The sequence below is a fragment of the Phyllobates terribilis genome, unplaced genomic scaffold, assembly GCF_046119375.1.
Source record: "Phyllobates terribilis strain yellow unplaced genomic scaffold, ASM4611937v1 Scaffold_4__5_contigs__length_816908805, whole genome shotgun sequence".
Lineage (NCBI taxonomy): Eukaryota > Metazoa > Chordata > Amphibia > Anura > Dendrobatidae > Phyllobates > Phyllobates terribilis.
This window is the reverse complement of record NW_027362764.1, coordinates 365,512,206-365,656,384: the sequence shown is the minus strand read 5'-3', so window position 1 is coordinate 365,656,384 and position 144,179 is coordinate 365,512,206.

Here is a 144,179-nt window from a genome sequence, read left to right as displayed (position 1 = left end):
TGGCTGAAAACTACTTAATATCAAGGACTCATTGGGCGAATTGCTCTGGAATTGAAATCGGAACGCTCACTGACATTTCCCCTATCTGAAAGTCTGATAAACGCCGGAAAAATGACTAAGTCCAAAAAAAATGTTTTTCAACTTTTTTCAATTTTACCCCCGTGGGATATATATTCTACCCACACACATTTGGAACTCTCCTGTGGTACCCTCACACATATTATTCCCTCATTTAGTGGATATTATCATAAAAAAGTGAAATGTTCAAAAATCCAGAAAATTGGCTGAAAACAACTTAATATCAAGGACTCATTGGGCGAATTGCTCTGGAATTGAAATCGGAACGCTCACTGACATTTCCCCTATCTGAAAGTCTGATAAACGCCGGAAAAATGACTAAGTTCAAAAAAAAATGTTTTTCAACTTTTTTCAATTTTACCCCCGTTGGATATATATTCTACCCACACACACTTGGAACTCTCCTGTGGTACCCTCACACATATTATTCCCTCATTTAGTGGATATTTTCATAAAAAAGTTAAATTTTCAAAAATCCAGAAAATTGGCTGAAAACGACTTAAATATCAAGGACTCATTGGGCGAATTGCTCTGGAATTGAAATCGGAACGCTCACTGACATTTCCCCTATCTGAAAGTCTGATAAACGCCGGAAAAATGACTAAGTCCAAAAAAAATGTTTTTCAACTTTTTTCAATTTTACCCCCGTGGGATATATATTCTACCCACACACATTTGGAACTCTCCTGGGGTACCCTCACACATATTATTCCCTCATTTAGTGGATATTTTCACAAAAAAGTGAAATTTTCAAAAATCCAGAAAATTGGCTAAAAACGACTAAATATCAAGGACTCATTGGGCGAATCGCTCTGGAACTGAAATCAGAACGCTCACCGACATTTCCCCTATCTGAAAGTCTGATAAACGCCGGAAAAATGACTAAGTCCAAAATAAAATGTTTTTCAACTTTTTTCAATTTTACCCCCGTGGGATATATATTCTACCCACACACATTTGGAACTCTCCTGTGGTGCCCTCACACATATTAATCCCTCATTTAGTGGATATTTTCATAAAAAAGTTAAATTTTCAAAAATCCAGAAAATTGGCTGAAAACGACTTAATATCAAGGACTCATTGGGCGAATTGCTCTGGAATTGAAATCGGAACGCTCACTGACATTTCCCCTATCTGAAAGTCTGATAAACGCCGGAAAAATGACTAAGTCCAAAAAAAAATGTTTTTCAACTTTTTTCAATTTTACCCCCGTTGGATATATATTCTACCCACACACATTTGGAACTCTCCTGTGGTATCCTCACACATATTATTCCCTCATTTAGTGGATATTTTCATAAAAAAGTAAAATTTTCAAAAATCCAGAAAATTGGCTGAAAACGACTTAATATCAAGGACTCATTGGGCGAATTGCTCTGGAATAGAAATCGGAACGCTCACTGACATTTCCCCTATCTGAAAGTCTGATAAACGCCGGAAAAATGACTAAGTCCAAAAAAAATGTTTTTCAACTTTTTTCAATTTTACCCCCGTGGGATATATATTCTACCCACACACATTTGGAACTCTCCTGTGGTACCCTCACACATATTATTCCCTCATTTAGTGGATATTATCATAAAAAAGTGAAATGTTCAAAAATCCAGAAAATTGGCTGAAAACAACTTAATATCAAGGACTCATTGGGCGAATTGCTCTGGAATTGAAATCGGAACGCTCACTGACATTTCCCCTATCTGAAAGTCTGATAAACGCCGGAAAAATGACTAAGTTCAAAAAAAAATGTTTTTCAACTTTTTTCAATTTTACCCCCGTTGGATATATATTCTACCCACACACACTTGGAACTCTCCTGTGGTACCCTCACACATATTATTCCCTCATTTAGTGGATATTTTCATAAAAAAGTTAAATTTTCAAAAATCCAGAAAATTGGCTGAAAACGACTTAAATATCAAGGACTCATTGGGCGAATTGCTCTGGAATTGAAATCGGAACGCTCACTGACATTTCCCCTATCTGAAAGTCTGATAAACGCCGGAAAAATGACTAAGTCCAAAAAAAATGTTTTTCAACTTTTTTCAATTTTACCCCCGTGGGATATATATTCTACCCACACACATTTGGAACTCTCCTGGGGTACCCTCACACATATTATTCCCTCATTTAGTGGATATTTTCACAAAAAAGTGAAATTTTCAAAAATCCAGAAAATTGGCTAAAAACGACTAAATATCAAGGACTCATTGGGCGAATCGCTCTGGAACTGAAATCAGAACGCTCACCGACATTTCCCCTATCTGAAAGTCTGATAAACGCCGGAAAAATGACTAAGTCCAAAATAAAATGTTTTTCAACTTTTTTCAATTTTACCCCCGTGGGATATATATTCTACCCACACACATTTGGAACTCTCCTGTGGTGCCCTCACACATATTAATCCCTCATTTAGTGGATATTTTCATAAAAAAGTTAAATTTTCAAAAATCCAGAAAATTGGCTGAAAACGACTTAATATCAAGGACTCATTGGGCGAATTGCTCTGGAATTGAAATCGGAACGCTCACTGACATTTCCCCTATCTGAAAGTCTGATAAACGCCGGAAAAATGACTAAGTCCAAAAAAAAATGTTTTTCAACTTTTTTCAATTTTACCCCCGTTGGATATATATTCTACCCACACACATTTGGAACTCTCCTGTGGTATCCTCACACATATTATTCCCTCATTTAGTGGATATTTTCATAAAAAAGTAAAATTTTCAAAAATCCAGAAAATTGGCTGAAAACGACTTAATATCAAGGACTCATTGGGCGAATTGCTCTGGAATAGAAATCGGAACGCTCACTGACATTTCCCCTATCTGAAAGTCTGATAAACGCCGGAAAAATGACTAAGTCCAAAAAAAAATGTTTTTCAACTTTTTTCAATTTTACCCCCGTTGGATATATATTCTACCCACACACATTTGGAACTCTCCTGTGGTACCCTCACACATATTATTCCCTCATTTAGTGGATATTTTCATAAAAAAGTTAAATTTTCAAAAATCCAGAAAATTGGCTGAAAACGACTTAATATCAAGGACTCATTGGGTCGAATTGCTCTGGAATTGAAATCGGAACGTTCACTGACATTTCCCCTATCTGAAAGTCTAATAAACGCCGGAAAAATGACTAAGTCCAAAAAAAAATTTTTTTCAACTTTTTTCAATTTTACCCCCGTGGGATATATATTCTACCCACACACATTTGGAACTCTCCTGGGGTACCCTCACACATATTATTCCCTCATTTAGTGGATATTTTCACAAAAAAGTGAAATTTTCAAAAATCCAGAAAATTGGCTGAAAACGACTTAATATCAAGGACTCATTGGGCGAATTGCTCTGGAATTGCAATCGGAACGCTCACTGACATTTCCCCTATCTGAAAGTCTGATAAATGCCGGAAAAATGACTAAGTCCAAAAAAAAATGTTTTTCAACTTTTTTCAATTTTACCCCCGTGGGATATATATTCTACCCACACACATTTGGAACTCTCCTGTGGTACCCTCACACATATTAATCCCTCATTTAGTGGATATTTTCATAAAAAAGTAAAATTTTCAAAAATCCAGAAAATTGGCTGAAAACGACTTAATATCAAGGACTCATTGGGCGAATTGCTCTGGAATTGAAATCGGAACGCTCACTGACATTTCCCCTATCTGAAAGTCTGATAAATGCCGGAAAAATGACTAAGTCCAAAAAAAATGTTTTTCAACTTTTTTCAATTTTACCCCCGTGGGATATATATTCTACCCACACACATTTGAAACTCTCCTGGGGTACCCTCACACATATTATTCCCTCATTTAGTGGATATTTTCATAAAAAAGTGAAATTTTCAAAAATCCAGAAAATTGGCTGAAAACAACTTAATATCAAGGACTCATTGGGCGAATTGCTCTGGAATTGAAATCGGAACGCTCACTGACATTTCCCCTATCTGAAAGTCTGATAAACGCCGGAAAAATGACTAAGTTCAAAAAAAAATATTTTTCAACTTTTTTCAATTTTACCCCCGTGGGATATATATTCTACCCACACACATTTGGAACTCTCCTGGGGTACCCTCACACATATTATTCCCTCATTTAGTGGATATTTTCACAAAAAAGTGAAATTTTCAAAAATCCAGAAAATTGGCTGAAAACGACTAAATATCAAGGACTCATTGGGCGAATCGCTCTGGAACTGAAATCAGAACGCTCACCGACATTTCCCCTATCTGAAAGTCTGATAAACGCCGGAAAAATGACTAAGTCCAAAATAAAATGTTTTTCAACTTTTTTCAATTTTACCCCCGTGGGATATATATTCTACCCACACACATTTGGAACTCTCCTGTGGTACCCTCACACATATTATTCCCTCATTTAGTGGATATTATCATAAAAAAGTGAAATTTTCAAAAATACAGAAAATTGGCTGAAAACGACTTAATATCAAGAACTCATTGGGCGAATTGCTCTGGAATTGAAATCGGAACGCTCACTGACATTTCCCCTATCTGAAAGTCTGATAAACGCCGGAAAAATGACTAAGTCCAAAAAAAATGTTTTTCAACTTTTTTCAATTTTACCCCCGTGGGATATATATTCTACCCACACACATTTGGAACTCTCCTGGGGTACCCTCACACATATTATTCCCTCATTTAGTGGATATTTTCATAAAAAAGTGAAATGTTCAAAAATCCAGAAAATTGGCTGAAAACAACTTAATATCAAGGACTCATTGGGCGAATTGCTCTGGAATTGAAATCGGAACGCTCACTGACATTTCCCCTATCTGAAAGTCTGATAAACGCCGGAAAAATGACTAAGTTCAAAAAAAAATATTTTTCAACTTTTTTCAATTTTACCCCCGTGGGATATATATTCTACCCACACACATTTGGAACTCTCATGGGGTACCCTCACACATATTATTCCCTCATTTAGTGGATATTTTCACAAAAAAGTGAAATTTTCAAAAATCCAGAAAATTGGCTGAAAACGACTAAATATCAAGGACTCATTGGGCGAATCGCTCTGGAACTGAAATCAGAACGCTCACCGACATTTCCCCTATCTGAAAGTCTGATAAACGCCGGAAAAATGACTAAGTCCAAAATAAAATGTTTTTCAACTTTTTTCAATTTTACACCCGTGGGATATATATTCTACCCACACACATTTGGAACTCTCCTGTGGTACCCTCACACATATTATTCCCTCATTTAGTGGATATTTTCATAAAAAAGTTAAATTTTCAAAAATCCAGAAAATTGGCTGAAAACGACTTAATATCAAGGACTCATTGGGCGAATTGCTCTGGAATTGAAATCGGAACGCTCACTGACATTTCCCCTATCTGAAAGTCTGATAAACGCCGGAAAAATGACTAAGTCCAAAAAAAATGTTTTTCAACTTTTTTCAATTTTACCCCCGTGGGATATATATTCTACCCACACACATTTGGAACTCTCCTGGGGTACCCTCACACATATTATTCCCTCATTTAGTGGATATTTTCATAAAAAAGTGAAATTTTCAAAAATCCAGAAAATTGGTTGAAAACAACTTCATATCAAGGACTCATTGGGCGAATTGCTCTGGAATTGAAATCGGAACGTTCACTGACATTTCCCCTATCTGAAAGTCTGATAAACGCCGGAAAAATGACTAAGTCCAAAAAAAATGTTTTTCAACTTTTTTCAATTTTACCCCCGTGGGATATATATTCTACCCACACACATTTGGAACTCTCCTGGGGTACCCTCACACATATTATTCCCTCATTTAGTGGATATTTTCACAAAAAAGTGAAATTTTCAAAAATCCAGAAAATTGGCTGAAAACGACTTAATATCAAGGACTCATTGGGCGAATTGCTCTGGAATTGAAATCGGAACGCTCACTGACATTTCCCCTATCTGAAAGTCTGATAAACGCCGGAAAAATGACTAAGTCCAAAAAAAATGTTTTTCAACTTTTTTCAATTTTACCCCCGTGGGATGTATATTCTACCCACACACATTTGGAACTCTCCTGGGGTACCCTCACACATATTATTCCCTCATTTAGTGGATATTTTCATAAAAAAGTGAAATTTTCAAAAATCCAGAAAATTGGTTGAAAACAACTTCATATCAAGGACTCATTGGGCGAATTGCTCTGGAATTGAAATCGGAACGCTCACTGACATTTCCCCTATCTGAAAGTCTGATAAACGCCGGAAAAATGACTAAGTCCAAAAAAAATGTTTTTCAACTTTTTTCAATTTTACCCCCGTGGGATATATATTCTACCCACACACATTTGGAACTCTCCTGGGGTACCCTCACACATATTATTCCCTCATTTAGTGGATATTTTCACAAAAAAGTGAAATTTTCAAAAATCCAGAAAATTGGCTGAAAACGACTTAATATCAAGGACTCATTGGGCGAATTGCTCTGGAATTTAAATCGGAACGCTCACTGACATTTCCCCTATCTGAAAGTCTGATAAACGCCAGAAAAATGACTAAGTCCAAAAAAAAATGTTTTTCAACTTTTTTCAATTTTACCCCCGTTGGATATATATTCTACCCACACACATTTGGAACTCTCCTGTGGTACCCTCACACATATTATTCCCTCATTTAGTGGATATTTTCATAAAAAAGTTAAATTTTCAAAAATCCAGAAAATTGGCTGAAAACGACTTAATATCAAGGACTCATTGTGTCGAATTGCTCTGGAATTGAAATCGGAACGTTCACTGACATTTCCCCTATCTGAAAGTCTAATAAACGCCGGAAAAATGACTAAGTCCAAAAAAAAATTTTTTTCAACTTTTTTCAATTTTACCCCCGTGGGATATATATTCTACCCACACACATTTGGAACTCTCCTGGGGTACCCTCACACATATTATTCCCTCATTTAGTGGATATTTTCACAAAAAAGTGAAATTTTCAAAAATCCAGAAAATTGGCTGAAAACGACTTAATATCAAGGACTCATTGGGCGAATTGCTCTGGAATTGAAATCGGAACGCTCACTGACATTTCCCCTATCTGAAAGTCTGATAAACGCCGGAAAAATGACTAAGTCCAAAAAAAATGTTTTTCAACTTTTTTCAATTTTACCCCCGTGGGATATATATTCTACCCACACACATTTGGAACTCTCCTGGGGTACCCTCACACATATTATTCCCTCATTTAGTGGATATTTTCATAAAAAAGTGAAATTTTCAAAAATCCAGAAAATTGGTTGAAAACAACTTCATATCAAGGACTCATTGGGCGAATTGCTCTGGAATTGAAATCGGAACGCTCACTGACATTTCCCCTATCTGAAAGTCTGATAAACGCCGGAAAAATGACTAAGTCCAAAAAAAATGTTTTTCAACTTTTTTCAATTTTACCCCCGTGGGATATATATTCTACCCACACACATTTGGAACTCTCCTGGGGTACCCTCACACATATTATTCCCTCATTTAGTGGATATTTTCACAAAAAAGTGAAATTTTCAAAAATCCAGAAAATTGGCTGAAAACGACTTAATATCAAGGAGTCATTGGGCGAATTGCTCTGGAATTGAAATCGGAACGCTCACTGACATTTCCCCTATCTGAAAGTCTGATAAACGCCAGAAAAATGACTAAGTCCAAAAAAAAATGTTTTTCAACTTTTTTCAATTTTACCCCCGTTGGATATATATTCTACCCACACACATTTGGAACTCTCCTGTGGTACCCTCACACATATTATTCCCTCATTTAGTGGATATTTTCATAAAAAAGTTAAATTTTCAAAAATCCAGAAAATTGGCTGAAAACGACTTAATATCAAGGACTCATTGTGTCGAATTGCTCTGGAATTGAAATCGGAACGTTCACTGACATTTCCCCTATCTGAAAGTCTAATAAACGCCGGAAAAATGACTAAGTCCAAAAAAAAATTTTTTTCAACTTTTTTCAATTTTACCCCCGTGGGATATATATTCTACCCACACACATTTGGAACTCTCCTGGGGTACCCTCACACATATTATTCCCTCATTTAGTGGATATTTTCACAAAAAAGTGAAATTTTCAAAAATCCAGAAAATTGGCTGAAAACGACTTAATATCAAGGACTCATTGGGCGAATTGCTCTGGAATTGAAATCGGAACGCTCACTGACATTTCCCCTATCTGAAAGTCTGATAAACGCCGGAAAAATGACTAAGTTCAAAAAAAAATATTTTTCAACTTTTTTCAATTTTACCCCCGTGGGATATATATTCTACCCATACACATTTGGAACTCTCCTGGGGTACCCTCACACATATTATTCCCTCATTTAGTGGATATTTTCACAAAAAAGTGAAATTTTCAAAAATCCAGAAAATTGGCTGAAAACGACTAAATATCAAGGACTCATTGGGCGAATCGCTCTGGAACTGAAATCAGAACGCTCACCGACATTTCCCCTATCTGAAAGTCTGATAAACGCCGGAAAAATGACTAAGTCCAAAATAAAATGTTTTTCAACTTTTTTCAATTTTACCCCCGTGGGATATATATTCTACCCACACACATTTGGAACTCTCCTGTGGTACCCTCACACATATTATTCCCTCATTTAGTGGATATTTTCATAAAAAAGTTAAATTTTCAAAAATCCAGAAAATTGGCTGAAAACGACTTAACCCCTTAATAACATCTGACGTACTAATACGCGTCTGTGCCCTGGGACTTAAGAGCCAGACCCGTATTAGTACGTCATCGCGATCGCGCCCGCACACAGGCTGTGCGGGCGCGATCGCCGCCGGGTGTCAGCTGATTGTCACAGCTGACACCCGGTACTATGTGCAGGGAGCGGTCACGCACCGCTCCCAGCACATTAACCCCCGCGATGCTGCGATCGAAGTCGATCGCTGCATTGCGGGGGCAAGGGGAGGTGATCGGCGATACTCACCTCCTCTTCCGGCTTCCAGCGCAGTCTGCAAAGGCTTCCCGGGTGTTGCCATGACGACCCGATGTCGTCATGACAACATCCGGGTCACCAGAGAGCAGGAAGATTGCTTGGACATGCGCAGTGCATCTCCAAGCAATCTTCACACTGTGCACTTCTGACAGCCTTCATGGCATAGGGATGGTGCTCCATTCCTGTGCCATGCAGGCGATCAGAAAAAAAAAAGTGAAAGTCCCAGAGTGGGACAAAGTAATAAAGTGTATAAACTGTGTGAAAGTGGGAAAAAAAAAAAAATAAATGTGCAAAAATATTATAAAAAAATAAAAAAAATAATACACCAAAAATAAAAATATAATGTACCCATCAATAAATATTATTATAAAAAAAATAAAAAAAAAACAATAAAAGTACACATATTTGGTATCGCCGCGTCCGGAACAACCTGACCTATAAAACTGTCCCACTAGTTAACCCCTTCAGTGAACACGGTAAAAAAAAAAAAAAAAAAAACAAGCAAAAAACAATGCTTTATCACCATACCGCCAAACAAAAAGTGGAATAACACGCGATCAAAAAGACACATATAAATAAAAATGATACCGCTGAAAACGTCATCTCGTCCCGCAAAAAACAAGCTGCCATATAGCTCCATCAGCCGAAAAATAAAAAAGTTATAGCTCTCAGAATAAAGCGATACTAAAAAATATTTTTTTCTATAAAATAGCTTTTATTGTGTATAAGCGCCAAAACATAGAAAAATGATACAAATGTGGTACCGCTGTAAACGTACTGACCCGAAGAGTAAAGCTGCCTCATCAATTTTACCACACGCGGAACAGAATAAAAAAAAAAAAAAAAAACAATTCCTGAATTGTTGGTTTTTGTTTATTCTGCCTCCCAAAAATCGGAATAGAAAGCGATCAAAAAATGTCACGTGCCTGAAAATGGCACCAATAACAACGTCAAGTCATCCCGCAAAAAACGAGCCGTCACATGACTGTCTGCCAAAATCTGGAAAAATTATAGCTCTCAAAATATGGCGATGCAAAAACTAGATTTTACAAAAAATGCGTCTTTTAGTGTGTGACAGCTGTCAGTCATAAAAACCCCATATGATTCTGGCATTGCTGTAATCACACCGACCCGAAGAATAAAGTCGTCTAATCACTTATACCGCACAAGGAACGGCGTCAAAAATAAACTCTTGAGTTAGGATTGGGCTAGGGTTAGGGCTGGGTTTGGGGCTAGGGTTGTGCTGGGGCTAGGGTTGTGCTGGGGCTAGGGTTGTGCTGGGGCTAGGGTTGTGCTAGGGTTAGGGCTGGGGTTGGGATTTTTTTCAAAAGTAAGAAAAAAAGATGACGATATGGCGACTAGTGTTGAGAGCAAGTGCTCGCTACTTGAGTTTGCATCGGGTGCTCTGGTATGCATTTAGTATCGTGGGTATTTGAGTGACATGCTCGAGTCTCTGCCCCATATGCTTCGCGGCCAAAAAACTTTACGGGGATTGCCTGCCATGCACGAGCGATCCCCGCATGTTTTTTTTTGGGTGTCTAATAACCGTGAAACATGCGGAGCAGGGACTCGAGCATGTCACTCGAGCACACGCTGTACATGGTGCATACCTGAGTACCCGATGCAAACTCAAGTAGTGAGCACTTGCGCTCAAGAATAATGAAAACTTATTCAATATGATGACCTAATGTAAACAAATAATGTGCCGTACCTCTGGGTTCAAAATGTTCACTATACACCTTAATAAAATCTTTGAGGGGTATAGTTTCCAAAATGGGGACACTTGTGGGGGAGCTCCACTGTTTAGGCACATCACGGCCTCTCTAAATGCAACATGGTATCCGCTAACAAATTGAATGGAAAATCGGCTCAAATTGTTAGCGGACACCACATTGCGTTTGGAGAGCCCCTCTGTGCCCAAACTTTGGAGCTCCCCCACAAGTGACCCCATTTTGGAAACTAGACCCCCCAAGGCACCTTTCTAGATGCATAGTGAGCACTTGGAACCCCCAGGTGCTTCACAAATTGATTCGTAAAAATGAAAAAGTGAAAAAAAAAACACTTTTTCATTTTTATGAATCAATTTGTGAAGAACCTGGGGTTCCAAGTGCTCACTATGAATCTATATAGGTGCCTTGGGGGGTGTAGTTTCCAAAATGGGGTCACTTGTGGGGGAGCTCCAATGTTTGGGCACACAGGGACTCTCCAAATGCAACATGATATCCGCTAACAAATTGTCGGCTCAAATTGTTAGCGGATATCATGTTGCATTTGGAGAGTCCCTGTGTGCCCAAACATTGGAGCTCCTCCACAAGTGACCCCATTTTGGAAACTAGACCCCCCAAGGCACCTATCTAGATGCATAGTGAGCACTTGGAACCCCTAGGTGCTTCACAAATTAATTCGTAAAAATGAAAAAGTGTTTTTTTTTCACTTTTTCATTATTACGAATCAATTTGTGAAGCACCTGGGGGTTCCAAGTGCTCACTATGCATCTAGAAAGGTGCCTTGGGGGGTCTAGTTTCCAAAATGGGGTCACTTGTGGGGGAGCTCCAAAGTTTGGGCACAGAGGGGCTCTCCAAACGCAATGTGGCGTCCGCTAACAATTTGAGCCGATTTTCCATTCAATTTGTTAGCGGATACCATGTTGCATTTAGAGAGTCCCTGTGTGCCCAAACATTGGAGCTCCCCCACAAGTGACCCCATTTTGGAAACTAGACCCCCCAAGGCACCTATCTAGATGCATAGTGAGCACTTGGAACCCCTAGGTGCTTCACAAATTGATTCGTAAAAATGAAAAAGTGTTTTTTTTTTCACTTTTTCATTATTACGAATCAATTTGTGAAGCACCTGGGGGTTCCAAGTGCTCACTATGCATCTAGAAAGGTGCCTTGGGGGGTCTAGTTTCCAAAATGGGGTCACTTGTGGGGGAGCTCCAAAGTTTGGGCACAGAGAAGCTCTCCAAACGCAATGTGGTGTCCGCTAACAATTTGAGCCGATTTTCCATTCAATTTGTTAGCGGATACCATGTTGCATTTAGAGAGTCCCTGTGTGCCCAAACATTGGAGCTCTCCCACAAGTGACCCCATTTTGGAAACTAGACCCCCCAAGGCACCTATCTAGATGCATAGTGAGCAGTTGGAACCCCCAGGTGCTTCACAAATTGATTCATAAAAATGAAAAAGTGTTTTTTTTTCACTTTTTCATTGTTACGAATCAATTTGTGAAGCACCTGGGGGTTCCAAGTGCTCACTATGCATCTAGATAGGTGCCTTGGGGGGTCTAGGTTCCAAAATGGGGTCACTTGTGGGGGAGCTCCAATGTTTGGGCACACAGCAGCTCTCCAAACGCAACATGGTGTCGCTAACAATTTGAGCCAATTTTGCGTTAAATTTGTTAGCGGACACCATGTTGCATTTAGAGAGCCGCTGTGTGCCCAAATATTGGAGCTCCCCCACAAGTGACCCCATTTTGGAAACTAGACCACCCAAGGCACCTATCTAGATGCATAGTGAGCACTTGGAACCCTCAGGTGCTTCACAAATTGATTCATACAAATGAAAAAGTGTTTTTTTTTTCACTTTTTCATTGTTACGAATCAATTTGTGAAGCACCTAGGGGTTCCAAGTGCTCACTATGCATCTAGATAGGTGCCTTGGGGGGTCTAGTTTCCAAAATGGGGTCACTTGTGGGGGAGCTCCAATGTTTGGGCACACAGGGACTCTCTAAATGCAACATGGTGTCCTCTAACAAATTTAACGGAAAATCGGCTCAAATTGTTAGCGACACCATGTTGCGTTTGGAGAGCCGCTGTGTGCCCAAACATTGGAGCTCCCCCACAAGTGACCCCATTTTGGAAACTAGACCCCCCAAGGCATCTATCTAGATGCATTGTGAGCACTTGGAACACTCAGGTGCTTCACAAATTGATTCATAAAAATGAAAAAGTGTTTTTTTTTTTCACTTTTTCATTGTTACGAATCAATTTGTGAAGCACCTGGGGGTTCCAAGTGCTCACTATGCATCTAGAAAGGTGCCTTGGGGGGTCTAGTTTCCAAAATGGGGTCACTTGTGGGGGAGCTCCAAAGTTTGGGCACACATGGGCTCTCCAAACACAACATGGCGTCCGCTAATTATTCAAGCAAATTTTACAATCAAAAAGTCAAATAGCGCTCCTTCCCTTCCGAGCCCTGCCGTGCGCCCAAACAGTATTTTTTCCCCAAATATTGGGTATCTGCGTGCCCAGGGGAAATTGCACAACAAATTTTGGGGTCCATTTTTTCTTGTTACCCCTGTGAAAATAAAAAAAATTGGGTCTAAATTAACATTTTTGTGAAAAAAGTTAAATGTTCATTTTTTTCTTCCACATTCAAAAAATTCCTGTGAAGCACCTGAAGGGTTAATAAAGTTCTTGAATGTGGTTTTGAGCACCTTGAGGGGTGCAGTTTTTAGAATGGTGTCACTTTTGGGTATTTTCTGTCATAAAGACCTCTCAAAGTGACTTCAAATGTGATGTGGTCCCTAAAAAAATGGTTTTGTAAATTTTGTTGGAAAAATGAGAAATCGCTGGTCAACTTTTAACCCTTATAGCTCCCTAACAAAAAAAAATTTTGGTTCCAAAATTGTGCTGATGTAAAGTAGACATGTGGGAAATGTTATTTATTAACTCTTTTGTGTGACATATCGCTCTGATTTCAGGGCTTAAAAATTCAAATTTTGAAAATTGCAAAATTTTCAAAATTTTCGCCAAATTTCCGTTTTTTTCACAAATAAACGCAAGTGATATCGAAGAAATTTTTCCACAATCATGAAGTACAATATGTCACGAAAAAACAATCTCAGAATCAGGGGGATCCGTTGAAGCGTTCGAGAGTAATTACCTCATAAAGTGACAGTGGTCAGAATTGTAAAAATTGGCCCGGTCATTAACGTGCAAACCACCCGCGGGGCTTAAGGGGTTAATATCAAGGACTCATTGGGCGAATTGCTCTGGAATTGAAATCGGAACGCTCACTGACATTTCCCCTATCTGAAAGTCTGATAAACGCCGGAAAAATGACTAAGTCTAAAAAAAATGTTTTTCAACTTTTTTCAATTTTACCCCCGTGGGATATATATTCTACCCACACACATTTGGAACTCTCCTGGGGTACCCTCACACATATTATTCCCTCATTTAGTGGATATTTTCACAAAAAAGTGAAATTTTCAAAAATCCAGAAAATTGGCTGAAAACGACTAAATATCAAGGACTCATTGGGCGAATCGCTCTGGAACTGAAATCAGAACGCTCACCGACATTTCCCCTATCTGAAAGTCTGATAAACGCCGGAAAAATGACTAAGTCCAAAATAAAATGTTTTTCAACTTTTTTCAATTTTACCCCCGTGGGATATATATTCTACCCACACACATATGGAACTCTCCTGTGGTACCCTCACACATATTATTCCCTCATTTAGTGGATATTATCATAAAAAAGTGAAATTTTCAAAAATCCAGAAAATTGGCTGAAAACGACTTAATATCAAGAACTCATTGGGCGAATTGCTCTGGAATTGAAATCGGAACGCTCACTGACATTTCCCCTATCTGAAAGTCTGATAAACGCCGGAAAAATGACTAAGTCCAAAAAAAATGTTTTTCAACTTTTTTCAATTTTACCCCCGTGGGATATATATTCTACCCACACACATTTGGAACTCTCCTGGGGTACCCTCACACATATTATTCCCTCATTTAGTGGATATTTTCATAAAAAAGTTAAATTTTCAAAAATCCAGAAAATTGGCTGAAAACGACTTAATATCAAGGACTCATTGGGCGAATTGCTCTGGAATTGAAATCGGAACGCTCACTGACATTTCCCCTATCTGAAAGTCTGATAAACGCCGGAAAAATGACTAAGTCCAAAAAAAATGTTTTTCAACTTTTTTCAATTTTACCCCCGTGGGATATATATTCTACCCACACACATTTGGAACTCTCCTGTGGTACCCTCACACATATTATTCCCTCATTTAGTGGATATTTTCACAAAAAAGTGAAATTTTCAAAAATCCAGAAAATTGGCTGAAAACAACTTAATATCAAGGACTCATTGGGCGAATTGCTCTGGAATTGAAATCGGAACGCTCACTGACATTTCCCCTATCTGAAAGTCTGATAAACGCCGGAAAAATGACTAAGTCCAAAAAAAAATATTTTTCAACTTTTTTCAATTTTACCCCCGTGGGATATATATTCTACCCACACACATTTGGAACTCTCCTGTGGTACCCTCACACATATTATTCCCTCATTTAGTGGATATTTTCACAAAAAAGTGAAATTTTTAAAAATCCAGAAAATTGGCTGAAAACGACTAAATATCAAGGAATCATTGGGCGAATCGCTCTGGAACTGAAATCAGAACGCTCAATGACATTTCCCCTATCTGAAAGTCTGTTAAACGCCGGAAAAATGACTAAGTCCAAAAAAAATTTTTTTCAACTTTTTTCAATTTTACCCCCGTGGGATATATATTCTACCCACACACATTTGGAACTCTCCTGGGGTACCCTCACACATATTATTCCCTCATTTAGTGGATATTTTCACAAAAAAGTGAAATTTTCAAAAATCCAGAAAATTGGCTGAAAACGACTTAATATCAAGGACTCATTGGGCGAATTGCTCTGGAATTGAAATCGGAACGCTCACTGACATTTCCCCTATCTGAAAGTCTGATAAATGCCGGAAAAATGACTAAGTCCAAAAAAAAATGTTTTTCAACTTTTTTCAATTTTACCCCCGTGGGATATATATTCTACCCACACACATTTGGAACTCTCCTGTGGTACCCTCACACATATTAATCCCTCATTTAGTGGATATTTTCATAAAAAAGTGAAATTTTCAAAAATCCAGAAAATTGGCTGAAAACAACTTAATATCAAGGACTCATTGGGCGAATTGCTCTGGAATTGAAATCGGAACGCTCACTGACATTTCCCCTATCTGAAAGTCTGATAAACGCCGGAAAAATGACTAAGTCCAAAAAAAATGTTTTTCAACTTTTTTCAATTTTACCCCCATGGGATATATATTCTACCCACACACATATGGAACTCTCCTGTGGTACCCTCACACATATTATTCCCTCATTTAGTGGATATTATCATAAAAAAGTTAAATTTTCAAAAATACAGAAAATTGGCTGAAAACGACTTAATATCAAGAACTCATTGGGCGAATCGCTCTGGAATTGAAATCGGAACGCTCACTGACATTTCCCCTATCTGAAAGTCTGATAAACGCCGGAAAAATGACTAAGTCCAAAAAAAATGTTTTTCAACTTTTTTCAATTTTACCCCCGTGGGATATATATTCTACCCACACACATTTGGAACTCTCCTGGGGTACCCTCACACATATTATTCCCTCATTTAGTGGATATTTTCATAAAAAAGTTAAATTTTCAAAAATCCAGAAAATTGGCTGAAAACGACTTAATATCAAGGACTCATTGGGCGAATTGCTCTGGAATTGAAATCGGAACGCTCACTGACATTTCCCCTATCTGAAAGTCTGATAAACGCCGGAAAAATGACTAAGTCCAAAAAAAATGTTTTTCAACTTTTTTCAATTTTACCCCCGTGGGATATATATTCTACCCACACACATTTGGAACTCTCCTGGGGTACCCTCACACATATTATTCCCTCATTTAGTGGATATTTTCACAAAAAAGTGAAATTTTCAAAAATCCAGAAAATTGGCTGAAAACGACTAAATATCAAGGACTCATTGGGCGAATCGCTCTGGAACTGAAATCAGAACGCTCACCGACATTTCCCCTATCTGAAAGTCTGATAAACGCCGGAAAAATGACTAAGTCCAAAATAAAATGTTTTTCAACTTTTTTCAATTTTACCCCCGTGGGATATATATTCTACCCACACACATTTGGAACTCTCCTGTGGTACCCTCACACATATTAATCCCTCATTTAGTGGATATTTTCATAAAAAAGTTAAATTTTCAAAAATCCAGAAAATTGGCTGAAAACGACTTAATATCAAGGACTCATTGGGCGAATTGCTCTGGAATTGAAATCGGAACGCTCACTGACATTTCCCCTATCTGAAAGTCTGATAAACGCCGGAAAAATGACTAAGTCCAAAAAAAATGTTTTTCAACTTTTTTCAATTTTACCCCCGTGGGATATATATTCTACCCACACACATATGGAACTCTCCTGTGGTACCCTCACACATATTATTCCCTCATTTAGTGGATATTATCATAAAAAAGTTAAATTTTCAAAAATACAGAAAATTGGCTGAAAACGACTTAATATCAAGAACTCATTGGGCGAATTGCTCTGGAATTGAAATCGGAACGCTCACTGACATTTCCCCTATCTGAAAGTCTGATAAACGCCGGAAAAATGACTAAGTCCAAAAAAAATGTTTTTCAACTTTTTTCAATTTTACCCCTGTGGGATATATATTCTACCCACACACATTTGGAACTCTCCTGGGGTACCCTCACACATATTATTCCCTCATTTAGTGGATATTTTCATAAAAAAGTTAAATTTTCAAAAATCCAGAAAATTGGCTGAAAACGACTTAATATCAAGGACTCATTGGGCGAATTGCTCTGGAATTGAAATCGGAACGCTCACTGACATTTCCCCTATCTGAAAGTCTGATAAACGCCGGAAAAATGACTAAGTCCAAAAAAAATGTTTTTCAACTTTTTTCAATTTTACCCCCGTGGGATATATATTCTACCCACACACATTTGGAACTCTCCTGGGGTACCCTCACACATATTATTCCCTCATTTAGTGGATATTTTCATAAAAAAGTGAAATTTTCAAAAATCCAGAAAATTGGCTGAAAACAACTTAATATCAAGGACTCATTGGGCGAATTGCTCTGGAATTGAAATCGGAACGCTCACTGACATTTCCCATATCTGAAAGTCTGATAAACGCCGGAAAAATGACTAAGTCCAAAAAAAAATATTTTTCAACTTTTTTCAATTTTACCCCCGTGGGATATATATTCTACCCACACACATTTGGAACTCTCCTGTGGTACCCTCACACATATTATTCCCTCATTTAGTGGATATTTTCATAAAAAAGTGAAATTCTCAAAAATCCAGAAAATTGGCTGAAAACAACTTAATATCAAGGACTCATTGGGCGAATTGCTCTGGAATTGAAATCGGAACGCTCACTGACATTTCCCCTATCCGAAAGTCTGATAAACGCCGGAAAAATGACTAAGTTCAAAAAAAAATATTTTTCAACTTTTTTCAATTTTACCCCTGTGGGATATATATTCTACCCACACACATTTGGAACTCTCCTGGGGTACCCTCACACATATTATTCCCTCATTTAGTGGATATTTTCACAAAAAAGTGAAATTTTCAAAAATCCAGAAAATTGGCTGAAAACGACTTAATATCAAGGACTCATTGGGCGAATTGCTCTGGAATTGAAATCGGAACGCTCACTGACATTTCCCCTATCTGAAAGTCTGATAAACGCCGGAAAAATGACTAAGTCCAAAAAAAATGTTTTTCAACTTTTTTCAATTTTACCCCCGTGGGATATATATTCTACCCACACACATTTGGAACTCTCCTGTGGTACCCTCACACATATTATTCCCTCATTTAGTGGATATTATCATAAAAAAGTTAAATTTTCAAAAATACAGAAAATTGGCTGAAAACGACTTAATATCAAGAACTCATTGGGCGAATTGCTCTGGAATTGAAATCGGAACGCTCACTGACATTTCCCCTATCTGAAAGTCTGATAAACGCCGGAAAAATGACTAAGTCCAAAAAAAATGTTTTTCAACTTTTTTCAATTTTACCCCCGTGGGATATATATTCTACCCACACACATTTGGAACTCTCCTGGGGTACCCTCACACATATTATTCCCTCATTTAGTGGATATTTTCATAAAAAAGTTAAATTTTCAAAAATCCAGAAAATTGGCTGAAAACGACTTAATATCAAGGACTCATTGGGCGAATTGCTCTGGAATTGAAATCGGAACGCTCACTGACATTTCCCCTATCTGAAAGTCTGATAAACGCCGGAAAAATGACTAAGTCCAAAAAAAATGTTTTTCAACTTTTTTCAATTTTACCCCCGTGGGATATATATTCTACCCACACACATTTGGAACTCTCCTGGGGTACCCTCACACATATTATTCCCTCATTTAGTGGATATTTTCACAAAAAAGTGAAATTTTCAAAAATCCAGAAAATTGGCTGAAAACGACTAAATATCAAGGACTCATTGGGCGAATCGCTCTGGAACTGAAATCAGAACGCTCACCGACATTTCCCCTATCTGAAAGTCTGATAAACGCCGGAAAAATGACTAAGTCCAAAATAAAATGTTTTTCAACTTTTTTCAATTTTACCCCCGTGGGATATATATTCTACCCACACACATTTGGAACTCTCCTGTGGTACCCTCACACATATTAATCCCTCATTTAGTGGATATTTTCATAAAAAAGTTAAATTTTCAAAAATCCAGAAAATTGGCTGAAAACGACTTAATATCAAGGACTCATTGGGCGAATTGCTCTGGAATTGAAATCGGAACGCTCACTGACATTTCCCCTATCTGAAAGTCTGATAAACGCCGGAAAAATGACTAAGTCCAAAAAAAATGTTTTTCAACTTTTTTCAATTTTACCCCCGTGGGATATATATTCTACCCACACACATATGGAACTCTCCTGTGGTACCCTCACACATATTATTCCCTCATTTAGTGGATATTATCATAAAAAAGTTAAATTTTCAAAAATACAGAAAATTGGCTGAAAACGACTTAATATCAAGAACTCATTGGGCGAATTGCTCTGGAATTGAAATCGGAACGCTCACTGACATTTCCCCTATCTGAAAGTCTGATAAACGCCGGAAAAATGACTAAGTCCAAAAAAAATGTTTTTCAACTTTTTTCAATTTTACCCCCGTGGGATATATATTCTACCCACACACATTTGGAACTCTCCTGGGGTACCCTCACACATATTATTCCCTCATTTAGTGGATATTTTCATAAAAAAGTTAAATTTTCAAAAATCCAGAAAATTGGCTGAAAACGACTTAATATCAAGGACTCATTGGGCGAATTGCTCTGGAATTGAAATCGGAACGCTCACTGACATTTCCCCTATCTGAAAGTCTGATAAACGCCGGAAAAATGACTAAGTCCAAAAAAAATGTTTTTCAACTTTTTTCAATTTTACCCCCGTGGGATATATATTCTACCCACACACATTTGGAACTCTCCTGGGGTACCCTCACACATATTATTCCCTCATTTAGTGGATATTTTCATAAAAAAGTGAAATTTTCAAAAATCCAGAAAATTGGCTGAAAACAACTTAATATCAAGGACTCATTGGGCGAATTGCTCTGGAATTGAAATCGGAACGCTCACTGACATTTCCCATATCTGAAAGTCTGATAAACGCCGGAAAAATGACTAAGTCCAAAAAAAAATATTTTTCAACTTTTTTCAATTTTACCCCCGTGGGATATATATTCTACCCACACACATTTGGAACTCTCCTGTGGTACCCTCACACATATTATTCCCTCATTTAGTGGATATTTTCATAAAAAAGTGAAATTCTCAAAAATCCAGAAAATTGGCTGAAAACAACTTAATATCAAGGACTCATTGGGCGAATTGCTCTGGAATTGAAATCGGAACGCTCACTGACATTTCCCCTATCCGAAAGTCTGATAAACGCCGGAAAAATGACTAAGTTCAAAAAAAAATATTTTTCAACTTTTTTCAATTTTACCCCTGTGGGATATATATTCTACCCACACACATTTGGAACTCTCCTGGGGTACCCTCACACATATTATTCCCTCATTTAGTGGATATTTTCACAAAAAAGTGAAATTTTCAAAAATCCAGAAAATTGGCTGAAAACGACTAAATATCAAGGACTCATTGGGCGAATTGCTCTGGAACTGAAATCAGAACGCTCACCGACATTTCCCGTATCTGAAAATCTGATAAACGCCGGAAAAATGACTAAGTCCAAAAAAAATGTTTTTCAACTTTTTTCAATTTTACCCCCGTGGGATATATATTCTACCCACACACACTTGGAACTCTCCTGTGGTACCCTCACACATATTATTCCCTCATTTAGTGGATATTTTCATAAAAAAGTTAAATTTTCAAAAATCCAGAAAATTGGCTGAAAACGACTTAATATCAAGGACTCATTGGGCGAATTGCTCTGGAATTGAAATCGGAACGCTCACTGACATTTCCCCTATCTGAAAGTCTGATAAACGCCGGAAAAATGACTAAGTCCAAAAAAAATGTTTTTCAACTTTTTTCAATTTTACCCCCGTGGGATATATATTCTACCCACACACATTTGGAACTCTCCTGGGGTACCCTCACACATATTATTCCCTCATTTAGTGGATATTTTCATAAAAAAGTTAAATTTTCAAAAATCCAGAAAATTGGCTGAAAACGACTTAATATCAAGGACTCATTGGGCGAATTGCTCTGGAATTGAAATCGGAACGCTCACTGACATTTCCCCTATCTGAAAGTCTGATAAACGCCGGAAAAATGACTAAGTCCAAAAAAAATGTTTTTCAACTTTTTTCAATTTTACCCCCGTGGGATATATATTCTACCCACACACATTTGGAACTCTCCTGTGGTACCCTCACACATATTATTCCCTCATTTAGTGGATATTATCATAAAAAAGTGAAATTTTCAAAAATACAGAAAATTGGCTGAAAACGACTTAATATCAAGAACTCATTGGGCGAATTGCTCTGGAATTGAAATCGGAACGCTCACTGACATTTCCCCTATCTGAAAGTCTGATAAACGCCGGAAAAATGACTAAGTCCAAAAAAAATGTTTTTCAACTTTTTTCAATTTTACCCCCGTGGGATATATATTCTACCCACACACATATGGAACTCTCCTGTGGTACCCTCACACATATTATTCCCTCATTTAGTGGATATTATCATAAAAAAGTGAAATTTTCAAAAATACAGAAAATTGGCTGAAAACGACTTAATATCAAGAACTCATTGGGCAAATTGCTCTGGAATTGAAATCGGAACGCTCACTGACATTTCCCCTATCTGAAAGTCTGATAAACGCCGGAAAAATGACTAAGTCCAAAAAAAATGTTTTTCAACTTTTTTCAATTTTACCCCCGTGGGATATATATTCTACCCACACACATTTGGAACTCTCCTGGGGTACCCTCACACATATTATTCCCTCATTTAGTGGATATTTTCATAAAAAAGTTAAATTTTCAAAAATCCAGAAAATTGGCTGAAAACGACTTAATATCAAGGACTCATTGGGCGAATTGCTCTGGAATTGAAATCGGAACGCTCACTGACATTTCCCCTATCTGAAAGTCTGATAAACGCCGGAAAAATGACTAAGTCCAAAAAAAATGTTTTTCAACTTTTTTCAATTTTACCCCCGTGGGATATATATTCTACCCACACACATTTGGAACTCTCCTGGGGTACCCTCACACATATTATTCCCTCATTTAGTGGATATTTTCACAAAAAAGTGAAATTTTCAAAAATCCAGAAAATTGGCTGAAAACAACTTAATATCAAGGACTCATTGGGCGAATTGCTCTGGAATTGAAATCGGAACGCTCACTGACATTTCCCCTATCTGAAAGTCTGATAAACGCCGGAAAAATGACTAAGTCCAAAAAAAAATATTTTTCAACTTTTTTCAATTTTACCCCCGTGGGATATATATTCTACCCACACACATTTGGAACTCTCCTGTGGTACCCTCACACATATTATTCCCTCATTTAGTGGATATTTTCACAAAAAAGTGAAATTTTTAAAAATCCAGAAAATTGGCTGAAAACGACTAAATATCAAGGAATCATTGGGCGAATCGCTCTGGAACTGAAATCAGAACGCTCAATGACATTTTCCCTATCTGAAAGTCTGTTAAACGCCGGAAAAATGACTAAGTCCAAAAAAAATTTTTTTCAACTTTTTTCAATTTTACCCCCGTGGGATATATATTCTACCCACACACATTTGGAACTCTCCTGTGGTACCCTCACACATATTATTCCCTCATTTAGTGGATATTTTCATAAAAAAGTGAAATTTTCAAAAATCCAGAAAATTGGCTGAAAACAACTTAATATCAAGGACTCATTGGGCGAATTGCTCTGGAATTGAAATCGGAACGCTCACTGACATTTCCCATATCTGAAAGTCTGATAAACGCCGGAAAAATGACTAAGTCCAAAAAAAAATATTTTTCAACTTTTTTCAATTTTACCCCCGTGGGATATATATTCTACCCACACACATTTGGAACTCTCCTGTGGTACCCTCACACATATTATTCCCTCATTTAGTGGATATTTTCATAAAAAAGTGAAATTTTCAAAAATCCAGAAAATTGGCTGAAAACAACTTAATATCAAGGACTCATTGGGCGAATTGCTCTGGAATTGAAATCGGAACGCTCACTGACATTTCCCCTATCCGAAAGTCTGATAAACGCCGGAAAAATGACTAAGTTCAAAAAAAAATATTTTTCAACTTTTTTCAATTTTACCCCTGTGGGATATATATTCTACCCACACACATTTGGAACTCTCCTGGGGTACCCTCACACATATTATTCCCTCATTTAGTGGATATTTTCACAAAAAAGTGAAATTTTCAAAAATCCAGAAAATTGGCTGAAAACGACTAAATATCAAGGACTCATTGGGCGAATCGCTCTGGAACTGAAATCAGAATGCTCACCGACATTTCCCGTATCTGAAAGTCTGATAAACGCCGGAAAAATGACTAAGTCCAAAAAAAATGTTTTTCAACTTTTTTCAATTTTACCCCCGTGGGATATATATTCTACCCACACACACTTGGAACTCTCCTGTGGTACCCTCACACATATTATTCCCTCATTTAGTGGATATTTTCATAAAAAAGTTAAATTTTCAAAAATCCAGAAAATTGGCTGAAAACGACTTAATATCAAGGACTCATTGGGCGAATTGCTCTGGAATTGAAATCGGAACGCTCACTGACATTTCCCCTATCTGAAAGTCTGATAAACGCCGGAAAAATGACTAAGTCCAAAAAAAATGTTTTTCAACTTTTTTCAATTTTACCCCCGTGGGATATATATTCTACCCACACACATTTGGAACTCTCCTGGGGTACCCTCACACATATTATTCCCTCATTTAGTGGATATTTTCATAAAAAAGTTAAATTTTCAAAAATCCAGAAAATTGGCTGAAAACGACTTAATATCAAGGACTCATTGGGCGAATTGCTCTGGAATTGAAATCGGAACGCTCACTGACATTTCCCCTATCTGAAAGTCTGATAAACGCCGGAAAAATGACTAAGTCCAAAAAAAATGTTTTTCAACTTTTTTCAATTTTACCCCTGTGGGATATATATTCTACCCACACACATTTGGAACTCTCCTGTGGTACCCTCACACATATTATTCCCTCATTTAGTGGATATTATCATAAAAAAGTGAAATTTTCAAAAATACAGAAAATTGGCTGAAAACGACTTAATATCAAGAACTCATTGGGCGAATTGCTCTGGAATTGAAATCGGAACGCTCACTGACATTTCCCCTATCTGAAAGTCTGATAAACGCCGGAAAAATGACTAAGTCCAAAAAAAAATGTTTTTCAACTTTTTTCAATTTTACCCCCGTTGGATATATATTCTACCCACACACATTTGGAACTCTCCTGTGGTATCCTCACACATATTATTCCCTCATTTAGTGGATATTTTCATAAAAAAGTAAAATTTTCAAAAATCCAGAAAATTGGCTGAAAACGACTTAATATCAAGGACTCATTGGGCGAATTGCTCTGGAATTGAAATCGGAACGCTCACTGACATTTCCCCTATCTGAAAGTCTGATAAACGCCGGAAAAATGACTAAGTCCAAAAAAAATGTTTTTCAACTTTTTTCAATTTTACCCCCGTGGGATATATATTCTACCCACACACATTTGGAACTCTCCTGGGGTACCCTCACACATATTATTCCCTCATTTAGTGGATATTTTCACAAAAAAGTGAAATTTTCAAAAATCCAGAAAATTGGCTGAAAACAACTTAATATCAAGGACTCATTGGGCGAATTGCTCTGGAATTGAAATCGGAACGCTCACTGACATTTCCCCTATCTGAAAGTCTGATAAACGCCGGAAAAATGACTAAGTCCAAAAAAAAATATTTTTCAACTTTTTTCAATTTTACCCCCGTGGGATATATATTCTACCCACACACATTTGGAACTCTCCTGTGGTACCCTCACACATATTATTCCCTCATTTAGTGGATATTTTCACAAAAAAGTGAAATTTTTAAAAATCCAGAAAATTGGCTGAAAACGACTAAATATCAAGGAATCATTGGGCGAATCGCTCTGGAACTGAAATCAGAACGCTCAATGACATTTCCCCTATCTGAAAGTCTGTTAAACGCCGGAAAAATGACTAAGTCCAAAAAAAATTTTTTTCAACTTTTTTCAATTTTACCCCCGTGGGATATATATTCTACCCACACACATTTGGAACTCTCCTGTGGTACCCTCACACATATTATTCCCTCATTTAGTGGATATTTTCATAAAAAAGTGAAATTTTCAAAAATCCAGAAAATTGGCTGAAAACAACTTAATATCAAGGACTCATTGGGCGAATTGCTCTGGAATTGAAATCGGAACGCTCACTGACATTTCCCATATGTGAAAGTCTGATAAACGCCGGAAAAATGACTAAGTCCAAAAAAAAATATTTTTCAACTTTTTTCAATTTTACCCCCGTGGGATATATATTCTACCCACACACATTGGGAACTCTCCTGTGGTACCCTCACACATATTATTCCCTCATTTAGTGGATATTTTCATAAAAAAGTGAAATTTTCAAAAATCCAGAAAATTGGCTGAAAACAACTTAATATCAAGGACTCATTGGGCGAATTGCTCTGGAATTGAAATCGGAACGCTCACTGACATTTCCCCTATCCGAAAGTCTGATAAACGCCGGAAAAATGACTAAGTTCAAAAAAAAATATTTTTCAACTTTTTTCAATTTTACCCCTGTGGGATATATATTCTACCCACACACATTTGGAACTCTCCTGGGGTACCCTCACACATATTATTCCCTCATTTAGTGGATATTTTCACAAAAAAGTTAAATTTTCAAAAATCCAGAAAATTGGCTGAAAACGACTTAATATCAAGGACTCATTGGGCGAATTGCTCTGGAATTGAAATCGGAACGCTCACTGACATTTCCCCTATCTGAAAGTCTGATAAACGCCGGAAAAATGACTAAGTCCAAAAAAAATGTTTTTCAACTTTTTTCAATTTTACCCCTGTGGGATATATATTCTACCCACACACATTTGGAACTCTCCTGTGGTACCCTCACACATATTATTCCCTCATTTAGTGGATATTATCATAAAAAAGTGAAATTTTCAAAAATACAGAAAATTGGCTGAAAACGACTTAATATCAAGAACTCATTGGGCGAATTGCTCTGGAATTGAAATCGGAACGCTCACTGACATTTCCCCTATCTGAAAGTCTGATAAACGCCGGAAAAATGACTAAGTCCAAAAAAAAATGTTTTTCAACTTTTTTCAATTTTACCCCCGTTGGATATATATTCTACCCACACACATTTGGAACTCTCCTGTGGTATCCTCACACATATTATTCCCTCATTTAGTGGATATTTTCATAAAAAAGTAAAATTTTCAAAAATCCAGAAAATTGGCTGAAAACGACTTAATATCAAGGACTCATTGGGCGAATTGCTCTGGAATTGAAATCGGAACGCTCACTGACATTTCCCCTATCTGAAAGTCTGATAAACGCCGGAAAAATGACTAAGTCCAAAAAAAAATGTTTTTCAACTTTTTTCAATTTTACCCCCGTTGGATATATATTCTACCCACACACATTTGGAACTCTCCTGTGGTATCCTCACACATATTATTCTCTCATTTAGTGGATATTTTCATAAAAAAGTAAAATTTTCAAAAATCCAGAAAATTGGCTGAAAACAACTTAATATCAAGGACTCATTGGGCGAATTGCTCTGGAATTGAAATCGGAACGCTCACTGACATTTCCCATATCTGAAAGTCTGATAAACGCCGGAAAAATGACTAAGTCCAAAAAAAAATATTTTTCAACTTTTTTCAATTTTACCCCCGTGGGATATATATTCTACCCACACACATTTGGAACTCTCCTGTGGTACCCTCACACATATTATTCCCTCATTTAGTGGATATTTTCATAAAAAAGTGAAATTTTCAAAAATCCAGAAAATTGGCTGAAAACAACTTAATATCAAGGACTCATTGGGCGAATTGCTCTGGAATTGAAATCGGAACGCTCACTGACATTTCCCCTATCCGAAAGTCTGATAAACGCCGGAAAAATGACTAAGTTCAAAAAAAAATATTTTTCAACTTTTTTCAATTTTACCCCTGTGGGATATATATTCTACCCACACACATTTGGAACTCTCCTGGGGTACCCTCACACATATTATTCCCTCATTTAGTGGATATTTTCACAAAAAAGTTAAATTTTCAAAAATCCAGAAAATTGGCTGAAAACGACTTAATATCAAGGACTCATTGGGCGAATTGCTCTGGAATTGAAATCGGAACGCTCACTGACATTTCCCCTATCTGAAAGTCTGATAAACGCCGGAAAAATGACTAAGTCCAAAAAAAATGTTTTTCAACTTTTTTCAATTTTACCCCTGTGGGATATATATTCTACCCACACACATTTGGAACTCTCCTGTGGTACCCTCACACATATTATTCCCTCATTTAGTGGATATTATCATAAAAAAGTGAAATTTTCAAAAATACAGAAAATTGGCTGAAAACGACTTAATATCAAGAACTCATTGGGCGAATTGCTCTGGAATTGAAATCGGAACGCTCACTGACATTTCCCCTATCTGAAAGTCTGATAAACGCCGGAAAAATGACTAAGTCCAAAAAAAAATGTTTTTCAACTTTTTTCAATTTTACCCCCGTTGGATATATATTCTACCCACACACATTTGGAACTCTCCTGTGGTATCCTCACACATATTATTCCCTCATTTAGTGGATATTTTCATAAAAAAGTAAAATTTTCAAAAATCCAGAAAATTGGCTGAAAACGACTTAATATCAAGGACTCATTGGGCGAATTGCTCTGGAATTGAAATCGGAACGCTCACTGACATTTCCCCTATCTGAAAGTCTGATAAACGCCGGAAAGATGACTAAGTCCAAAAAAAAATGTTTTTCAACTTTTTTCAATTTTACCCCCGTTGGATATATATTCTACCCACACACATTTGGAACTCTCCTGTGGTATCCTCACACATATTATTCCCTCATTTAGTGGATATTTTCATAAAAAAGTAAAATTTTCAAAAATCCAGAAAATTGGCTGAAAACGACTTAATATCAAGGACTCATTGGGCGAATTGCTCTGGAATTGAAATCGGAACGCTCGCTGACATTTCCCCTATCTGAAAGTCTGATAAACGCCGGAAAAATGACTAAGTCCAAAAAAAATGTTTTCAACTTTTTTCAATTTTACCCCCGTGGGATATATATTCTACCCACACACATATGGAACTCTCCTGTGGTACCCTCACACATATTATTCCCTCATTTAGTGGATATTATCATAAAAAAGTGAAATTTTCAAAAATACAGAAAATTGGCTGAAAACGACTTAATATCAAGAACTCATTGGGCGAATTGCTCTGGAATTGAAATCGGAACGCTCACTGACATTTCCCCTATCTGAAAGTCTGATAAACGCCGGAAAAATGACTAAGTCCAAAAAAAAATGTTTTTCAACTTTTTTCAATTTTACCCCCGTTGGATATATATTCTACCCACACACATTTGGAACTCTCCTGTGGTATCCTCACACATATTATTCCCTCATTTAGTGGATATTTTCATAAAAAAGTAAAATTTTCAAAAATCCAGAAAATTGGCTGAAAACGACTTAATATCAAGGACTCATTGGGCGAATTGCTCTGGAATTGAAATCGGAACGCTCACTGACATTTCCCCTATCTGAAAGTCTGATAAACGCCGGAAAAATGACTAAGTCCAAAAAAAAATGTTTTTCAACTTTTTTCAATTTTACCCCCGTTGGATATATATTCTACCCACACACATTTGGAACTCTCCTGTGGTATCCTCACACATATTATTCCCTCATTTAGTGGATATTTTCATAAAAAAGTAAAATTTTCAAAAATCCAGAAAATTGGCTGAAAACGACTTAATATCAAGGACTCATTGGGCGAATTGCTCTGGAATTGAAATCGGAACGCTCACTGACATTTCCCCTATCTGAAAGTCTGATAAACGCCGGAAAAATGACTAAGTCCAAAAAAAATGTTTTCAACTTTTTTCAATTTTACCCCCGTGGGATATATATTCTACCCACACACATATGGAACTCTCCTGTGGTACCCTCACACATATTATTCCCTCATTTAGTGGATATTATCATAAAAAAGTGAAATTTTCAAAAATACAGAAAATTGGCTGAAAACGACTTAATATCAAGAACTCATTGGGCGAATTGCTCTGGAATTGAAATCGGAACGCTCACTGACATTTCCCCTATCTGAAAGTCTGATAAACGCCGGAAAAATGACTAAGTCCAAAAAAAATGTTTTTCAACTTTTTTCAATTTTACCCCCGTGGGATATATATTCTACCCACACACATTTGGAACTCTCCTGGGGTACCCTCACACATATTATTCCCTCATTTAGTGGATATTTTCATAAAAAAGTTAAATTTTCAAAAATCCAGAAAATTGGCTGAAAACGACTTAATATCAAGGACTCATTGGGCGAATCGCTCTGGAACTGAAATCAGAACGCTCAATGACATTTCCCCTATCTGAAAGTCTGTTAAACGCCGGAAAAATGACTAAGTCCAAAAAAAATTTTTTTCAACTTTTTTCAATTTTACCCCCGTGGGATATATATTCTACCCACACACATTTGGAACTCTCCTGTGGTACCCTCACACATATTATTCCCTCATTTAGTGGATATTTTCATAAAAAAGTGAAATTTTCAAAAATCCAGAAAATTGGCTGAAAACAACTTAATATCAAGGACTCATTGGGCGAATTGCTCTGGAATTGAAATCGGAACGCTCACTGACATTTCCCCTATCCGAAAGTCTGATAAACGCCGGAAAAATGACTAAGTTCAAAAAAAAATATTTTTCAACTTTTTTCAATTTTACCCCTGTGGGATATATATTCTACCCACACACATTTGGAACTCTCCTGGGGTACCCTCACACATATTATTCCCTCATTTAGTGGATATTTTCACAAAAAAGTGAAATTTTCAAAAATCCAGAAAATTCGCTGAAAACGACTAAATATCAAGGACTCATTGGGCGAATCGCTCTGGAACTGAAATCAGAACGCTCACCGACATTTCCCGTATCTGAAAGTCTGATAAACGCCGGAAAAATGACTAAGTCCAAAAAAAATGTTTTTCAACTTTTTTCAATTTTACCCCCGTGGGATATATATTCTACCCACACACACTTGGAACTCTCCTGTGGTACCCTCACACATATTATTCCCTCATTTAGTGGATATTTTCATAAAAAAGTTAAATTTTCAAAAATCCAGAAAATTGGCTGAAAACGACTTAATATCAAGGACTCATTGGGCGAATTGCTCTGGAATTGAAATCGGAACGCTCACTGACATTTCCGCTATCTGAAAGTCTGATAAACGCCGGAAAAATGACTAAGTCCAAAAAAAATGTTTTTCAACTTTTTTCAATTTTACCCCCGTGGGATATATATTCTACCCACACACATTTGGAACTCTCCTGGGGTACCCTCACACATATTATTCCCTCATTTAGTGGATATTTTCATAAAAAAGTTAAATTTTCAAAAATCCAGAAAATTGGCTGAAAACGACTTAATATCAAGGACTCATTGGGCGAATTGCTCTGGAATTGAAATCGGAACGCTCACTGACATTTCCCCTATCTGAAAGTCTGATAAACGCCGGAAAAATGACTAAGTCCAAAAAAAATGTTTTTCAACTTTTTTCAATTTTACCCCCGTGGGATATATATTCTACCCACACACATTTGGAACTCTCCTGTGGTACCCTCACACATATTATTCCCTCATTTAGTGGATATTATCATAAAAAAGTGAAATTTTCAAAAATACAGAAAATTGGCTGAAAACGACTTAATATCAAGAACTCATTGGGCGAATTGCTCTGGAATTGAAATCGGAACGCTCACTGACATTTCCCCTATCTGAAAGTCTGATAAACGCCGGAAAAATGACTAAGTTCAAAAAAAAATATTTTTCAACTTTTTTCAATTTTACCCCTGTGGGATATATATTCTACCCACACACATTTGGAACTCTCCTGGGGTACCCTCACACATATTATTCCCTCATTTAGTGGATATTTTCACAAAAAAGTTAAATTTTCAAAAATCCAGAAAATTGGCTGAAAACGACTTAATATCAAGGACTCATTGGGCGAATTGCTCTGGAATTGAAATCGGAACGCTCACTGACATTTCCCCTATCTGAAAGTCTGATAAACGCCGGAAAAATGACTAAGTCCAAAAAAAATGTTTTTCAACTTTTTTCAATTTTACCCCTGTGGGATATATATTCTACCCACACACATTTGGAACTCTCCTGTGGTACCCTCACACATATTATTCCCTCATTTAGTGGATATTATCATAAAAAAGTGAAATTTTCAAAAATACAGAAAATTGGCTGAAAACGACTTAATATCAAGAACTCATTGGGCGAATTGCTCTGGAATTGAAATCGGAACGCTCACTGACATTTCCCCTATCTGAAAGTCTGATAAACGCCGGAAAAATGACTAAGTTCAAAAAAAAATATTTTTCAACTTTTTTCAATTTTACCCCTGTGGGATATATATTCTACCCACACACATTTGGAACTCTCCTGGGGTACCCTCACACATATTATTCCCTCATTTAGTGGATATTTTCATAAAAAAGTAAAATTTTCAAAAATCCAGAAAATTGGCTGAAAACGACTTAATATCAAGGACTCATTGGGCGAATTGCTCTGGAATTGAAATCGGAACGCTCACTGACATTTCCCCTATCTGAAAGTCTGATAAACGCCGGAAAAATGACTAAGTCCAAAAAAAAATGTTTTTCAACTTTTTTCAATTTTACCCCCGTTGGATATATATTCTACCCACACACATTTGGAACTCTCCTGTGGTATCCTCACACATATTATTCCCTCATTTAGTGGATATTTTCATAAAAAAGTAAAATTTTCAAAAATCCAGAAAATTGGCTGAAAACGACTTAATATCAAGGACTCATTGGGCGAATTGCTCTGGAATTGAAATCGGAACGCTCACTGACATTTCCCCTATCTGAAAGTCTGATAAACGCCGGAAAAATGACTAAGTCCAAAAAAAATGTTTTCAACTTTTTTCAATTTTACCCCCGTGGGATATATATTCTACCCACACACATATGGAACTCTCCTGTGGTACCCTCACACATATTATTCCCTCATTTAGTGGATATTATCATAAAAAAGTGAAATTTTCAAAAATACAGAAAATTGGCTGAAAACGACTTAATATCAAGAACTCATTGGGCGAATTGCTCTGGAATTGAAATCGGAACGCTCACTGACATTTCCCCTATCTGAAAGTCTGATAAACGCCGGAAAAATGACTAAGTCCAAAAAAAATGTTTTTCAACTTTTTTCAATTTTACCCCCGTGGGATATATATTCTACCCACACACATTTGGAACTCTCCTGGGGTACCCTCACACATATTATTCCCTCATTTAGTGGATATTTTCATAAAAAAGTTAAATTTTCAAAAATCCAGAAAATTGGCTGAAAACGACTTAATATCAAGGACTCATTGGGCGAATTGCTCTGGAATTGAAATCGGAACGCTCACTGACATTTCCCCTATCTGAAAGTCTGATAAACGCCGGAAAAATGACTAAGTCCAAAAAAAATGTTTTTCAACTTTTTTCAATTTTACCCCCGTGGGATATATATTCTACCCACACACATTTGGAACTCTCCTGGGGTACCCTCACACATATTATTCCCTCATTTAGTGGATATTTTCACAAAAAAGTGAAATTTTCAAAAATCCAGAAAATTGGCTGAAAACAACTTAATATCAAGGACTCATTGGGCGAATTGCTCTGGAATTGAAATCGGAACGCTCACTGACATTTCCCCTATCTGAAAGTCTGATAAACGCCGGAAAAATGACTAAGTCCAAAAAAAAATATTTTTCAACTCTTTTCAATTTTACCCCCGTGGGATATATATTCTACCCACACACATTTGGAACTCTCCTGTGGTACCCTCACACATATTATTCCCTCATTTAGTGGATATTTTCACAAAAAAGTGAAATTTTTAAAAATCCAGAAAATTGGCTGAAAACGACTAAATATCAAGGAATCATTGGGCGAATCGCTCTGGAACTGAAATCAGAACGCTCAATGACATTTCCCCTATCTGAAAGTCTGTTAAACGCCGGAAAAATGACTAAGTCCAAAAAAAATTTTTTTCAACTTTTTTCAATTTTACCCCCGTGGGATATATATTCTACCCACACACATTTGGAACTCTCCTGTGGTACCCTCACACATATTATTCCCTCATTTAGTGGATATTTTCATAAAAAAGTGAAATTTTCAAAAATCCAGAAAATTGGCTGAAAACAACTTAATATCAAGGACTCATTGGGCGAATTGCTCTGGAATTGAAATCGGAACGCTCACTGACATTTCCCCTATCCGAAAGTCTGATAAACGCCGGAAAAATGACTAAGTTCAAAAAAAAATATTTTTCAACTTTTTTCAATTTTACCCCTGTGGGATATATATTCTACCCACACACATTTGGAACTCTCCTGGGGTACCCTCACACATATTATTCCCTCATTTAGTGGATATTTTCACAAAAAAGTGAAATTTTCAAAAATCCAGAAAATTCGCTGAAAACGACTAAATATCAAGGACTCATTGGGCGAATCGCTCTAGAACTGAAATCAGAACGCTCACCGACATTTCCCGTATCTGAAAGTCTGATAAACGCCGGAAAAATGACTAAGTCCAAAAAAAATGTTTTTCAACTTTTTTCAATTTTACCCCCGTGGGATATATATTCTACCCACACACACTTGGAACTCTCCTGTGGTACCCTCACACATATTATTCCCTCATTTAGTGGATATTTTCATAAAAAAGTTAAATTTTCAAAAATCCAGAAAATTGGCTGAAAACGACTTAATATCAAGGACTCATTAGGCGAATTGCTCTGGAATTGAAATCGGAACGCTCACTGACATTTCCCCTATCTGAAAGTCTGATAAACGCCGGAAAAATGACTAAGTCCAAAAAAAATGTTTTCAACTTTTTTCAATTTTACCCCCGTGGGATATATATTCTACCCACACACATATGGAACTCTCCTGTGGTACCCTCACAAATATTATTCCCTCATTTAGTGGATATTATCATAAAAAAGTGAAATTTTCAAAAATACAGAAAATTGGCTGAAAACGACTTAATATCAAGAACTCATTGGGCGAATTGCTCTGGAATTGAAATCGGAACGCTCACTGACATTTCCCCTATCTGAAAGTCTGATAAACGCCGGAAAAATGACTAAGTCCAAAAGAAATGTTTTTCAACTTTTTTCAATTTTACCCCCGTGGGATATATATTCTACCCACACACATTTGGAACTCTCCTGGGGTACCCTCACACATATTATTCCCTCATTTAGTGGATATTTTCATAAAAAAGTTAAATTTTCAAAAATCCAGAAAATTGGCTGAAAACGACTTAATATCAAGGACTCATTGGGCGAATTGCTCTGGAATTGAAATCGGAACGCTCACTGACATTTCCCCTATCTGAAAGTCTGATAAACGCCGGAAAAATGACTAAGTCCAAAAAAAATGTTTTTCAACTTTTTTCAATTTTACCCCCGTGGGATATATATTCTACCCACACACATTTGGAACTCTCCTGGGGTACCCTCACACATATTATTCCCTCATTTAGTGGATATTTTCACAAAAAAGTGAAATTTTCAAAAATCCAGAAAATTGGCTGAAAACAACTTAATATCAAGGACTCATTGGGCGAATTGCTCTGGAATTGAAATCGGAACGCTCACTGACATTTCCCCTATCTGAAAGTCTGATAAACGCCGGAAAAATGACTAAGTCCAAAAAAAAATATTTTTCAACTCTTTTCAATTTTACCCCCGTGGGATATATATTCTACCCACACACATTTGGAACTCTCCTGTGGTACCCTCACACATATTATTCCCTCATTTAGTGGATATTTTCACAAAAAAGTGAAATTTTTAAAAATCCAGAAAATTGGCTGAAAACGACTAAATATCAAGGAATCATTGGGCGAATCGCTCTGGAACTGAAATCAGAACGCTCAATGACATTTCCCCTATCTGAAAGTCTGTTAAACGCCGGAAAAATGACTAAGTCCAAAAAAAATTTTTTTCAACTTTTTTCAATTTTACCCCCGTGGGATATATATTCTACCCACACACATTTGGAACTCTCCTGTGGTACCCTCACACATATTATTCCCTCATTTAGTGGATATTTTCATAAAAAAGTGAAATTTTCAAAAATCCAGAAAATTGGCTGAAAACAACTTAATATCAAGGACTCATTGGGCGAATTGCTCTGGAATTGAAATCGGAACGCTCACTGACATTTCCCCTATCCGAAAGTCTGATAAACGCCGGAAAAATGACTAAGTTCAAAAAAAAATATTTTTCAACTTTTTTCAATTTTACCCCTGTGGGATATATATTCTACCCACACACATTTGGAACTCTCCTGGGGTACCCTCACACATATTATTCCCTCATTTAGTGGATATTTTCACAAAAAAGTGAAATTTTCAAAAATCCAGAAAATTCGCTGAAAACGACTAAATATCAAGGACTCATTGGGCGAATCGCTCTGGAACTGAAATCAGAACGCTCACCGACATTTCCCGTATCTGAAAGTCTGATAAACGCCGGAAAAATGACTAAGTCCAAAAAAAATGTTTTTCAACTTTTTTCAATTTTACCCCCGTGGGATATATATTCTACCCACACACACTTGGAACTCTCCTGTGGTACCCTCACACATATTATTCCCTCATTTAGTGGATATTTTCATAAAAAAGTTAAATTTTCAAAAATCCAGAAAATTGGCTGAAAACGACTTAATATCAAGGACTCATTGGGCGAATTGCTCTGGAATTGAAATCGGAACGCTCACTGACATTTCCGCTATCTGAAAGTCTGATAAACGCCGGAAAAATGACTAAGTCCAAAAAAAATGTTTTTCAACTTTTTTCAATTTTACCCCCGTGGGATATATATTCTACCCACACACATTTGGAACTCTCCTGGGGTACCCTCACACATATTATTCCCTCATTTAGTGGATATTTTCATAAAAAAGTTAAATTTTCAAAAATCCAGAAAATTGGCTGAAAACGACTTAATATCAAGGACTCATTGGGCGAATTGCTCTGGAATTGAAATCGGAACGCTCACTGACATTTCCCCTATCTGAAAGTCTGATAAACGCCGGAAAAATGACTAAGTCCAAAAAAAATGTTTTTCAACTTTTTTCAATTTTACCCCCGTGGGATATATATTCTACCCACACACATTTGGAACTCTCCTGTGGTACCCTCACACATATTATTCCCTCATTTAGTGGATATTATCATAAAAAAGTGAAATTTTCAAAAATACAGAAAATTGGCTGAAAACGACTTAATATCAAGAACTCATTGGGCGAATTGCTCTGGAATTGAAATCGGAACGCTCACTGACATTTCCCCTATCTGAAAGTCTGATAAACGCCGGAAAAATGACTAAGTCCAAAAAAAAATGTTTTTCAACTTTTTTCAATTTTACCCCCGTTGGATATATATTCTACCCACACACATTTGGAACTCTCCTGTGGTATCCTCACACATATTATTCCCTCATTTAGTGGATATTTTCATAAAAAAGTAAAATTTTCAAAAATCCAGAAAATTGGCTGAAAACGACTTAATATCAAGGACTCATTGGGCGAATTGCTCTGGAATTGAAATCGGAACGCTCACTGACATTTCCCCTATCTGAAAGTCTGATAAACGCCGGAAAAATGACTAAGTCCAAAAAAAAATGTTTTTCAACTTTTTTCAATTTTACCCCCGTTGGATATATATTCTACCCACACACATTTGGAACTCTCCTGTGGTATCCTCACACATATTATTCCCTCATTTAGTGGATATTTTCATAAAAAAGAAAAATTTTCAAAAATCCAGAAAATTGGCTGAAAACGACTTAATATCAAGGACTCATTGGGCGAATTGCTCTGGAGTTGAAATCGGAACGCTCACTGACATTTCCCCTATCTGAAAGTCAGATAAACGCCGGAAAAATGACTAAGTCCAAAAAAAAATGTTTTTCAACTTTTTTCAATTTTACCCCCGTTGGATATATATTCTACCCACACACATTTGGAACTCTCCTGTGGTACCCTCACACATATTATTCCCTCATTTAGTGGATATTTTCATAAAAAAGTGACATTTTCAAAAATCCAGAAAATTGGCTGAAAACGACTTAATATCAAGGACTCATTGGGCGAATTGCTCTGGAATTGAAATCGGAACGCTCACTGACATTTCCCCTATCTGAAAGTCTGTTAAACGCCGGAAAAATGACTAAGTCCAAAAAAAATTTTTTTCAACTTTTTTCAATTTTACCCCATGGGATATATATTCTACCCACACACATTTGGAACTCTCTTGTGGTACCCTCACACATATTATTCCCTCATTTAGTGGATATTTTCATAAAAAAGTTAAATTTTCAAAAATCCAGAAAATTGGCTGAAAACGACTTAATATCAAGGACTCATTGGGCGAATTGCACAGGAATTGAAATCGGAACGCTCACTGACATTTCCCCTATCTGAAAGTCTGATAAACGCCGGAAAAATGACTAAGTCCAAAAAAAATGTTTTTCAACTTTTTTCAATTTTACCCCCGTGGGATATATATTCTACCCACACACATTTGGAACTCTCCTGGGGTACCCTCACACATATTATTCCCTCATTTAGTGGATATTTTCACAAAAAAGTGAAATTTTCAAAAATCCAGAAAATTGGCTGAAAACGACTAAATATCAAGGACTCATTGGGCGAATCGCTCTGGAACTGAAATCAGAACGCTCACCGACATTTCCCCTATCTGAAAGTCTGATAAACGCCGGAAAAATGACTAAGTCCAAAAAAAATGTTTTTCAACTTTTTTCAATTTTACCCCCGTTGGATATATATTCTACCCACACACATTTGGAACTCTCCTGTGGTATCCTCACACATATTATTCCCTCATTTAGTGGATATTTTCATAAAAAAGTAAAATTTTCAAAAATCCAGAAAATTGGCTGAAAACGACTTAATATCAAGGACTCATTGGGCGAATTGCTCTGGAGTTGAAATCGGAACGCTCACTGACATTTCCCCTATCTGAAAGTCTGATAAACGCCGGAAAAATGACTAAGTCCAAAAAAAAATGTTTTTCAACTTTTTTCAATTTTACCCCCGTTGGATATATATTCTACCCACACACATTTGGAACTCTCCTGTGGTACCCTCACACATATTATTCCCTCATTTAGTGGATATTTTCATAAAAAAGTGACATTTTCAAAAATCCAGAAAATTGGCTGAAAACGACTTAATATCAAGGACTCATTGGGCGAATTGCTCTGGAATTGAAATCGGAACGCTCACTGACATTTCCCCTATCTGAAAGTCTGATAAACGCCGGAAAAATGACTAAGTCCAAAAAAAAATGTTTTCAACTTTTTTCAATTTTACCCCCGTGGGATACATATTCTACCCACAAACATTTGGAACTCTCCTGGGGTACCCTCACACATATTATTCCCTCATTTAGTGGATATTTTCACAAAAAAGTGAAATTTTCAAAAATCCAGAAAATTGGCTGAAAACGACTAAATATCAAGGAATCATTGGGCGAATCGCTCTGGAACTGAAATCAGAATGCTCAATGACATTTCCCCTATCTGAAAGTCTGATAAACGCCGGAAAAATGACTAAGTCCAAAAAAAAATATTTTTCAACTTTTTTCAATTTTACCCCCGTGGGATATATATTCTACCCACACACATTTGGAACTCTCCTGTGGTACCCTCACACATATTATTCCCTCATTTAGTGGATATTTTCACAAAAAAGAGAAATTTTCAAAAATCCAGAAAATTGGCTGAAAACGACTAAATATCAAGGAATCATTGGGCGAATCGCTCTGGAACTGAAATCAGAACGCTCAATGACATTATCCCTATCTGAAAGTCTGTTAAACGCCGGAAAAATGACTAAGTCTAAAAAAAATTTTTTTCAACTTTTTTCAATTTTACCCCCGTGGGATATATATTCTACCCACACACATTTGGAACTCTCTTGTGGTACCCTCACACATATTATTCCCTCATTTAGTGGATATTTTCATAAAAAAGTTAAATTTTCAAAAATCCAGAAAATTGGCTGAAAACGACTTAATATCAAGGACTCATTGGGCGAATTGCACAGGAATTGAAATCGGAACGCTCACTGACATTTCCCCTATCTGAAAGTCTGATAAACGCCGGAAAAATGACTAAGTCCAAAAAAAATGTTTTTCAACTTTTTTCAATTTTACCCCCGTGGGATATATATTCTACCCACACACATTTGGAACTCTCCTGGGGTACCCTCACACATATTATTCTCTCATTTAGTGGATATTTTCACAAAAAAGTGAAATTTTCAAAAATCCAGAAAATTGGCTGAAAACGACTAAATATCAAGGACTCATTGGGCGAATCGCTCTGGAACTGAAATCAGAACGCTCACCGACATTTCCCCTATCTGAAAGTCTGATAAACGCCGGAAAAATGACTAAGTCCAAAAAAAATGTTTTTCAACTTTTTTCAATTTTACCCCCGTTGGATATATATTCTACCCACACACATTTGGAACTCTCCTGTGGTATCCTCACACATATTATTCCCTCATTTAGTGGATATTTTCATAAAAAAGTAAAATTTTCAAAAATCCAGAAAATTGGCTGAAAACGACTTAATATCAAGGACTCATTGGGCGAATTGCTCTGGAGTTGAAATCGGAACGCTCACTGACATTTCCCCTATCTGAAAGTCTGATAAACGCCGGAAAAATGACTAAGTCCAAAAAAAAATGTTTTTCAACTTTTTTCAATTTTACCCCCGTTGGATATATATTCTACCCACACACATTTGGAACTCTCCTGTGGTACCCTCACACATATTATTCCCTCATTTAGTGGATATTTTCATAAAAAAGTGACATTTTCAAAAATCCAGAAAATTGGCTGAAAACGACTTAATATCAAGGACTCATTGGGCGAATTGCTCTGGAATTGAAATCGGAACGCTCACTGACATTTCCCCTATCTGAAAGTCTGATAAACGCCGGAAAAATGACTAAGTCCAAAAAAAAATGTTTTCAACTTTTTTCAATTTTACCCCCGTGGGATACATATTCTACCCACAAACATTTGGAACTCTCCTGGGGTACCCTCACACATATTATTCCCTCATTTAGTGGATATTTTCACAAAAAAGTGAAATTTTCAAAAATCCAGAAAATTGGCTGAAAACGACTAAATATCAAGGAATCATTGGGCGAATCGCTCTGGAACTGAAATCAGAATGCTCAATGACATTTCCCCTATCTGAAAGTCTGATAAACGCCGGAAAAATGACTAAGTCCAAAAAAAAATATTTTTCAACTTTTTTCAATTTTACCCCCGTGGGATATATATTCTACCCACACACATTTGGAACTCTCCTGTGGTACCCTCACACATATTATTCCCTCATTTAGTGGATATTTTCACAAAAAAGAGAAATTTTCAAAAATCCAGAAAATTGGCTGAAAACGACTAAATATCAAGGAATCATTGGGCGAATCGCTCTGGAACTGAAATCAGAACGCTCAATGACATTTCCCCTATCTGAAAGTCTGTTAAACGCCGGAAAAATGACTAAGTCCAAAAAAAATTTTTTTCAACTTTTTTCAATTTTACCCCCGTGGGATATATATTCTACCCACACACATTTGGAACTCTCTTGTGGTACCCTCACACATATTATTCCCTCATTTAGTGGATATTTTCATAAAAAAGTTAAATTTTCAAAAATCCAGAAAATTGGCTGAAAACGACTTAATATCAAGGACTCATTGGGCGAATTGCACAGGAATTGAAATCGGAACGCTCACTGACATTTCCCCTATCTGAAAGTCTGATAAACGCCGGAAAAATGACTAAGTCCAAAAAAAATGTTTTTCAACTTTTTTCAATTTTACCCCCGTGGGATATATATTCTACCCACACACATTTGGAACTCTCCTGGGGTACCCTCACACATATTATTCCCTCATTTAGTGGATATTTTCACAAAAAAGTGAAATTTTCAAAAATCCAGAAAATTGGCTGAAAACGACTAAATATCAAGGACTCATTGGGCGAATCGCTCTGGAACTGAAATCAGAACGCTCACCGACATTTCCCCTATCTGAAAGTCTGATAAACGCCGGAAAAATGACTAAGTCCAAAAAAAATGTTTTTCAACTTTTTTCAATTTTACCCCCGTTGGATATATATTCTACCCACACACATTTGGAACTCTCCTGTGGTATCCTCACACATATTATTCCCTCATTTAGTGGATATTTTCATAAAAAAGTAAAATTTTCAAAAATCCAGAAAATTGGCTGAAAACGACTTAATATCAAGGACTCATTGGGCGAATTGCTCTGGAGTTGAAATCGGAACGCTCACTGACATTTCCCCTATCTGAAAGTCTGATAAACGCTGGAAAAATGACTAAGTCCAAAAAAAAATGTTTTTCAACTTTTTTCAATTTTACCCCCGTTGGATATATATTCTACCCACACACATTTGGAACTCTCCTGTGGTACCCTCACACATATTATTCCCTCATTTAGTGGATATTTTCATAAAAAAGTGACATTTTCAAAAATCCAGAAAATTGGCTGAAAACGACTTAATATCAAGGACTCATTGGGCGAATTGCTCTGGAATTGAAATCGGAACGCTCACTGACATTTCCCCTATCTGAAAGTCTGATAAACGCCGGAAAAATGACTAAGTCCAAAAAAAAATGTTTTCAACTTTTTTCAATTTTACCCCCGTGGGATACATATTCTACCCACAAACATTTGGAACTCTCCTGGGGTACCCTCACACATATTATTCCCTCATTTAGTGGATATTTTCACAAAAAAGTGAAATTTTCAAAAATCCAGAAAATTGGCTGAAAACGACTAAATATCAAGGAATCATTGGGCGAATCGCTCTGGAACTGAAATCAGAATGCTCAATGACATTTCCCCTATCTGAAAGTCTGTTAAACGCCGGAAAAATGACTAAGTCCAAAAAAAATTTTTTTCAACTTTTTTCAATTTTACCCCCGTGGGATATATATTCTACCCACACACATTTGGAACTCTCCTGTGGTACCCTCACACATATTATTCCCTCATTTAGTGGATATTTTCATAAAAAAGTGAAATTTTCAAAAATCCAGAAAATTGGCTGAAAACAACTTAATATCAAGGACTCATTGGGCGAATTGCTCTGGAATTGAAATCGGAACGCTCACTGAAATTTCCCCTATCTGAAAGTCTGATAAACGCCGGAAAAATGACTAAGTTCAAAAAAAGATATTTTTCAACTTTTTTCAATTTTACCCCCGTGGGATATATATTCTACCCACACACATTTGGAACTCTCCTGGGGTACCCTCACACATATTATTCCCTCATTTAGTGGATATTTTCACAAAAAAGTGAAATTTTCAAAAATCCAGAAAATTGGCTGAAAACGACTAAATATCAAGGACTCATTGGGCGAATCGCTCTGGAACTGAAATCAGAACGCTCACCGACATTTCCCCTATCTGAAAGTCTGATAAACGCCGGAAAAATGACTAAGTCCAAAATAAAATGTTTTTCAACTTTTTTCAATTTTACCCCCGTGGGATATATATTCTACCCACACACATTTGGAACTCTCCTGTGGTACCCTCACACATATTATTCCCTCATTTAGTGGATATTTTCATAAAAAAGTTAAATTTTCAAAAATCCAGAAAATTGGCTGAAAACGACTTAATATCAAGGACTCATTGGGCGAATTGCACAGGAATTGAAATCGGAACGCTCACTGACATTTCCCCTATCTGAAAGTCTGATAAACGCCGGAAAAATGACTAAGTCCAAAAAAAATGTTTTTCAACTTTTTTCAATTTTACCCCCGTGGGATATATATTCTACCCACACACATTTGGAACTCTCCTGGGGTACCCTCACACATATTATTCCCTCATTTAGTGGATATTTTCACAAAAAAGTGAAATTTTCAAAAATCCAGAAAATTGGCTGAAAACGACTAAATATCAAGGACTCATTGGGCGAATCGCTCTGGAACTGAAATCAGAACGCTCACCGACATTTCCCCTATCTGAAAGTCTGATAAACGCCGGAAAAATGACTAAGTCCAAAAAAAAATGTTTTTCAACTTTTTTCAATTTTACCCCCGTTGGATATATATTCTACCCACACACATTTGGAACTCTCCTGTGGTATCCTCACACATAATATTCCCTCATTTAGTGGATATTTTCATAAAAAAGTAAAATTTTCAAAAATCCAGAAAATTGGCTGAAAACGACTTAATATCAAGGACTCATTGGGCGAATTGCTCTGGAGTTGAAATCGGAACGCTCACTGACATTTCCCCTATCTGAAAGTCTGATAAACGCCGGAAAAATGACTAAGTCCAAAAAAAAATGTTTTTCAACTTTTTTCAATTTTACCCGCGTTGGATATATATTCTACCCACACACATTTGGAACTCTCCTGTGGTACCCTCACACATATTATTCCCTCATTTAGTGGATATTTTCATAAAAAAGTGACATTTTCAAAAATCCAGAAAATTGGCTGAAAACGACTTAATATCAAGGACTCATTGGGCGAATTGCTCTGGAATTGAAATCGGAACGCTCACTGACATTTCCCCTATCTGAAAGTCTGATAAACGCCGGAAAAATGACTAAGTCCAAAAAAAAATGTTTTTCAACTTTTTTCAATTTTACCCCCGTGGGATATATATTCTACCCACAAACATTTGGAACTCTCCTGGGGTACCCTCACACATATTATTCCCTCATTTAGTGGATATTTTCACAAAAAAGTGAAATTTTCAAAAATCCAGAAAATTGGCTGAAAACGACTAAATATCAAGGAATCATTGGGCGAATCGCTCTGGAACTGAAATCAGAACGCTCAATGAGATTTCCCCTATCTGAAAGTCTGATAAACGCCGGAAAAATGACTAAGTCCAAAAAAAAATATTTTTCGACTTTTTTCAATTTTACCCCCGTGGGATATATATTCTACCCACACACATTTGGAACTCTCCTGTGGTACCCTCACACATATTATTCCCTCATTTAGTGGATATTTTCACAAAAAAGTGAAATTTTCAAAAATCCAGAAAATTGGCTGAAAACGACTAAATATCAAGGAATCATTGGGCGAATCGCTCTGGAACTGAAATCAGAACGCTCAATGACATTTCCCCTATCTGAAAGTCTGTTAAACGCCGGAAAAATGACTAAGTCCAAAAAAAAATGTTTTCAACTTTTTTCAATTTTACCCCCGTGGGATACATATTCTACCCACAAACATTTGGAACTCTCCTGGGGTACCCTCACACATATTATTCCCTCATTTAGTGGATATTTTCACAAAAAAGTGAAATTTTCAAAAATCCAGAAAATTGGCTGAAAACGACTAAATATCAAGGAATCATTGGGCGAATCGCTCTGGAACTGAAATCAGAACGCTCAATGACATTTCCCCTATCTGAAAGTCTGTTAAACGCCGGAAAAATGACTAAGTCCAAAAAAAATTTTTTTCAACTTTTTTCAATTTTACCCCCGTGGGATATATATTCTACCCACACACATTTGGAACTCTCCTGTGGTACCCTCACACATATTATTCCCTCATTTAGTGGATATTTTCATAAAAAAGTGAAATTTTCAAAAATCCAGAAAATTGGCTGAAAACAACTTAATATCAAGGACTCATTGGGCGAATTGCTCTGGAATTGAAATCGGAACGCTCACTGAAATTTCCCCTATCTGAAAGTCTGATAAACGCCGGAAAAATGACTAAGTTCAAAAAAAGATATTTTTCAACTTTTTTCAATTTTACCCCCGTGGGATATATATTCTACCCACACACATTTGGAACTCTCCTGGGGTACCCTCACACATATTATTCCCTCATTTAGTGGATATTTTCACAAAAAAGTGAAATTTTCAAAAATCCAGAAAATTGGCTGAAAACGACTAAATATCAAGGACTCATTGGGCGAATCGCTCTGGAACTGAAATCAGAACGCTCACCGACATTTCCCCTATCTAAAAGTCTGATAAACGCCGGAAAAATGACTAAGTCCAAAATAAAATGTTTTTCAACTTTTTTCAATTTTACCCCCGTGGGATATATATTCTACCCACACACATTTGGAACTCTCCTGTGGTACCCTCACACATATTATTCCCTCATTTAGTGGATATTTTCATAAAAAAGTTAAATTTTCAAAAATCCAGAAAATTGGCTGAAAACGACTTAATATCAAGGACTCATTGGGCGAATTGCACAGGAATTGAAATCGGAACGCTCACTGACATTTCCCCTATCTGAAAGTCTGATAAACGCCGGAAAAATGACTAAGTCCAAAAAAAATGTTTTTCAACTTTTTTCAATTTTACCCCCGTGGGATATATATTCTACCCACACACATTTGGAACTCTCCTGGGGTACCCTCACACATATTATTCCCTCATTTAGTGGATATTTTCACAAAAAAGTGAAATTTTCAAAAATCCAGAAAATTGGCTGAAAACGACTAAATATCAAGGACTCATTGGGCGAATCGCTCTGGAACTGAAATCAGAACGCTCACCGACATTTCCCCTATCTGAAAGTCTGATAAACGCCGGAAAAATGACTAAGTCCAAAAAAAAATGTTTTTCAACTTTTTTCAATTTTACCCCCGTTGGATATATATTCTACCCACACACATTTGGAACTCTCCTGTGGTATCCTCACACATATTATTCCCTCATTTAGTGGATATTTTCATAAAAAAGTAAAATTTTCAAAAATCCAGAAAATTGGCTGAAAACGACTTAATATCAAGGACTCATTGGGCGAATTGCTCTGGAGTTGAAATCGGAACGCTCACTGACATTTCCCCTATCTGAAAGTCTGATAAACGCCGGAAAAATGACTAAGTAAAAAAAAAAATGTTTTTCAACTTTTTTCAATTTTACCCGCGTTGGATATATATTCTACCCACACACATTTGGAACTCTCCTGTGGTACCCTCACACATATTATTCCCTCATTTAGTGGATATTTTCATAAAAAAGTGACATTTTCAAAAATCCAGAAAATTGGCTGAAAACGACTTAATATCAAGGACTCATTGGGCGAATTGCTCTGGAATTGAAATCGGAACGCTCACTGACATTTCCCCTATCTGAAAGTCTGATAAACGCCGGAAAAATGACTAAGTCCAAAAAAAAATGTTTTTCAACTTTTTTCAATTTTACCCCCGTGGGATATATATTCTACCCACAAACATTTGGAACTCTCCTGGGGTACCCTCACACATATTATTCCCTCATTTAGTGGATATTTTCACAAAAAAGTGAAATTTTCAAAAATCCAGAAAATTGGCTGAAAACGACTAAATATCAAGGAATCATTGGGCGAATCGCTCTGGAACTGAAATCAGAACGCTCAATGACATTTCCCCTATCTGAAAGTCTGTTAAACGCCGGAAAAATGACTAAGTCCAAAAAAAAATTTTTTCAACTTTTTTCAATTTTACCCCCGTGGGATATATATTCTACCCACACACATTTGGAACTCTCCTGTGGTACCCTCACACATATTATTCCCTCATTTAGTGGATATTTTCATAAAAAAGTGAAATTTTCAAAAATCCAGAAAATTGGCTGAAACCAACTTAATATCAAGGACTCATTGGGCAAATTGCTCTGGAATTGAAATCGGAACGCTCACTGAAATTTCCCCTATCTGAAAGTCTGATAAACGCCGGAAAAATGACTAAGTTCAAAAAAAAATATTTTTCAACTTTTTTCAATTTTACCCCCGTGGGATATATATTCTACCCACACACATTTGGAACTCTCCTGGGGTACCCTCACACATATTATTCCCTCATTTAGTGGATATTTTCACAAAAAAGTGAAATTTTCAAAAATCCAGAAAATTGGCTGAAAACGACTAAATATCAAGACCTCATTGGGCGAATCGCTCTGGAACTGAAATCAGAACGCTCACCGACATTTCCCCTATCTGAAAGTCTGATAAACGCCGGAAAAATGACTAAGTCCAAAAAAAAAAGTTTTTCAACTTTTTTCAATTTTACCCCCGTTGGATATATATTCTACCCACACACATTTGGAACTCTCCTGTGGTACCCTCACACATATTATTCCCTCATATAGTGGATATTTTCATAAAAAAGTGACATTTTCAAAAATCCAGAAAATTGGCTGAAAACGACTTAATATCAAGGACTCATTGGGCGAATTGCTCTGGAATTGAAATCGGAACACTCACTGACATTTCCCCTATCTGAAAGTCTGATAAACGCCGGAAAAATGACTAAGTCCAAAAAAAAATGTTTTTCAACTTTTTTCAATTTTACCCCCGTGGGATATATATTCTACCCACACACATTTGGAACTCTCCTGGGGTACCCTCACACATATTATTCCCTCATTTAGTGGATATTTTCACAAAAAAGTGAAATTTTCAAAAATCTAGAAAATTGGCTGAAAACGACTAAATATCAAGGAATCATTGGGTCGAATTGCTCTGGAATTGAAATCGGAACGTTCACTGACATTTCCCCTATCTGAAAGTCTAATAAACGCCGGAAAAATGACTAAGTCCAAAAAAAAATGTTTTTCAACTTTTTTCAATTTTACCCCCGTGGGATATATATTCTACCCACACACATTTGGAACTCTCCTGTGGTACCCTCACACATATTATTCCCTCATTTAGTGGATATTTTCATAAAAAAGTGAAATTTTCAAAAATCCAGAAAATTGGCTGAAAACAACTTAATATCAAGGACTCATTGGGCGAATTGCTCTGGAATTGAAATCGGAACGCTCACTGACATTTCCCCTATCTGAAAGTCTGATAAACGCCGGAAAAATGACTAAGTCAAAAAAAAAAATTTTTTCAACTTTTTTCAATTTTACCCCCGTGGGATATATATTCTACCCACACACATTTTAAACTCTCCTGTGGTACCCTCACACATATTATTCCCTCATTTAGTGGATATTTATATAAAAAAGTGAAATTTTCAAAAATACAGAAAATTGGCTGAAAACGACTTAATATCAAGGACTCATTGGGCGAATTGCTCTGGAATTGAAATCGGAACGCTCACTGACATTTCCCCTATCTGAAAGTCTGATAAACGCCGGAAAAATGACTAAGTCCAAAAAAAAATGTTTTTCAACTTTTTTCAATTTTACCCCCGTTGGATATATATTCTACCCACACACATTTGGAATTCTCCTGTGGTACCCTCACACATATTATTCCCTCATTTAGTGGATATTTTCATAAAAAAGTTAAATTTTCAAAAATCCAGAAAATTGGCTGAAAACGACTTAATATCAAGGACTCATTGGGCGAATTGCTCTGGAATTGAAATCGGAATGCTCACTGACATTTCCCCTATCTGAAAGTCTGATAAACGCCGGAAAAATGACTAAGTCCAAAAAAAAATGTTTTTCAACTTTTTTCAATTTTACCCCCGTTGGATATATATTCTACCCACACACATTTGGAACTCTCCTGTGGTACCCTCACACATATTATTCCCTCATTTAGTGGATATTTTCATAAAAAAGTTAAATTTTCAAAAATCCAGAAAATTGGCTGAAAACGACTAAATATCAAGGAATCATTGGGCGAATCGCTCTGGAACTGAAATCAGAACGCTCAATGACATTTCCCCTATCTGAAAGTCTGATAAACGCCGGAAAAATGACTAAGTCCAAAAAAAAATTTTTTTCAATTTTACCCCCGTGGGATATATATTCTACCCACACACATTTGGAACTCTCCTGTGGTACCCTCACACATATTATTCCCTCATTTAGTGGATATTTTCATAAAAAAGTGAAATTTTCAAAAATCCAGAAAATTGGCTGAAAACAACTTAATATCAAGGACTCATTGGGCGAATTGCTCTGGAATTGAAATCGGAACGCTCACTGACATTTCCCCTATCTGAAAGTCTGATAAACGCCGGAAAAATGACTAAGTCCAAAAAAAAATATTTTTCAACTTTTTTCAATTTTACCCCCGTGGGATATATATTCTACCCACACACATTTGGAACTCTCCTGTGGTACCCTCACACATATTATTCCCTCATTTAGTGGATATTTTCACAAAAAAGTGAAATTTTCAAAGATCCAGAAAATTGGCTGAAAACGACTTAATATCAAGGACTCATTGGGTCGAATTGCTCTGGAATTGAAATCGGAACGTTCACTGACATTTCCCCTATCTGAAAGTCTAATAAACGCCGGAGAAATGACTAAGTCCAAAAAAAAATGTTTTTCAACTTTTTTCAATTTTACCCCCGTGGGATATATATTCTACCCACACACATTTGGAACTCTCCTGTGGTACCCTCACACATATTATTCCCTCATTTAGTGGATATTTTCATAAAAAAGTTAAATTTTCAAAAATACAGAAAATTGGCTGAAAACGACTTAATATCAAGGACTCATTGGGCGAATTGCTCTGGAATTGAAATCGGAACGCTCACTGACATTTCCCCTATCTGAAAGTCTGATAAACGCCGGAAAAATGACTAAGTCCAAAAAAAAATGTTTTTCAACTTTTTTCAATTTTACCACCGTTGGATATATATTCTACCCACACACATTTGGAACTCTCCTGTGGTACCCTCACACATATTATTCCCTCATTTAGTGGATATTTTCATAAAAAAGTTAAATTTTCAAAAATCCAGAAAATTGGCTGAAAACGACTAAATATCAAGGAATCATTGGGCGAATCGCTCTGGAACTGAAATCAGAACGCTCAATGACATTTCCCCTATCTGAAAGTCTGATAAACGCCGGAAAAATGACTAAGTCCAAAAAAAAATTTTTTTCAATTTTACCCCCGTGGGATATATATTCTACCCACACACATTTGGAACTCTCCTGTGGTACCCTCACACATATTATTCCCTCATTTAGTGGATATTTTCATAAAAAAGTGAAATTTTCAAAAATCCAGAAAATTGGCTGAAAACAACTTAATATCAAGGACTCATTGGGCGAATTGCTCTGGAATTGAAATCGGAACGCTCACTGACATTTCCCCTATCTGAAAGTCTGATAAACGCCGGAAAAATGACTAAGTCCAAAAAAAAATATTTTTCAACTTTTTTCAATTTTACCCCCGTGGGATATATATTCTACCCACACACATTTGGAACTCTCCTGTGGTACCCTCACACATATTATTCCCTCATTTAGTGGATATTTTCACAAAAAAGTGAAATTTTCAAAGATCCAGAAAATTGGCTGAAAACGACTTAATATCAAGGACTCATTGGGCGAATTGCTCTGGAATTGAAATCGGAACGCTCACTGACATTTCCCCTATCTGAAAGTCTGATAAACGCCGGAAAAATGACTAAGTCCAAAAAAAAATGTTTTTCAACTTTTTTCAATTTTACCCCCGTTGGATATAGATTCTACCCACACACATTTGGAACTCTCCTGTGGTACCCTCACACATATTATTCCCTCATTTAGTGGATATTTTCATAAAAAAGTGACATTTTCAAAAATCCAGAAAATTGGCTGAAAACGACTTAATATCAAGGACTCATTGGGTCGAATTGCTCTGGAATTGAAATCGGAACGTTCACTGACATTTCCCCTATCTGAAAGTCTAATGAACGCCGGAAAAATGACTAAGTCCAAAAAAAAATGTTTTTCAACTTTTTTCAATTTTACCCCCGTGGGATATATATTCTACCCACACACATTTGGAACTCTCCTGTGGTACCCTCACACATATTATTCCCTCATTTAGTGGATATTTTCATAAAAAAGTGAAATTTTCAAAAATACAGAAAATTGGCTGAAAACGACTTAATATCAAGGACTCATTGGGCGAATTGCTCTGGAATTGAAATCGGAACGCTCACTGACATTTCCCCTATCTGAAAGTCTGATAAACGCCGGAAAAATGACTAAGTCCAAAAAAAAATGTTTTTCAACTTTTTTCAATTTTACCCCCGTTGGATATATATTCTACCCACACACATTTGGAACTCTCCTGTGGTACCCTCACACATATTATTCCCTCATTTAGTGGATATTTTCATAAAAAAGTTAAATTTTCAAAAATCCAGAAAATTGGCTGAAAACGACTTAATATCAAGGACTCATTGGGCGAATTGCTCTGGAATTGAAATCGGAACGCTCACTGACATTTCCCCTATCTGAAAGTCTGATAAACGCCGGAAAAATGACTAAGTCCAAAAAAAAATGTTTTTCAACTTTTTTCAATTTTACCCCCGTTGGATATATATTCTACCCACACACATTTGGAATTCTCCTGTGGTACCCTCACACATATTATTCCCTCATTTAGTGGATATTTTCATAAAAAAGTTAAATTTTCAAAAATCCAGAAAATTGGCTGAAAACGACTTAATATCAAGGACTCATTGGGCGAATTGCTCTGGAATTGAAATCGGAATGCTCACTGACATTTCCCCTATCTGAAAGTCTGATAAACGCCGGAAAAATGACTAAGTCCAAAAAAAAATGTTTTTCAACTTTTTTCAATTTTACCCCCGTTGGATATATATTCTACCCACACACATTTGGAACTCTCCTGTGGTACCCTCACACATATTATTCCCTCATTTAGTGGATATTTTCATAAAAAAGTTAAATTTTCAAAAATCCAGAAAATTGGCTGAAAACGACTAAATATCAAGGAATCATTGGGCGAATCGCTCTGGAACTGAAATCAGAACGCTCAATGACATTTCCCCTATCTGAAAGTCTGATAAACGCCGGAAAAATGACTAAGTCCAAAAAAAAATTTTTTTCAATTTTACCCCCGTGGGATATATATTCTACCCACACACATTTGGAACTCTCCTGTGGTACCCTCACACATATTATTCCCTCATTTAGTGGATATTTTCATAAAAAAGTGAAATTTTCAAAAATCCAGAAAATTGGCTGAAAACAACTTAATATCAAGGACTCATTGGGCGAATTGCTCTGGAATTGAAATCGGAACGCTCACTGACATTTCCCCTATCTGAAAGTCTGATAAACGCCGGAAAAATGACTAAGTCCAAAAAAAAATATTTTTCAACTTTTTTCAATTTTACCCCCGTGGGATATATATTCTACCCACACACATTTGGAACTCTCCTGTGGTACCCTCACACATATTATTCCCTCATTTAGTGGATATTTTCACAAAAAAGTGAAATTTTCAAAGATCCAGAAAATTGGCTGAAAACGACTTAATATCAAGGACTCATTGGGTCGAATTGCTCTGGAATTGAAATCGGAACGTTCACTGACATTTCCCCTATCTGAAAGTCTAATAAACGCCGGAGAAATGACTAAGTCCAAAAAAAAATGTTTTTCAACTTTTTTCAATTTTACCCCCGTGGGATATATATTCTACCCACACACATTTGGAACTCTCCTGTGGTACCCTCACACATATTATTCCCTCATTTAGTGGATATTTTCATAAAAAAGTTAAATTTTCAAAAATACAGAAAATTGGCTGAAAACGACTTAATATCAAGGACTCATTGGGCGAATTGCTCTGGAATTGAAATCGGAACGCTCACTGACATTTCCCCTATCTGAAAGTCTGATAAACGCCGGAAAAATGACTAAGTCCAAAAAAAAATGTTTTTCAACTTTTTTCAATTTTACCACCGTTGGATATATATTCTACCCACACACATTTGGAACTCTCCTGTGGTACCCTCACACATATTATTCCCTCATTTAGTGGATATTTTCATAAAAAAGTTAAATTTTCAAAAATCCAGAAAATTGGCTGAAAACGACTAAATATCAAGGAATCATTGGGCGAATCGCTCTGGAACTGAAATCAGAACGCTCAATGACATTTCCCCTATCTGAAAGTCTGATAAACGCCGGAAAAATGACTAAGTCCAAAAAAAAATTTTTTTCAATTTTACCCCCGTGGGATATATATTCTACCCACACACATTTGGAACTCTCCTGTGGTACCCTCACACATATTATTCCCTCATTTAGTGGATATTTTCATAAAAAAGTGAAATTTTCAAAAATCCAGAAAATTGGCTGAAAACAACTTAATATCAAGGACTCATTGGGCGAATTGCTCTGGAATTGAAATCGGAACGCTCACTGACATTTCCCCTATCTGAAAGTCTGATAAACGCCGGAAAAATGACTAAGTCCAAAAAAAAATATTTTTCAACTTTTTTCAATTTTACCCCCGTGGGATATATATTCTACCCACACACATTTGGAACTCTCCTGTGGTACCCTCACACATATTATTCCCTCATTTAGTGGATATTTTCACAAAAAAGTGAAATTTTCAAAGATCCAGAAAATTGGCTGAAAACGACTTAATATCAAGGACTCATTGGGCGAATTGCTCTGGAATTGAAATCGGAACGCTCACTGACATTTCCCCTATCTGAAAGTCTGATAAACGCCGGAAAAATGACTAAGTCCAAAAAAAAATGTTTTTCAACTTTTTTCAATTTTACCCCCGTTGGATATAGATTCTACCCACACACATTTGGAACTCTCCTGTGGTACCCTCACACATATTATTCCCTCATTTAGTGGATATTTTCATAAAAAAGTGACATTTTCAAAAATCCAGAAAATTGGCTGAAAACGACTTAATATCAAGGACTCATTGGGTCGAATTGCTCTGGAATTGAAATCGGAACGTTCACTGACATTTCCCCTATCTGAAAGTCTAATGAACGCCGGAAAAATGACTAAGTCCAAAAAAAAATGTTTTTCAACTTTTTTCAATTTTACCCCCGTGGGATATATATTCTACCCACACACATTTGGAACTCTCCTGTGGTACCCTCACACATATTATTCCCTCATTTAGTGGATATTTTCATAAAAAAGTGAAATTTTCAAAAATACAGAAAATTGGCTGAAAACGACTTAATATCAAGGACTCATTGGGCGAATTGCTCTGGAATTGAAATCGGAACGCTCACTGACATTTCCCCTATCTGAAAGTCTGATAAACGCCGGAAAAATGACTAAGTCCAAAAAAAAATGTTTTTCAACTTTTTTCAATTTTACCCCCGTTGGATATATATTCTACCCACACACATTTGGAACTCTCCTGTGGTACCCTCACACATATTATTCCCTCATTTAGTGGATATTTTCATAAAAAAGTTAAATTTTCAAAAATCCAGAAAATTGGCTGAAAACGACTTAATATCAAGGACTCATTGGGCGAATTGCTCTGGAATTGAAATCGGAACGCTCACTGACATTTCCCCTATCTGAAAGTCTGATAAACGCCGGAAAAATGACTAAGTCCAAAAAAAAATGTTTTTCAACTTTTTTCAATTTTACCCCCGTTGGATATATATTCTACCCACACACATTTGGAACTCTCCTGTGGTACCCTCACACATATTATTCCCTCATTTAGTGGATATTTTCATAAAAAAGTTAAATTTTCAAAAATCCAGAAAATTGGCTGAAAACGACTTAATATCAAGGACTCATTGGGTCGAATTGCTCTGGAATTGAAATCGGAACGTTCACTGACATTTCCCCTATCTGAAAGTCTAATAAACGCCGGAAAAATGACTAAGTCCAAAAAAAAATGTTTTTCAACTTTTTTCAATTTTACCCCCGTGGGATATATATTCTACCCACACACATTTGGAACTCTCCTGTGGTACCCTCACACATATTATTCCCTCATTTAGTGGATATTTTCATAAAAAAGTGACATTTTCAAAAATCCAGAAAATTGGCTGAAAACGACTTAATATCAAGGACTCATTGGGCGAGTTGCTCTGGAATTGAAATCGGAACGCTCACTGACATTTCCCCTATCTGAAAGTCTGATAAACGCCGGAAAAATGACTAAGTCCAAAAAAAAATTTTTTTCAACTTTTTTCAATTTTACCCCCGTGGGATATATATTCTACCCACACACATTTGGAACTCTCCTGTGGTACCCTCACACATATTATTCCCTCATTTAGTGGATATTTTCATAAAAAAGTGAAATTTTCAAAAATCCAGATAATTGGCTGAAAACGACTTAATATCAAGGACTCATTGGGCGAATTGCTCTGGAATTGAAATCGGAACGCTCACTGACATTTCCCCTATCTGAAAGTCTGATAAACGCCGGAAAAATGACTAAGTCCAAAAAAAAATGTTTTTCAACTTTTTTCAATTTTACCCCCGTTGGATATATATTCTACCCACACACATTTGGAACTCTCCTGTGGTACCCTCACACATATTATTCCCTCATTTAGTGGATATTTTCATAAAAAAGTGACATTTTCAAAAATCCAGAAAATTGGCTGAAAACGACTTAATATCAAGGACTCATTGGGCGAATTGCTCTGGAATTGAAATCGGAACGCTCACTGACATTTCCCCTATCTGAAAGTCTGATAAACGCCGGAAAAATGACTAAGTCCAAAAAAAAATTTTTTTCAACTTTTTTCAATTTTACCCCCGTGGGATATATATTCTACCCACACACATTTGGAACTCTCCTGTGGTACCCTCACACATATTATTCCCTCATTTAGTGGATATTTTCATAAAAAAGTGAAATTTTCAAAAATCCAGATAATTGGCTGAAAACGACTTAATATCAAGGACTCATTGGGCGAATTGCTCTGGAATTGAAATCGGAACGCTCACTGACATTTCCCCTATCTGAAAGTCTGATAAACGCCGGAAAAATGACTAAGTCCAAAAAAAAATGTTTTTCAACTTTTTTCAATTTTACCCCCCTTGGATATATATTCTACCCACACACATTTGGAACTCTCCTGTGGTACCCTCACACATATTATTCCCTCATTTAGTGGATATTTTCATAAAAAAGTGAAATTTTCAAAAATCCAGAAAATTGGCTGAAAACGACTTAATATCAAGGACTCATTGGGTCGAATTGCTCTGGAATTGAAATCGGAACGTTGACTGACATTTCCCCTATCTGAAAGTCTAATAAACGCCGGAAAAATGACTAAGTCCAAAAAAAAATGTTTTTCAACTTTTTTCACTTTTACCCCCGTGGGATATATATTCTACCCACACACATTTGGAACTCTCCTGTGGTACCCTCACACATATTATTCCCTCATTTAGTGGATATTTTCATAAAAAAGTGAAATTTTCAAAAATCCAGATAATTGGCTGAAAATGACTTAATATCAAGGACTCATTGGGCGAATTGCTCTGGAATTGAAATCGGAACGCTCACTGACATTTCCCCTATCTGAAAGTCTGATAAACGCCGGAAAAATGACTATGTCCAAAAAAAAATGTTTTTCAACTTTTTTCAATTTTACCCCCGTTGGATATATATTCTACCCACACACATTTGGAACTCTCCTGTGGTACCCTCACACATATTATTCCCTCATTTAGTGGATATTTTCATAAAAAAGTTAAATTTTCAAAAATCCAGAAAATTGGCTGAAAACGACTTAATATCAAGGACTCATTGGGTCGAATTGCTCTGGAATTGAAATCGGAACGTTCACTGACATTTCCCCTATCTGAAAGTCTAATAAACGCCGGAAAAATGACTAAGTCCAAAAAAAAATGTTTTTCAACTTTTTTCAATTTTACCCCCGTGGGATATATATTCTACCCACACACATTTGGAACTCTCCTGTGGTACCCTCACACATATTATTCCCTCATTTAGTGGATATTTTCATAAAAAAGTGAAATTTTCAAAAATACAGAAAATTGGCTGAAAACGGCTTAATATCAAGGACTCATTGGGCGAATTGCTCTGGAATTGAAATCGGAACGCTCACTGACATTTCCCCTATCTGAAAGTCTGATAAACGCCGGAAAAATGACTAAGTCCAAAAAAAATTTTTTTCAACTTTTTTCAATTTTACCCCCGTTGGATATATATTCTACCCACACACATTTGGAACTCTCCTGTGGTACCCTCACACATATTATTCCCTCATTTAGTGGATATTTTCATAAAAAAGTGACATTTTCAAAAATCCAGAAAATTGGCTGAAAACGACTTAATATCAAGGACTCATTGGGCGAATTGCTCTGGAATTGAAATCGGAACGCTCACTGACATTTCCCCTATCTGAAAGTCTGATAAACGCCGGAAAAATGACTAAGTCCAAAAAAAAATGTTTTTCAACTTTTTTCAATTTTACCCCCGTTGGATATATATTCTACCCACACACATTTGGAACTCTCCTGTGGTACCCTCACACATATTATTCCCTCATTTAGTGGATATTTTCATAAAAAAGTTAAATTTTCAAAAATCCAGAAAATTGGCTGAAAACGACTTAATATCAAGGACTCTTTGGGTCGAATTGCTCTGGAATTGAAATCGGAACGTTCACTGACATTTCCCCTATCTGAAAGTCTAATAAACGCCGGAAAAATGACTAAGTCCAAAAAAAAATGTTTTTCAACTTTTTTCAATTTTACCCCCGTGGGATATATATTCTACCCACACACATTTGGAACTCTCCTGTGGTACCCTCACACATATTATTCCCTCATTTAGTGGATATTTTCATAAAAAAGTGACATTTTCAAAAATCCAGAAAATTGGCTGAAAACGACTTAATATCAAGGACTCATTGGGCGAATTGCTCTGGAATTGAAATCGGAACGCTCACTGACATTTCCCCTATCTGAAAGTCTGATAAACGCCGGAAAAATGACTAAGTCCAAAAAAAAATTTTTTTCAACTTTTTTCAATTTTACCCCCGTGGGATATATATTCTACCCACACACATTTGGAACTCTCCTGTGGTACCCTCACACATATTATTCCCTCATTTAGTGGATATTTTCATAAAAAAGTTAAATTTTCAAAAATCCAGAAAATTGGCTGAAAACGACTTAATATCAAGGACTCATTGGGCGAATTGCTCTGGAATTGAAATCGGAACGCTCACTGACATTTCCCCTATCTGAAAGTCTGATAAACGCCGGAAAAATGACTAAGTCCAAAAAAAAATTTTTTTCAATTTTACCCCCGTGGGATATATATTCTACCCACACACATTTGGAACTCTCCTGTGGTACCCTCACACATATTATTCCCTCATTTAGTGGATATTTTCACAAAAAAGTGAAATTTTCAAAGATCCAGAAAATTGGCTGAAAACGACTTAATATCAAGGACTCATTGGGTCGAATTGCTCTGGAATTGAAATCGGAACGTTCACTGACATTTCCCCTATCTGAAAGTCTAATAAACGCCGGAAAAATGACTAAGTCCAAAAAAAAATGTTTTTCAACTTTTTTCAATTTTACCCCCGTGGGATATATATTCTACCCACACACATTTGGAACTCTCCTGTGGTACCCTCACACATATTATTCCCTCATTTAGTGGATATTTTCATAAAAAAGTTAAATTTTCAAAAATACAGAAAATTGGCTGAAAACGACTTAATATCAAGGACTCATTGGGCGAATTGCTCTGGAATTGAAATCGGAACGCTCACTGACATTTCCCCTATCTGAAAGTCTGATAAACGCCGGAAAAATGACTAAGTCCAAAAAAAAATGTTTTTCAACTTTTTTCAATTTTACCCCCGTTGGATATATATTCTACCCACACACATTTGGAACTCTCCTGTGGTACCCTCACACATATTATTCCCTCATTTAGTGGATATTTTCATAAAAAAGTGACATTTTCAAAAATCCAGAAAATTGGCTGAAAACGACTTAATATCAAGGACTCATTGGGCGAATTGCTCTGGAATTGAAATCGGAACGCTCACTGACATTTCCCCTATCTGAAAGTCTGATAAACGCCGGAAAAATGACTAAGTCCAAAAAAAAATGTTTTTCAACTTTTTTCAATTTTACCCCCGTTGGATATATATTCTACCCACACACATTTGGAACTCTCCTGTGGTACCCTCACACATATTATTCCCTCATTTAGTGGATATTTTCATAAAAAAGTTAAATTTTCAAAAATCCAGAAAATTGGCTGAAAACGACTTAATATCAAGGACTCATTGGGTCGAATTGCTCTGGAATTGAAATCGGAACGTTCACTGACATTTCCCCTATCTGAAAGTCTAATAAACGCCGGAAAAATGACTAAGTCCAAAAAAAAATGTTTTTCAACTTTTTTCAATTTTACCCCCGTGGGATATATATTCTACCCACACACATTTGGAACTCTCCTGTGGTACCCTCACACATATTATTCCCTCATTTAGTGGATATTTTCATAAAAAAGTGACATTTTCAAAAATCCAGAAAATTGGCTGAAAACGACTTAATATCAAGGACTCATTGGGCGAGTTGCTCTGGAATTGAAATCGGAACGCTCACTGACATTTCCCCTATCTGAAAGTCTGATAAACGCCGGAAAAATGACTAAGTCCAAAAAAAAATTTTTTTCAACTTTTTTCAATTTTACCCCCGTGGGATATATATTCTACCCACACACATTTGGAACTCTCCTGTGGTACCCTCACACATATTATTCCCTCATTTAGTGGATATTTTCATAAAAAAGTGAAATTTTCAAAAATCCAGATAATTGGCTGAAAACGACTTAATATCAAGGACTCATTGGGCGAATTGCTCTGGAATTGAAATCGGAACGCTCACTGACATTTCCCCTATCTGAAAGTCTGATAAACGCCGGAAAAATGACTAAGTCCAAAAAAAAATGTTTTTCAACTTTTTTCAATTTTACCCCCGTTGGATATATATTCTACCGACACACATTTGGAACTCTCCTGTGGTACCCTCACACATATTATTCCCTCATTTAGTGGATATTTTCATAAAAAAGTGACATTTTCAAAAATCCAGAAAATTGGCTGAAAACGACTTAATATCAAGGACTCATTGGGCGAATTGCTCTGGAATTGAAATCGGAACGCTCACTGACATTTCCCCTATCTGAAAGTCTGATAAACGCCGGAAAAATGACTAAGTCCAAAAAAAAATTTTTTTCAACTTTTTTCAATTTTACCCCCGTGGGATATATATTCTACCCACACACATTTGGAACTCTCCTGTGGTACCCTCACACATATTATTCCCTCATTTAGTGGATATTTTCATAAAAAAGTGAAATTTTCAAAAATCCAGATAATTGGCTGAAAACGACTTAATATCAAGGACTCATTGGGCGAATTGCTCTGGAATTGAAATCGGAACGCTCACTGACATTTCCCCTATCTGAAAGTCTGATAAACGCCGGAAAAATGACTAAGTCCAAAAAAAAATGTTTTTCAACTTTTTTCAATTTTACCCCCCTTGGATATATATTCTACCCACACACATTTGGAACTCTCCTGTGGTACCCTCACACATATTATTCCCTCATTTAGTGGATATTTTCATAAAAAAGTGAAATTTTCAAAAATCCAGAAAATTGGCTGAAAACGACTTAATATCAAGGACTCATTGGGTCGAATTGCTCTGGAATTGAAATCGGAACGTTGACTGACATTTCCCCTATCTGAAAGTCTAATAAACGCCGGAAAAATGACTAAGTCCAAAAAAAAATGTTTTTCAACTTTTTTCACTTTTACCCCCGTGGGATATATATTCTACCCACACACATTTGGAACTCTCCTGTGGTACCCTCACACATATTATTCCCTCATTTAGTGGATATTTTCATAAAAAAGTGAAATTTTCAAAAATCCAGATAATTGGCTGAAAATGACTTAATATCAAGGACTCATTGGGCGAATTGCTCTGGAATTGAAATCGGAATGCTCACTGACATTTCCCCTATCTGAAAGTCTGATAAACGCCGGAAAAATGACTAAGTCCAAAAAAAAATGTTTTTCAACTTTTTTCAATTTTACCCCCGTTGGATATATATTCTACCCACACACATTTGGAACTCTCCTGTGGTACCCTCACACATATTATTCCCTCATTTAGTGGATATTTTCATAAAAAAGTTAAATTTTCAAAAATCCAGAAAATTGGCTGAAAACGACTTAATATCAAGGACTCATTGGGTCGAATTGCTCTGGAATTGAAATCGGAACGTTCACTGACATTTCCCCTATCTGAAAGTCTAATAAACGCCGGAAAAATGACTAAGTCCAAAAAAAAATGTTTTTCAACTTTTTTCAATTTTACCCCCGTGGGATATATATTCTACCCACACACATTTGGAACTCTCCTGTGGTACCCTCACACATATTATTCCCTCATTTAGTGGATATTTTCATAAAAAAGTGAAATTTTCAAAAATACAGAAAATTGGCTGAAAACGGCTTAATATCAAGGACTCATTGGGCGAATTGCTCTGGAATTGAAATCGGAACGCTCACTGACATTTCCCCTATCTGAAAGTCTGATAAACGCCGTAAAAATGACTAAGTCCAAAAAAAATTTTTTTCAACTTTTTTCAATTTTACCCCCGTTGGATATATATTCTACCCACACACATTTGGAACTCTCCTGTGGTACCGTCACACATATTATTCCCTCATTTAGTGGATATTTTCATAAAAAAGTGACATTTTCAAAAATCCAGAAAATTGGCTGAAAACGACTTAATATCAAGGACTCATTGGGCGAATTGCTCTGGAATTGAAATTGGAACGCTCACTGACATTTCCCCTATCTGAAAGTCTGATAAACGCCGGAAAAATGACTAAGTCCAAAAAAAAATGTTTTTCAACTTTTTTCAATTTTACCCCCGTTGGATATATATTCTACCCACACACATTTGGAACTCTCCTGTGGTACCCTCACACATATTATTCCCTCATTTAGTGGATATTTTCATAAAAAAGTTAAATTTTCAAAAATCCAGAAAATTGGCTGAAAACGACTTAATATCAAGGACTCTTTGGGTCGAATTGCTCTGGAATTGAAATCGGAACGTTCACTGACATTTCCCCTATCTGAAAGTCTAATAAACGCCGGAAAAATGACTAAGTCCAAAAAAAAATGTTTTTCAACTTTTTTCAATTTTACCCCCGTGGGATATATATTCTACCCACACACATTTGGAACTCTCCTGTGGTACCCTCACACATATTATTCCCTCATTTAGTGGATATTTTCATAAAAAAGTGACATTTTCAAAAATCCAGAAAATTGGCTGAAAACGACTTAATATCAAGGACTCATTGGGCGAATTGCTCTGGAATTGAAATCGGAACGCTCACTGACATTTCCCCTATCTGAAAGTCTGATAAACGCCGGAAAAATGACTAAGTCCAAAAAAAAATTTTTTTCAACTTTTTTCAATTTTACCCCCGTGGGATATATATTCTACCCACACACATTTGGAACTCTCCTGTGGTACCCTCACACATATTATTCCCTCATTTAGTGGATATTTTCATAAAAAAGTTAAATTTTCAAAAATCCAGAAAATTGGCTGAAAACGACTTAATATCAAGGACTCATTGGGCGAATTGCTCTGGAATTGAAATCGGAACGCTCACTGACATTTCCCCTATCTGAAAGTCTGATAAACGCCGGAAAAATGACTAAGTCCAAAAAAAAATGTTTTTCAACTTTTTTCAATTTTACCCCCGTTGGATTTATATTCTACCCACACACATTTGGAACTCTCCTGTGGTACCCTCACACATATTATTCCCTCATTTAGTGGATATTTTCATAAAAAAGTTAAATTTTCAAAAATCCAGAAAATTGGCTGAAAACGACTTAATATCAAGGACTCATTGGGTCGAATTGCTCTGGAATTGAAATCGGAACGTTCACTGACATTTCCCCTATCTGAAAGTCTAATAAACGCCGGAAAAATGACTAAGTCCAAAAAAAAATGTTTTTCAACTTTTTTCAATTTTACCCCCGTGGGATATATATTCTACCCACACACATTTGGAACTCTCCTGTGGTACCCTCACACATATTATTCCCTCATTTAGTGGATATTTTCATAAAAAAGTGACATTTTCAAAAATCCAGAAAATTGGCTGAAAACGACTTAATATCAAGGACTCATTGGGCGAATTGCTCTGGAATTGAAATCGGAACGCTCACTGACATTTCCCCTATCTGAAAGTCTGATAAACGCCGGAAAAATGACTAAGTCCAAAAAAAAATTTTTTTCAACTTTTTTCAATTTTACCCCCGTGGGATATATATTCTACCCACACACATTTGGAACTCTCCTGTGGTACCCTCACACATATTATTCCCTCATTTAGTGGATATTTTCATAAAAAAGTGACATTTTCAAAAATCCAGAAAATTGACTGAAAACGACTTAATATCAAGGACTCATTGGGCGAATTGCTCTGGAATTGAAATCGGAACGCTCACTGACATTTCCCCTATCTGAAAGTCTGATAAACGCCGGAAAAATGACTAAGTCCAAAAAAAAATTTTTTTCAACTTTTTTCAATTTTACCCCCGTGGGATATATATTCTACCCACACACATTTGGAACTCTCCTGTGGTACCCTCACACATATTATTCCCTCATTTAGTGGATATTTTCATAAAAAAGTGAAATTTTCAAAAATCCAGAAAATTGGCTGAAAACGACTTAATATCAAGGACTCATTGGGTCGAATTGCTCTGGAATTGAAATCGGAACGTTCACTGACATTTCCCCTATCTGAAAGTCTAATAAACGCCGGAAAAATGACTAAGTCCAAAAAAAAATGTTTTTCAACTTTTTTCAATTTTACCCCCGTGGGATATATATTCTACCCACACACATTTGGAACTCTCCTGTGGTACCCTCACACATATTATTCCCTCATTTAGTGGATATTTTCATAAAAAAGTGAAATTTTCAAAAATCCAGATAATTGGCTGAAAATGACTTAATATCAAGGACTCATTGGGCGAATTGCTCTGGAATTGAAATCGGAACGCTCACTGACATTTCCCCTATCTGAAAGTCTGATAAACGCCGGAAAAATGACTAAGTCCAAAAAAAAATTTTTTTCAACTTTTTTCAATTTTACCCCCGTGGGATATATATTCTACCCACACACATTTGGAACTCTCCTGTGGTACCCTCACACATATTATTCCCTCATTTAGTGGATATTTTCATAAAAAAGTGAAATTTTCAAAAATCCAGATAATTGCCTGAAAACGACTTAATATCAAGGACTCATTGGGCGAATTGCTCTGGAATTGAAATCGGAACGCTCACTGACATTTCCCCTATCTGAAAGTCTGATAAACGCCGGAAAAATGACTAAGTCCAAAAAAAAATGTTTTTCAACTTTTTTCAATTTTACCCCCCTTGGATATATATTCTACCCACACACATTTGGAACTCTCCTGTGGTACCCTCACACATATTATTCCCTCATTTAGTGGATATTTTCATAAAAAAGTGAAATTTTCAAAAATCCAGAAAATTGGCTGAAAACGACTTAATATCAAGGACTCATTGGGTCGAATTGCTCTGGAATTGAAATCGGAACGTTCACTGACATTTCCCCTATCTGAAAGTCTAATAAACGCCGGAAAAATGACTAAGTCCAAAAAAAAATGTTTTTCAACTTTTTTCAATTTTACCCCCGTGGGATATATATTCTACCCACACACATTTGGAACTCTCCTGTGGTACCCTCACACATATTATTCCCTCATTTAGTGGATATTTTCATAAAAAAGTGACATTTTCAAAAATACAGAAAATTGGCTGAAAACGACTTAATATCAAGGACTCATTGGGTCTAATTGCTCTGGAATTGAAATCGGAACATTCACTGACATTTCCCCTATCTGAAAGTCTAATAAACGCCGGAAAAATGACTAAGTCCAAAAAAAAATGTTTTTCAACTTTTTTCAATTTTACCCCCGTGGGATATATATTCTACCCACACACATTTGGAACTCTCCTGTGGTACCCTCACACATATTATTCCCTCATTTAGTGGATATTTTCATAAAAAAGTGAAATTTTCAAAAATCCAGATAATTGGCTGAAAATGACTTAATATCAAGGACTCATTGGGCGAATTGCTCTGGAATTGAAATCGGAACGCTCACTGACATTTCCCCTATCTGAAAGTCTGATAAATGCCGGAAAAATGACTAAGTCCAAAAAAAAATTTTTTTCAACTTTTTTCAATTTTACCCCCGTGGGATATATATTCTACCCACACACATTTGGAACTCTCCTGTGGTACCCTCACACATATTATTCCCTCATTTAGTGGATATTTTCATAAAAAAGCGACATTTTCAAAAATCCAGAAAATTGGCTGAAAACGACTTAATATCAAGGACTCATTGGGCGAATTGCTCTGGAATTGAAATCGGAACGCTCACTGACATTTCCCCTATCTGAAAGTCTGATAAACGCCGGAAAAATGACTAAGTCCAAAAAAAAATTTTTTTCAACTTTTTTCAATTTTACCCCCGTGGGATATATATTCTACCCACACACATTTGGAACTCTCCTGTGGTACCCTCACACATATTATTCCCTCATTTAGTGGATATTTTCATAAAAAAGTGAAATTTTCAAAAATCCAGATAATTGGCTGAAAACGACTTAATATCAAGGACTCATTGGGCGAATTGCTCTGGAATTGAAATCGGAACGCTCACTGACATTTCCCCTATCTGAAAGTCTGATAAACGCCGGAAAAATGACTAAGTCCAAAAAAAAATGTTTTTCAACTTTTTTCAATTTTACCCCCTTGGGATATATATTCTACCCACACACATTTGGAACTCTCCTGGGGTACCCTCACACATATTATTCCCTCATTTAGTGGATATTTTCACAAAAAAGTGAAATTTTCAAAAATCCAGAAAATTGGCTGAAAACGACTAAATATCAAGGAATCATTGGGCGAATCGCTCTGGAACTGAAATCAGAACGCTCAATGACATTTCCCCTATCTGAAAGTCTGATAAACGCCGGAAAAATGACTAAGTCCAAAAAAAAATATTTTTCAACTTTTTTCAATTTTACCCCCGTGGGATATATATTCTACCCACACACATTTCGAACTCTCCTGTGGTACCCTCACACATATTATTCCCTCATTTAGTGGATATTTTCATAAAAAGGTGAAATTTTCAAAAATCCAGATAATTGGCTGAAAACGACTTAATATCAAGGACTCATTGGGCGAATTGCTCTGGAATTGAAATCGGAACGCTCACTGACATTTCCCCTATCTGAAAGTCTGATAAACGCCGGAAAAATGACTAAGTCCAAAAAAAAATGTTTTTCAACTTTTTTCAATTTTACCCCCGTTGGATATATATTCTACCCACACACATTTGGAACTCTCCTGTGGTACCCTCACACATATTATTCCCTCATTTAGTGGATATTTTCATAAAAAAGTTAAATTTTCAAAAATCCAGAAAATTGGCTGAAAACGACTTAATATCAAGGACTCATTGGGTCGAATTGCTCTGGAATTGAAATCGGAACGTTCACTGACATTTCCCCTATCTGAAAGTCTAATAAACGCCGGAAAAATGACTAAGTCCAAAAAAAAATGTTTTTCAACTTTTTTCAATTTTACCCCCGTGGGATATATATTCTACCCACACACATTTGGAACTCTCCTGTGGTACCCTCACACATATTATTCCCTCATTTAGTGGATATTTTCATAAAAAAGTGACATTTTCAAAAATCCAGAAAATTGGCTGAAAACGACTTAATATCAAGGACTCATTGGGCGAATTGCTCTGGAATTGAAATCGGAACGCTCACTGATATTTCCCCTATCTGAAAGTCTGATAAACGCCGGAAAAATGACTAAGTCCAAAAAAAAATTTTTTTCAACTTTTTTCAATTTTACCCCCGTGGGATATATATTCTACCCACACACATTTGGAACTCTCCTGTGGTACCCTCACACATATTATTCCCTCATTTAGTGGATATTTTCATAAAAAAGTGAAATTTTCAAAAATCCAGATAATTGGCTGAAAACGACTTAATATCAAGGACTCATTGGGCGAATTGCTCTGGAATTGAAATCGGAACGATCACTGACATTTCCCCTATCTGAAAGTCTGATAAACGCCGGAAAAATGACTAAGTCCAAAAAAAAATGTTTTTCAACTTTTTTCAATTTTACCCCCCTTGGATATATATTCTACCCACACACATTTGGAACTCTCCTGTGGTACCCTCACACATATTATTCCCTCATTTAGTGGATATTTTCATAAAAAAGTGAAATTTTCAAAAATCCAGAAAATTGGCTGAAAACGACTTAATATCAAGGACTCATTGGGTCGAATTGCTCTGGAATTGAAATCGGAACGTTCACTGACATTTCCCCTATCTGAAAGTCTAATAAACGCCGGAAAAATGACTAAGTCCAAAAAAAAATGTTTTTCAACTTTTTTCAATTTTACCCCCGTGGGATATATATTCTACCCACACACATTTGGAACTTTCCTGTGGTACCCTCACACATATTATTCCCTCATTTAGTGGATATTTTCATAAAAAAGTGAAATTTTCAAAAATACAGAAAATTGGCTGAAAACGACTTAATATCAAGGACTCATTGGGTCGAATTGCTCTGGAATTGAAATCGGAACGTTCACTGACATTTCCCCTATCTGAAAGTCTAATAAACGCCGGAAAAATGACTAAGTCCAAAAAAAAATGTTTTTCAACTTTTTTCAATTTTACCCCCGTGGGATATATATTCTACCCACACACATTTGGAACTCTCCTGTGGTACCCTCACACATATTATTCCCTCATTTAGTGGATATTTTCATAAAAAAGTGACATTTTCAAAAATCCAGAAAATTGGCTGAAAACGACTTAATATCAAGGACTCATTGGGCGAATTGCTCTGGAATTGAAATCGGAACGCTCACTGATATTTCCCCTATCTGAAAGTCTGATAAACGCCGGAAAAATGACTAAGTCCAAAAAAAAATTTTTTTCAACTTTTTTCAATTTTACCCCCGTGGGATATATATTCTACCCACACACATTTGGAACTCTCCTGTGGTACCCTCACACATATTATTCCCTCATTTAGTGGATATTTTCATAAAAAAGTGAAATTTTCAAAAATCCAGATAATTGGCTGAAAACGACTTAATATCAAGGACTCATTGGGCGAATTGCTCTGGAATTGAAATCGGAACGATCACTGACATTTCCCCTATCTGAAAGTCTGATAAACGCCGGAAAAATGACTAAGTCCAAAAAAAAATGTTTTTCAACTTTTTTCAATTTTACCCCCCTTGGATATATATTCTACCCACACACATTTGGAACTCTCCTGTGGTACCCTCACACATATTATTCCCCCATTTAGTGGATATTTTCATAAAAAAGTGAAATTTTCAAAAATCCAGAAAATTGGCTGAAAACGACTTAATATCAAGGACTCATTGGGTCGAATTGCTCTGGAATTGAAATCGGAACGTTCACTGACATTTCCCCTATCTGAAAGTCTAATAAACGCCGGAAAAATGACTAAGTCCAAAAAAAAATGTTTTTCAACTTTTTTCAATTTTACCCCCGTGGGATATATATTCTACCCACACACATTTGGAACTCTCCTGTGGTACCCTCACACATATTATTCCCTCATTTAGTGGATATTTTCATAAAAAAGTGAAATTTTCAAAAATACAGAAAATTGGCTGAAAACGACTTAATATCAAGGACTCATTGGGTCTAATTGCTCTGGAATTGAAATCGGAACGTTCACTGACATTTCCCCTATCTGAAAGTCTAATAAACGCCGGAAAAATGACTAAGTCCAAAAAAAAATGTTTTTCAACTTTTTTCAATTTTACCCCCGTGGGATATATATTCTACCCACACACATTTGGAACTCTCCTGTGGTACCCTCACACATATTATTCCCTCATTTAGTGGATATTTTCATAAAAAAGTGAAATTTTCAAAAATCCAGATAATTGGCTGAAAATGACTTAATATCAAGGACTCATTGGGTCGAATTGCTCTGGAATTGAAATCGGAACGTTCACTGACATTTCCCCTATCTGAAAGTCTAATAAACGCCGGAAAAATGACTAAGTCCAAAAAAAAATGTTTTTCAACTTTTTTCAATTTTACCCCCTTGGGATATATATTCTACCCACACACATTTGGAACTCTCCTGGGGTACCCTCACACATATTATTCCCTCATTTAGTGGATATTTTCACAAAAAAGTGAAATTTTCAAAAATCCAGAAAATTGGCTGAAAACGACTAAATATCAAGGAATCATTGGGCGAATCGCTCTGGAACTGAAATCAGAACGCTCAATGACATTTCCCCTATCTGAAAGTCTGATAAACGCCGGAAAAATGACTAAGTCCAAAAAAAAATATTTTTCAACTTTTTTCACTTTTACCCCCGTGGGATATATATTCTACCCACACACATTTGGAACTCTCCTGTGGTACCCTCACTCATTTAGTGGATATTTTCATAAAAAAGTGAAATTTTCAAAAATCCAGATAATTGGCTGAAAATGACTTAATATCAAGGACTCATTGGGCGAATTGCTCTGGAATTGAAATCGGAACGCTCACTGACATTTCCCCTATCTGAAAGTCTGATAAACGCCGGAAAAATGACTAAGTCCAAAAAAAAATGTTTTTCAACTTTTTTCAATTTTACCCCCGTTGGATATATATTCTACCCACACACATTTGGAACTCTCCTGTGGTACCCTCACACATATTATTCCCTCATTTAGTGGATATTTTCATAAAAAAGTTAAATTTTCAAAAATCCAGAAAATTGGCTGAAAACGACTTAATATCAAGGACTCATTGGGTCGAATTGCTCTGGAATTGAAATCGGAACGTTCACTGACATTTCCCCTATCTGAAAGTCTAATAAACGCCGGAAAAATGACTAAGTCCAAAAAAAAATGTTTTTCAACTTTTTTCAATTTTACCCCCGTGGGATATATATTCTACCCACACACATTTGGAACTCTCCTGTGGTACCCTCACACATATTATTCCCTCATTTAGTGGATATTTTCATAAAAAAGTGAAATTTTCAAAAATACAGAAAATTGGCTGAAAACGGCTTAATATCAAGGACTCATTGGGCGAATTGCTCTGGAATTGAAATCGGAACGCTCACTGACATTTCCCCTATCTGAAAGTCTGATAAACGCCGGAAAAATGACTAAGTCCAAAAAAAATTTTTTTCAACTTTTTTCAATTTTACCCCCGTTGGATATATATTCTACCCACACACATTTGGAACTCTCCTGTGGTACCGTCACACATATTATTCCCTCATTTAGTGGATATTTTCATAAAAAAGTGACATTTTCAAAAATCCAGAAAATTGGCTGAAAACGACTTAATATCAAGGACTCATTGGGCGAATTGCTCTGGAATTGAAATCGGAACGCTCACTGACATTTCCCCTATCTGAAAGTCTGATAAACGCCGGAAAAATGACTAAGTCCAAAAAAAAATGTTTTTCAACTTTTTTCAATTTTACCCCCGTTGGATATATATTCTACCCACACACATTTGGAACTCTCCTGTGGTACCCTCACACATATTATTCCCTCATTTAGTGGATATTTTCATAAAAAAGTTAAATTTTCAAAAATCCAGAAAATTGGCTGAAAACGACTTAATATCAAGGACTCTTTGGGTCGAATTGCTCTGGAATTGAAATCGGAACGTTCACTGACATTTCCCCTATCTGAAAGTCTAATAAACGCCGGAAAAATGACTAAGTCCAAAAAAAAATGTTTTTCAACTTTTTTCAATTTTACCCCCGTGGGATATATATTCTACCCACACACATTTGGAACTCTCCTGTGGTACCCTCACACATATTATTCCCTCATTTAGTGGATATTTTCATAAAAAAGTGACATTTTCAAAAATCCAGAAAATTGGCTGAAAACGACTTAATATCAAGGACTCATTGGGCGAATTGCTCTGGAATTGAAATCGGAACGCTCACTGACATTTCCCCTATCTGAAAGTCTGATAAACGCCGGAAAAATGACTAAGTCCAAAAAAAAATTTTTTTCAACTTTTTTCAATTTTACCCCCGTGGGATATATATTCTACCCACACACATTTGGAACTCTCCTGTGGTACCCTCACACATATTATTTCCTCATTTAGTGGATATTTTCATAAAAAAGTTAAATTTTCAAAAATCCAGAAAATTGGCTGAAAACGACTTAATATCAAGGACTCATTGGGCGAATTGCTCTGGAATTGAAATCGGAACGCTCACTGACATTTCCCCTATCTGAAAGTCTGATAAACGCCGGAAAAATGACTAAGTCCAAAAAAAAATGTTTTTCAACTTTTTTCAATTTTACCCCCGTTGGATATATATTCTACCCACACACATTTGGAACTCTCCTGTGGTACCCTCACACATATTATTCCCTCATTTAGTGGATATTTTCATAAAAAAGTGACATTTTCAAAAATCCAGAAAATTGGCTGAAAACGACTTAATATCAAGGACTCATTGGGCGAATTGCTCTGGAATTGAAATCGGAACGCTCACTGACATTTCCCCTATCTGAAAGTCTGATAAACGCCGGAAAAATGACTAAGTCCAAAAAAAAATTTTTTTCAACTTTTTTCAATTTTACCCCCGTGGGATATATATTCTACCCACACACATTTGGAACTCTCCTGTGGTACCCTCACACATATTATTCCCTCATTTAGTGGATATTTTCATAAAAAAGTGACATTTTCAAAAATCCAGAAAATTGACTGAAAACGACTTAATATCAAGGACTCATTGGGCGAATTGCTCTGGAATTGAAATCGGAACGCTCACTGACATTTCCCCTATCTGAAAGTCTGATAAACGCCGGAAAAATGACTAAGTCCAAAAAAAAATTTTTTTCAACTTTTTTCAATTTTACCCCCGTGGGATATATATTCTACCCACACACATTTGGAACTCTCCTGTGGTACCCTCACACATATTATTCCCTCATTTAGTGGATATTTTCATAAAAAAGTGAAATTTTCAAAAATCCAGAAAATTGGCTGAAAACGACTTAATATCAAGGACTCATTGGGTCGAATTGCTCTGGAATTGAAATCGGAACGTTCACTGACATTTCCCCTATCTGAAAGTCTAATAAACGCCGGAAAAATGACTAAGTCCAAAAAAAAATGTTTTTCAACTTTTTTCAATTTTACCCCCGTGGGATATATATTCTACCCACACACATTTGGAACTCTCCTGTGGTACCCTCACACATATTATTCCCTCATTTAGTGGATATTTTCATAAAAAAGTGAAATTTTCAAAAATCCAGATAATTGGCTGAAAATGACTTAATATCAAGGACTCATTGGGCGAATTGCTCTGGAATTGAAATCGGAACGCTCACTGACATTTCCCCTATCTGAAAGTCTGATAAACGCCGGAAAAATGACTAAGTCCAAAAAAAAATGTTTTTCAACTTTTTTCAATTTTACCCCCGTTGGATATATATTCTACCCACACACATTTGGAACTCTCCTGTGGTACCCTCACACATATTATTCCCTCATTTAGTGGATATTTTCATAAAAAAGTTAAATTTTCAAAAATCCAGAAAATTGGCTGAAAACGACTTAATATCAAGGACTCATTGGGTCGAATTGCTCTGGAATTGAAATCGGAACGTTCACTGACATTTCCCCTATCTGAAAGTCTAATAAACGCCGGAAAAATGACTAAGTCCAAAAAAAAATGTTTTTCAACTTTTTTCAATTTTACCCCCGTGGGATATATATTCTACCCACACACATTTGGAACTCTCCTGTGGTACCCTCACACATATTATTCCCTCATTTAGTGGATATTTTCATAAAAAAGTGAAATTTTCAAAAATCCAGAAAATTGGCTGAAAACGACTTAATATCAAGGACTCATTGGGTCGAAATGCTCTGGAATTGAAATCGGAACGTTCACTGACATTTCCCCTATCTGAAAGTCTAATAAACGCCGGAAAAATGACTAAGTCCAAAAAAAAATTTTTTTCAACTTTTTTCAATTTTACCCCCGTGGGATATATATTCTACCCACACACATTTGGAACTCTCCTGTGGTACCCTCACACATATTATTCCCTCATTTAGTGGATATTTTCATAAAAAAGTGACATTTTCAAAAATCCAGAAAATTGGCTGAAAACGACTTAATATCAAGGACTCATTGGGCGAATTGCTCTGGAATTGAAATCGGAACGCTCACTGACATTTCCCCTATCTGAAAGTCTGATAAACGCCGGAAAAATGACTAAGTCCAAAAAAAAATTTTTTTCAACTTTTTTCAATTTTACCCCCGTGGGATATATATTCTACCCACACACATTTGGAACTCTCCTGTGGTACCCTCACACATATTATTCCCTCATTTAGTGGATATTTTCATAAAAAAGTGAAATTTTCAAAAATCCAGATAATTGCCTGAAAACGACTTAATATCAAGGACTCATTGGGTCGAATTGCTCTGGAATTGAAATCGGAACGTTCACTGACATTTCCCCTATCTGAAAGTCTAATAAACGCCGGAAAAATGACTAAGTCCAAAAAAAAATGTTTTTCAACTTTTTTCAATTTTACCCCCGTGGGATATATATTCTACCCACACACATTTGGAACTCTCCTGTGGTACCCTCACACATATTATTCCCTCATTTAGTGGATATTTTCATAAAAAAGTGACATTTTCAAAAATACAGAAAATTGGCTGAAAACGACTTAATATCAAGGACTCATTGGGTCTAATTGCTCTGGAATTGAAATCGGAACATTCACTGACATTTCCCCTATCTGAAAGTCTAATAAACGCCGGAAAAATGACTAAGTCCAAAAAAAAATGTTTTTCAACTTTTTTCAATTTTACCCCCGTGGGATATATATTCTACCCACACACATTTGGAACTCTCCTGTGGTACCCTCACACATATTATTCCCTCATTTAGTGGATATTTTCATAAAAAAGTGAAATTTTCAAAAATCCAGATAATTGGCTGAAAATGACTTAATATCAAGGACTCATTGGGCGAATTGCTCTGGAATTGAAATCGGAACGCTCACTGACATTTCCCCTATCTGAAAGTCTGATAAACGCCGGAAAAATGACTAAGTCCAAAAAAAAATTTTTTTCAACTTTTTTCAATTTTACCCCCGTGGGATATATATTCTACCCACACACATTTGGAACTCTCCTGTGGTACCCTCACACATATTATTCCCTCATTTAGTGGATATTTTCATAAAAAAGCGACATTTTCAAAAATCCAGAAAATTGGCTGAAAACGACTTAATATCAAGGACTCATTGGGCGAATTGCTCTGGAATTGAAATCGGAACGCTCACTGACATTTCCCCTATCTGAAAGTCTGATAAACGCCGGAAAAATGACTAAGTCCAAAAAAAAATTTTTTTCAACTTTTTTCAATTTTACCCCCGTGGGATATATATTCTACCCACACACATTTGGAACTCTCCTGTGGTACCCTCACACATATTATTCCCTCATTTAGTGGATATTTTCATAAAAAAGTGAAATTTTCAAAAATCCAGATAATTGGCTGAAAACGACTTAATATCAAGGACTCATTGGGCGAATTGCTCTGGAATTGAAATCGGAACGCTCACTGACATTTCCCCTATCTGAAAGTCTGATAAACGCCGGAAAAATGACTAAGTCCAAAAAAAAATGTTTTTCAACTTTTTTCAATTTTACCCCCCTTGGATATATATTCTACCCACACACATTTGGAACTCTCCTGTGGTACCCTCACACATATTATTCCCTCATTTAGTGGATATTTTCATAAAAAAGTGAAATTTTCAAAAATCCAGAAAATTGGCTGAAAACGACTTAATATCAAGGACTCATTGGGTCGAATTGCTCTGGAATTGAAATCGGAACGTTCACTGACATTTCCCCTATCTGAAAGTCTAATAAACGCCGGAAAAATGACTAAGTCCAAAAAAAAATGTTTTTCAACTTTTTTCAATTTTACCCCCTTGGGATATATATTCTACCCACAAACATTTGGAACTCTCCTGGGGTACCCTCACACATATTATTCCCTCATTTAGTGGATATTTTCACAAAAAAGTGAAATTTTCAAAAATCCAGAAAATTGGCTGAAAACGACTAAATATCAAGGAATCATTGGGCGAATCGCTCTGGAACTGAAATCAGAACGCTCAATGACATTTCCCCTATCTGAAAGTCTGATAAACGCCGGAAAAATGACTAAGTCCAAAAAAAAATATTTTTCAACTTTTTTCAATTTTACCCCCGTGGGATATATATTCTACCCACACACATTTCGAACTCTCCTGTGGTACCCTCACACATATTATTCCCTCATTTAGTGGATATTTTCATAAAAAGGTGAAATTTTCAAAAATCCAGATAATTGGCTGAAAACGACTTAATATCAAGGACTCATTGGGCGAATTGCTCTGGAATTGAAATCGGAACGCTCACTGACATTTCCCCTATCTGAAAGTCTGATAAACGCCGGAAAAATGACTAAGTCCAAAAAAAAATGTTTTTCAACTTTTTTCAATTTTACCCCCGTTGGATATATATTCTACCCACACACATTTGGAACTCTCCTGTGGTACCCTCACACATATTATTCCCTCATTTAGTGGATATTTTCATAAAAAAGTTAAATTTTCAAAAATCCAGAAAATTGGCTGAAAACGACTTAATATCAAGGACTCATTGGGTCGAATTGCTCTGGAATTGAAATCGGAACGTTCACTGACATTTCCCCTATCTGAAAGTCTAATAAACGCCGGAAAAATGACTAAGTCCAAAAAAAAATGTTTTTCAACTTTTTTCAATTTTACCCCCGTGGGATATATATTCTACCCACACACATTTGGAACTCTCCTGTGGTACCCTCACACATATTATTCCCTCATTTAGTGGATATTTTCATAAAAAAGTGACATTTTCAAAAATCCAGAAAATTGGCTGAAAACGACTTAATATCAAGGACTCATTGGGCGAATTGCTCTGGAATTGAAATCGGAACGCTCACTGATATTTCCCCTATCTGAAAGTCTGATAAACGCCGGAAAAATGACTAAGTCCAAAAAAAAATTTTTTTCAACTTTTTTCAATTTTACCCCCGTGGGATATATATTCTACCCACACACATTTGGAACTCTCCTGTGGTACCCTCACACATATTATTCCCTCATTTAGTGGATATTTTCATAAAAAAGTGAAATTTTCAAAAATCCAGATAATTGGCTGAAAACGACTTAATATCAAGGACTCATTGGGCGAATTGCTCTGGAATTGAAATCGGAACGCTCACTGACATTTCCCCTATCTGAAAGTCTGATAAACGCCGGAAAAATGACTAAGTCCAAAAAAAAATGTTTTTCAACTTTTTTCAATTTTACCCCCCTTGGATATATATTCTACCCACACACATTTGGAACTCTCCTGTGGTACCCTCACACATATTATTCCCTCATTTAGTGGATATTTTCATAAAAAAGTGAAATTTTCAAAAATCCAGAAAATTGGCTGAAAACGACTTAATATCAAGGACTCATTGGGTCGAATTGCTCTGGAATTGAAATCGGAACGTTCACTGACATTTCCCCTATCTGAAAGTCTAATAAACGCCGGAAAAATGACTAAGTCCAAAAAAAAATGTTTTTCAACTTTTTTCAATTTTACCCCCGTGGGATATATATTCTACCCACACACATTTGGAACTCTCCTGTGGTACCCTCACACATATTATTCCCTCATTTAGTGGATATTTTCATAAAAAAGTGAAATTTTCAAAAATACAGAAAATTGGCTGAAAACGACTTAATATCAAGGACTCATTGGGTCTAATTGCTCTGGAATTGAAATCGGAACGTTCACTGACATTTCCCCTATCTGAAAGTCTAATAAACGCCGGAAAAATGACTAAGTCCAAAAAAAAATGTTTTTCAACTTTTTTCAATTTTACCCCCGTGGGATATATATTCTACCCACACACATTTGGAACTCTCCTGTGGTACCCTCACACATATTATTCCCTCATTTAGTGGATATTTTCATAAAAAAGTGAAATTTTCAAAAATCCAGATAATTGGCTGAAAACGACTTAATATCAAGGACTCATTGGGCGAATTGCTCTGGAATTGAAATCGGAACGCTCACTGACATTTCCCCTATCTGAAAGTCTGATAAACGCCGGAAAAATGACTAAGTCCAAAAAAAAATGTTTTTCAACTTTTTTCAATTTTACCCCCCTTGGATATATATTCTACCCACACACATTTGGAACTCTCCTGTGGTACCCTCACACATATTATTCCCTCATTTAGTGGATATTTTCATAAAAAAGTGAAATTTTCAAAAATCCAGAAAATTGGCTGAAAACGACTTAATATCAAGGACTCATTGGGTCGAATTGCTCTGGAATTGAAATCGGAACGTTCACTGACATTTCCCCTATCTGAAAGTCTAATAAACGCCGGAAAAATGACTAAGTCCAAAAAAAAATGTTTTTCAACTTTTTTCAATTTTACCCCCTTGGGATATATATTCTACCCACACACATTTGGAACTCTCCTGGGGTACCCTCACACATATTATTCCCTCATTTAGTGGATATTTTCACAAAAAAGTGAAATTTTCAAAAATCCAGAAAATTGGCTGAAAACGACTAAATATCAAGGAATCATTGGGCGAATCGCTCTGGAACTGAAATCAGAACGCTCAATGACATTTCCCCTATCTGAAAGTCTGATAAACGCCGGAAAAATGACTAAGTCCAAAAAAAAATATTTTTCAACTTTTTTCAATTTTACCCCCGTGGGATATATATTCTACCCACACACATTTCGAACTCTCCTGTGGTACCCTCACACATATTATTCCCTCATTTAGTGGATATTTTCATAAAAAGGTGAAATTTTCAAAAATCCAGATAATTGGCTGAAAACGACTTAATATCAAGGACTCATTGGGCGAATTGCTCTGGAATTGAAATCGGAACGCTCACTGACATTTCCCCTATCTGAAAGTCTGATAAACGCCGGAAAAATGACTAAGTCCAAAAAAAAATGTTTTTCAACTTTTTTCAATTTTACCCCCGTTGGATATATATTCTACCCACACACATTTGGAACTCTCCTGTGGTACCCTCACACATATTATTCCCTCATTTAGTGGATATTTTCATAAAAAAGTTAAATTTTCAAAAATCCAGAAAATTGGCTGAAAACGACTTAATATCAAGGACTCATTGGGTCGAATTGCTCTGGAATTGAAATCGGAACGTTCACTGACATTTCCCCTATCTGAAAGTCTAATAAACGCCGGAAAAATGACTAAGTCCAAAAAAAAATGTTTTTCAACTTTTTTCAATTTTACCCCCGTGGGATATATATTCTACCCACACACATTTGGAACTCTCCTGTGGTACCCTCACACATATTATTCCCTCATTTAGTGGATATTTTCATAAAAAAGTGACATTTTCAAAAATCCAGAAAATTGGCTGAAAACGACTTAATATCAAGGACTCATTGGGCGAATTGCTCTGGAATTGAAATCGGAACGCTCACTGATATTTCCCCTATCTGAAAGTCTGATAAACGCCGGAAAAATGACTAAGTCCAAAAAAAAATTTTTTTCAACTTTTTTCAATTTTACCCCCGTGGGATATATATTCTACCCACACACATTTGGAACTCTCCTGTGGTACCCTCACACATATTATTCCCTCATTTAGTGGATATTTTCATAAAAAAGTGAAATTTTCAAAAATCCAGATAATTGGCTGAAAACGACTTAATATCAAGGACTCATTGGGCGAATTGCTCTGGAATTGAAATCGGAACGCTCACTGACATTTCCCCTATCTGAAAGTCTGATAAACGCCGGAAAAATGACTAAGTCCAAAAAAAAATGTTTTTCAACTTTTTTCAATTTTACCCCCCTTGGATATATATTCTACCCACACACATTTGGAACTCTCCTGTGGTACCCTCACACATATTATTCCCTCATTTAGTGGATATTTTCATAAAAAAGTGAAATTTTCAAAAATCCAGAAAATTGGCTGAAAACGACTTAATATCAAGGACTCATTGGGTCGAATTGCTCTGGAATTGAAATCGGAACGTTCACTGACATTTCCCCTATCTGAAAGTCTAATAAACGCCGGAAAAATGACTAAGTCCAAAAAAAAATGTTTTTCAACTTTTTTCAATTTTACCCCCGTGGGATATATATTCTACCCACACACATTTGGAACTCTCCTGTGGTACCCTCACACATATTATTCCCTCATTTAGTGGATATTTTCATAAAAAAGTGAAATTTTCAAAAATACAGAAAATTGGCTGAAAACGACTTAATATCAAGGACTCATTGGGTCTAATTGCTCTGGAATTGAAATCGGAACGTTCACTGACATTTCCCCTATCTGAAAGTCTAATAAACGCCGGAAAAATGACTAAGTCCAAAAAAAAATGTTTTTCAACTTTTTTCAATTTTACCCCCGTGGGATATATATTCTACCCACACACATTTGGAACTCTCCTGTGGTACCCTCACACATATTATTCCCTCATTTAGTGGATATTTTCATAAAAAAGTGAAATTTTCAAAAATCCAGATAATTGGCTGAAAACGACTTAATATCAAGGACTCATTGGGCGAATTGCTCTGGAATTGAAATCGGAACGCTCACTGACATTTCCCCTATCTGAAAGTCTGATAAACGCCGGAAAAATGACTAAGTCCAAAAAAAAATGTTTTTCAACTTTTTTCAATTTTACCCCCCTTGGATATATATTCTACCCACACACATTTGGAACTCTCCTGTGGTACCCTCACACATATTATTCCCTCATTTAGTGGATATTTTCATAAAAAAGTTAAATTTTCAAAAATCCAGAAAATTGGCTGAAAACGACTTAATATCAAGGACTCATTGGGTCGAATTGCTCTGGAATTGAAATCGGAACGTTCACTGACATTTCCCCTATCTGAAAGTCTAATAAACGCCGGAAAAATGACTAAGTCCAAAAAAAAATATTTTTCAACTTTTTTCAATTTTACCCCCGTGGGATATATATTCTACCCACACACATTTGGAACTCTCCTGTGGTACCCTCACACATATTATTCCCTCATTTAGTGGATATTTTCATAAAAAAGTTAAATTTTCAAAAATCCAGAAAATTGGCTGAAAACGACTTAATATCAAGGACTCATTGTTTCGAATTGCTCTGGAATTGAAATCGGAACGTTCACTGACATTTCCCCTATCTGAAAGTCTAATAAACGCCGGAAAAATGACTAAGTCCAAAAAAAAATGTTTTTCAACTTTTTTCAATTTTACCCCCGTGGGATATATATTCTACCCACACACATTTGGAACTCTCCTGTGGTACCCTCACACATATTATTCCCTCATTTAGTGGATATTTTCATAAAAAAGTGAAATTTTCAAAAATACAGAAAATTGGCTGAAAACGACTTAATATCAAGGACTCATTGGGCGAATTGCTCTGGAATTGAAATCGGAACGCTCACTGACATTTCCCCTATCTGAAAGTCTGATAAACGCCGGAAAAATGACTAAGTCCAAAAAAAAATGTTTTTCAACTTTTTTCAATTTTACCCCCGTTGGATATATATTCTACCCACACACATTTGGAACTCTCCTGTGGTACCCTCACACATATTATTCCCTCATTTAGTGGATATTTTCATAAAAAAGTGACATTTTCAAAAATCCAGAAAATTGGCTGAAAACGACTTAATATCAAGGACTCATTGGACGAATTGCTCTGGAATTTAAATCGGAACGCTCACTGACATTTCCCCTATCTGAAAGTCTGATAAACGCCAGAAAAATGACTAAGTCTAAAAAAAAATGTTTTTCAACTTTTTTCAATTTTACCCCCGTTGGATATATATTCTACCCACACACATTTGGAACTCTCCTGTGGTACCCTCACACATATTATTCCCTCATTTAGTGGATATTTTCATAAAAAAGTGAAATTTTCAAAAATACAGAAAATTGGCTGAAAACGACTTAATATCAAGGACTCATTGGGCGAATTGCTCTGGAATTGAAATCGGAACGCTCACTCACATTTCCCCTATCTGAAAGTCTGATAAACGCCGGAAAAATGACTAAGTCCAAAAAAAAATGTTTTTCAACTTTTTTCAATTTTACCCCCGTTGGATATATATTCTACCCACACACATTTGGAACTCTCCTGTGGTACCCTCACACATATTATTCCCTCATTTAGTGGATATTTTCATAAAAAAGTGAAATTTTCAAAAATCCAGTAAATTGTCTGAAAACTACTTAATATCAAGGACTCATTGGGTCGAATTGCTCTGGAATTGAAATCGGAACGCTCACTGACATTTCCCCTATCTGAAAGTCTGATAAACGCCGGAAAAATGACTAAGTCCAAAAAAAAATGTTTTTCAACTTTTTTCAATTTTACCCCCGTGGGATACATATTCTACCCACACACATTTGGAACTCTCCTGGGGTACCCTCACACATATTATTCCCTCATTTAGTGGATATTTTCACAAAAAAGTGAAATTTTCAAAAATCCAGAAAATTGGCTGAAAACGACTTAATATCAAGAACTCATTGGGCGAATTGCTCTGGAATTGAAATCGGAACGCTCACTGACATTTCCCCTATCTGAAAGTCTGATAAACGCCGGAAAAATGACTAAGTCCAAAAAAAAATGTTTTTCAACTTTTTTAAATTTTACCCCCGTGGGATATATATTCTATCCACACACATTTGGAACTCTCCTGTGGTACCCTCACACATATTATTCCCTCATTTAGTGGATATTTTCATAAAAAAGTTAAATTTTCAAAAATCCAGAAAATTGGCTGAAAACGACTAAATATCAAGGACTCATTGGGCGAATTGCTCTGGAATTGAAATCGGAACGCTCACTGACATTTCCCCTATCTGAAAGTCTGATAAACGCCGGAAAAATGACTAAGTCCAAAAAAAAATGTTTTTCAACTTTTTTCAATTTTACCCCCGTGGGATATATATTCTACCCACACACATTTGGAACTCTCCTGGGGTACCCTCACACATATTATTCCCTCATTTAGTGGATATTTTCACAAAAAAGTGAAATTTTCAAAAATCCAGAAAATTGGCTGAAAACGACTAAATATCAAGGACTCATTGGGCGAATCGCTCTGGAACTGAAATCAGAACGCTCAATGACATTTCCCCTATCTGAAAGTCTGATAAACGCCGGAAAAATGACTAAGTCCAAAAAAAAATGTTTTTCAACTTTTTTCAATTTTACTCCCGTTGGATATATATTCTACCCACACACATTTGGAACTCTCCTGTGGTACCCTCACACATATTATTCTCTCATTTAGTGGATATTTTCATAAAAAAGTGAAATTTTCAAAAATCCAGTAAATTGGCTGAAAACTACTTAATATCAAGGACTCATTGGGTCGAATTGCTCTGGAATTGAAATCGGAACGCTCACTGACATTTCCCCTATCTGAAAGTCTGATAAACGCCGGAAAAATGACTAAGTCCAAAAAAAAATGTTTTTCAACTTTTTTCAATTTTACCCCCGTGGGATATATATTCTACCCACACACATTTGGAACTCTCCTGGGGTACCCTCACACATATTATTCCCTCATTTAGTGGATATTTTCACAAAAAAGTGAAATTTTCAAAAATCCAGAAAATTGGCTGAAAACAACTTAATATCAAGGACTCATTGGGCGAATCGCTCTGGAATTGAAATCGGAACGCTCACTGACATTTCCCCTATCTGAAAGTCTGATAAACGCCGGAAAAATGACTAAGTCCAAAAAAAAATATTTTTCAACTTTTTTCAATTTTACCCCCGTGGGATATATATTCTACCCACACACATTTGGAGCTCTCCTGTGGTACCCTCACACATATTATTCCCTCATTTAGTGGATATTTTCATAAAAAAGTGAAATTTTCAAAAATCCAGAAAATTGGCTGTAAACGACTTAATATCAAGGACTCATTGGGCGAATTGCTCTGGAATTGAAATTGGAACGCTCACTGACATTTCCCCTTTCTGAAAGTCTGATAAACGCCGGAAAAATGACTAAGTCCAAAATAAAATGTTTTTCAACTTTTTTCAATTTTACCCCCGTGGGATATATATTCTATCCACACACATTTGGAACTCTCCTGTGGTACCCTCACACATATTATTCACTCATTTAGTGGATATTTTCATAAAAAAGTTAAATTTTCAAAAATCCAGAAAATTGGCTGAAAACGACTTAATATCAAGGACTCATTGGACGAATTGCTCTGGAATTGAAATCGGAACGCTCACTGACATTTCCCCTATCTGAAAGTCTGATAAACGCCGGAAAAATGACTAAGTGCAAAAAAAATGTTTTTCAACTTTTTTCAATTTTACCCCCGTTGGATATATATTCTACCCACACACATTTGGAACTCTCCTGGGGTACCCTCACACATATTATTCCCTCATTTAGTGGATATTTTCATAAAAAAGTTAAATTTTCAAAAATTCAGAAAATTGGCTGAAAACGACTTAATATCAAGGACTCATTGGGCGAATTGCTCTGGAATTGAAATCGGAACGCTCACTGACATTTCCCTTATCTGAAAGTCTGATAAACGCCGGAAAAATGACTAAGTGCAAAAAAAATGTTTTTCAACTTTTTTCAATTTTACCCCTGTGGGATATATATTCTACCCACACACATTTGGAACTCTCCTGGGGTAACCTCACACATATTATTCCCTCATTTAGTGGATATTTTCACAAAAAAGTGAAATTTTCAAATATCCAAAATATTGGCTGAAAACGACTAAATATCAAGGAATCATTGGACGAATCGCTCTGGAACTGAAATCAGAACGCTCAATGACATTTCCCCTATCTGAAAGTCTGTTAAACGCCGGAAAAATGACTAAGTCCAAAAAAAATTTTTTTCAACTTATTTCAATTTTACCCCCGTGGGATATATATTCTAGCCACACACATTTGGAACTCTCCTGTGGTACCCTCACACATATTATTCCCTCATTTAGTGGATATTTTCATAAAAAAGTGAAATTTTCAAAAATCCAGAAAATTGGCTGAAAACAACTTAATATCAAGGACTCATTGGGCGAATTGCTCTGGAATTGAAATCGGAATGCTCACTGACATTTCCCCTATCTGAAAGTCTGATAAACGCCGGAAAAATGACTAAGTCCAAAAAAAATTTTTTTCAACTTTTTTCAATTTTACCCCCGTGGGATAAATATTCTAGCCACACACATTTGGAACTCTCCTGTGGTACCCTCACACATATTATTCCCTCATTTAGTGGATATTTTCATAAAAAAGTGAAATTTTCAAAAATCCAGAAAATTGGCTGAAAACAACTTAATATCAAGGACTCATTGGGCGAATTGCTCTGGAATTGAAATCGGAATGCTCACTGACATTTCCCCTATCTGAAAGTCTGATAAACGCCGGAAAAATGACTAAGTTCAAAAAAAAATATTTTTCAACTTTTTTCAATTTTACCCCCGTGTGATATATATTCTACCCACACACATTTGGAACTCTCCTGGGGTGCCCTCACACATATTATTCCCTCATTTAGTGGATATTTTCACAAAAAAGTGAAATTTTCAAAAATCCAGAAAATTGGCTGAAAACGACTAAATATCAAGGACTCATTGGGAGAATCGATCTGGAACTGAAATCAGAACGCTCACCGACATTTCCCCTATCTGAAAGTCTGATAAACGCCGGAAAAATGACTAAGTCCAAAATAAAATGTTTTTCAACTTTTTTCAATTTTACCCCCGTGGGATATATATTCTACCCACACACATTTGGAACTCTCCTGTGGTACCCTCACACATATTATTCCCTCATTTAGAGGATATTTTCATAAAAAAGTTAAATTTTCAAAAATCCAGAAAATTGGCTGAAAACGACTTAATATCAAGGACTCATTGGGCGAATTGCTCTGGAATTGAAATCAGAACGCTCACTGACATTTCCCCTATCTGAAAGTCTGATAAACGCCGGAAAAATGACTAAGTCCAAAAAAAATGTTTTTCAACTTTTTTCACTTTTACCCCCGTGGGATATATATTCTACCCACACACATTTGGAACTCTCCTGGGGTACCCTCACACATATTATTCCCTCATTTAGTGGATATTTTCACAAAAAAGTGAAATTTTCAAAAATCCAGAAAATTGGCTGAAAACGACTAAATATCAAGGAATCATTGGACGAATCGCTCTGGAACTGAAATCAGAATGCTCAATGACATTTCCCCTATCTGAAAGTCTGTTAAACGCCGGAAAAATGACTAAGTCCAAAAAAATTTTTTTTCAACTTTTTTCAATTTTACCCCCGTGGGATATATATTCTAGCCACACACATTTGGAACTCTCCTGTGGTACCCTCACACATATTATTCCCTCATTTAGTGGATATTTTCATAAAAAAGTGAAATTTTCAAAAATCCAGAAAATTGGCTGAAAACAAATTAATATCAAGGACTCATTGGGCGAATTGCTCTGGAATTGAAATCGGAATGCTCACTGACATTTCCCCTATCTGAAAGTCTGATAAACGCCGGAAAAATGACTAAGTTCAAAAAAAAATATTTTTCAACTTTTTTCAATTTTACCCCCGTGGGATATATATTCTACCCACACACATTTGGAACTCTCCTGGGGTGCCCTCACACATATTATTCCCTCATTTAGTGGATATTTTCACAAAAAAGTGAAATTTTCAAAAATCCAGAAAATTGGCTGAAAACGACTAAATATCAAGGACTCATTGGGAGAATCGATCTGGAACTGAAATCAGAACGCTCACCGACATTTCCCCTATCTGAAAGTCTGATAAACGCTGGAAAAATGACTAAGTCCAAAATAAAATGTTTTTCAACTTTTTTCAATTTTACCCCCGTGGGATATATATTCTACCCACACACATTTGGAACTCTCCTGTGGTACCCTCACACATATTATTCCCTCATTTAGAGGATATTTTCATAAAAAAGTTAAATTTTCAAAAATCCAGAAAATTGGCTGAAAACGACTTAATATCAAGGACTCATTGGGCGAATTGCTCTGGAATTGAAATCGGAACGCTCACTGACATTTCCCCTATCTGAAAGTCTGATAAACGCCGGAAAAATGACTAAGTTCAAAAAAAAATATTTTTCAACTTTTTTCAATTTTACCCCCGTGGGATATATATTCTACCCACACACATTTGGAACTCTCCTGGGGTGCCCTCACACATATTATTCCCTCATTTAGTGGATATTTTCACAAAAAAGTGAAATTTTCAAAAATCCAGAAAATTGGCTGAAAACGACTAAATATCAAGGACTCATTGGGCGAATCGCTCTGGAACTGAAATCAGAACGCTCACCGATATTTCCCCTATCTGAAAGTCTGATAAACGCCGGAAAAATGACTAAGTCCAAAATAAAATGTTTTTCAACTTTTTTCAATTTTACCCCCGTGGGATATATATTCTACCCACACACATTTGGAACTCTCCTGTGGTACCCTCACACATATTATTCCCTCATTTAGAGGATATTTTCATAAAAAAGTTAAATTTTCAAAAATCCAGAAAATTGGCTGAAAACGACTTAATATCAAGGACTCATTGGGCGAATTGCTCTGGAATTGAAATCGGAACGCTCACTGACATTTCCCCTATCTGAAAGTCTGATAAACGCCGGAAAAATGACTAAGTTAAAAAAAAAATATTTTTCAACTTTTTTCAATTTTACCCCCGTGGGATATATATTCTACCCAGACACATTTGGAACTCTCCTGGGGTACCCTCACACATATTATTCCCTCATTTAGTGGATATTTTCACAAAAAAGTGAAATTTTCAAAAATCCAGAAAATTGGCTGAAAATGACTAAATATCATGGACTCATTGGGCGAATCGCTCTGGAACTGAAATCAGAACGCTCAATGACATTTCCCCTATCTGAAAGTCTGATAAACGCCGGAAAAATGACTAAGTCCAAAAAAAAATGTTTTTCAACTTTTTTCAATTTTACCCCCGTTGGATATATATTCTACCCACACACATTTGGAACTCTCCTGTGGTACCCTCACACATATTATTCCCTCATTTAGTGGATATTTTCATAAAAAAGTTAAATTTTCAAAAATCCAGAAAATTGGCTGAAAACTACTTAATATCAAGGACTCGTTGGGTCGAATTGCTCTGGAATTGAAATCGGAACGTTCACTGACATTTCCCCTATCTGAAAGTCTGATAAACGCCGGAAAAATGACTAAGTCCAAAAAAAAATGTTTTTCAACTTTTTTCAATTTTACCCCCGTGGGATATATATTCTACCCACACACATTTGGAACTCTCCTGTGGTACCCTCACACATATTATTCCCTCATTTAGTGGATATTTTCATAAAAAAGTGACATTTTCAAAAATCCAGAAAATTGGCTGAAAACCACTTAATATCAAGGACTCATTGGGCGAATTGCTCTGGAGTTGAAATCGGAACGCTCGCTGACATTTCCCCTATCTGAAAGTCTGATAAACGCCGGAAAAATGACTAAGTCCAAAAAAAAATGTTTTTCAACTTTTTTCAATTTTACCCCCGTTGGATATATATTCTACCCACACACAATTGGAACTCTCCTGTGGTACCCTCACACATATTATTCCCTCATTTAGAGGATATTTTCATAAAAAAGTTAAATTTTCAAAAATCCAGAAAATTGGCTGAAAACGACTTAATATCAAGGACTCATTGGGCGAATTGCTCTGGAATTGAAATCGGAACGCTCACTGACATTTCCCCTATCTGAAAGTCTGATAAACGCCGGAAAAATGACTAAGTTCAAAAAAAAATATTTTTCAACTTTTTTCAATTTTACCCCCGTGGGATATATATTCTACCCACACACATTTGGAACTCTCCTGGGGTGCCCTCACACATATTATTCCCTCATTTAGTGGATATTTTCACAAAAAAGTGAAATTTTCAAAAATCCAGAAAATTGGCTGAAAACGACTAAATATCAAGGACTCATTGGGCGAATCGCTCTGGAACTGAAATCAGAACGCTCACCGATATTTCCCCTATCTGAAAGTCTGATAAACGCCGGAAAAATGACTAAGTCCAAAATAAAATGTTTTTCAACTTTTTTCAATTTTACCCCCGTGGGATATATATTCTACCCACACACATTTGGAACTCTCCTGTGGTACCCTCACACATATTATTCCCTCATTTAGAGGATATTTTCATAAAAAAGTTAAATTTTCAAAAATCCAGAAAATTGGCTGAAAACGACTTAATATCAAGGACTCATTGGGCGAATTGCTCTGGAATTGAAATCGGAACGCTCACTGACATTTCCCCTATCTGAAAGTCTGATAAACGCCGGAAAAATGACTAAGTTAAAAAAAAAATATTTTTCAACTTTTTTCAATTTTACCCCCGTGGGATATATATTCTACCCAGACACATTTGGAACTCTCCTGGGGTACCCTCACACATATTATTCCCTCATTTAGTGGATATTTTCACAAAAAAGTGAAATTTTCAAAAATCCAGAAAATTGGCTGAAAATGACTAAATATCATGGACTCATTGGGCGAATCGCTCTGGAACTGAAATCAGAACGCTCAATGACATTTCCCCTATCTGAAAGTCTGATAAACGCCGGAAAAATGACTAAGTCCAAAAAAAAATGTTTTTCAACTTTTTTCAATTTTACCCCCGTTGGATATATATTCTACCCACACACATTTGGAACTCTCCTGTGGTACCCTCACACATATTATTCCCTCATTTAGTGGATATTTTCATAAAAAAGTTAAATTTTCAAAAATCCAGAAAATTGGCTGAAAACTACTTAATATCAAGGACTCATTGGGTCGAATTGCTCTGGAATTGAAATCGGAACGTTCACTGACATTTCCCCTATCTGAAAGTCTGATAAACGCCGGAAAAATGACTAAGTCCAAAAAAAAATGTTTTTCAACTTTTTTCAATTTTACCCCCGTGGGATATATATTCTACCCACACACATTTGGAACTCTCCTGTGGTACCCTCACACATATTATTCCATCATTTAGTGGATATTTTCATAAAAAAGTGACATTTTCAAAAATCCAGAAAATTGGCTGAAAACGACTTAATATCAAGGACTCATTGGGCGAATTGCTCTGGAGTTGAAATCGGAACGCTCGCTGACATTTCCCCTATCTGAAAGTCTGATAAACGCCGGAAAAATGACTAAGTCCAAAAAAAAATGTTTTTCAACTTTTTTCAATTTTACCCCCGTTGGATATATATTCTACCCACACACATTTGGAACTCTCCTGTGGTACCCTCACACATATTATTCCCTCATTTAGTGGATATTTTCATAAAAAAGTTAAATTTTCAAAAATCCAGAAAATTGGCTGAAAACGACTTAATATCAAGGACTCATTGTGTCGAATTGCTCTGGAATTGAAATCGGAACGTTCACTGACATTTCCCCTATCTGAAAGTCTAATAAACGCCGGAAAAATGACTAAGTCCAAAAAAAAATGTTTTTCAACTTTTTTCAATTTTACCCCCGTGGGATATATATTCTACCCACACACATTTGGAACTCTCCTGGGGTACCCTCACACATATTATTCCCTCATTTAGTGGATATTTTCACAAAAAAGTGAAATTTTCAAAAATCCAGAAAATTGGCTGAAAACGACTAAATATCAAGGAATCATTGGGCGAATCGCTCTGGAACTGAAATCAGAATGCTCAATGACATTTCTCCTATCTGAAAGTCTGATAAACGCCGGAAAAATGACTAAGTCCAAAAAAAAATTTTTTTCAACTTTTTTCAATTTTACCCCCGTGGGATATATATTCTACCCACACACAATTGGAACTCTCCTGTGGTACCCTCACACATATTATTCCCTCATTTAGTGGATATTTTCATAAAAAAGTGAAATTTTCAAAAATCCAGAAAATTGGCTGAAAACGACTTAATATCAAGGACTCATTGGGCGAATTGCTCTGGAATTGAAATCGGAACGCTCACTGACATTTCCCCTATCTGAAAGTCTGATAAACGCCGGAAAAATGACTAAGTCCAAAAAAAAATGTTTTTCAACTTTTTTCAATTTTACCCCCGTGGGATATATATTCTACCCACACACATTTGGAACTCTCCTGGGGTACCCTCACACATATTATTCCCTCATTTAGTGGATATTTTCACAAAAAAGTGAAATTTTCAAAAATCCAGAAAATTGGCTGAAAACGACTAAATATCAAGGAATCATTGGGCGAATCGCTCTGGAACTGAAATCAGAATGCTCAATGACATTTCTCCTATCTGAAAGTCTGATAAACGCCGGAAAAATGACTAAGTCCAAAAAAAAATTTTTTTCAACTTTTTTCAATTTTACCCCCGTGGGATATATATTCTACCCACACACAATTGGAACTCTCCTGTGGTACCCTCACACATATTATTCCCTCATTTAGAGGATATTTTCATAAAAAAGTGAAATTTTCAAAAATCCAGAAAATTGGCTGAAAACGACTTAATATCAAGGACTCATTGGGCGAATTGCTCTGGAATTGAAATCGCAACGCTCACTGACATTTCCCCTATCTGAAAGTCTGATAAACGCCGGAAAAATGACTAAGTCCAAAAAAAAATATTTTTCAACTTTTTTCAATTTTACCCACGTGGGATATATATTCTACCCACACACATTTGGAACTCTCCTGTGGTACCCTCACACAGATTATTCCCTCTTTTAGTGGATATTTTCATAAAAAAGTGAAATTTTCAAAAATCCAGAAAATTGGCTGAAAACGACTTAATATCAAGGACTCATTGGGCGAATTGCTCTGGAATTGAAATCGGAACGCTCACTGACATTTCCCCTATCTGAAAGTCTGATAAACGCCGGAAAAATGACTAAGTCCAAAAAAAAATGTTTTTCAACTTTTTTCAATTTTACCCCCGTGGGATATATATTCTACCCACACACATTTGGAACTCTCCTTTGGTACCCTCACACATATTATTCCCTCATTTAGTGGATATTTTCATAAAAAAGTGACATTTTCAAAAATCCAGAAAATTGGCTGAAAACGACTTAATATCAAGGACTCATTGGGCGAATTGCTCTGGAGTTGAAATCGGAACGCTCGCTGACATTTCCCCTATCTGAAAGTCTGATAAACGCCGGAAAAATGACTAAGTCCAAAATAAAATGTTTTTCAACTTTTTTCAATTTTACCCCCGTGGGATATATATTCTATCCACACACATTTGGAGCTCTCCTGTGGTACCCTCACACATATTATTCCCTCATTTAGTGGATATTTTCATAAAAAAGTTAAATTTTCAAAAATCCAGAAAATTGGCTGAAAACAACTTCATATCAAGGACTCATTGGGTGAATCGCTCTGGAACTGAAATCGGAATGATCACTGACATTTCCCCTATCTGAAAGTCTGATAAACGCCGGAACAATGACTAAGTCCCAAAAAAAATTTTTTAAAAACTTTTTTTCATTTTACCCCCGTGGGATATATATTCTACCCACACACATTTGGAACTCTCCTGGGGTACCCTCACACATATTATTCCCTCATTTAGTGGATATTTTCACAAAAAAGTGAAATTTTCAAAAATCCAGAAAATTGGCTGAAAACGACTAAATATCAAGGACTCATTGGGCGAATCGCTCTGGAACTGAAATCGCAATGCTCACTGACATTTCCCTATTCTGAAAGTCTGATAAACGCCGGAAAAATGACTAAGTCCAAAAAAAATATTTTTTCAACTTTTTTCAATTTTAGCCACGTGGGATATATATTCTACCTACACATATTTGGAACTCTCCTGGGGTAACCTCACACATATTATTCCCTCATTTAGTGGATATTTTCATAAAAAAGTTAAATTTTCAAAAATCCAGAAAATTGGCTGAAAACGACTTAATATCAAGGACTCATTGGGCGAATTGCTCTGGAATTGAAATCGGAACGCTCACTGACATTTCCCCTATCTGAAAGTCTGATAAACGCCGGAAAAATGACTAAGTTCAAAAAAAAATATTTTTCAACTTTTTTCAATTTTACCCCCGTGGGATATATATTCTACCCACACACATTTGGAACTCTCCTGGGGTGCCCTCACACATATTATTCCCTCATTTAGTGGATATTTTCACAAAAAAGTGAAATTTTCAAAAATCCAGAAAATTGGCTGAAAACGACTAAATATCAAGGACTCATTGGGAGAATCGATCTGGAACTGAAATCAGAACGCTCACCGACATTTCCCCTATCTGAAAGTCTGATAAACGCTGGAAAAATGACTAAGTCCAAAATAAAATGTTTTTCAACTTTTTTCAATTTTACCCCCGTGGGATATATATTCTACCCACACACATTTGGAACTCTCCTGTGGTACCCTCACACATATTATTCCCTCATTTAGAGGATATTTTCATAAAAAAGTTAAATTTTCAAAAATCCAGAAAATTGGCTGAAAACGACTTAATATCAAGGACTCATTGGGCGAATTGCTCTGGAATTGAAATCGGAACGCTCACTGACATTTCCCCTATCTGAAAGTCTGATAAACGCCGGAAAAATGACTAAGTTCAAAAAAAAATATTTTTCAACTTTTTTCAATTTTACCCCCGTGGGATATATATTCTACCCACACACATTTGGAACTCTCCTGGGGTGCCCTCACACATATTATTCCCTCATTTAGTGGATATTTTCACAAAAAAGTGAAATTTTCAAAAATCCAGAAAATTGGCTGAAAACGACTAAATATCAAGGACTCATTGGGCGAATCGCTCTGGAACTGAAATCAGAACGCTCACCGACATTTCCCCTATCTGAAAGTCTGATAAACGCCGGAAAAATGACTAAGTCCAAAATAAAATGTTTTTCAACTTTTTTCAATTTTACCCCCGTGGGATATATATTCTACCCACACACATTTGGAACTCTCCTGGGGTACCCTCACACATATTATTCCCTCATTTAGAGGATATTTTCATAAAAAAGTTAAATTTTCAAAAATCCAGAAAATTGGCTGAAAACGACTTAATATCAAGGACTCATTGGGCGAATTGCTCTGGAATTGAAATCGGAACGCTCACTGACATTTCCCTTATCTGAAAGTCTGATAAATGCCGGAAAAATGACTAAGTTAAAAAAAAAATATTTTTCAACTTTTTTCAATTTTACCCCCGTGGGATATATATTCTACCCAGACACATTTGGAACTCTCCTGGGGTACCCTCACACATATTATTCCCTCATTTAGTGGATATTTTCACAAAAAAGTGAAATTTTCAAAAATCCAGAAAATTGGCTGAAAATGACTAAATATCATGGACTCATTGGGCGAATCGCTCTGGAACTGAAATCAGAACGCTCAATGACATTTCCCCTATCTGAAAGTCTGATAAACGCCGGAAAAATGACTAAGTCCAAAAAAAAATGTTTTTCAACTTTTTTCAATTTTACCCCCGTTGGATATATATTCTACCCACACACATTTGGAACTCTCCTGTGGTACCCTCACACATATTATTCCCTCATTTAGTGGATATTTTCATAAAAAAGTTAAATTTTCAAAAATCCAGAAAATTGGCTGAAAACTACTTAATATCAAGGACTCATTGGGTCGAATTGCTCTGGAATTGAAATCGGAACGTTCACTGACATTTCCCCTATCTGAAAGTCTGATAAACGCCGGAAAAATGACTAAGTCCAAAAAAAAATGTTTTTCAACTTTTTTCAATTTTACCCCCGTGGGATATATATTCTACCCACACACATTTGGAACTCTCCTGGGGTACCCTCACACATATTATTCCCTCATTTAGTGGATATTTTCACAAAAAAAGTGAAATTTTCAAAAATCCAGAAAATTGGCTGAAAACGACTAAATATCAAGGAATCATTGGGCGAATCGCTCTGGAACTGAAATCAGAATGCTCAATGACATTTCTCCTATCTGAAAGTCTGATAAACGCCGGAAAAATGACTAAGTCCAAAAAAAAATTTTTTTCAACTTTTTTCAATTTTACCCCCGTGGGATATATATTCTACCCACACACAATTGGAACTCTCCTGTGGTACCCTCACACATATTATTCCCTCATTTAGAGGATATTTTCATAAAAAAGTGAAATTTTCAAAAATCCAGAAAATTGGCTGAAAACGACTTAATATCAAGGACTCATTGGGCGAATTGCTCTGGAATTGAAATCGCAACGCTCACTGACATTTCCCCTATCTGAAAGTCTGATAAACGCCGGAAAAATGACTAAGTCCAAAAAAAAATATTTTTCAACTTTTTTCAATTTTACCCACGTGGGATATATATTCTACCCACACACATTTGGAACTCTCCTGTGGTACCCTCACACATATTATTCCCTCATTTAGTGGATATTTTCATAAAAAAGTGAAATTTTCAAAAATCCAGATAATTGGCTGAAAACGACTTAATATCAAGGACTCATTGGGCGAATTGCTCTGGAATTGAAATCAGAATGCTCACTGACATTTCCCCTATCTGAAAGTCTGATAAACGCCGGAAAAATGACTAAGTCCAAAAAAAAATGTTTTTCAACTTTTCTCAATTTTACCCTCGTGGGATATATATTCTATCCACATACATTTGGAACTCTCCTGTGGTACCCTCACACAGATTATTCCCTCTTTTAGTGGATATTTTCATAAAAAAGTGAAATTTTCAAAAATCCAGAAAATTGGCTGAAAACGACTTAATATCAAGGACTCATTGGGCGAATTGCTCTGGAATTGAAATCGGAACGCTCACTGACATTTCCCCTATCTGAAAGTCTGATAAACGCCGGAAAAATGACTAAGTCCAAAAAAAAATGTTTTTCAACTTTTTTCAATTTTACCCCCGTTGGATATATATTCTACCCACACACATTTGGAACTCTCCTGTGGTACCCTCACACATATTATTCCCTCATTTAGTGGATATTTTCATAAAAAAGTTAAATTTTCAAAAATCCAGAAAATTGGCTGAAAACGACTTAATATCAAGGACTCATTGGGTCGAATTGCTCTGGAATTGAAATCGGAACGTTCACTGACATTTCCCCTATCTGAAAGTCTGATAAACGCCGGAAAAATGACTAAGTCCAAAAAAAAATGTTTTTCAACTTTTTTCAATTTTACCCCCGTGGGATATATATTCTACCCACACACATTTGGAACTCTCCTTTGGTACCCTCACACATATTATTCCCTCATTTAGTGGATATTTTCATAAAAAAGTGACATTTTCAAAAATCCAGAAAATTGGCTGAAAACGACTTAATATCAAGGACTCATTGGGCGAATTGCTCTGGAGTTGAAATCGGAACGCTCGCTGACATTTCCCCTATCTGAAAGTCTGATAAACGCCGGAAAAATGACTAAGTCCAAAATAAAATGTTTTTCAACTTTTTTCAATTTTACCCCCGTGGGATATATATTCTATCCACACACATTTGGAGCTCTCCTGTGGTACCCTCACACATATTATTCCCTCATTTAGTGGATATTTTCATAAAAAAGTTAAATTTTCAAAAATCCAGAAAATTGGCTGAAAACAACTTCATATCAAGGACTCATTGGGTGAATCGCTCTGGAACTGAAATCGGAATGATCACTGACATTTCCCCTATCTGAAAGTCTGATAAACGCCGGAACAATGACTAAGTCCCAAAAAAAATTTTTTAAAAACTTTTTTTCATTTTACCCCCGTGGGATATATATTCTACCCACACACATTTGGAACTCTCCTGGGGTACCCTCACACATATTATTCCCTCATTTAGTGGATATTTTCACAAAAAAGTGAAATTTTCAAAAATCCAGAAAATTGGCTGAAAACGACTAAATATCAAGGACTCATTGGGCGAATCGCTCTGGAACTGAAATCGCAATGCTCACTGACATTTCCCTATTCTGAAAGTCTGATAAACGCCGGAAAAATGACTAAGTCCAAAAAAAATATTTTTTCAACTTTTTTCAATTTTAGCCACGTGGGATATATATTCTACCTACACATATTTGGAACTCTCCTGGGGTAACCTCACACATATTATTCCCTCATTTAGTGGATATTTTCATAAAAAAGTTAAATTTTCAAAAATCCAGAAAATTGGCTGAAAACGACTTAATATCAAGGACTCATTGGGCGAATTGCTCTGGAATTGAAATCGGAACGCTCACTGACATTTCCCCTATCTGAAAGTCTGATAAACGCCGGAAAAATGACTAAGTTCAAAAAAAAATATTTTTCAACTTTTTTCAATTTTACCCCCGTGGGATATATATTCTACCCACACACATTTGGAACTCTCCTGGGGTGCCCTCACACATATTATTCCCTCATTTAGTGGATATTTTCACAAAAAAGTGAAATTTTCAAAAATCCAGAAAATTGGCTGAAAACGACTAAATATCAAGGACTCATTGGGCGAATCGCTCTGGAACTGAAATCAGAACGCTCACCGACATTTCCCCTATCTGAAAGTCTGATAAACGCCGGAAAAATGACTAAGTCCAAAATAAAATGTTTTTCAACTTTTTTCAATTTTACCCCCGTGGGATATATATTCTACCCACACACATTTGGAACTCTCCTGTGGTACCCTCACACATATTATTCCCTCATTTAGAGGATATTTTCATAAAAAAGTTAAATTTTCAAAAATCCAGAAAATTGGCTGAAAACGACTTAATATCAAGGACTCATTGGGCGAATTGCTCTGGAATTGAAATCGGAACGCTCACTGACATTTCCCTTATCTGAAAGTCTGATAAATGCCGGAAAAATGACTAAGTTAAAAAAAAAATATTTTTCAACTTTTTTCAATTTTACCCCCGTGGGATATATATTCTACCCAGACACATTTGGAACTCTCCTGGGGTACCCTCACACATATTATTCCCTCATTTAGTGGATATTTTCACAAAAAAGTGAAATTTTCAAAAATCCAGAAAATTGGCTGAAAATGACTAAATATCATGGACTCATTGGGCGAATCGCTCTGGAACTGAAATCAGAACGCTCAATGACATTTCCCCTATCTGAAAGTCTGATAAACGCCGGAAAAATGACTAAGTCCAAAAAAAAATGTTTTTCAACTTTTTTCAATTTTACCCCCGTTGGATATATATTCTACCCACACACATTTGGAACTCTCCTGTGGTACCCTCACACATATTATTCCCTCATTTAGTGGATATTTTCATAAAAAAGTTAAATTTTCAAAAATCCAGAAAATTGGCTGAAAACTACTTAATATCAAGGACTCATTGGGTCGAATTGCTCTGGAATTGAAATCGGAACGTTCACTGACATTTCCCCTATCTGAAAGTCTGATAAACGCCGGAAAAATGACTAAGTCCAAAAAAAAATGTTTTTCAACTTTTTTCAATTTTACCCCCGTGGGATATATATTCTACCCACACACATTTGGAACTCTTCTGTGGTACCCTCACACATATTATTCCCTCATTTAGTGGATATTTTCATAAAAAAGTGAAATTTTCAAAAATCCAGAAAATTGGCTGAAAACGACTTAATATCAAGGACTCATTGGGCGAATTGCTCTGGAATTGAAATCGGAATGCTCACTGACATTTCCCCTATCTGAAAGTCTGATAAACGCCGGAAAAATTACTAAGTCCAAAAAAAAATGTTTTTCAACTTTTTTCAATTTTACCCCCGTTGGATATATATTCTACCCACACACATTTGGAACTCTCCTGTGGTACCCTCACACATATTATTCCCTCATTTAGTGGATATTTTCATAAAAAAGTTAAATTTTCAAAAATCCAGAAAATTGGCTGAAAACTACTTAATATCAAGGACTCATTGGGTCGAATTGCTCTGGAATTGAAATCGGAACGTTCACTGACATTTCCCCTATCTGAAAGTCTGATAAACGCCGGAAAAATGACTAAGTCCAAAAAAAAATGTTTTTCAACTTTTTTCAATTTTACCCCCGTGGGATATATATTCTACCCACACACATTTGGAACTCTCCTGTGGTACCCTCACACATATTATTCCCTCATTTAGTGGATATTTTCATAAAAAAGTGACATTTTCAAAAATCCAGAAAATTGGCTGAAAACGACTTAATATCAAGGACTCATTGGGCGAATTGCTCTGGAGTTGAAATCGGAACGCTCGCTGACATTTCCCCTATCTGAAAGTCTGATAAACGCCGGAAAAATGACTAAGTCCAAAATAAAATGTTTTTCAACTTTTTTCAATTTTACCCCCGTGGGATATATATTCTATCCACACACATTTGGAGCTCTCCTGTGGTACCCTCACACATATTATTCCCTCATTTAGTGGATATTTTCATAAAAAAGTTAAATTTTCAAAAATCCAGAAAATTGGCTGAAAACGACTTAATATCAAGGACTCATTGGGCGAATTGCTCTGGAATTGAAATCGGAATGCTCACTGACATTTCCCCTATCTGAAAGTCTGATAAACGCCGGAAAAATGACTAAGTCCAAAAAAAAATGTTTTTCAACTTTTTTCAATTTTACCCCCGTTGGATATATATTCTACCCACACACATTTGGAACTCTCCTGTGGTACCCTCACACATATTATTCCCTCATTTAGTGGATATTTTCATAAAAAAGTTAAATTTTCAAAAATCCAGAAAATTGGCTGAAAACGACTTAATATCAAGGACTCATTGTGTCGAATTGCTCTGGAATTGAAATCGGAACGTTCACTGACATTTCCCCTATCTGAAAGTCTAATAAACGCAGGAAAAATGACTAAGTCCAAAAAAAAATGTTTTTCAACTTTTTTCAATTTTACCCCCGTGGGATATATATTCTACCCACACACATTTGGAACTCTCCTGTGGTACCCTCACACATCTTATTCCCTCATTTAGAGGATATTTTCATAAAAAAGTGACATTTTCAAAAATCCAGAAAATTGGCTGAAAACGACTTAATATCAAGGACTCATTGGGCGAATTGCTCTGGAATTGAAATCGGAACGCTCACTGACATTTCCCCTATCTGAAAGTCTGATAAACGTCGGAAAAATGACTAAGTCCAAAAAAAAAAAAGTTCAACTTTTTTCAATTTTACCACCGTGGGATATATATTCTACCCACACACATTTGGAACTCTCCTGGGGTACCCTCACACATATTATTCCCTCATTTAGTGGATATTTTCACAAAAAAGTGAAATTTTCAAAAATCCAGAAAATTGGCTGAAAACGACTAAATATCAAGGACTCATTGGGCGAATCGCTCTGGAACTGAAATCGCAATGCTCACTGACATTTCCCTATTCTGAAAGTCTGATAAACGCCGGAAAAATGACTAAGTCCAAAAAAAATATTTTTTCAACTTTTTTCAATTTTAGCCACGTGGGATATATATTCTACCTACACATATTTGGAACTCTCCTGGGGTAACCTCACACATATTATTCCCTCATTTAGTGGATATTTTCATAAAAAAGTTAAATTTTCAAAAATCCAGAAAATTGGCTGAAAACGACTTAATATCAAGGACTCATTGGGCGAATTGCTCTGGAATTGAAATTGGAACGCTCACTGACATTTCCCCTATCTGAAAGTCTGATAAACGCCGGAAAAATGACTAAGTTAAAAAAAAAATATTTTTCAACTTTTTTCAATTTTACCCCCGTGGGATATATATTCTACCCAGACACATTTGGAACTCTCCTGGGGTACCCTCACACATATTATTCCCTCATTTAGTGGATATTTTCACAAAAAAGTGAAATTTTCAAAAATCCAGAAAATTGGCTGAAAATGACTAAATATCATGGACTCATTGGGCGAATCGCTCTGGAACTGAAATCAGAACGCTCAATGACATTTCCCCTATCTGAAAGTCTGATAAACGCCGGAAAAATGACTAAGTCCAAAAAAAAATATTTTTCAACTTTTTTAAATTTTACCCCCGTGGGATATATATTCTACCCACACACATTTGGAACTCTCCTGTGGTACCCTCACACATATTATTCCCTCATTTAGTGGATATTTTCATAAAAAAGTGAAATTTTCAAAAATACAGAAAATTGGCTGAAAACGACTTAATATCAAGGACTCATTGGGCGAATAGCTCTGGAATTGAAATCGGAACGCTCAATGACATTTCCCCTATCTGAAAGTCTGATAAACGCCGGAAAAATGACTAAGTCCAAAAAAAAATTTTTTTCAACTTTTTTCAATTTTACCCCCGTGGGATATATATTCTACCCACACACATTTGGAACTCTCCTGTGGTACCCTCACACATATTATTCCCTCATTTAGTGGATATTTTCATAAAAAAGTTAAATTTTCAAAAATCCAGAAAATTGGCTGAAAACTACTTAATATCAAGGACTCATTGGGTCGAATTGCTCTGGAATTGAAATGGGAACGTTCACTGACATTTCCCCTATCTGAAAGTCTGATAAACGCCGGAAAAATGACTAAGTCCAAAAAAAAATGTTTTTCAACTTTTTTCAATTTTACCCCCGTGGGATATATATTCTACCCACACACATTTGGAACTCTCCTGTGGTACCCTCACACATATTATTCCCTCATTTAGTGGATATTTTCATAAAAAAGTGACATTTTCAAAAATCCAGAAAATTGGCTGAAAACGACTTAATATCAAGGACTCATTGGGCGAATTGCTCTGGAGTTGAAATCGGAACGCTCACTGACATTTCCCTTATCTGAAAGTCTGATAAACGCCGGAAAAATGACTAAGTCCAAAAAAAAATGTTTTTCAACTTTTTTCAATTTTACCCCCGTTGGATATATATTCTACCCACACACATTTGGAACTCTCCTGTGGTACCCTCACACATATTATTCCCTCATTTAGTGGATATTTTCATAAAAAAGTTAAATTTTCAAAAATCCAGAAAATTGGCTGAAAACTACTTAATATCAAGGACTCATTGGGTCGAATTGCTCTGGAATTGAAATGGGAACGTTCACTGACATTTCCCCTATCTGAAAGTCTGATAAACGCCGGAAAAATGACTAAGTCCAAAAAAAAATGTTTTTCAACTTTTTTCAATTTTACCCCCGTGGGATATATATTCTACCCACACACATTTGGAACTCTCCTGTGGTACCCTCACACATATTATTCCCTCATTTAGTGGATATTTTCATAAAAAAGTGACATTTTCAAAAATCCAGAAAATTGGCTGAAAACGACTTAATATCAAGGACTCATTGGGCGAATTGCTCTGGAGTTGAAATCGGAACGCTCACTGACATTTCCCTTATCTGAAAGTCTGATAAACGCCAGAAAAATGACTAAGTCCAAAATAAAATGTTTTTCAACTTTTTTCAATTTTACCCCCGTGGGATATATATTCTATCCACACACATTTGGAACTCTCCTGTGGTACCCTCACACATATTATTCCCTCATTTGGTGGATATTTTCATAAAATAGTTAAATTTTCAAAAATCCAGAAAATTGGCTGAAAACGACTTAATATCAAGGACTCATTGGGCGAATTGCTCTGGAATTGAAATCGGAACGCTCACTGACATTTCCCCTATCTGAAAGTCTGATAAACGCCGGAAAAATTATTAAGTCCAAAAAAAAAATTTTTTCAACTTTTTTCAATTTTACCCCCGTGGGATATATATTCTACGCACACATATTTGGAACGCTCCTGGGTACCCTCACACATATTATTCTTTCATTTAGTGGATATTTTCACAAAAAAGTGAAATTTTCAAAAATCCAAAATATTGGCTGAAAACGACTAAGTATCAAGGACTCATTGGGTGAATCGCTCTGGAACTGAAATCGGAATGATCACTGACATTTCCCCTATCTGAAAGTCTGATAAACGGCGGAACAATGACTAAGTCCCAAAAAAAATTTTTTAAAAACTTTTTTTCATTTTACCCCCGTGGGATATATATTCTACCCACACACATTTGGAACTCTCCTGGGGTACCCTCACACATATTATTCCCTCATTTAGTGGATATTTTCACAAAAAAGTGAAATTTTCAAAAATCCAGAAAATTGGCTGAAAACGACTAAATATCAAGGACTCATTGGGCGAATCGCTCTGGAACTGAAATCGCAATGCTCACTGACATTTCCCTATTCTGAAAGTCTGATAAACGCCGGAAAAATGACTAAGTCCAAAAAAAAATATTTTTCAACTTTTTTCAATTTTACCCCCGTGGGATATATATTCTACCGACACACATTTGGAACTCTCCTGTGGTACCCTCACACATATTATTCCCTAATTTAGTGGATATTTTCATAAAAAAGTGAAATTTTCAAAAATCCAGAAAATTGTATGAAAACGACTTAATATCAAGGACTCATTGGGCGAATTGCTCTGGAATTGAAATCGGAACGCTCACTGACATTTCCCCTATCTGAAAGTCTGATAAACGCCGGAAAAATGACTAAGTCCAAAAAAAAATATTTTTCAACTTTTTTCAATTTTACCCCCGTTGGAAATATATTCTACCCACACACATTTGGAACTCTCCTGGGATACCCTCACACATATTATTCCCTCATTTAGTGGATATTTTCACAAAAAAGTGAAATTTTCAAAAATCCAGAAAATTGGCTGAAAACGACTAAATATCAAGGACTCATTGGGCAAATCGCTCTGGAACTGAAATCGGAATGCTCACTGACATTTCCCCTATCTGAAAGTCTGATAAACGCCGGAAAAATGACTAAGTCCAAAAAAAATATTTTTTCAACTATTTTCAATTTTACCCCCGTGGGATATATATTCTACCTACACATATTTGGAACTCTCCTGGGGTAACCTCACACATATTATTCCCTCATTTAGTGGATATTTTCACAAAAAAGTGAAATTTTCAAAAATCCAGAAAATTGGCTGAAAACGACTAAATATCAAGGACTCATTGGGCGAATCGCTCTGGAACTGAAATCAGAATGCTCACCGACATTTCCCCTATCTAAAAGTCTGATAAACGCCGGAAAAATGACTAAGTCCAAAATAAAATGTTTTTCAACTTTTTTCAATTTTACCCCCGTGGGATATATATTCTACCCACACACATTTGGAACTCTCCTGGGGTACCCTCACACATATTATTCCCTCATTTAGTGGATATTTTCACAAAAAAGTGAAATTTTCAAAAATCCAGAAAATTGGCTGAAAACGACTAAATATCAAGGACTCATTGGGCGAATCGCTCTGGAACTGAATCAGAACGCTCACTGACATTTCCCCTATCTGAAAGTCTGATAAACGCCGGAAAAATGACTAAGTCCAAAAAAAAATTTTTTTCAACTTTTTTCAATTTTACCCCCGTGGGATATATATTCTACCCACACATATTTGGAACGCTCCTGGGGTACCCTCACACATATTATTCTTTCATTTAGTGGATATTTTCACAAAAAAGTGAAATTTTCAAAAATCCAAAATATTGGCTGAAAACGACTAAGTATCAAGGACTCATTGGGTGAATCGCTCTGGAACTGAAATCGGAATGATCACTGACATTTCCCCTATCTGAAAGTCTGATAAACGCCGGAACAATGACTAAGTCCCCAAAAAAAATTTTTAAAAACTTTTTTTCATTTTACCCCCGTGGGATATATATTCTACCCATACACATTTGGAACTCTCCTGGGGTAACCTCACACATATTATTCCCTCATTTAATGGATATTTTCACAAAAAAGTGAAATTTTCAAAAATCCAGAAAATTGGCTGAAAACGACTAAATGTCAAGGACTCATTGGGCGAATCGCTCTGGAACTGAAATCAGAACGCTCACTGACATTTCCCCTATCTGAAAGTCTGATAAACGTCGGAAAAATGACTAAGTCCAAAAAAAAAAAGTTCAACTTTTTTCAATTTTACCCCCGTGGGATATATATTCTACCCACACACATTTGGAACTCTCCTGGGGTACCCTCACACATATTATTCCCTCATTTAGTGGATATTTTCACAAAAAAGTGAAATTTTCAAAAATCCAGAAAATTGGCTGAAAACGTCTAAATATCAAGGACTCATTGGGCGAATCGCTCTGGAACTGAAATCGGAATGCTCACTGACATTTCCCCTATCTGAAAGTCTGATAAACGCCGGAAAAATGACTAAGTCCAAAAAAAATATTTTTTCAACTATTTTCAATTTTACCCCCGTGGGATATATATTCTACCCACACACATTTGGAACTCTCCTGGGGTACCCTCACACATATTATTCCCTCATTTAGTGGATATTTTCACAAAAAAGTGAAATTTTCAAAAATCCAGAAAATTGGCTGAAAACGACTAAATATCAAGGACTCATTGGGCGAATCGCTCTGGAACTGAAAACAGAATGCTCAATGACATTTCCCCTATCTGAAAGTCTGATAAACGCCGGAAAAATGACTAAGTCCAAAAAAAAATGTTTTTCAACTTTTTTCAATTTTTCCCCCGTGGGATATATATTCTACCCACACACATTTGGAACTCTCCTGTGGTACCCTCACACATATTATTCCCTCATTTAGTGGATATTTTCACAAAAAAGTGAAATTTTCAAAAATCCAGAAAATTGGCTGAAAACAACTTAATATCAAGGACTCATTGTGCGGATTGCTCTGGAATTGAAATCGGAACGCTCACTGACATTTCCCCTATCTGAAAGTCTGATAAACGCCGGAAAAATGAATAAGTCCAAAAAAAAATATTTTTCAACTTTTTTCAATTTTACCCCCGTGGGATATATATTCTACGCACACATATTTGAAACGCTCCTGGTGTACCCTCACACATATTATTCTTTCATTTAGTGGATATTTTCACAAAAAAGTGAAATTTTCAAAAATCCAAAATATTGGCTGAAAACGACTAAGTATCAAGGACTCATTGGGTGAATCGCTCTGGAACTGAAATCGGAATGATCACTGACATTTCCCCTATCTGAAAGTCTGATAAATGCCGGAACAATGACTAAGTCCCAAAAAAAATTTTTAAAAAACTTTTTTTCATCTTACCCCCGTGGGATATATATTCTACCCACACACATTTGGAACTCTCCTGGGGTAACCTCACACATATTATTCCCTCATTTAGTGGATATTTTCACAAAAAAGTGAAATTTTCAAAAATCCAGAAAATTGGCTGAAAACGACTAAATGTCAAGGACTCATTGGGCGAATCGCTCTGGAACTGAAATCAGAACGCTCACTGACATTTCCCCTATCTGAAAGTCTGATAAACGTCGGAAAAATGACTAAGTCCAAAAAAAAAAAGTTCAACTTTTTTCAATTTTACCCCCGTGGGATATATATTCTACCCACACACATTTGGAACTCTCCTGTGGTACCCTCACACATATTATTCCCTCATTTAGTGGATATTTTCACAAAAAAGTGAAATTTTCAAAAATCCAGAAAATTGGCTGAAAACGACTAAATATCAAGGACTCATTGGGCGAATCGCTCTGGAGCTGAAATCAGAATGCTCACCGACATTTCCCCTATCTAAAAGTCTGATAAACGCCGGAAAAATGACTAAGTCCAAAATAAAATGTTTTTCAACTTTTTTCAATTTTACCCCCGTGGGATATATATTCTACCCACACACATTTGGAACTCTCCCGTGGTACCCTCACCCTCATTTAGTGGATATTTTCATAAAAAAGTGAAATTTTCAAAAATCCAGAAAATTGGCTGAAAACAACTTAATATCAAGGACTCATTGGGCGAATTGCTCTGGAATTGAAATCGGAACGCTCACTGACATTTCCCCTATCTGAAAGTCTGATAAACGCCGGAAAAATGACTAAGTCCAAAAAAAAATATTTTTCAACTTTTTTCAATTTTACCCCCGTGGGATATATATTCTACCCACACACATTTGGAACTCTCCTGTGGTACCCTCACACATATTATTCCCTCATTTAGTGGATATTTTCATAAAAAAGTGAAATTTTCAAAAATCCAGAAAATTGGCTGAAAACGACTTAATATCAAGGACTCATTGGGCGAATTGCTCTGGAATTGAAAGCGGAACGCTCACTGACATTTCCCCTATCTGAAAGTCTGATAAATGCCGGAAAAATGACTAAGTCCAAAAAAAAATGTTTTTCAACTTTTTTCAATTTTACCCCCGTGGGATATATATTCTACCCACACACATTTGGAACTCTCCTGTGGTACCCTCACACATATTATTCCCTCATTTAGTGGATATTTTCATAAAAAAGTGACATTTTCAAAAATCCAGAAAATTGGCTGAAAACGACTTAATATCAAGGACTCATTGGGCGAATTGCTCTGGAGTTGAAATGGGAACGCTCACTGACATTTCCCCTATCTGAAAGACTGATAAACGCCGGAAAAATGACTAAGTCCAAAATAAAATGTTTTTCAACTTTTTTCAATTTTACCCCAGTGGGATATATATTCTATCCACACACATTTGGAACTCTCCTGTGGTACCCTCACACATATTATTCCCTCATTTAGTGGATATTTTCATAAAAAAGTGACATTTTCAAAAATCCAGAAAATTGGCTGAAAACGACTTAATATCAAGGACTCATTGGGCGAATTGCTCTGGAGTTGAAATGGGAACGCTCACTGACATTTCCCCTATCTGAAAGTCTGATAAACGCCGGAAAAATGACTAAGTCCAAAATAAAATGTTTTTCAACTTTTTTCAATTTTACCCCAGTGGGATATATATTCTATCCACACACATTTGGAACTCTCCTGTGGTACCCTCACACATATTATTCCCTCATTTAGTGGATATTTTCATAAAAAAGTTAAATTTTCAAAAATCCAGAAAATTGGCTGAAAACGACTTAATATCAAGGACTCATTGGGTGAATCGCTCTGGAACTGAAATCGGAATGATCACTGACATTTCCCCTATCTGAAAGTCTGATAAACGCCGGAACAATGACTAAGTCCCAAAAAAAATTTTTTAAAAACTTTTTTTCATTTTACCCCCGTGGGATATATATTCTACCCATTCACATTTGGAACTCTCCTGGGGTAACCTCACACATATTATTCCCTCATTTAGTGGATATTTTCACAAAAAAGTGAAATTTTCAAAAATCCAGAAAATTGGCTGAAAACGACTAAATGTCAAGGACTCATTAGGCGAATCGCTCTGGAACTGAAATCAGAACGCTCACTGACATTTCCCCTATCTGAAAGTCTGATAAACGTCGGAAAAATGACTAAGTCCAAAAAAAAAAAGTTCAACTTTTTTCAATTTTACCCCCGTGGGATATATATTCTACCCACACACATTTGGAACTCTCCTGGGGTACCCTCACACATATTATTCCCTCATTTAGTGGATATTTTCACAAAAAAGTGAAATTTTCAAAAATCCAGAAAATTGGCTGAAAACGACTAAATATCAAGGACTCATTGGGCGAATCGCTCTGGAACTGAAATCGGAATGCTCACTGACATTTCCCCTATCTGAAAGTCTGATAAACGCCGGAAAAATGACTAAGTCCAAAAAAAATATTTTTTCAACTATTTTCAATTTTACCCCCGTGGGATATATATTCTACCTACACATATTTGGAACTCTCCTGGGGTAACCTCACACATATTATTCCCTCATTTAGTGGATATTTTCACAAAAAAGTGAAATTTTCAAATATCCAAAATATTGGCTGAAAACGACTAAATATCAAGGACTCATTGGGCGAATCGCTCTGGAACTGAAATCGGAATGCTCACTGACATTTGCCCTATCTGAAAGTCTGATAAACGACGGAATAATGACTAAGTCCAAAAAAAATTTTTTTTCAACTTTTTTCAATTTTAGCCACGTGGGATATATATTCTACCCACACACATTTGGAACTCTCCTGGGGTACCCTCACACATATTATTCCCTCATTTAGTGGATATTTTCACAAAAAAGTGAAATTTTCAAAAATCCAGAAAATTGGCTGAAAACGACTAAATATCAAGGACTCATTGGGCGAATCGCTCTGGTACTGAAATCAGAACGCTCAATGACATTTCCCCTATCTGAAAGTCTGATAAACGCCGGAAAAATGACTAAGTCCAAAAAAAAATATTTTTCAACTTTTTTCAATTTTACCCCCGTGGGATATATATTCTAGCCACACACATTTGGAGCTCTCCTGTGGTACCCTCACACATATTATTCCCTCATTTAGTGGATATTTTCATAAAAAAGTTAAATTTTCAAAAATCCAGAAAATTGGCTGAAAACAACTTAATATCAAGGACTCATTGGGCGAATAGCTCTGGAATTGAAATCGGAACGCTCACTGACATTTCCCCTATCTGAAAGTCTGATAAACGCCGGAAAAATGACTAAGTCCAAAAAAAAATTTTTTTCAACTTTTTTCAATTTTACCCCCGTGGGATATATATTCTACCCACACATATTTGGAACGCTCCTAGGTACCCTCACACATATTATTCTTTCATTTAGTGGATATTTTCAAAAAAAAGTGAAATTTTCAAAAATCCAAAATATTGGCTGAAAACGACTAAGTATCAAGGACTCATTGGGTGAATCGCTCTGGAACTGAAATCGGAATGATCACTGACATTTCCCCTATCTGAAAGTCTGATAAACGCCGGAACAATGACTAAGTCCCCAAAAAAAATTTTTAAAAACTTTTTTTCATTTTACCCCCGTGGGATATATATTCTACCCACACACATTTGGAACTCTCCTGGGGTAACCTCACACATATTATTCCCTCATTTAGTGGATATTTTCACAAAAAAGTGAAATTTTCAAAAATCCAGAAAATTGGCTGAAAACGACTAAATATCAAGGACTCATTGGGCGAATCGCTCTGGAACTGAAATCAGAACGCTCACTGATATTTCCCCTATCTGAAAGTCTGATAAACGTCGGAAAAATGACTAAGTCCAAAAAAAAATATTTTTCAACTTTTTTCAATTTTACCCCCGTGGGATATATATTCTACCCACACACATTTGGAACTCTCCTGTGGTACCCTCACACATATTATTCCCTCATTTAGTGGATATTTTCATAAAAAAGTGAAATTTTCAAAAATCCAGAAAATTGGCTGAAAACGACTTAATATCAAGGACTCATTGGGCGAATTGCTCTGGAATTGAAAGCGGAACGCTCACTGACATTTCCCCTATCTGAAAGTCTGATAAATGCCGGAAAAATGACTAAGTCCAAAAAAAAATGTTTTTCAACTTTTTTCAATTTTACCCCCGTGGGATATATATTCTACCCACACACATTTGGAACTCTCCTGTGGTACCCTCACACATATTATTCCCTCATTTAGTGGATATTTTCATAAAAAAGTGACATTTTCAAAAATCCAGAAAATTGGCTGAAAACGACTTAATATCAAGGACTCATTGGGCGAATTGCTCTGGAGTTGAAATGGGAACGCTCACTGACATTTCCCCTATCTGAAAGTCTGATAAACGCCGGAAAAATGACTAAGTCCAAAATAAAATGTTTTTCAACTTTTTTCAATTTTACCCCAGTGGGATATATATTCTATCCACACACATTTGGAACTCTCCTGTGGTACCCTCACACATATTATTCCCTCATTTAGTGGATATTTTCATAAAAAAGTTAAATTTTCAAAAATCCAGAAAATTGGCTGAAAATGACTTAATATCAAGGACTCATTGGGTGAATCGCTCTGGAACTGAAATCGGAATGATCACTGACATTTCCCCTATCTGAAAGTCTGATAAACGCCGGAACAATGACTAAGTCCCAAAAAAAATTTTTTAAAAACTTTTTTTCATTTTACCCCCGTGGGATATATATTCTACCCATACACATTTGGAACTCTCCTGGGGTAACCTCACACATATTATTCCCTCATTTAGTGGATATTTTCACAAAAAAGTGAAATTTTCAAAAATCCAGAAAATTGGCTGAAAACAACTTAATATCAAGGACTCATTGGGCGAATAGCTCTGGAATTGAAATCGGAACGCTCACTGACATTTCCCCTATCTGAAAGTCTGATAAACGCCGGAAAAATGACTAAGTCCAAAAAAAAATTTTTTTCAACTTTTTTCAATTTTACCCCCGTGGGATATATATTCTACCCACACATATTTGGAACGCTCCTAGGTACCCTCACACATATTATTCTTTCATTTAGTGGATATTTTCAAAAAAAAGTGAAATTTTCAAAAATCCAAAATATTGGCTGAAAACGACTAAGTATCAAGGACTCATTGGGTGAATCGCTCTGGAACTGAAATCGGAATGATCACTGACATTTCCCCTATCTGAAAGTCTGATAAACGCCGGAACAATGACTAAGTCCCAAAAAAAATTTTTTAAAAACTTTTTTTCATTTTACCCCCGTGGGATATATATTCTACCCACACACATTTGGAACTCTCCTGGGGTAACCTCACACATATTATTCCCTCATTTAGTGGATATTTTCACAAAAAAGTGAAATTTTCAAAAATCCAGAAAATTGGCTGAAAACGACTAAATATCAAGGACTCATTGGGCGAATCGCTCTGGAACTGAAATCAGAACGCTCACTGATATTTCCCCTATCTGAAAGTCTGATAAACGTCGGAAAAATGACTAAGTCCAAAAAAAAATATTTTTCAACTTTTTTCAATTTTACCCCCGTGGGATATATATTCTACGCACACATATTTGGAACGCTCCTGGTGTACCCTCACACATATTATTCTTTCATTTAGTGGATATTTTCACAAAAAAGTGAAATTTTCAAAAATCCAAAATATTGGCTGAAAACGACTAAGTATCAAGGACTCATTGGGTGAATCGCTCTGGAACTGAAATCGGAATGATCACTGACATTTCCCCTATCTGAAAGTCTGATAAACGTCGGAACAATGACTAAGTCCCAAAAAAAATTTTTAAAAAACTTTTTTTCATCTTACCCCCGTGGGATATATATTCTACCCACACACATTTTTAACTCTCCTGGGGTAACCTCACACATATTATTCCCACATTTAGTGGATATTTTCACAAAAAAGTGAAATTTTCAAATATCCAAAATATTGGCTGAAAACGACTAAATATCAAGGACTCATTGGGCGAATCGCTCTGGAACTGAAATCGGAATGCTCACTGACATTTGCCCTATCTGAAAGTCTGATAAACGACGGAAAAATGACTAAGTCCAAAAAAAATTTTTTTTCAACTTTTTTCAATTTTAGCCACGTGGGATATATATTCTACCCACACACATTTGGAACTCTCCTGGGGTACCCTCACACATATTATTCCCTCATTTAGTGGATATTTTCACAAAAAAGTGAAATTTTCAAAAATCCAGAAAATTGGCTGAAAACGACTAAATATCAAGGACTCATTGGGCGAATCACTCTGGAGCTGAAATCAGAATGCTCACCGACATTTCCCCTATCTAAAAGTCTGATAAACGCCGGAAAAATGACTAAGTCCAAAATAAAATGTTTTTCAACTTTTTTCAATTTTACCCCCGTGGGATATATATTCTACCCACACACATTTGGAACTCTCCTGTGGTACCCTCACACATATTATTCCCTCATTTAGTGGATATTTTCATAAAAAAGTTAAATTTTCAAAAATCCAGAAAATTGGCTGAAAACTACTTAATATCAAGGACTCATTGGGTCGAATTGCTCTGGAATTGAAATCGGAACGTTCACTGACATTTCCCCTATCTGAAAGTCTGATAAACGCCGGAAAAAAGACTAAGTCCAAAAAAAAATGTTTTTCAACTTTTTTCAATTTAACCCCCGTGGGATATATATTCTACCCACACACATTTGGAACTCTCCTGTGGTACCCTCACACATATTATTCCCTCATTTAGTGGATATTTTCATAAAAAAGTGACATTTTCAAAAATCCAGAAAATTGGCTGAAAACGACTTAATATCAAGGACTCATTGGGCGAATTGCTCTGGAATTGAAATCGGAACCCTCACTGACATTTCCCCTATCTGAAAGTCTGATAAACGCCGGAAAAATGACTAAGTGCAAAAAAAATGTTTTTCAACTTTTTTCAATTTTACCCCCGTGGGATATATATTCTACCCACACACATTTGGAACTCTCCTGTGGTACCCTCACCCTCATTTAGTGGATATTTTCATAAAAAAGTGAAATTTTCAAAAATCCAGAAAATTGGCTGAAAACAACTTAATATCAAGGACTCATTGGGCGAATTGCTCTGGAATTGAAATCGGAACGCTCACTGACATTTCCCCTATCTGAAAGTCTGATAAACGCCGGAAAAATTACTAAGTCCAAAAAAAAATATTTTTCAACTTTTTTCAATTTTACCCCCGTGGGATATATATTCCACCCACACACATTTGGAACTCTCCTGTGGTACCCTCACACATATTATTCCCTCATTTAGTGGATATTTTCATAAAAAAGTGAAATTTTCAAAAATCTAGTAAATTGGCTGAAAACTACTTAATATCAAGCACTCATTGGGTCGAATTGCTCTGGAATTGAAATCGGAACGCTCACTGACATTTCCCCTATCTGAAAGTCTGATAAACGCCGGAAAAATGACTAAGTCCAAAAAAAAATGTTTTTCAACTTTTTTCAATTTTACCCCCGTGGGATATATATTCTACCCACACACATTTGGAAATCTCCTGGGGTACCCTCACACATATTATTCCCTCATTTAGTGGATATTTTCACAAAAAAGTGAAATTTTCAAAAATCCAGAAAATTGGCTGAAAACAACTTAATATCAAGGACTCATTGGGCGAATTGCTCTGGAATTGAAATCGGAACGCTCACTGACATTTCCCCTATCTGAAAGTCTGATAAACGCCGGAAAAATGACTAAGTCCAAAAAAAAATATTTTTCAACTTTTTTCAATTTTACCCCCGTTGGAAATATATTCTACCCACACACATTTGGAACTCTCCTGGGGTACCCTCACACATATTATTCCCTCATTTAGTGGATATTTTCATAAAAAAGTTAAATTTTCAAAAATCCAGAAAATTGGCTGAAAACGACTTAATATCAAGGACTCATTGGGCGAATTGCTCTGGAATTGAAATCGGAACGCTCACTGACATTTCCCCTATCTGAAAGTCTGATAAACGCCGGAAAAATGACTAAGTGCAAAAAAAATGTTTTTCAACTTTTTTCAATTTTACCCCCGTGGGATATATATTCTACCCACACACATTTGGAACTCTCCCGTGGTACCCTCACCCTCATTTAGTGGATATTTTCATAAAAAAGTGAAATTTTCAAAAATCCAGAAAATTGGCTGAAAACAACTTAATATCAAGGACTCATTGGGTGAATTGCTCTGGAATTGAAATCGGAACGCTCACTGACATTTCCCCTATCTGAAAGTCTGATAAACGCCGGAAAAATGACTAAGTCCAAAAAAAAATATTTTTCAACTTTTTTCAATTTTACCCCCGTGGGATATATATTCTACCCACACACATTTGGAACTCTCCCGTGGTACCCTCACACATATTATTCCCTCATTTAGTGGATATTTTCATAAAAAAATGAAATTTTCAAAAATCCAGAAAATTGGCTGAAAACGACTTAATATCAAGGACTCATTGGGCGAATTGCTCTGGAATTGAAAGCGGAACGCTCACTGACATTTCCCCCTATCTGAAAGTCTGATAAACGCCGGAAAAATGACTAAGTGCAAAAAAAATGTTTTTCAACTTTTTTCAATTTTACCCCCGTGGGATATATATTCTACCCACACACATTTGCAACTCTCCTGTGGTACCCTCACACATATTATTCCCTCATTTAGTGGATATTTTCATAAAAAAGTTAAATTTTCAAAAATCTAGTAAATTGGCTGAAAACTACTTAATATCAAGCACTCATTGGGTCGAATTGCTCTAGAATTGAAATCGGAACGCTCACTGACATTTCCCCTATCTGAAAGTCTGATAAACGCCGGAAAAATGACTAAGTCCAAGAAAAAATGTTTTTCAACTTTTTTCAATTTTACCCCCGTGGGATATATATTCTACCCACACACACTTGGAACTCTCCTGGGGTACCCTCACACATATTATTCCCTCATTTAGTGGATATTTTCACAAAAAAGTGAAATTTTCAAAAATCCAGAAAATTGGCTGAAAACGACTTAATATCAAGGACTCATTGGGCGAATTGCTCTGGAATTGAAATCGGAATGCTCACTGACATTTCCCCTATGTGAAAGTCTGATAAACGCCGGAAAAATGACTAAGTCCAAAAAAAAATGTTTTTCAACTTTTTTCAATTTTACCCCCGTTGGATATATATTCTACCCACACACATTTGGAACTCTCCTGTGGTACCCTCACACATATTATTCCCTCATTTAGTGGATATTTTCATAAAAAAGTTAAATTTTCAAAAATCCAGAAAATTGGCTGAAAACTACTTAATATCAAGGACTCATTGGGTCGAATTGCTCTGGAATTGAAATCGGAACGTTCACTGACATTTCCCCTATCTGAAAGTCTGATAAACGCCGGAAAAATGACTAAGTCCAAAAAAAAATGTTTTTCAACTTTTTTCAATTTTACCCCCGTGGGATATATATTCTACCCACACACATTTGGAACTCTCCTGTGGTACCCTCACACATATTATTCCCTCATTTAGTGGATATTTTCATAAAAGAGTGACATTTTCAAAAATCCAGAAAATTGGCTGAAAACGACTTAATATCAAGGACTCATTGGGCGAATTGCTCTGGAGTTGAAATCGGAACGCTCACTGACATTTCCCCTATCTGAAAGTCTGATAAACGCCGGAAAAATGACTAAGTCCAAAATAAAATGTTTTTCAACTTTTTTCAATTTTACCCCCGTGGGATATATATTCTATCCACACACATTTGGAACTCTCCTGTGGTACCCTCACACATATTATTCCCTCATTTAGTGGATATTTTCATAAAAAAGTTAAATTTTCAAAAATCCAGAAAATTGGCTGAAAACGACTTAATATCAAGGACTCATTGGGCGAATTGCTCTGGAATTGAAATCGGAACGCTCACTGACATTTCCCCTATCTGAAAGTCTGATAAACGCCGGAAAAATGACTAAGTGCAAAAAAAAATGTTTTTCAACTTTTTTCAATTTTACCCCCGTGGGATATATATTCTACCCACACACATTTGGAACTCTCCTGGGGTACCCTCACACATATTATTCCCTCATTTAGTGGATATTTTCACAAAAAAGTGAAATTTTCAAAAATCCAGAAAATTGGCTGAAAACGACTTAATATCAAGGACTCATTGGGCGAATTGCTCTGGAATTGAAATCGGAACGCTCACTGACATTTCCCCTATCTGAAAGTCTGATAAACGCCGGAAAAATGACTAAGTCCAAAAAAAAATGTTTTTCAACTTTTTTCAATTTTACCCCCGTTGGATATATATTCTACCCACACACATTTGGAACTCTCCTGTGGTACCCTCACACATATTATTCCCTCATTTAGTGGATATTTTCATAAAAAAGTTAAATTTTTAAAAATCCAGAAAATTGGCTGAAAACTACTTAATATCAAGGACTCATTGGGTCGAATTGCTCTGGAATTGAAATCGGAACGTTCACTGACATTTCCCCTATCTGAAAGTCTGATAAACGCCGGAAAAATGACTAAGTCCAAAATAAAATGTTTTTCAACTTTTTTCAATTTTACCCCCGTGGGATATATATTCTACCCACACACATTTGGAACTCTCCTGGGGTACCCTCACACATATTATTCCCTCATTTAGTGGATATTTTCACAAAAAAGTGACATTTTCAAAAATCCAGAAAATTGGCTGAAAACGACTTAATATCAAGGACTCATTGGGCGAATTGCTCTGGAATTGAAATCGGAATGCTCACTGACATTTCCCCTATCTGAAAGTCTGATAAACGCCGGAAAAATGACTAAGTCCAAAAAAAAATGTTTTTCAACTTTTTTCAATTTTACCCCCGTTGGATATATATTCTACCCACACACATTTGGAACTCTCCTGTGGTACCCTCACACATATTATTCCCTCATTTAGTGGATATTTTCATAAAAAAGTGAAATTTTCAAAAATCCAGAAAATTGGCTGAAAACTACTTAATATCAAGGACTCATTGGGTCGAATTGCTCTGGAATTGAAATCGGAACGTTCACTGACATTTCCCCTATCTGAAAGTCTGATAAACGCCGGAAATTGACTAAGTCCAAAAAAAAATGTTTTTCAACTTTTTTCAATTTTACCCCCGTGGGATATATATTCTACCCACACACATTTGGAACTCTCCTGTGGTACCCTCACACATATTATTCCCTCATTTAGTGGATATTTTCATAAAAAAGTGAAATTTTCAAAAATCCAGAAAATTGGCTGAAAACGACTTAATATCAAGGACTCATTGGGCGAATTGCTCTGGAATTGAAATCGGAACGCTCACTGACATTTCCCCTATCTGAAAGTCTGATAAACGCCGGAAAAATGACTAAGTCCAAAAAAAAATGTTTTTCAACTTTTTTCAATTTTACCCCCGTTGGATATATATTCTACCCACACACATTATGAACTCTCCTGTGGTACCCTCACACATATTATTCCCTCATTTAGTGGATATTTTCATAAAAAAGTTAAATTTTCAAAAATCCAGAAAATTGGCTGAAAACTACTTAATATCAAGGACTCATTGGGTCGAATTGCTCTGGAATTGAAATCGGAACGTTCACTGACATTTCCCCTATCTGAAAGTCTGATAAACGCCGGAAAAATGACTAAGTCCAAAATAAAATGTTTTTCAACTTTTTTCAATTTTACCCCAGTGGGATATATATTCTATCCACACACATTTGGAACTCTCCTGTGGTACCCTCACACATATTATTCCCTCATTTAGTGGATATTTTCATAAAAAAGTTAAATTTTCAAAAATCCAAAAAATTGGCTGAAAACAACTTATTATCAAGGACTCATTGGGCGAATTGCTCTGGAATTGAAATCGGAAGGCTCACTGACATTTCCCCTATCTGAAAGTCTGATAAACGCCGGAAAAATGACTAAGTCCAAAAAAAAATTTTTTTAAACTTTTTTCAATTTTACCCCCGTGGGATATATATTCTACCCACACACATTTGGAACTCTCCTGGGGTACCCTCACACATATTATTCCCTCATTTAGTGGATATTTTCACAAAAAAGTGAAATTTTCAAATATCCAAAATATTGGCTGAAAACGACTAAATATCAAGGACTCATTGGGCGAATCGCTCTGGAACTGAAATCGGAATGCTCACTGACATTTGCCCTATCTGAAAGTCTGATAAACGACGGAAAAATGACTAAGTTCAAAAAAAATTTTTTTTCAACTTTTTTCAATTTTAGCCACGTGGGATATATATTCTACCCACACACATTTGGAACTCTCCTGGGGTACCCTCACACATATTATTCCCTCATTTAGTGGATATTTTCACAAAAAAGTGAAATTTTCAAAAATCCAGAAAATTGGCTGAAAACGACTAAATATCAAGGACTCATTGGGCGAATCGCTCTGGAACTGAAATCAGAACGCTCACTGACATTTCCCCTATCTGAAAGTCTGATAAACGTCGGAAAAATGACTAAGTCCCAAAAAAAAAATGTTCAACTTTTTTCAATTTTACCCCCGTGGGATATATATTCTACCCACACACATTTGGAACTCTCCTGGGGTACCCTCACACATATTATTCCCTCTTTAGTGGATATTTTCACAAAAAAGTGAAATTTTCAAAAATCCAGAAAATTGGCTGAAAACGACTAAATATCAAGGACTCATAGGGCGAATCGCTCTGGAACTGAAATCAGAACACTCACTGACATTTCCCTTATTTGAAAGTCTGATAAACGCCCGAAAAATGACTAAGTCCAAAAAAAAAATTTTTTAAACTTTTTTCAATTTCAGCCCCGTGGGATATATATTCTACCCACACACATTTGGAACTCTCCTGGGGTACCCTCACACATATTTTTACCTCATTTAGTGGATATTTTCACAAAAAACTGAAATTTTCAAAAATCCAGAAAATTGGCTGAAAACGACTAAATATCAAGGACTCATAGGGCGAATCGCTCTGGAACTGAAATCAGAACACTCACTGACATTTCCCTTATTTGAAAGTCTGATAAACGCCCGAAAAATGACTAAGTCCAAAAAAAAAATTTTTTAAACTTTTTTCAATTTCAGCCCCGTGGGATATATATTCTACCCACACACATTTGGAACTCTCCTGGGGTACCCTCACACATATTTTTACCTCATTTAGTGGATATTTTCACAAAAAACTGAAATTTTCAAAAATCCAGAAAATTGGCTGAAAACGACTAAATATCAAGGACTCATAGGGCGAATCGCTCTGGAACTGAAATCAGAACATTCACTGACATTTCCCTTTTCTGAAAGTTTGATAAACGCCGGAAAAATGACTAAGTCCAAAAAAAAATTTTTTAAAACTTTTTTCTATTTTACCCCCGTGGGATATGTATTCTACCTACACACATTTGGAACTCTCCTGGGGTACCCTCACACATATTATTCCCTCATTTAGTGGATATTTTCACAAAAAAGTGAAATTTTCAAAAATCCAGAAAATTGGCTGAAAACGACTAAATATCAAGGACTCATAGGGCGAATCGCTCTGGAACTGAAATCAGAACACTCACTGACATTTCCCTTATCTGAAAGTCTGATAAACGCCGGAAAAATGACTAAGTCCAAAAAAAAATTTTTTAAAACTTTTTTCTATTTTTACCCCCGTGGGATATGTATTCTACCTACACACATTTGGAACTCTCCTGGGGTACCCTCACACATATTATTCCCTCATTTAGTGGATATTTTCACAAAAAAAGTGAAATTTTCAAAAATCCAGAAAATTGGCTGAAAACGATTAAATATCAAGGACTCATTGGGCGAATCGCTCTGGAAATGAAATTTTTTACTCTCACTGACATTTCCCCTATCTGAAAGTCTGATAAACGCCGGAAAAATGACTAAGTCCCAAAAAAATTTTTTTTCAACTTTTTTCAATTTCAGCCCCGTGGGATATATATTCTACCCACACACATTTGGAACTCTCCTGGGGTTCCCTCACACATATTTTTACCTCATTTAGTGGATATTTTCACAAAAAAGTGAAATTTTCAAAAATCCAGAAAATTGGCTGAAAACGACTAAATATCATGGACTCATTGGGCGAATCACTCTGGAACTGAAATCAGAACACTCACTGACATTTCCCCTATCTTAAAGTCTAATAAACGCCGGAAAAATGACTAAGTCCCAAAAAAAATTTTTTTTAACTTTTTTCAATTTTACCCCCATGGGACATATATTCAACCCACACACATTTGGAACTCTCCTGGGGTACCCTCACACATATTATTCCCTCATTTAGTGGATATTTTCACAAAAAAGTGAAATTTTCAAAAATCCAGAAAATTGGCTGAAAACGATTAAATATCAAGGACTCATTGGGCGAATCGCTCTGGAAATGAAATTTTTAACTCTCACTGATATTTCCCCTATCTGATAGTCTGACAAACGCCGGAAAAATGACTAAGTCCAAAAAAAATTTTTTTTCAACTTTTTTCAATTTCAGCCCCGTGGGATATATATTCTACCCACACACATTTGGAACTCTTCTGGGGTTCCCTCACACATATTTTTACCTCATTTAGTGGATATTTTCACAAAAAAGTGAAATTTTCAAAAATCCAGAAAATTGGCTGAAAACGACTAAATATCAAGGACTCATAGGGCGAATCGCTCTGGAACTGAAATCAGAACACTCACTGACATTTCCCTTATCTGAAAGAATTATAAAAGCCGGAAAAATGACTAAGTCCAAAAAAAAATTTTTTTTCAACTTTTTTCAATTTCAGCCCCGTGGGATATATATTCTACCCACACACATTTGGAACTCTCCTGGGGTACCCTCACACATATTATTCCCTCATTTAGTGGATATTTTCACAAAAAAGTGAAATTTTCAAAAATCCAAAATATTGGCTGAAAACGACTAAATATCAAGGACTCATTGGGCGTATCGCTCTGGAACTGAAATCGGAATGCTCACTGACATTTCCCTATCTGAAAGTCTGATCAACGCCGGAAAAATGACTAAGTCCCAAAAAAAATTTTTTTAAACTTTTTTCAATTTTACCCCCATGGGACATATATTCTACCCACACACATTTGGAACTCTCCTGGGGTACCCTCACACATATTATTCACTCATTTAGTGGATATTTTCACAAAAAAGTGAAATTTTCAAAAATCCAGAAAATTGGCTGAAAACGATTAAATATCAAGGACTCATTGGGCGAATCGCTCTGGAAATGAAATTTTTAACTCTCACTGACATTTCCCCTATCTGAAAGTCTGATAAACGCCGGAAAAATGAGTAAGTCCAAAAAAAAAATTTTTTAAACTTTTTTCTATTTTACCCCCGTGGGATATGTATTCTACCTACACACATTTGGAACTCTCCTGGGGTACCCTCACACATATTATTCTCTCATTTAGTGGATATTTTAACACAAAAGTGAAATTTTCAAAAATCCAGAAAATTGTCTGAAAACGACTAAATATCAAGGACTCATAGGGCGAATCGCTCTGGAACTGAAATCAGAACACTCACTGACATTTCCCTTATCTGAAAGTCTGATAAACGCCGGAAAAATGACTAAGTCCAAAAAAAAATTTTTTTAAACTTTTTTCTATGTTACCCCCGTGGGATATGCATTCTACCTACACACATTTGGAACTCTCCTGGGGTACCCTCACACATATTATTCCCTCATTTAGTGGATATTTTCACAAAAAAGTGAAATTTTCAAAAATCCAGAAAATTGGCTGAAAACGATCAAGTACTCATTGGGCGAATCGCTCTGGAACTGAAATCGGAATGCTCACTGACATTTCCCCTATCTGAAAGTCTGACAAACGCCGGAAAAATGACTAAGTCCAAAAAAAAAATGTTTTCAACTTTTTTCAATTTTACCCCCGTGGGATATATATTCTACCAACACACATTTGGAACTCTCCTTTGGTACCCTCACACATATTATTCCCTCATTTAGTGGATATTTTCACAAAAAAGTGAAATTTTCAAAAACCAAGAAAATTGGCTGAAAACGACTAAATATCAAGGACTCATTGGGTGAATCGCTCTGGAACTGAAATCAGAATGCTCACTGACATTTCCCTATCTGAAAGTCTGATCAACGCCGGAAAAATGACTAAGTCCCAAAAAAAATTTTTTTAAACTTTTTTCAATTTTACCCCCATGGGACATATATTCTACCCAAACACATTTGGAACTCTCCTGGGGTACCCTCACACATATTATTCACTCATTTAGTGGATATTTTCACAAAAAAGTGAAATTTTCAAAAATCCAGAAAATTGGCTGAAAACGATTAAATATCAAGGACTCATTGGGCGAATCGCTCTGGAAATGAAATTTTTAACTCTCACTGACATTTCCCCTATCTGAAAGTCTGATAAACGCCGGAAAAATGAGTAAGTCCAAAAAAAAATTTTTTTAAACTTTTTTCTATTTTACCCCTGTGGGATATGCATTCTACCTACACACATTTGGAACTCTCCTGGGGTACCCTCACACATATTATTCCCTCATTTAGTGGATATTTTCACAAAAAAGTGAAATTTTCAAAAATCCAGAAAATTTGCTGAAAACGACTAAATATCAAGGACTCATTGGCGAATCACTCTGGAACTGAAATCAGAACACTCACTGACGTTTCCCCTATCTGAAAGTCTAATAAACGCCGGAAAAATGACTAAGTCCAAAAAAAAATTTTTTTAAACTTTTTTCTATTTTACCCCCGTGGGATATGTATTCTACCTACACACATTTGGAACTCTCCTGGGGTACCCTCACACATATTATTCCCTCATTTAGTGGATATTTTCACAATAAAGTGAAATTTTCAAAAATCCAGATAATTGGCTGAAAACGCCTAAATATCAAGGACTCATTGGGCGAATCGCTCTGGAACTGAAATCGGAATGCTCACTGACATTTGCCCTATCTGAAAGTCTGATAAACGCCGGAAAAATGACTAAGTCCAAAATAAAATTTTTTTAAACTTTTTTCTATTTTACCCCCGTGGGATATGTATTCTACCTACACACATTTGGAACTCTCCTGGGGTACCCTCACACATATTATTCCTTCATTTAGTGGATATTTTCACAAAAAAGTGAAATTTTCAAAAATCCAGAAAATTGGCTGAAAACGACTAAATATCAAGGACTCATAGGGCGAATCACTCTGAAACTGAAATCAGAACACTCACTGACATTTCCCCTATCTGAAAGTCTAATAAACGCCAGAAAAATGACTAAGTCCAAAAAAAATTTTTTTTCAACTTTTTTCAATATATTTTCAATATATGTCCCATGTCCCATGGGACATATATTCTACCCACACACATTTGGAAATCTCCTGGGGTACCCTCACACATATTATTCCCTCATTTAGTGGATATTTTCACAAAAAAGTGAAATTTTCAAAAATCCAGAAAATTGGCTGAAAACGATTAAATATCAAGGACTCATTGGGCGAATCGCTCTGGAAATGAAATATTTAACTCTCACTGACATTTCCCCTATCTGAAAGTGTGACAAACGCCGGAAAAATGACTAAGTCCAAAAAAAATGTTTTTTCAACTTTTTTCAATTTTAGCCCCGTGGGATATATATTCTACCCACACACATTTGGAACTCTCCTGGGGTACCCTCACACATATTATTCCTCACTTAGTGGATATTTTTACACAAAAGTGAAATTTTCAAAAATCCAGAAAATTGGCTGAAAACGACTAAATATCAAGGACTCATTGGGCGAATCGCTCTGGAACTGAAATCGGAATGCTCACTGACATTTGCCCTATCTGAAAGTCTGATAAACGCCGGAAAAATGACTAAGTCCAAAAAAAAATTTTTTTTAACTTTTTTCTATTTTACCCCCATGGGACATATATTCTACCCACACACATTTGGAACTCTCCTGGTGTACCCTCACACATATTATTCACTCATTTAGTGGATATTTTCACAAAAAAGTGAAATTTTCAAAAATCCAGAAAATTGGCTGAAAACGATTAAATATCAAGGACTCATTGGGCGAATCGCTCTGGAAATGAAATTTTTAACTCTCACTGACATTTCCCCTATCTGAAAGTCTGATAAACGCCGGAAAAATGAGTAAGTCCAAAAAAAAATTTTTTTAAACTTTTTTCTATTTTACCCCCGTGGGATATGTATTCTACCTACACACATTTGGAACTCTCCTGGGGTACCCTCACACATATTATTCTCTCATTTAGTGGATATTTTAACACAAAAGTGAAATTTTCAAAAATCCAGAAAATGGTCTGAAAACGACTAAATATCAAGGACTCATAGGGCGATTCGCTCTGGAACTGAAATCAGAACACTCACTGACATTTCCCTTATCTGAAAGTCTGATAAACGCCGGAAAAATGACTAAGTCCAAAAAAAATTTTTTTAAAACTTTTGTCTATTTTACCCCCGTGGGATATGTATTCTACCTACACACATTTGGAACTCTCCTGGGGTACCGTCACACATATTATTCCCTCATTTAGTGGATATTTTCATAAAAAAGTGAAATTTTCAAAAATCCAGAAAATTGGCTGAAAACGATTAAATATCAAGGACTCATTGGGCGAATCGCTCTGGAAATGAAATTTTTAACTCTCACTGACATTTCCCCTATCTGAAAGTCTGACAAAAGCCGGAAAAATGACTAAGTCCAAAAAAAAATTTTTTAAAACTTTTTTCTATTTTACCCCCGTGGGATATGTATTCTACCTACACACATTTGGAACTCTCCTGGGGTACCCTCACACATATTATTCCCTCATTTAGTGGATATTTTCACAATAAAGTGAAATTTTCAAAAATCCAGATAATTGGCTGAAAACGACTAAATATCAAGGACTCATAGGGCGAATCACTCTGAAACTGAAATCAGAACACTCATTGACATTTCCCCTATCTGAAAGTCTAATAAACGCCGGAAAAATGACTAAGTCCAAAAAAAATTTTTTTTCAACTTTTTTCAATATATTTTCAATATATGTCCCATGTCCCATGGGACATATATTCTACCCACACACATTTGGAAATCTCCTGGGGTACCCTCACACATATTATTCCCTCATTTAGTGGATATTTTCACAAAAAAGTGAAATTTTCAAAAATCCAGAAAATTGGCTGAAAACGATTAAATATCAAGGACTCATTGGGCGAATCGCTCTGGAAATGAAATATTTAACTCTCACTGACATTTCCCCTATCTGAAAGTGTGACAAACGCCGGAAAAATGACTAAGTCCAAAAAAAATGTTTTTTCAACTTTTTTCAATTTTAGCCCCGTGGGATATATATTCTACCCACACACATTTGGAACTCTCCTGGGGTACCCTCACACATATTATTCCCTCATTTAGTGGATATTTTCACAAAAAAGTGAAATTTTCAAAGATCCAAAATATTGGCTGAAAACGACGAAATATCAAGGACTCATTGGGCGAATCACTCTGGAACTGAAATCAGAATGCTCACTGACATTTCCCCTATCTGAAAGTCTGATAAACGCCGGAAAAATGACTAAGTCCAAAAAAAAATGTTTTTCAACTTTTTTCAATTTTACCCCCGTGGGATATATATTCTACCTACACACATTTGGAACTCTTCTGGGGTACCCTCACACATATTATTCCCTCATTTAGTGGATATTTTTACAAAAAAGTGAAATTTTCAAAAATCCAAAATATTGGCTGAAAACGACTAAATATCAAGGACTCATTGGGCGAATCACTCTGGAACTGAAATTGGAATGTTCACTGACATTTCCCCTATCTGAAAGTCTGATAAACGCCGGAAAAATGACTAAGTCCAAAAAAAATTTTTTTAAAACTTTTTTCAATTTACCCCTGTGGGATATATATTCTACCCACACACATTTGGAACTCTCCTGTGGTACCCTCACACATATTATTCCCTCATTTAGTGGATATTTTCACAAAAAAGGAAAATTTTCAAAAATCCAGAAAATTGGCTGAAAACGACTAAATATCAAGGACTCATTGGGCGAATCACTCTGGAAATGAAATTTTTAACTCTCACTGACATTTCCCCTATCTGAAAGTCTGACAAACGCCGGAAAAATGACTAAGTCCAAAAAAAATGTTTTTTCAACTTTTTTCAATTTTAGCCCCGTGGGATATATATTCTACCCACACACATTTGGAACTCTCCTGTGGTACCCTCACACATATTATTCCCTCATATAGTGGATATTTTCACAAAAAAGTGAAATTTTCAAAAATCCAGAAAATTGGCTGAAAATGACTAAATATCAAGGACAAATTGGGCGAATCGCTCTGGAACTGAAATCAGAATGGTCACTGACATTTCCCCTATCTGAAAGTCTGATAAACGCCGGAAAAATGACTAAGTCCAAAATAATTTTTTTTTAAACTTTTTTCTATTTTACCCCCGTGGGATATGTATTCTACCTACACACATTTGGAACTCTCCTGGGGTACCCTCACACATATTATTCCCTCATTTAGTGGATATTTTCACAAAAAAAGTGAAATTTTCAAAAATCCAGAAAAATGGCTGAAAACGACTAAATATCAAGGAATCATTGGGCGAATCGCTCTGGAACTGAAATCAGAACACTCATTGACACTTCCCCTATCTGAAAGTCTAATAAACGCCGGAAAAATGACTAAGTCCAAAAAAAATTTTTTTTCAACTTTTTTCAATATATTTTCAATATATGTCCCATGTCCCATGGGACATATATTCTACCCACACACATTTGGAAATCTCCTGGGGTACCCTCACACATATTATTCCCTCATTTAGTGGATATTTTCACAAAAAAGTGAAATTTTCAAAAATCCAGAAAATTGGCTGAAAATGACTAAATATCAAGGACAAATTGGGCGAATCGCTCTGGAACTGAAATCAGAATGGTCACTGACAATTCCCCTATCTGAAAGTCTGATAAACGCCGGAAAAATGACTAAGTCCAAAATAATTTTTTTTTAAACTTTTTTCTATTTTACCCCCGTGGGATATGTATTCTACCTACACACATTTGGAACTCTCCTGGGGTACCCTCACACATATTATTCCCTCATTTAGTGGATATTTTCACAAAAAAAGTGAAATTTTCAAAAATCCAGAAAAATGGCTGAAAACGACTAAATATCAAGGAATCATTGGGCGAATCGCTCTGGAACTGAAATCAGAATGCTCACTGACATTTCCCCTATCTGAAAGTCTGATAAACGCCGAAAAATGACTAAGCCCAAAAAAAAATTTTTTTAAACTTTTTTCTATTTTACCCTCGTGGGATATGTATTCTACCTACACACATTTGGAACTCTCCTGGGGTACCCTCACACATATTTTTCCCTCATTTAGTGGATATTTTCACAAAAAAGTGAAATTTTCAAAAATCCAAAATATTGGCTGAAAACGACTAAATATCAAGGACTCATTGAGCGAATCGCTCTGGAACTGAAATCGGAACTCTCACTGACATTTCCCCTATCTGAAAGTCTGACAAACGCCGGAAAAATGACTAAGTCCAAAAAAAATGTTTTTTCAACTTTTTTCAATTTTAGCCCCGTGGGATATATATTCTACCCACACACATTTGGAACTCTCCTGGGGTACCCTCACACATATTATTCCCTCATTTAGTGGATATTTTCACAAAAAAGTGAAATTTTCAAAAATCCAAAATATTGGCTGAAAACGACTAAATATCAACGACTCATTGGGCGAATCGCTCTGGAACTGAAATCGGAATGCTCACTGACATTTTCCCTATCTGAAAGTGTGATAAACGCCGAAAAAATGACTAAGTCCAAAAAAAAAATTTTTTTAACTTTTTTCAATTTTACCCCCGTGGGATATATATTCTACCCACACACATTTGGAACTCTCCTGTGGTACCCTCACACATATTATTCCCTCATTTAGTGGATATTTTCACAAAAAAGTGAAATTTTCAAAAATCCAGAAAATTGGCTGAAAATGACTAAATATCAAGGACAGATTGGGCGAATTGCTCTGGAACTGAAATCAGAATGCTCACTGACATTTCCCCTATCTGAAAGTCTGATAAACGCCGAAAAATGACTAAGTCCAAAAAAAAAATAATTTTTCAACTTTTTTCAATTTTACCCCCGTGGGATACATATTCTACCCACACACATTTGGAACTCTCCTGGGGTACCCTCACACATATTGTTCCCTCATTTAATGGATATTTTCACAAAAAAGTGAAATTTTCAAAAATCCAGAAAATTGGCTGAAAACGATTAAATATCCAGGACTCATTGGGCGAATCACTCTGGAACTGAAATTGGAACTCTCACTGACATTTCCCCTATCTGAAAGTCTGATAAACGCCCGAAAAATGACTAAGTCCAAAAAAAAATTTTTTCTACTTTTTTCAATTTTAGCCCCGTGGGATATATATTCTACCCACACACATTGGGAACTCTCCTGGGGTACCCTCACACATATTATTCCCTCATTTAGTGGATATTTTCACAAAAAAGTGAAATTTTCAAAAATCCAGAAAATTGGCTGAAAACGACTAAATATCAAGGACTCATTGGGCGAATCGCTCTGGAACTGAAATCGGAATGCTCACTGACATTTGCCCTATCTGATAGTCTGATAAACGCTGGAAAAAAGACTAAGTCCAAAAAAAAATGTTTTTCAACTTTTTTCAATTTTACCCCAGTGGGATATATATTCTACACACACATTTGGAACTCTCCTGGGGTACCCTCACACATATTATTCCCTCATTTAGTGGATATTTTCACAAAAAAGTGAAATTTTCAAAAATCCAGAAAATTGGCTGAAAACGATTAAATAACAAGGACTCATTGGGCGAATCGCTCTGGAACTGAAATCGGAACGCTCACTTACATTTCCCCTATCTGAAAGTCTGATAAACGCCGGAAAAATGACTAAGTCCAAAAAAAAATGTTTTTCGACTTTTTTCAATTTTACCCCCGTGGGATATATATTCTACCCACACACATTTGGAACTCTCCTGAGGTACCCTCAAACATTTTATTCCCTCATTTAATGGATATTTTCATAAAAAAGTGAAATTTTAAAAAATCCAGAAAATTGGCTGAAAACGACTAAATATCAAGGACTCATTGGGCGAATCGCTCTGGAACTGAAATCGGAATGCTCACTGACATTTGCCCTATCTGATAGTCTGATAAACGCCGGAAAAAAGACTAAGTCTAAAAAAAAATGTTTTTCAACTTTTTTCAATTTTACCCCCGTGGGATATATATTCTACCCACACACATTTGGAACTCACCTGGGGTATCCTCAAACATATTTTTCCCTCATTTAGTGGATATTTTCATAAAAAAGTGAAATTTTCAAAAATCCAGAAAATTGGCTGAAAACGACTCAATATCAAGGACTCATTGGGCGAATTGCTCTGGAACTGAAATTGGAACGCTCACTGACATTTCCCCTATCTGAAAGTCTGATAAACGCCGGAAAAATGACTAAGTCCAAAAAAAAAATTTTTTCAACTTTTTTCAATTTTACCCCCGTGGGATATATAGTCTACCTACACACATTTGGATCTCTCCTGGGGTAACCTCACACATATTATTCCCTCATTTAGTGGATATTTTCACAAAAAAGTGAAATTTTCAAAAATCCAGAAAATTGGCTGAAACGATTAAATATCAAGGACTCATTGGGCGAATTGCTCTGGAACTGAAATCAGAACGCTCACTGACATTTCCCCTATCTGAAAGTCTGATAAACGCCGGAAAAATGACTAAGTCCCCAAAAAATTTTTTTTCAACTTTTTTCAAATTTACCCCCGTGGGACATATATTCTACCCACACATATTTGGAACTCTCCTGGGATACCCTCACACATATTATTCCCTCATTTAGTGGATATTTTCACAAAAAAGTGAAATTTTCAAAAATCCAGAAAATTGGCTGAAAATGACTAAATATCAAGGACAAATTGGGCGAATCGCTCTGGAACTGAAATCAGAATGCTCACTGACATTTCCCCTATCTGAAAGTCTGATAAACGCCGGAAAAACGACTAAGTCCAAAATAAATTTTTTTTAAACTTTTTTCTATTTTACCCCCGTGGGATATGTATTCTACCTACACACATTTGGAACTCTCCTGGGGTAACCTCACACATATTATTCCCTCATTTAGTGGATATTTTCACAAAAAAGTGAAATTTTCAAAAATCCAAAATATTGGCTGAAAATGACTAAATATCAAGGACTCATTGGGCGAATCGCTCTGGAACTGAAATCGGAATGCTCACTGACATTTGCCCTATCTGAAAGTCTGATAAACGCCGGAAAAATGACTAAGTCCAAAAAAAAATGTTTTTCAACTTTTTTCAATTTTACCCCCGTGGGATATATAATCTACCCACACACATTTGGAACTCTCCTGGGGTACCCTCACACATATTATTCCCTCATTTAGTGGATATTTTCACAAAAAAGTGAAATTTTCAAAAATCCTGAAAATTGGCTGAAAACGACTAAATATCAAGGACTCATTGGGCGAATCGCTCTGGAACTGAAATCGGAATGCTCACCTACATTTGCCCTATCTGAAAGTCTGATAAACGCCGGAAAAATGACTAAGTCCCCCAAAAAATTTTTTTCAACTGTTTTCAATTTTACTCCCGTGGGATATATATTCTACCCACACACATTTGGAACTCTCCTGGGGTACCCTCACACATATTATTCCCTCATTTAATGGATATTTTCATAAAAAAGTGAAATTTACAAAAATCCAGAAAATTGGCTGAAAACGACTAAATATCAAGGTCTCATTGGGCGAATTGCTCTGGAACTGAAATTGGAACGCTCACTGACATTTCCCCTATCTGAAAGTCTGATGAACGCCGTAAAAATGACTAAGTCCAAAAAAAAATTTTTTTCAACTTTTTTTAATTTTACCCCCGTGGGATATATATTCTACCTACACACATTTGGAACTCTCCTGGGGTAACCTCACACATATTATTCCCTCATTTAGTGGATATTTTCACAAAAAAGTGAAATTTTCAAAAATCCAAAATATTGGCTGAAAACGACTAAATATCAAGGACTCATTGGGCGAATCGCTCTGGAACTGAAATCGGAATGCTCACTGACATTTGCCCTATCTGAAAGTCTGATAAACGCCGGAAAAATGACTAAGTCCAAAAAAAAATGTTTTTCAACTTTTTTCAATTTTACCCCCGTGGGATATATATTCTACCCACACACATTTGGAACTCTCCTGGGGTACCCTCAAACATATTATTCCCTCATTTAGTGGATATTTTCATAAAAAAGTGAAATTTTCAAAAATCCAGAAAATTGGCTGAAAAAGACTAAATATCAAGGACTCATTGGGCGAATTGCTCTGGAACTGAAATTGGAACGCTCACTGACATTTCCCCTATCTGAAAGTCTGATAAACGCCGGAAAAATCACTAAGTCCAAAAAAAATTGTTTTTCAACTTTTTTCAATTTTACCCCCGTGGGATATATATTCTACCTGCACACATTTGGAACTCTCCTGGGGTAACCTCACACATATTATTCCCTCATTTAGTGGATATTTTCACAAAAAAGTGAAATTTTCAAAAATCCAGAAAATTGGCTGAAAACGACTAAATATCAAGGACTCATTGGGCAAATCGCTCTGGAACTGAAATCGGAATGCTCACCTACATTTGCCCTATCTGAAAGTCTGATAAACGCCGGAAAAATGACTAAGTCCCCAAAAAAATTTTTTTCAACTGTTTTCAATTTTACTCCCGTGGGATATATATTCTACCCACACACATTTGGAACTCTCCTGGGGTACCCTCACACATATTATTCCCTCATTTAATGGATATTTTCATAAAAAAGTGAAATTTTCAAAAATCCAGAAAATTGGCTGAAAACGACTAAATATCAAGGTCTCATTGGGCAAATTGCTCTGGAACTGAAATCGGAATGCTCACTGACATTTGCCCTATCTGAAAGTCTGATAAACGCCGGAAAAATGACTAAGTATAAAAAAAAATGTTTTTCAACTTTTTTCAATTTTACCCCCGTGGGATATATATTCTACCCACACACATTTGGAACTCTCCTGGGGTACCCTCACACATATTATTCCCTCATTTAGTGGATATTTTCACAAAAAAGTGACATTTTCAAAAATCCAGAAAATTGGCTGAAAACGACTAAATATCAAGGACTCATTGGGCGAATCGCTCTGGAACTGAAATCAGAATGCTCACCTACATTTGCCCTATCTGAAAGTCTGATAAACGCCGGAAAAATGACTAAGTCCAAAAAAAAATGTTCTTCAACTTTTTTCAATTTTACCCCCATGGGATATATATTCTGCACACACACATTTGGAACTCTCCTGGGGTACCCTCACACATATTATTCCCTCATGTAGTGGATATTTTCACAAAAAAGTGAAATTTTCAAAAATCCAGAAAATTGGCTGAAAACAACTAAATATCAAGGACTCATTGGGAGAATCGCTCTGGAACTGAAATCGTAATGCTCACTGACATTTGCCCTATCTGAAAGTCTGATAAACGCCGGAAAGATGACTAAGTCCAAAAAAAATTTTTTTTCAACTTTTTTAAATTTTACCCCCGTGGGATATATATTCTACCCACACACATTTGGAACTCTCCTGGGGTACCCTCAAACATATTATTCCCTCATTTAATGGATATTTTCATAAAAAAGTGAAATTTTCAAAAATCCAGAAAATTGGCTGAAAAAGACTAAATATCAAGGACTCATTGGGCGAATTGCTCTGGAACTGAAATTGGAATGCTCACTGACATTTCCCCTATCTGAAAGTCTGATAAACGCCGGAAAAATCACTAAGTCCAAAAAAAATTGTTTTTCAACTTTTTTCAATTTTACCCCCGTGGGATATATATTCTACCTGCACACATTTGGAACTCTCCTGGGGTAACCTCACACATATTATTCCCTCATTTAGTGGATATTTTCACAAAAAAGTGAAATTTTCAAAAATCCAGAAAATTGGCTGAAAACGACTAAATATCAAGGACTCATTGGGCAAATCGCTCTGGAACTGAAATCGGAATGCTCACCTACATTTGCCCTATCTGAAAGTCTGATAAACGCCGGAAAAATGACTAAGTCCCCAAAAAAATTTTTTTCAACTGTTTTCAAATTTACTCCCGTGGGATATATATTCTACCCACACACATTTGGAACTCTCCTGGGGTACCCTCACACATATTATTCCCTCATTTAATGGATATTTTCATAAAAAAGTGAAATTTTCAAAAATCCAGAAAATTGGCTGAAAACGACTAAATATCAAGGTCTCATTGGGCAAATTGCTCTGGAACTGAAATCGGAATGCTCACTGACATTTGCCCTATCTGAAAGTCTGATAAACGCCGGAAAAATGACTAAGTCCAAAAAAAAATGTTTTTCAACTTTTCTCAATTTTACCCCCGTGGGATATATATTCTACCCACACACATTTGGAACTCTCCTGGGGTACCCTCACACATATTATTCCCTCATTTAGTGGATATTTTCACAAAAAAGTGACATTTTCAAAAATCCAGAAAATTGGCTGAAAACGACTAAATATCAAGGACTCATTGGGCGAATCGCTCTGGAACTGAAATCAGAATGCTCACCTACATTTGCCCTATCTGAAAGTCTGATAAACGCCGGAAAAATGACTAAGTCCAAAAAAAAATGTTCTTCAACTTTTTTCAATTTTACCCCCATGGGATATATATTCTGCACACACACATTTGGAACTCTCCTGGGGTACCCTCACACATATTATTCCCTCATGTAGTGGATATTTTCACAAAAAAGTGAAATTTTCAAAAATCCAGAAAATTGGCTGAAAACAACTAAATATCAAGGACTCATTGGGAGAATCGCTCTGGAACTGAAATCGTAATGCTCACTGACATTTGCCCTATCTGAAAGTCTGATAAACGCCGGAAAGATGACTAAGTCCAAAAAAAATTTTTTTTCAACTTTTTTAAATTTTACCCCCGTGGGATATATATTCTACCCACACACATTTGGAACTCTCCTGGGGTACCCTCAAACATATTATTCCCTCATTTAATGGATATTTTCATAAAAAAGTGAAATTTTCAAAAATCCAGAAAATTGGCTGAAAAAGACTAAATATCAAGGACTCATTGGGCGAATTGCTCTGGAACTGAAATTGGAATGCTCACTGACATTTCCCCTATCTGAAAGTCTGATAAACGCCGGAAAAATCACTAAGTCCAAAAAAAATTGTTTTTCAACTTTTTTCAATTTTACCCCCGTGGGATATATATTCTACCTCAACACATTTGGAACTCTCCTGGGGTAACCTCACACATATTATTCCCTCATTTAGTGGATATTTTCACAAAAAAGTGAAATTTTCAAAAATCCAGAAAATTGGCTGAAAACGACTAAATATCAAGGACTCATTGGGCAAATCGCTCTGGAACTGAAATCGGAATGCTCACCTACATTTGCCCTATCTGAAAGTCTGATAAACGCCGGAAAAATGACTAAGTCCCCAAAAAAATTTTTTTCAACTGTTTTCAATTTTACTCCCGTGGGATATATATTCTACCCACACACATTTGGAACTCTCCTGGGGTACCCTCACACATATTATTCCCTCATTTAATGGATATTTTCATAAAAAAGTGAAATTTTCAAAAATCCAGAAAATTGGCTGAAAACGACTAAATATCAAGGTCTCATTGGGCAAATTGCTCTGGAACTGAAATCGGAATGCTCACTGACATTTGCCCTATCTGAAAGTCTGATAAACGCCGGAAAAATGACTAAGTCCAAAAAAAAATGTTTTTCAACTTTTTTCAATTTTACCCCCGTGGGATATATATTCTACCCACACACATTTGGAACTCTCCTGGGGTACCCTCACACATATTATTCCCTCATTTAGTGGATATTTTCACAAAAAAGTGACATTTTCAAAAATCCAGAAAATTGGCTGAAAACGACTAAATATCAAGGACTCATTGGGCGAATTGCTCTGGAATTGAAATTGGAATGCTCACTGACATTTCCCCTATCTGAAAGTCTGATAAACGCCGGAAAAATGACTAAGTACAAAAAGAAATTTTTTTCAACTTTTTTCAATTTTACCCCCGTGGGATATATATTCTACCCACACACATTTGGAACTCTCCTGGGGTACCCTCACACATATTATTCCCTCATTTAGTGGATATTTTCACAAAAAAGTGAAATTTTCAAAAATCCAGAAAATTGGCTGAAAACGACTAAATATCAAGGACTCACTGGGCGAATCGCTCTGGAACTGAAATCAGAATGCTCACCTACATTTGCCCTATCTGAAAGTCTGATAAACGCCGGAAAAATGACTAAGTCCAAAAAAAAATGTTCTTCAACTTTTTTCAATTTTACCCCCGTGGGATATATATTCTACACACACACATTTGGAACTCTCCTGTGGTACCCTCACACATATTATTCCCTCATGTAGTGGATATTTTCACAAAAAAGTGAAATTTTCAAAAATCCAGAAAATTGGCTGAAAACAACTAAATATCAAGGACTCATTGGGAGAATCGCTCTGGAATTGAAATCGTAATGCTCACTGACATTTGCCCTATCTGAAAGTCTGATAAACGCCGGAAAGATGACTAAGTCCAAAAAAAATTTTTTTTCAACTTTTTTAAATTTTACCCCCGTGGGATATATAATCTACCCACACACATTTGGAACTCTCCTGGGGTACCCTCACACATATTATTCCCTCATTTAGTGGATATTTTCACAAAAAAGTGAAATTTTCAAAAATCCAGAAAATTGGCTGAAAACGACTAAATATCAAGGACTCATTGGGCGAATCGCACTGGAACTGAAATCGGAATGCTCACCTACATTTGCCCTATCTGAAAGTCTGATAAACGCCGGAAAAATGACTAAGTCCCCCAAAAACTTTTTTTCAACTGTTTTCAATTTTACTCCCGTGGGATATATATTCTACCCACACACATTTGGAACTCTCCTGGGGTACCCTCACACATATTATTCCCTCATTTAATGGATGTTTTCATAAAAAAGTGAAATTTACAAAAATCCAGAAAATTGGCTGAAAACGACTAAATATCAAGGTCTCATTGAGCGAATTGCTCTGGAACTGAAATTGGAACGCTCACTGACATTTCCCCTATCTGAAAGTCTGATGAACGCCGTAAAAATGACTAAGTCCAAAAAAAAAATTTTTTCAACTTTTTTTAATTTTACCCCCGTGGGATATATATTCTACCTACACACATTTGGAACTCTCCTGGGGTAACCTCACACATATTATTCCCTCATTTAGTGGATATTTTCACAAAAAAGTGAAATTTTCAAAAATCCAAAATATTGGCTGAAAACGACTAAATATCAAGGACTCATTGGGCGAATCGCTGTGGAGCTGAAATCGGAATGCTCACTGACATTTGCCCTATCTGAAAGTCTGATAAACGCCTGAAAAATGACTAAGTCCAAAAAAAAATGTTTTTCAAATTTTTTAAATTTTACCCCCGTGGGATATATATTCTACCCAAACACATTTGGAACTCTCCTGGGGTACCCTCACACAAATTATTCCCTCATTTAGTGGATATTTTCACAAAAAAGTGAAATTTTCAAAAATCCAGAAAATTGGCTGAAAACGACTAAATATCAAGGACTCATTGGGCGAATCGCTCTGGAACTGAAATCGGAACGCTCACTGACATTTCCCCTATCTGAAAGTCTGATAAACGCCGGAAAAATGACTAAGTCCAAAAAAAAATGTTTTTCAACTTTTTTCAATTTTACCCCCGTGGGATATATAATCTACCCACACACATTTGGAACTCTCCTGGGGTACCCTCACACATATTATTCCCTCATTTAGTGGATATTTTCACAAAAAAGTGAAATTTTCAAAAATCCAGAAAATTGGCTGAAAACGACTAAATATCAAGGACTCATTGGGCGAATCGCTCTGGAACTGAAATCGGAATGCTCACCTACATTTGCCCTATCTGAAAGTCTGATAAACGCCGGAAAAATGACTAAGTCCCCCAAAAAATTTTTTTCAACTGTTTTCAATTTTACTCCCGTGGGATATATATTCTACACACACACATTTGGAACTCTCCTGGGGTACCCTCACACATATTATTCCCTCATTTAATGGATATTTTCATAAAAAAGTGAAATTTTCAAAAATCCAGAAAATTGGCTGAAAAAGACTAAATATCAAGGACTCATTGGGCGAATTGCTCTGGAACTGAAATTGGAACGCTCACTGACATTTCCCCTATCTGAAAGTCTGATAAACGCCGGAAAAATGACTAAGTCCAAAAAAAATTGTTTTTCAACTTTTTTCAATTTTACCCCCGTGGGATATATATTCTACCCACACACATTTGGAACTCTCCTGGGGTACCCTCACACATATTATTCCCTCATTTAGTGGATATTTTCACAAAAAAGTGAAATTTTCAAAAATCCAGAAAATTGGCTGAAAACGACTAAATATCAAGGACTCATTGGGCGAATCGCTCTGGAACTGAAATTGGAACGCTCACTGACATTTCCCCTATCTGAAAGTCTGATAAACGCCGGAAAAATGACTAAGTCCAAAAAAAATTGTTTTTCAACTTTTTTCAATTTTACCACCGTGGGATATATATTCTACCCACACACATTTGGAACTCTCGTGGGGTACCCTCACACATATTATTCCCTCATTTAGTGGATATTTTCACAAAAAAGTGACATTTTCAAAAATCCAGAAAATTGGCTGAAAACGACTAAATATCAAGGACTCATTGGGCGAATCGCTCTGGAACTGAAATCGGAACACTCACTGACATTTCCCCTATCTGAAAGTCTGATAAACGCCGGAAAAATGACTAAGTCCCCAAAAAATTTTTTTTCAACTGTTTTCAATTTTACTCCCGTGGGATATATATTCTACCCAAACACATTTGGAACTCTCCTGGGGTACCCTCACACATATTATTCCCTCATTTAGTGGATATTTTCACAAAAAAGTGAAATTTTCAAAAATCCAAAATATTGGCTGAAAACGACTAAGTATCAAGGACTCATTGGGCGAATCGCTCTGGAACTGAAATCGGAACGCTCACTGACATTTCCCCTATCTGAAAGTCTGATAAACGCCGGAAAAATGACTAAGTCCAAAAAAAAATGTTCTTCAACTTTTTTCAATTTTACCCCCGTGGGATATATATTCTACACACACACATTTGAAACTCTCCTTTGGTACCCTCACACATATTATTCCCTCATGTAGTGGATATTTTCACAAAAAAGTGAAATTTTCAAAAATCCAGAAAATTGGCTGAAAACGACTAAATATCAAGAACTCATTGGGCGAATCGCTCTGGAACTGAAATCGGAATGCTCACCTACATTTGCCCTATCTGAAAGTCTGATAAACGCAGGAAAAATGACTAAGTCCCTAAAAAATTTTTTTTCAACTGTTTTCAATTTTACTCCCGTGGGATATATATTCTACCCACACACATTTGGAACTCTCCTGGGGTACCCTCACACATATTATTCCCTCATTTAGTGGATATTTTCACAAAAAAGTGAAATTTTCAAAAATCCAGAAAATTGGCTGAAAAAGACTAAATATCAAGGACTCATTGGGCGAATCGCTCTGGAACTGAAATCGGAACGCTCACTGAATTTTCCCCTATCTGAAAGTCTGATAAACGCCGGAAAAATGACTAAGTCCAAAAAGAAATTTTTTTCAACTTTTTTCAATTTTACCCCCGTGGGATATATATTCTACCTACACACATTTGAAACTCTCCTGGGGTAACCTCACACATATTATTCCCTCATTTAGTGGATATTTTCACAAAAAAGTGAAATTTTCAAAAATCCAGAAAATTGACTGAAAACGACTAAATATCAAGGACTCATTGGGCGAATCGCTCTGGAACTGAAATCGGAACACTCACTGACATTTGCCCTATCTGAAAATCTGATGAACGCCGGAAAAATGACTAAGTCCAAAAAAAAATTTTTTTTCAACTATTTTAAATTTTACCCCCGTGGGATATATATTCTACCCACACACATTTGGAACTCTCCTGGGGTACCCTCACACATATTATTCCCTCATGTAGTGGATATTTTCACAAAAAAGTGAAATTTTCAAAAATCCAGAAAATTGGCTGAAAATGACTAAATATCAAGGACTCATTGGGCGAATCGCTCTGGAACTGAAATCGGAACGCTCACTCACATTTCCCCTATCTGAAAGTCTGATAAACGCCGGAAAAATGACTAAGTCCAAAAAAAAATGTTTTTCAACTTTTTTCAATTTTACCCCCGTGGGATATATAATCTACCCACACACATTTGGAACTCTCCTGGGGTACCCTCACACATATTATTCCCTCATTTAGTGGATATTTTCACAAAAAAGTGAAATTTTCAAAAATCCAGAAAATTGGCTGAAAAAGACTAAATATCAAGGACTCATTGGGCGAATCGCTCTGGAACTGAAATCGGAATGCTCACCTACATTTGCCCTATCTGAATGTCTGATAAACGCCGGAAAAATGACTAAGTCCCCAAAAAAATTTTTTTCAACTGATTTCAATTTTACTCCCGTGGGATATATATTCTACCCACACACATTTGGAACTCTCCTGGGGTACCCTCACACATATTATTCCCTCATTTAGTGGATATTTTCACAAAAAAGTGAAATTTTCAAAAATCCAGAAAATTGGCTGAAAACGACTAAATATCAAGGACTCATTGGGCGAATTGCTCTGGAACTGAAATCGGAATGCTCACTGACATTTGCCCTATCTGAAAGTCTGATAAACGCCGGAAAAATGACTAAGTCCAAAAAAAAATGTTTTTCAACTTTTTTCAATTTTACCCCCGTGGGATATATATTCTACCCACACACATTTGGAACTCTCCTGGGGTACCCTCACACATATTATTCCCTCATTTAGTGGATATTTTCACAAAAAAGTGACATTTTCAAAAATCCAGAAAATTGGCTGAAAACGACTAAATATCAAGGAATCATTGGGCGAATTGCTCTGGAACTGAAATTGGAATGCTCACTGACATTTCCCTTATCTGAAAGTCTGATAAACGCCGGAAAAATGACTAAGTCCAAAAAGAAATTTTTTTTCAACTATTTTGAATTTTACCCCCGTGGGATATATATTCTACCCACACACATTTGGAACTCTCCTGGGGTACCCTCACACATATTATTCCCTCATGTAGTGGATATTTTCACAAAAAAGTGAAATTTTCAAAAATCCAGAAAATTGGCTGAAAACGACTAAATATCAAGGACTCATTGGGCGAATCGCTCTGGAACTGAAATCGGAACGCTCACTCACATTTCCCCTATCTGAAAGTCTGATAAACGCCGGAAAAATGACTAAGTCCAAAAAAAAATGTTTTTCAACTTTTTTCAATTTTACCCCCGTGGGATATATAATCTACCCACACACATTTGGAACTCTCCTGGGGTACCCTCACACATATTATTCCCTCATTTAGTGGATATTTTCACAAAAAAGTGAAATTTTCAAAAATCCAAAATATTGGCTGAAAACGACTAAGTATCAAGGACTCATGGGGCGAATCGCTCTGGAACTGAAATCGGAACGCTCACTGACATTTCCCCTATCTGAAAATCTGATGAACGCCGGAAAAATGACTAAGTCTAAAAAAAATTTTTTTTCAACTTTTTTAAATTTTACCCCCGTGGGATAGATATTCTACCCAAACACATTTGGAACTCTCCTGGGGTACTCTCACACATATTATTCCCTCATTTAGTGGATATTTTCACAAAAAAGTGACATTTTCAAAAATCCAGAAAATTGGCTGAAAACGACTAAATATCAAGGACTCATTGGGCGAATTGCTCTGGAACTGAAATCGGAATGCTCACTGACATTTGCCCTATCTGAAAGTCTGATAAACGCCGGAAAAATGACTAAGTCCCCCAAAAAATTTTTTTCAACTTTTTTCAATTTTACCCCCGTGGGATATATATTCTACCCCCACACATTTGGAACTCTCCTGGGGTACCCTCACACATATTATTCCCTCATTTAGTGGATATTTTCACAAAAAAGTGAAATTTTCAAAAATCCAGAAACTTGGCTGAAAACGACTAAATATCAAGGACTCATTGGGCGAATCGCTCTGGAACTGAAATCGGAATGCACACTGACATTTGCCCTATCTGAAAGTCTGATAAACGCCGGAAAAATGACTAAGTCTAAAAAAAATTTTTTTTCAACTTTTTTAAATTTTACCCCCGTGGGATAGATATTCTACCCAAAGACATTTGGAACTCTCCTGGGGTACTCTCACACATATTATTCCCTCATTTAGTGGATATTTTCACAAAAAAGTGAAATTTTCAAAAATCCAGAAAATTGGCTGAAAACGACTAAATATCAAGGACTCATTGGGCGAATCGCTCTGGAACTGAAATCGGAACGCTCACTCACATTTCCCCTATCTGAAAGTCTGATAAACGCCGGAAAAATGACTAAGTCCAAAAAAAAATGTTTTTCAACTTTTTTCAATTTTACCCCCGTGGGATATATAATCTACCCACACACATTTGGAACTCTCCTGGGGTACCCTCAAACATATTATTCCCTCATTTAATGGATATTTTCATAAAAAAGTGAAATTTTCAAAAATCCAGAAAATTGGCTGAAAACGACTAAATATCAAGGACTCATTGGGCGAATTGCTCTGGAACTGAAATTGGAATGCTCACTGACATTTCCCCTATCTGAAAGTCTGATAAACGCCGGAAAAATGACTAAGTCCCCCAAAAAATTTTTTACAACTTTTTTCAATTTTACCCCCGTGGGATATATATTCTACCCACACACATTTGGAACTCTCCTGGGGTACCCTCACACATATTATTCCCTCATTTAGTGGATATTTTCACAAAAAAGTGAAATTTTCAAAAATCCAGAAAATTGGCTGAAAACGACTAAATATCAAGGACTCATTGGGCGAATCGCTCTGGAACTGAAATCGGAACGCTCACTCACATTTCCCCTATCTGAAAGTCTGATAAACGCCGGAAAAATGACTAAGTCCAAAAAAAAATGTTTTTCAACTTTTTTCAATTTTACCCCCGTGGGATATATAATCTACCCACACACATTTGGAACTCTCCTGGGGTACCCTCACACATATTATTCCCTCATTTAGTGGATATTTTCACAAAAAAATGAAATTTTCAAAAATCCAGAAAATTGGCTGAAAAAGACTAAATATCAAGGACTCATTGGGCGAATCGCTCTGGAACTGAAATCGGAATGCTCACCTACATTTGCCCTATCTGAAAGTCTGATAAACGCCGGAAAAATGACTAAGTCCCCCAAAAATTTTTTTTCAACTGTTTTCAATTTTACTCCCGTGGGATATATATTCTACCCACACACATTTGGAACTCTCCTGGGGTACCCTCACACATATTATTCCCTCATTTAGTGGATATTTTCACAAAAAAGTGAAATTTTCAAAAATCCAAAATATTGGCTGAAAACGACTAAGTATCAAGGACTCATGGGGCGAATCGCTCTGGAACTGAAATCGGAACGCTCACTGACATTTCCCCTATCTGTAAATCTGATGAACGCCGGAAAAATGACTAAGTCTAAAAAAAAAATTTTTTCAACTTTTTTCAATTTTACCCCCGTGGGATATATATTCTACCTACACACATTTGGAACTCTCCTGGGGTAACCGCACACATATTATTCCCTCATTTAGTGGATATTTTCACAAAAAAGTGAAATTTTCAAAAATCCAAAATATTGGCTGAAAACGACTAAATATCAAGGACTTATTGGGCGAATTGCTCTGGAACTGAAATCGGAATGCTCACTGACATTTCCCCTATCTGAAAGTCTGATAAACGCCGGAAAAATGACTAAGTCCCCCAAAAAATTTTTTACAACTTTTTTCAATTTTACCCCCGTGGGATATATAATCTACCCACACACATTTGGAACTTTCCTGGGGTACCCTCACACATATTATTCCCTCATTTAGTGGATATTTTCACAAAAAAGTGAAATTTTCAAAAATCCAAAATATTGGCTGAAAACGACTAAGTATCAAGGACTCATGGGGCGAATCGCTCTGGAACTGAAATCGGAACGCTCACTGACATTTCCCCTATCTGAAAATCTGATGAACGCCGGAAAAATGACTAAGTCTAAAAAAAATTTTTTTTCAACTTTTTTAAATTTTACCCCCGTGGGATAGATATTCTACCCAAACACATTTGGAACTCTCCTGGGGTACTCTCACACATATTATTCCCTCATTTAGTGGATATTTTCACAAAAAAGTGAAATTTTCAAAAATCCAGAAAATTGGCTGAAAACGACTAAATATCAAGGACTCATTGGGCGAATCGCTCTGGAACTGAAATCGGAACGCTCACTCACATTTCCCCTATCTGAAAGTCTGATAAACGCCGGAAAAATGACTAAGTCCAAAAAAAAATGTTTTTCAACTTTTTTCAATTTTACCCCCGTGGGATATATAATCTACCCACACACATTTGGAACTCTCCTGGGGTACCCTCAAACATATTATTCCCTCATTTAATGGATATTTTCATAAAAAAGTGAAATTTTCAAAAATCCAGAAAGTTGGCTGAAAACGACTAAATATCAAGGACTCATTGGGCGAATTGCTCTGGAACTGAAATTGGAATGCTCACTGACATTTCCCCTATCTGAAAGTCTGATAAACGCCGGAAAAATGACTAAGTCCCCCAAAAAATTTTTTACAACTTTTTTCAATTTTACCCCCGTGGGATATATATTCTACCCACACACATTTGGAACTCTCCTGGGGTACCCTCACACATATTATTCCCTCATTTAGTGGATATTTTCACAAAAAAGTGAAATTTTCAAAA